The sequence below is a fragment of the Corapipo altera genome, unplaced genomic scaffold, assembly GCF_003945725.1.
Source record: "Corapipo altera isolate COAL_440 unplaced genomic scaffold, ASM394572v1 51, whole genome shotgun sequence".
Classification (NCBI taxonomy): Eukaryota; Metazoa; Chordata; class Aves; order Passeriformes; family Pipridae; genus Corapipo; species Corapipo altera.
Window position 1 is genome coordinate 9,666,124 of NW_020884892.1, and position 144,179 is coordinate 9,810,302.

Genomic DNA, 144,179 nt, shown 5'->3' on the forward strand with positions numbered 1-144,179 from the left:
TCAAGTAAAAACTACTAGGAAAATATTTTTGCAATCTCCTTCTAGTTAATCATACAACATAATATAATGGGAAATTTCTTCCTCAATCACAAGATGTTGCATCACCAAACTGAAAGCATTAAAATTTATTTTTCTCCGCTCTAGTGTATGGGTACAGCCGGCACACTAAATACATCACACAAGTTAAAAATTAACTGAGTCAGGCATTTTTGTTCAAGGTTCCTGTGCTGCACACAACTCCAGTCACAAAGCACTGTTAATTACTGCTGGCACTGACAGTAGGGATCCCCTTCCATCTGCTGGGACCAGCTGATCCAAAATAAAAACAAGCCCTCGGAGTAAGGCGCAGCTCTGCGAGGTCAGCGCCCGGCGCCGCTGCCAGCGCCGGTCCGCACCGGGGCTGTGCGGGAGCGGTGCCTTACGCTCGGCTGGGCTCCCTGTGGGGTGCTCAGACACTTTATCGCTTATGGTTTCTTCGGGGGTTTTAATCTTTAAAGACGCCACACTCCTTCTGCATCGCTTGATGCCTTTAGTGACGCAGCAGCCTCTCCCCAGCCGCCTCCCGTTCCACACAGGGAAGCAAAGGTGCTCAAGGCAGAAGCGCTCTGGGCGGTGCTTTACCTCCCTGGGCTCACAGCACTGGCTGCGGCCCCCTTGTCCTGCTCGCTGCTGGAAGCGGGGCCGGAGCCCCGGGACGCGATGGAAGCAGGGCAGGTGCTCCGGTGCAAGGAAAGCCCGCGGGGACAGACCCTCGTCCTCCGACCCGCAATCCCCCCTCCCCAGCCTCGCCGTCAGCGGGGCTGCTGCTAACCCCGGGTACTCGTCCCCGGCAAAGCGGGAGGAAGGCACCGCTTACCGGAGCTGCTCGCCGGTGAGCAGGACCTCGGCCATGTGCTCCAGCTCCGCCGCTTTCTGCTGCATGCTGCTCATGCCCTCCTCCATCGCCGCCGGCCTGCGGGCACAGCACCGCCGGGTGAGGGGACACCGGGCACCCGCCGCCCCCGGACGCGCCGCCCCCGCCGGCAGCTCCGGGGCTCCTCCTGCCCGGCCCCGGCGGCCGCAGAGCTCGTCCAGGGGTGGGAGGCAGCGACTGCCACCCCCCGCCGCTTCGGCTCACCTGAGCGGGTCAGGTCACTTTCCCCTCGGCAGGCTCGGATCCCTCCTGCCGCTTCCCGTGTTATTGTGTCACTGGCAGGCGGAGAAACACATGGCTGCAGCCGCCGCCGCCGCAGCCGGGCTCGCCGAGGCAGCAGCGTCCCCCCCCGGCTATCACACGGCAGGGTCGGCGCTGCCCCCGCGGGAAAGGGCCGGATCCCCGCTGGGGGCTGCGAGACAGGCGGCTGCTGCCGCGCCGCTCCCTCTCCTCCAGCCCGGCCGGGGACGCAGGAGGCGGCTGTGCTCCCCACCCGTGGTTCCCTTCCCGTGGGTGCAAAGTCCCCGGGCCTCCCTCTGGCACGGGGCTGCCGGGAGCACACACTGCACGGAGGGGCAGCGCTCGGGAGAAGCCGAGCCGGCTACGCGGGCGGGGATGCCGCTGCCGCCCGCCGAGGTACTCCGGGATGCGCCTTGGCAGTGACCCTTAGAGATGCAGCACGGGGCAGGTCGCAGAAAAGGAGCTGGTAGTCTGGGGCTTCACCCTAAAAAACTGCTACTGTCCTCCTGCTGTCTGGATTTCTGCTTATCTGCTACCCAGGGGTTATTTTCAGGCGCTGGTCCCCTGCTCACCTCGACTCTTTGTCTCCAGGTGACAGAGGATGCAGAATTCTTGAGGGTAGAAGAACACTTAGTCCGGGCAATGGGAAGTAAATTGCAAGATCATGAACACTGTTTGTCAACATTTTTGATGGGGTAAAAAAACCCCAGTCTTTTTCCAAAAAAAAAAAAAAAAAATCAAGAGGAACCATCATCTGCGGTGGTTCAACCATGGTTTTCATTTACAAACACATGCAATATCTTGATTGTCTACTCACAGCCTTTATTTCTGCCTGCACATACTCTGTGTGCATAGAAATTGCTTCTGCTAAAGTACTTGCAATACTGTCATCGAATCAAGACCAAAACGATAATTTCACAACCACAAGAGGAAGTAAAAGGGAATCAGGTGAACCTGGTAGTAATTAGACTGCAGACAACAAGAAGAAGGTGATTCTTTGCACGGCCCATAGTAGACTTGCGGTATTTTTTACCAAAAGGGGCTCTGGATGTCAAAGAACGGACTTGGAATCAAGGAAAAAAATACTTGGAAAACAAATCTACAGGGTGTTACTAAGCAGACAGCAGCCACCTCCAGCTCAGGAAATTCTCTGTTCTTAAAATATTTGCCTCACAAGGCTACACAGATGTCACTTGTATGACATTTCATATATGCTTTCCCTGCTGTTCCCTATGCATCTGTTTATAGACACTGAGATCAATTCAGGACTAGATGGACCTTTGGTTCAATACAGTGGAGTCCTTTTAATGAGCACCTTTGTGGGTCTCAAAGACAACTAGAGATCCATGGATGACAAAGGGGGAAAAATTCCATCTGCCTTTGTTTCGTTCGTGGAATGGGCCAGGGAGAGAGAACACCTTAGGACTGTAAGCACTACATCTTGAGATTACTTTCTGTGAATTTGGAGGACATGCATTTAATCTGAATACTTGCAAAGAGCCTCTAATACCACTCATACTACAAATATACAAAGTACAGATTCACAGAACTGGAAGCAAAAAGGGAATTGAAACAACCATCTCATCTGACCTTATCTTTAGCACAATGAATGTACAGAATAATTTTTATCAAGCACTTTATCACATGACTGAAAGAAAGACAATATCTTGTGAATGTACATGGCAAACCATTTCTGGGTAAGTCATTGTCTCTGTCACCTGGGTTTGGCTAATTTCAGCCATTCGCTGCCGCTAAAAGGAGATACACTGTTCCTCCAGGCTCTGGCAGCACAATCTGCAATGCGTCTTATGCTAGTTTTCCCAGTTTTAGGACCCCTGCTTGCTGCAATTCAATTCACTAAATAGGCAGAAGTATAGCAGAAAGTGGAGAATTTCTTCTGAGCCAGTGAGCAGAGCTGTGCAGATGGTCATAGGGTGCAACAAGCACCAGAGCTGACATCAAGGTGGAGTAGACCTTGGCAGCTTGAAACACGAATAAAAGAGGTGGAAGAGGGAGAAGAAGCTGTTTTTGTGCAGTGACAAGGTATCATGACAGGGTGTTTGTGGAACTGCCTGAAATCTGTATCTTTCCTTGCAGTCCTGCAACTTGGAAAATGTAGGTCAGTGCAATTTCCTATACTGGATTATTTAATGATTATAGACAACCATGTTGGCCTTTGCACACTGATATCCCATTTTTAATTTGTTCTATATGTTCACAATGAAATTTCTTACAGTTATCCTGAGAGGAGGGAATGGGGTATCAGTCATTCCAAGCCTGGTGTCACACAAAAAAATGGTTAATTAACATAACCTTGAAGGATCATGTTTCAGTCAAGAGCCAGTAAAAAGCTACACAAAATAACCTGGTTAGATGTTTATATCTTGTTTTTAATGTACAGACTGCTAGAGGACATCAGGTCTAGCAAAAGATTAGGCTGTCTTGACCCTCCCTCCCAAGGGAGATTGGTCATGAAGACTAAGTGGCTTCTCTAAGAGGTGGGACAGCATGTGCAGACTTTGAAATCCTGACAGTAAGGAGGAAAGACATCCCTCTAAGGTAACCCCCAGGAAGTAGATTGATTTCTTCTTTCAGATATAGGATCAATTTTAGAAGTTGGTGCCTATTTTAGATATGAATACGTGAGTTTTACCTTAGCATGGCTGAAGTTAAGTGAGATGAAGGTAGCTAGCCAACAGTTGGCATTCCTCAGCCAAAAACATGACAGATCTTTGAGCTGGAGTCCTGGGACACTTCAAAACTCATCCTCCACAACTTCAAGAGAGTAACAAAAGCTACACAGGTCTGAAGAGTTGGCACCACAGGTATGAGGGGAAGCTCAAGTGTCTTCCAATGACTTTTGACGATGCTAGAAGCTCTCTGGCATGTAGTAAGGTATAAAGCACACTCGAACCACCAAGGACAAAATGCCATGTGGAACATCATGCATGAATAGGCACATTGTACCAGAGTACTGGGTTTAGAAAACATGTTAGCAAATTGTACAAACTTTCTTATCTCATTTAGTAAATATCCAAGTGGTGAAACATTAGATGTTTACATTGTGAAATGAGAATATTGCTTTCACTACTTTAAAGACTATTGCATCTGTAGCCAACATTTTGACTTGATAAATTAACCTGAGATTTGCTAAATCAATTCTTTAGTCTCACAAATTTTCTGTGACCTTATTTTAACACGAGACATCCACACGAAAGAATTACCAATATTCATGTGCATACTTATCATTTTTCCTACAGCCTTGTTCCTAACTCCCATATAAGGTCGTTTGTCTTTTCCTTGCTGGGATGACTAGGGCTTTTTAAACAGGAAAAGGACACACATGCAAAAGATGGTGAAGCACTTCAGGGACAAAAGGCATTAGGAGATGAGCTGTCCAATGGGTTAACAGCTTTGTTTTCCCTAACATCCTTTGTATAAGAGACAGCATTATGTAAACATCAAATTTTAAAATACCTGGTCCTTCTCTTTACTGAGGAAGACCCAGGTGGTTTTTGGCTTTTAAGTTGACCTTTCATTTAAGTAGCTCTTGCAACACTCATGGAAAATTAGTGTGGAGGGTTTTTTCTATATTCCCATGCTTATTTGCAAAGAGAACTCACTTGTCTTTGTGTTTCAATTGGCTGACTTCCTTAGCACTAGAGGCCTGGCAAGGGGAACCATAGGAACTACCAGGTATTGTCCAATCTCCCCTCCTCTTTTCAGGCTATGGACAATAGTGTTTCCCATTCATGGCAATGCACAGATTACATTCATTTCTGCTCTTAAGTTTGAACAATTTAAGTTATCTGCTAGGAACCGCTCAGAAGAATGCTTGTGTGATTCAAAAGACTGAATGCATCTGGCCAAGCTAATTTTAGTCTTGTGATAAACCACAGGAAAAGTTAGTAAGTTTAAAAAAAAAAAAAAAAGGCATGTTTTAAACTTCCCTTTTTCTGTTATAGCATCCAAGTTCCTCCAAAAGCCACCATGGTGAGATAACAGGAGGAATTTTTCACAGTCTGTCCAACTTTTCAGCAGACTTATATCTGTTTAGATTCTTACATTTCATGTGTCACTGGCCTGGTAGTTGTTATAATAGTGAGCTGAACTGCAGAGAAAAAGGCATTTTGATCCTGAGATACGTAGAGACAATCTGAAAAGGGCTTTCTAAGCCTGTCCTTATGCAGCTTTTCCATTTTGCGTTAAATGTTCAGACACTCACTAGGCCAAACAGAGATAGCGAGATTCCTGTGCAGACTGACAGCTAAAGCACAGCTAGGAGATGGGTACATGTTTTATTGCTTGCTCCTGTGAACAGATAAATATTTTATAGAAACAAGCAGCTTCAATAAGATAAAAGATCAGAAATTCACATCAGATCAGTAACCCAAATAGTTCCAGTTGACATTATACTCTGTTAAACCAGCATCTTGCACTACCCAATGCATGATGCCAAGTCCCCCTACTTAATTACACCTGGAATGTTTTCTAATTCCTCTTACTTCATATATTCATTTGTTTTGCAATAAGTTCTAATTTTGAGCATCATAAAAATATTTAGATGTCAAAAAGCACCTGTAAACCTGTCTGAAGCCTCAGACTTATATTTGAGCATTTTATGTGTATTTCTAGTAATTCTTTTATTTGTTTGTTTCCTCTTTATTTCATTCTGCAATCAAACAATAGTAGTTTTGAACTCATTCAGCCAAAGTTACATCTACATCCTATGTTTCATATGTTTAATCCTAGATTGGTGTAGTACCAAGCTTCATGCATGGACTGGGAGCTGTGAGTCAGCTGGGAAGCGTGAATAAGACCTGAAAAGGAACTGCTTTCTAAACCACTTCTCAAGTGTGAAGACAACACATTCTAGCTGTGGCAAAAGCCAGTTTATTAAGCTGTTCCCCAGCCATCTCTGTGTTAATGCACTCTGATGTCTGGTTGCAAGATCTAAAGTGTTTGCTTAAACCACTGTGGCTTGAACTGATGGTTTGACACTGAGTTGTGATCAGCCCTGAACACTTAGGTTTTGGGGTATTTTTCTCCTTTGGGAGGCAACATCTAAGAGCTGAGATTCAGTCTAAGATACCTCATTGTCTTACTTGTCCTTTGCTATCTATTCCTGCTTCTCAGCCCAAGTTTCTCTTGACTACTGCTCTTTCCACAGTGCCCACAATGGAGCGCACACTGCCTTAGGTGATCTGGCTCTTCCGTTTCCTGGGGTGAGCCCCACAGCCAGGGCTTGGGGTAGGTGGTGGGTGCAAAAACGCAGTGTGCGTGAGTCTGGCGATATGTGGTTCTGGTGGCAGAACCATGCAGTTTGACAGATGCCAAACAGCTGCTTTTATGAGACACAGAATCATAGTACTGACATAGACTGATGAGGCTTTTAATAAAAGAAAAATAGTCTTTGTCAAACAGTACGCTCCAAAGCAGGGGTTTCAGTCTCTCTCCTTAACCACGTCCCATCCTGTCATTAGGGGAGGCTGTGCAGCACACAGAGACATCCTGTGGCTGAGAAACACCCGCTGCTCCTCCAGCTGACAGACCTGTCTGGAGCACATTGCCATTGTGCCACCATTGCTGTGAGACATTGGAAACACTACAAACCAATGGCATCACTCAGCTCCACTGGGATAATCACCACCAGCAGCTACTCTGGCTCGCCCAGCTCTTGTCTGCTCATGTCCGCATAAAGAACTGCTCCCAGTAGATATGTGTTTAATTGCTCTGCCACCCTGTGGTCCTTTCAAGAATTTAAGTATGAAAATGCCTATTAGAAAATTGTTGTGAACTGACACAAGAAAGCAAAAGACTGTTAAATAAGGCTAATGGTAATTTTATAAGGGAATAATCTTTACACAATACAGTCTTTGCACACAATTAATAACACAAACATACTTGGCTCCATCATTATTTTCCCTCCACAATGAACACCAAAAATAACTATCCAATCTAGCAAAATGAAAAATTAAAGTCAGTAAAACACTGGATAATTCAATATTCTCTTCTACATTGAACTGTTTGTCTGGAACCCCCTGGGTTCTGAAAATATTTCTAGATCTCTTAGAGTGCTGAAGTATGGAGATAAACTCGGTAGAACATGATTCAGAAGAACACATAAATCAGAATCTGCATCGTGCTGAGATATAGCAGAATGATTGGCTATGACCAGTCCATTTATTGAACCAAAGAGAAGGTATTTTTAGTGCTATTGAGAACTAGAATTCTTCATGAAGAAAGAGTTCTGCTGCAGCTCTGCATCAGGGAAACTGGATGCCGAAGGAACTGTTGGAAGGAGGCACTAACAGAGAGAACTGGGATGAAACAGAAACATATCAAGGTTTTCTCATAAGAACAAATTTGGGGTTCTTGAAATAGAGAACCTGGTAACTGTTGGCAAGGGCTGAACTGTAGTGGGAACACTGTTCTGCTCTCAACACCTCAGCAGAAAAAAAGCATCAGAAAATCAGTCTGTAGTTATTGTGCCCAAGAAGAAAATTTCACAAAGGTGTATTTGCCCAGGGAAGAGGGGTGAAATGAGGATAAAAAGGTACAGGAAAGACCAGTAAAGGATTGGAGAGAAAAGCATCCCACTAAGAACAGAAGTAGGACTTCAGCTGAAGGAAACAGAGGGAAAGAAGCTGGAACTGTAGCAACAAAGCCAGGCTGAGGTAGGAGGCAGAAGGAATAAATTATCTTTGTGATGTCTCTCAGAGCTTTCCCCCTCTGTATTATACTGGCTTCACAGTGAGACGCTGCCTGTCTCCACAGCAACTGTCAGAGAGACAAGACCTTCCCTCCCTCTCTGCACTGACTCCTCTCTCTGCAGAGGAGCCCTCCAAATTGTCACTCTCCTATGACATCAATGCAAAAAAATTCATCTGGAAGCATCTCAGAAGACCCACTTACTGCACGTGCCCACCATGGAGTAGGATCAGCTACATCTGTGTTTTTTCTATAACCCAACTGGGCAGATCCCAGCACCCACTCCTCCAGGAACGGAACTTGCATAGAATTTTTAATTAAAGCTTTCTAAGTTTTTTCATTGCCTTTGATGTTTCTCTCATTCAAATTGTTAAATTTGGGAGGAAAACTCATTTAGCTCACCAAAGAGGGGCCTGAAAGGCAGCATGTCCCCTTGTGCCTCACACAGCATCTCTTCTGAAGCAGTTCATGATGAGAGCAGCCTCATCACCCACTTACCGAACAATTTCCCAAGGAAAGGCAATTCTGTTAGGTAAGGTCCATGCCAAAACTGAAGACCCAGTCTCCAATACTTAGATGGGAGAAGATGAGAGGACAAGGATCTCACCTAATTGTACAGGCAGTGAATTTGTTTTTCTGAGTCAAGAGTGATTGCAGATCTGAGAGGCCAAAACATCCAGTGAATGGAAAGTTACTTCTGTTATCCCATTTATAACTCACCACATGATGTCTAATTGTTCAGCATCTGAAGACATTGATAGCCCTTGTGATATACTCACTACTACTCATTGCTCACAGAGGTGTAAGAAAAAAATTCCAGCTACTCATTGACACAGTGATTATAATGGAAAAAATGTTTGTCCTCATGACAAACTCTAGTATTTAGCAGCAGGAGAAAAAATACAGATGGTTAGGACCTTCACAGCAAAATATCAAAAATATAATAGATGTGGGATCATTAATGCTTTAGGCATAGGTCCTAGTAATACCTGATGAAGGGGGTAGATGGAAATCTTCAGAACAAAATGTTTCCTGGAGAGATGTCTGCAGAGTTTTTCCACTTTCGTGTCAGGTTGATAGTTTGTGGCTAAAAAGGGCATGGGACTAGAAGGGCTCCTAGTTATATTGGGAAGCACAATGGGAAGGGTACAGCCTGCTCATCGTTTCAGCACTGGGAGGAAAGTTGAGAATGACAAAATCGGGATGAAGGAGTAATCCTTGGCTAGTTACAACCTGGGATCTCATTCATCATGACTGAGAGTGAGACCAGAAGGCCCTACAAGCAGAAAGAAGAGAAACAACTGGAATTTAACAGAATCAGATATTTGTTCTGCAGTTTATAGATCATTCTAGCATTAGGTTTGTTGGACAGAATTTTTATTATGTGTTCATTTGTATTATTAGGTTTTTTTCCCTATGTAAGACTTCTGCTCTTTTTGTTACATAAGTTTTTCCTATATTGGCTCCTTCCATTTAAGTTTTCACCCTGCTTTTTTCACTGTGATTCTCCTACATCAATCTACTCCTTCATTGTATTCTCCTCACAGATAGAATACTGGATGCATCTTCCTGTTTGTTTTGGGGTTTTTTTTATATTTTGCATAATATGGCTATGGTTCTCATATTAATTTGACAAATCTATTTTTTTTTAGATTCATACAGAAAGTATAGGTATTTAGTTTGCTGGGATATATTTGTAATGCGTATCCCTAGCAACGCCTCAAAAAATAATAATAGAGTAACTAAAAAAAACCCATTTTCTGAAGTTACTACTGTGCAGATTAATAGCTAATCGATAAGTGAAATGATGTGATAACTTGTCAGATGACACATACTGATATTTAGGATGTCACTATTAATAAGATGTCCAGATTGAGCCTTGAAAATAGCCACAAAACACTCCACAGAATATTTAAAAAACTACGTTTAATTGCATTTATCTCATGTAACTCCTACATATTAATGGTAACACCGTTTTAAATAATTTTAGCAGTTGGTGTTTTATGTGATTAAAGTTTAGGGCCCACAGTAAAATACTGCTGTTAATTCTGCCAACTAACAAGATCAGTTGAGTCTGAATCACAGGTTTTGTTGTGGTAGAAGCACTCTGGAGATCTATCCAGAAAATGATGTACAGAGAGCAAAAGATTTTCATGATGTACTCATGCATGAAATAACATGACTGCCTGACATATACTACAAATCTAAAAGGGACCATGTCACTGTAATTAATACATTCTTGAAAAAAATGTCCTGCTCTTTCATGGCAATGAGAAAGACATCATAGCACCTTTCCACCCACTGCACCAGTGTTTACACTGTGAGGACATGCTGTTTAGCCATGAATGTCCAATCTGACTAGCTGAGAATGGGAGAAGCCATAACTGCAGACTGGGTACCTGCTTGTTCAGCTTTACCCCACCTTTCATGAAATCAGCGTGGTATGACTGATCCTCTGGCTTTGTTTGCAATTACACGTGCGGTCCTTGCAGAGAAATAACATAACAATGAAACAGGTATCTAACCACTAGTTATTTCATAAGCATTGGGCATCTGGGTTCTTGCTTGTCACAACTGCATACAGTGAAATTCTCAAAGTTATTTTTGAACTCTGTTGATTGTGTTTATGCTCTGGCTATTTTGGTGTATGCTTTCCAGCTTTGTGGTTGAGTGTTTCTTCTCCAGTATTTCCAGGCCAGCACCAATTTTAGGTCACTGAGGTAGTCCAAGCTGTTATATAGTTTACACAAATATTTAGGTTTTGTTACAGCTATTTATTTTCTACTAATTTGAATATAACTCTTTTGCATACTCCTGTTGGCCTATTAAGACTGACAAGACAGCCTTATTGGAGGTAGCAAGCTATCTGGTTATTCTACTAATTGGCTGAAATCCTCCATGTTTGAGTCTTGGACTCATTAGTTCCTGTTATGTGGTGCTTTTCTGGCTGATATCATCAAGTATGACAGTTTTACTGGTGTATGGAAATACAAATGAATCAAGGCCTGGAACATAGAACATGCAAACCACTGCATTGTTATTTTGCCTTTCACTAAAAAAACCCCAAAAGTTAAAAAAAATAATGTATGTCTGACTTAATAACCAACTACAAGGAAGGCAGAAGAGTCTGTGCTTTGGTGACTTAGGGGGTCTGAATTTATTCAGGGTCCTTAGCTATGACTAAAACCTGAGCATTGTGATTAACAGAGACAAGCTCATCTAACCTTCATGAATTTGGCTAATTCTTTTGTGGATCACACTCATTTTGACTTTCATCACATCTCACAAGTTCCACAGTGTGTTCCATAGAAAGGTCTTCTCTCCTGTTATCCATTACTTTCTGTTCATTTCAGCACTGTTCCTCAGTTCTTACATTTGAGACAGACTAGACAATCATTATTCAAGACAGCTGTGAACCATCGATTTATATAATGGCATAATTATATTCTCTGTTTTATTTTCTTTTCTGTTTCTTGTTTTACTAGGAAGGAAATGTAACACATTCATTGTAGACAGTTATTCTCCCACTGTCTCACAGGAATCTGTGATGTGCTGAAACAGCATTCGGAGCTTTAACCTCAGTCACACCTACAACTCCAGCAGTCACCTTTTGTATTGAAACACAAGCACATCCAGTGGCACATCCATTATCTAGGTATTCCTAGACAATGAGAAACAATCATTTAATGAGTGAAAATGTGACACACATGCTAATTTTAAATATTGCAGATGGCATTCCAGCTGAAAAAAGAAATGCTTGAACTAAGGTTTGTGAGGCTTTAATCAAAACAAGCCTCTCTTGTGGAATAATCTCCTAGAACTGTAACTGTGAATTGTGTAATTATCACCAGGCCGATAATGTATTCAACTTTGGCACTGTGCCAGTATTTCCAGTGCTGGCTTTATCATCGCTTTTATTTTCCCAGCTACTTCTATTGTGCTTTGAAGGACATCCTTAAGTTTCTAGGGTGTACATCTTTGTCATTTAAATGCCCCATTTCATGTAGCCCATTTGTCTTGCTACATTTTACTGTAGTGCTCCCAAGCACTTGAATTGGAGTGATACCTGGGAAGTCATCCTCCTAACACTCCTAGTGACCACAGCCTGACAGTGGTAACGTGCACTGTTACATGTTATGTTATCTCCTAGTTCATTGTTTTATGTTTTAGTTGTGGAGCTTTGGAGTTATTTTAACTTCCTTTCTTTGATTTGTCACAGCTGCCGTTCATTTATTTAGCTGTTCACATCCTTGATGTTTGAGTCCTGGGAAACATTATACAGGGCCAAGAACTTCAAAGGCAAGACTATAATAATCTTCAACAATCCTTTTTTTGTTTCTCTAACTTCACTCAACATTAGTCAACCACATTCCACTAACACTAATTTCCATTAACATTTATCAATTGAAAAACTACACCAAATCTTATCTTGGTCAAGACTTGATTTCATTCCTGCCTCCCACCCCCAGCCCAGCTGAGGATCCAGGCTATTTAGTGGTTCAGTCTATTCTCCCTTGTACTGAGAGGTGCACACCTCTCAGCTGTACACTCACAGCAGCTTCTTAAAGCCTCAAATGTGCACCTGGGCAGACTGACTGCAGCTGGTGATTAGTTAAATTGGGATGGCTGAATTAACTGCTTTTTGAACTCTTGCTTCCATTCTCCTACAGGTGAGTTTCCCCCCTACTTGTACCATGATGTTACAGGCTCCTGAACCCTGAAAATTTCAGCCCACCAGAGCAGCTCAAAGGGAAAACAGAATTCATTTATGCTACAGCAACTCCAAAATAAATAAAAATCCCAAAGCATCAGTATAAAACAATTTCAGGATTCTACCAAACTCCCTTGACATAGCATGCACTTCCTTATAAATTGGCAGCAACATTGATGGTTCAGCATCTCCTCATTTTCTCTTCAATTCAAATTCGTTAAATGATTCATCCATGTTTCAAGAAAGCAACTTCAAGTTCCTGGAGAAACCAGGTTTTGTCTGTTAGATCATTGCTCTAAAACATTTTCAGTGAAACCAGAAGCATATACAAGCAATAACAGTAGTTTCCTGAAAATGAGACGTATCTATAGATTTATGTTCATGTTTTTGCTGGTAAGCCAGTTGGCTTCTGCCTCTCAGAATGGATTAGAGCTGCATTCCTCTAAGTAGGGGCTTCAGTATATCATCCAGATGCTGATCTTCACCAAACTTCTAGGAAATTTACCTTTCAATTTGGCATGAACTTGAACAGCAGCTTCCAGAGTGGTAAGCAAGGGACAGGCAAAAATGGCAGGCACCACAAGCAGAACAAGCCTATACATTTCAGTTCCTAAGAACTACTAGAATAAACAAAAACTGACTGGGAAAATTAATAACTATGACAAATGTTCCTGAGCACAGATAATGCCAACTCCTGGATAACATCCCGTGATTTAATTCCTATTGGGTTTCTGTTAAATAGCAGAGCTCTTAAGATACCATCTCCATTAACTCATGCCTTGGATGACGTTCCTTGGCTATATCAGAATATCTTTTTTTATTTTGCAGAATGAAAAGAGGAAAGGAGAAGCAGGCATGCAAGGTCATTGGAAAATGGCACAAATTAAGGTATAATTTAAACCAGCATAATTAAGCTGCTATTTAAATAGTTAGTAATTGAGTGAGCATTTACTTGATAAAAAGTGATTTTCTTAGAGGTGTGCAGGAAGAGATTTACATTTAAGCAAAATATAAATCCTGAATAAGGCCATACACTTATCAGTTTGTGCCTACACATTAGTAAAAACTAGCCAGTGTTGGAGTGCCTTTGGTTTCCTGTGTACACAATGACTGTATTTCCACTTTCTAATGACTGAAATAAAACATGAAAACATGATAGATAGCTGAGTCTTTGAACAAGCCCCTGCACATGTGACAGAGGTAACCGCCTAATAACTTCAAAATTTTCTCCAAGGCCAATTGCCTTGCTGGCACCACTCAGGCAAAGGACGTTCTGAAGGCAGAGGATGCCCGACTCAGTCACGTATAGTAACAGTTGGTCTCTGCCGGTACAGAACCGAGCCAGCTCCATCCCACTGGCTCCTGCTTCTGGTTCCCAAAGAAAAGAGGTATGCCCTCCTTGTCTGGGTCATTTGGAACAGGCTTATACCAAGCACAGAGGGACTCTGCAAGCCGATACAACTCAGGAGTGCAGAGTAACTATTTGTTAGCTAATGCAGACAACAGACAGCTGAGACTAACACACTGCTAGGCTGAGTGTTAATATGCCCTACAGTTCCTGACAAAGCAGGGAAGAGGCATCCTGTGCTGCTCCTTGCAGAAGACTGACTCCCAGTGCTGCTGAGCCGTTGTCTTCTGAGTCTCTGCTTTTGTTTTCTTACAGTTTAAGGATGTCAATAGACTTCCCCTTGAATCTCTGAGCTGCAGACTATTCCCATTGCAATAACCGTGCACGCCTGTGGTTTCCACTCATCTCTGTCATGGTTTTAGCCAAGCACTTCTTCATAGCTTCCTCTGGCAGAAGGAGCCCAGATCAGGCCACAGTTGAGCCCTGAGTCACAGGGAGACAAACCTCTCTGTGGAAGCCCTTTCCTAAAGGATCATGTGTGGATGAGAGCCTGCAGATACTTGCCCCCAGTCAGACTGTCCCCACAGCTGTCAGGACAGAGCTGGAATGGGTGATGCTGATGGGTGGCAGCTGCCTCACCCAGTACCTTCCCACCTACAGCCAAGACCGATCAGTGTAGCTCAAACACTCAGTCTCCCTCTCTCCACACTTGCTGTCATGCTCTGGTGTGGAGTTAAAACTTAGAGGGTGCCACAGGAACACTCCAGGCATGGGGCAGAGTGGCTGGAAGCTTGCTGAGTGGAAAAGGGTCAACAGTCTCTGAACATGAGCCAGCCCAGGAGGCCAAGAAGGCCCGTGGCATCCTGGCTTGTACCAGAAATAGTGAGGTCAGCAGGACCAGGGCATGGACCATCCCCTTGTATTCGGCACTGGTGAGGCCACACCTCAAATTCTGTGCCCAGTTCTGGGGTTCTCACTACAAGAAAGACACTGAGGGGCTGAAGCATGTCCAGAGAAGGGGAATAGAGTTGGTGAAGGGTCTGGAGCACAAGTCTGATAAGGAACAGCTGAGGAAGCCGGGGCTGTTTATTCTGGAGAAAAGGAGACTCAGGGGAGACCTCATCACTCTTCAACTGCCTGAAAGGAGGGTGTAGCAAAGTGCGGGTCTGTCTCTTCTCCCAAGTAACAAGTGTCAGACAAGAGGAAATGGCCTTAAGTTGCACCAGGGTAGGTTTAGATTGGATATTGGGAAAAATGTCTTCACAAAAAGGGTGATCAAGCATTGGAACAGGCTACTCAGGGAAGTGGTCAGGCCACCACCACTGCAGGTATTTTAAAGATGTGTAATGTGGCATTTAGGAACATGGTTTAGTGGGAGACTTGGCAGCGCTGGGTTAAGGGTTGGACTTCATGATCTTAGAGGTCTTTGCTGTATTTTGTGTTTTTATTTTATTTAGTGTATTTTGTAAATTATTTTTTTTCTTTGCATCTTATTGGCGTATCGAGAGACTTTATTGCAGCACGGTCTGGCTCCTGTGCAGCCGGACCGGAATCGGGGAGTTTGTCCCGGGTCAGAGCCGGCGGAGGAGGAGCAGAGAAGAACGATTCCCCTCAGCGCCACCCCGAGCCGCTCCCCCCCGCCACGCCGGCCGCCAACCGCAGGATCAACGAGCGTGCGCGCGCCGCCGGCGCCCGCCTGCGCGGGGCGGGGATGGCGGGAATGACGGGGATGGCGCGGCCCGGCCCGGCCGCCATGTCCGAGCGGAGCCGCGCCGAGGTGGACGCCACCCTGCAGACGGCCAAGCTGAACCCGGCGGAGCTGCTGCCGGCCGTGCACTGCCTCAGCTTCGGCCCCCAGGCCAGCGCCGGCGAGTGCTGCCTGCTGCAGCTGGAGCCGGGGCTCTGCGCTGAGCTGGAGGCGGGGCGCAGGTACGGCGGGGCGGGGCTTGGTTCGGGCCGCGGGGACACTCCTCAAGCGTGGTTTGGTGCAGATTTCTGCTCTTTTCATGCCGTTCGCGTAACCGTCCCTTAAATCTGTCTCAGTTGCAGTGGAAACTAAAGCTATTAACATCTACAAGACGCTTTTTTTTTTTTTTTTAATAGTAAAATAGCTGCTGTGGAGCCTTCAAGCCAAAACTCAAGAGGCTGGAACAGGCTCCCACGGGAAGCGGTCACGGCACCAAGTTCAAGAAAAATATGGACAACGCTCTCAGGCACATGGTGTGATTCTTGGGGCTGTCCTGTGCAGGGCCAGGAGTTGGACTTGATCCTTGTGGGTGCCATCCAACTCGGGATATTCTGTGATCAGGCATTTGAATATAGGAGATGAAAAACTCGAGTTTTTTAAAAAGAGATTATGTCTGTAGAAGAATTCTGCTTGCTTTAAGATTTTCCTAGTGGAGGTCCCGAGGTCTGATGGATGGCACGGTGCCTGCAAGGTAGACAAACTGGCAGGGAAGGATGTACAGTATTAACACAGGCATGTGGTATGATGGTTATAGGACATCAAACTCTGGACCAAGAGTAGATAATAGACAAGTTTTTGATACTGTTTTAAATTTCTTCCTTTGCTGCAGTGCCAGTGACATAAGAAAAATGTTTATAATGATACAATATGAGAACTCCCTCTAAAGAAGGTAGTTCTCTGAGATTAATGTTAGCGAGCCTATTACTATTTAGTGTAATATTAATAAAATGTCATTGGTAAGATGCCTGAAATACACAGAGGATCCCTTGGGGCACAGCTGATCTTTGTTCAGGCATGCAAGCTTAGGGAAGCGAGAGGAGCAGTTTGATTAAATTGAATCTGAGCACTTAATTTAGTGTACCCTGTGAGGAACTGTATGTTCCTCTCTTGTGGTCCTGCTTTGGTATTTTTACGTCCTCACGAAGAATCTCTACTTAATTGAGTACGTGAGCTGAAGAGGGGGGTTTGCGTTGTCTCTTTGTCCTGAAATGTTCTAGAAGATGATTTTCTTTCCTGCTTGGAATTATTTGCAAGAAAATATATATGTTTTTTGAGAGGGAATTATCTGAAGGGCTCCGCACCATAGACACAATTTCTGTTTGCTTTCTTTTTTCACAATGGACCAGTTTCATAGAATCACAGAATCAGCTGGGTTGGAAGGGACCTCTGAGATAATCAAGTCCAACCCTTGATCCACTACTGCCGTGGTTACTAGACCAAGGCACTAAGTGCCACATCCAGTCTCATCTTAAAAATCTCCAGGGACAGAGAATCCACCACTTCCCTGGGCAGCCCATTCCGATGCCTAATTACCCTCTCTGTAAAGAATTTCTTCCTAATATCCAACCTAAACCTCCCCTGGCAGAGCTTAAGAGCATGCCCTCTTGTCTGGCTGATAGTTGCCTGGGAGAAGAGACCAACCCCCACCCGGCTACAGCCTCCTTTCAGGGAGTTGTAGAGAGTGATGAGGTCTCCTCTGAGCCTCCTCTTCTCCAGGCTGAACAGCCCCAGCTCCCTCAGCCTCTCCTCCTAGGACTTGTGCTCGAGTCCCTTCACCAGCCTTGTTGCTCTTCTCTGGACCTGCTCCAGTACCTCAATATCAGTCCTCATTAAAGAACAACTCCGGTTGTAATCTAATTTCTAAGATTAGTAAACTAGTTCAGGCATTAAGCATCACTTAATCAGTGTTTTATGGGGGTTGTGAATAGGCACGTGGGGAGGTTTGACTGTGATCTGCATAAAAATGTTGAATGCTTGTCTTTTTGAGTTTTCTCACACTGAAATGAGAGGAAAAAACACAGTCAATTAGATTTACTTGACAATTGCATCTTTATATTTTGGTGTACTGTGACTGCTGCCACCAACCAGAACTTCAGTTTATAATTTCTTTACAAATGTATAAATATGAAGAAATATCAGTCAAGTTTAATAGGTGTTCCTCCTGAAATAGAGTTAAAAATACATCTTTATTTTTGTACTGTGTTTTTTTTTTCCAGCCTAGTAATCCGTGGTGAAAAGGATGAACAAGCAGTGTTGTGCAGCAAAGATAAAACTTACGACATGAAAATAGCAGATACCTCAAATATGCTGCTGTTTGTTCCTGGTTGCAAAACTCCAGAGCAGTTGAATGCAGATCTAGCATCTTGTAATATTTTTCATTCACAGGTATGTCTTTCTGGGATTTTCTTTGTTTGCTTTAATTCTCTGCTTTCTTAATCTCTAATTTCTTGCCAAGATGCTTATGTGAAACTCAGCTGGGATTCACTTGCCTTAACACGGGCTTGTAATGCCATTTTAAATGCCTTGTGATATTGCTATAGCTGCAGGCTGACACTGCAGGAGGACATGAGTCTTCTGTAGGTTCTTTGTATATTGAACAGCTCCAGGAGGATGTCTTTATAAATATGCTTTATACACAGGGGCACGATTTCCTGTTGTTTGCATGCAGAAAGGAACTGTTACCTTTGTCTTATGCACTGTGAGCATACTTTTATCAATCACCAGTGGATTTTTATATTTCATTGCCTGTGGTAAATTTTTTTAATTGAAAACATTACAGTGATTGTTTTGTCTTCAAACTAATTACCCTATCAATAGATTCTTGTTTCCAGTAACTAGATTAACACTTTCTGCTGAAAATTTTTGGTAAGCAGCTTTGAATCCAGTTGGTATATTAAAAAGTTCTAAGAGTCTCTATTTTTTTCTTGTAGATTGCTGGTTTCTCCAATAACTATTGGGAATTAAGGAGATGTCGACCAAAACTGAAGAAACTAAGGAAGCTTTTAATGGAAGATCCATATGAAGGGCCTAACAGTCAGGAAGATCAGACTTTGACATTTTCAAAGGTAAATTTCAAAAGTAAATAGCTTTCTTGTAATTGGTAGTGAGCAAATTCAGGTGAAGATACATTCTTAACTAGAAAAAGCTTTTCCTGACATGATTCACAGTGCTCCTTTGAGTTAATTTTTTAAACCTAAACAAGCTGGTAATTGTTAGCACTTCCACTGAGCACAGGTAAGCAGCCTTTTTATTAGTAAAAAGAGGAGAAAAGAAAGGACACAGAAAGAGACTGGGGATTTCCCTCTTCATATAGGAAGCTTCTTGGAAGACAGTCTTCAGTACCTGTTCTAAATTTCTTGAGAGTTATCTGACTGCTAAAGTATAATGCAGCCTTTCCTTCTTTGGCACATATATGGTATGTTATGTGTGAGATCAGAGTACACCCATGTGCAAGTCACTTGCCAATCAGTAATTTATGATGACAAGGAGAAGCAGGGAGTTGAAGAGAATGACAGGGATGATATAAAGCAAGAATGGGACTGATGCTACAAGAAGGGAAAACACAAATAAAATCCTGTTTTCCTTCCCTCTTTTGTTTCCAGACAATTCAGTTTAGGGTCTAAGGAGTAAAGGAGAGATCTGCACTGTGTGGCATATGATCTCAGATAAAAGACTGATGAAAACTGTGAGGTTTTGTTAGTTTGGTTAGTTTTCCTTTTGACTTTAAAAACAGAAACAGTTACTCCAAAGTATTTTATGCTGAGGCTTGATTGAAGCTGACCGAACAAGCCATCTGTGTGTGATTGGATGTGCAAATATAGATGTTACTTTTCTCCATTGGAGAAAAAGGCTGCCTGTCTCTTCCTGGGTGATTAACAGACTGATTTCTGATCAGTGTCATGATCTTGCCCCAGGAATTGCCTTTGCCACCTACTCTGGTCTAGGCATAGAGGGACATACATAGGGATGGCAGAGGTAGAAAGGCTTAAGTTGTCTAGAAATTATAAGCATTGACATAGGCTAGCAACACAACAAAAATGTCATATGCAATAATATTTATTCATAATGTTGAATGAATGTTATAAAAACATGTCAATGTCTCCCAAACATTAGTGCCTACTTTGAGAACTGAACACCATTTATTTTGAAGGAGAATGTATTTCCTCTATGAGCTTGCTGGAGAACAACTAGTTGTATCAGATACATGTAGGCAAATCTCACCTTGCCACTGATGGAGCTCTAAATGAATCTGAAAGCTCTCCAGGGGAAAGGTCTTTCCTATGGGACTAATTCTCACTGGAATCCCAAACAATATGCGTGTAGTAAAGATTTCCACTGTGTTGTTTGCTTACACTTAATATTTTTCATGTACTGGCAACTAATAAGCCACTTTTAATCTGTTTGAAAACAAATTATTCTATTTTGGTGGCTTACTGTAAGCTTCTCATGATTTTCAGGACTGTATCATACACAGAGAACCTCAGCAAAAGAGCCATAAGGAATTATGAGACTGTGTGGAAGCCTGTTGCATAGTGATGTGATTAGCAAACTGCAGGAAAACTTATAAATAGTCTAGTACTGAATTTTACCATGAAATGACAAGGCATACTCAGGTGATCACAGTCTGATAAGAATAAGGATAAGAAACGTACTAAATACATTATCTGGAAATTGCTGGTGTGGACATGATGCAAGTCAGTCCATTCTATTTTATATTTGCGAGGATGATGGAGCTGATAAAAAGCATCAGAGCTGAGAGCAGTGATGTCTTCAAAAAAGCTGTTAGGAGTGCTAGCCAGACCCCAAAGCAGGGACAAATGCCAAGGACTTCTGTGCAAGGCATCTGAATGGCAGCATCTAACTTAAAAACACGCATATTGATTTGGGGATGTTTTTGATCTCAATTGCTAGCAGTGTTTCTTTAAGTATTATATAATAAGGTTGTCCCTTGTTGACATACTGATGGGAGCTTGGCCTGATGATATTTCGACAAACTGTCTAATAAGAATGTTATGGCAGGAAGAGGAGACCTTTTTATATTTATTAAATGCTTTTTTAGCATGTGGATGTGCCAAACTTGCTGTTGGTTTGTTCTGTTTGTGTTCCCATAGTCTAATAGATCTCAAGTACTTAATACAGTACTTTTCCTTCTGATAGGAAATAAGCTGTAATCAACAGAACTTTAATATTAGAGTGGATTAAATAGGCTGTAAGGTGAATAAAGGAATTGATCAAGCCCTATTTCCGATGGATTGAAGTCTGGTATTTCCTCCATTTACTTCACTCTTTGTGATACCTTCTGTTCCTACCATGTCTTTGCTGCAGTATCCACAGCACCTTCCCATCTCACCTCATAACTGTTCTGCAAGGAGCTGTGTGTATTGTGGCAGGGTCTGTGCTTTGTGTCTGCTAACTGGATAGCAGACACCAAAAGTGATAAGTTATTTTTGTTTTGCCTTTTCTTTGAATCTCACAGATTAATATATGTGATTTTAGGAAAGCCAGAATACATTGACTTTTCATTCTTGCTGGGATACTTTACTTACGATGTCTGCGTGTGCTAATTTGACATCCTGGGAATACAGGTGTATTACTTATGCCTGGCACAAAAACTTTCCTGTAGTTGGACTGACTTATATTGAATAACCCTTTGAGGAAATGTTGTAAGTTACAGTAAAAGTTTCAGAGAATGTGGTAAACCTTAGAAAATTCAGGATCTGAGGAAAAACATCTATCTTAAGTCTTTCCTTCATTATAGCTTACAATGCATTTAGCATGCTTGCTGAAGCAAAGAAGGACTAAGGACAACCTGTTTTATTTCCTTCTTTTTTCCCCTTCTTGCAGTATACAACAGAAGATTTGTTAAGTCTGATTCAAGCAAGTGAAGAAGAAATACTCCATCAATTGCAGGTTATAAATGCCTGCAAAATTGAAGGTAGTCATCTCTGAAGAATATTATTGCTTATGAGGAAATAACCCTGCTATTGTCCCCAAAATATGTGTCTCCTTTTTCTAAGGCTCATTCCACATCCTTGTCTTTCAAGGTGCAAGTTACTTCAAAGTTCTAAGATCTGCTTCCATAGTTCTATGTCCTCCACTGCTATGAAGCTGATCAAAAGAATAAAGCCGAGCAGGCACTGCCAGTCTGTCTCTTCCCAGGGTAATTCCTTCTTTGCTGCTACAAACACTGGCATCAGAGTATCCCACCCATTGCATGAATATTTTTTTGGCTGGTTGCCCTCTTCAGGAATGAGTGGGTACTGCTTTTTGCAGTTCTAGAGGCAAAAATAGCTGATCCTTACCTAACCTCAGCCTTTTCCTAGTCCTTTCTTCCTCCCAGACTGGGTTTATCTCAGTGTCTTCCTACCATGTGAGGCAAAACATGAGCAAGTGCCTCACCTTGGGACAGGTCCTACTTATCCTTTACTTGGCCATGCCCAAACCCACACCGGAACACTGGGGGACAGCAGTCCTTGAGTCATAGACTGAAACAGGGCAGAACTGAGCTCTGAAGGTTATCAGGTCCAAATTCCTGCTTTAGAACAGAGCCAGCTTGTAGCTGGATGCTCAGGGCCTTGATTGAGTTCTGAGCATTTCCAAGAATGGAGATTGCACGCCCTCTGTCAGGCTGTTCTGGTGTTTGACTATCTACAGGGGGAAAAAATCCTAGTAACCAGCTGGGTTTTCCTTTGTTACCTCACATCCCATCATTTTGCACCACTAGGAATAACTGCTCCATCGTCTCTGTACCCCACCCCATTATGTAAGGACAGATCTCAGAGATGGCTTCCCTTGTCAGTGACACCTGCACAGTACCATTGTACCACAGCTGTGCTTTGTCACATCTGGATTGTAGAGGACTTGTCTGGACCTGAACTGTTGCTTTGCAGTGCCAGTGCAGCCAGTCATGTTCATGCAGTTCTGTGCCTGAACTAATTACTAGTTTCTCCAGGTCTGATTCAGCTTGGGATGGGATTTGTAGTGTCTGTGGCAGTTAATCTACATGAAGAGTTATGAATAATTGAGATGATTAAATGTCATTCTCCTTTACATTTGTTCTTATTATTTATTTCTGTTTCTCACTTTTAATCCCTAAAAAGACAGAATGCTGCTGCCGTACTTTGTAAAGGTGTGACCTAAATGTCCAGACTCTGTAATTTATCTTAATGGGAATAGAATTAAGGTGTTAATGTTTTCCTTCTAACAGTGTTTTGTGATGTTCTGTTTGGCAGGATATTGGAGAATTCTGGAATTCAACTATGAGATGAAACTCTTGGATCATGTTACTCAGCTAATAGACTCAGAGTCCTGGTCTTTAAATAAGGTTCCTTTACGTACCTGCCTGGAAGAACTTGGATCTCTAGAACCCAGGTAAGCTATTATTTTTAGTACTTAAAATTGCCTACATTCATTATTAATTATTACTAATCACAATAATTATTAACTGTTTTTTATAATTATAGTCTTCCAAATCTAGATTCCAGTTACTGTGGTGTTAATGATACATTTTCTTTGCCTCTAAAAGTATACAAGAGCATTAGTAGTTTAGACAGATAGGTTAGTAAACTGATTCTAGTGTCTATTGGTAATATTTCCAATTCATTCAATAGTAGAAACATTACTACTGAATTGTAAATGATGAAAGTAACATGTACTTAAGCTGTAAATGGCTGAGCATCTTGAAACACCTATTCTGAACTATAGCTAGCCAAAAATGTTTAGTTTACCTGTTGCATACTGTCTGAGATGCAGGTATGTTTTCTGGTGTAATACTGATTTGAGAATATAAGAGTTGAAGTCACAAAGTAATTCAAGATTACCATTCAAACAAAGTCTTAACTTTACAATATGTAGCATTTTCCATTCATTTGGCTCAAAAAGAGATCTTGCTTTTGTGTCTGCAGTTAGGCTATAATTTTATGCCAGAGTTCTAGAAAAATGCCTGCTGTTCAGTGAGGGGTAATTAACTGCCAAATTTTTGACTTGCATCCTAGAATCATTTAGGTTGGTAAAAGACATTAGGATCATTGAGTCCAACTGTTAACCCAGCACTGCCAAATCTACCCCTTAACCATATCCCTTAGTGCCACATCCTACACAGCTTTTAAATAACTCCAAGGATAGTGACTCCAGCACTTCACTGGGCAGCCAGTTCCAGTGCTTGACAACCCTTTCCATGAAGAAATTTTTCTTACATCCAATCTAAACCTCCCTTGATACAACCTGAGGCCTTTTCCTCTTGTCCTGTCACTTGTTACTTGGGAGAAGACACTGACCCTCACCTGGCTACAGCCTCCTGTCAGGGAGTTGTAGAGGGTGATAAGGTCTCCCCTGAACCTCCTTTTTTCCAGGCTGAACAACCCCAGCTTCCTCATCTGCTCCTGCAAGACTTGTGTTCCAGACCCTTCCCCAGCCCAGTTGCCCTTCTCTGGATATGCTCCAGCCCCTCAATGTCCTTCTTGTAGTGAGGAGCCCAGAACTGCACACAGGATTCATGGTGTGGCCTCACCAATGCTGAACACGGGGATGATGACTGCCCTGGTCCTGCTGACCTGTTTCTGATACAATTCTTTCTCATTGGAAAGAAGTAATATTGCAAGAGTCTCTTTTCCATATTCTCCTTATGCATTTTAGTCTTTGTGAGTTATAACTAGAAAGTGAAAGAGACCTTTGGGGTTGACAGACTGAATTAACTCCCATCTGTTATTTCTGTCCCCTTTTGTTCGCTTTTACTTCTAAGTTTTTACCAGTTTCTTCATTTCACCCATGAAGAAGTCTCATCCTCTGTTCTCTCAGATTTATTTTTCCCCTATACCTGTTCCTTCATCATCTTCTTGGTAACTGTTTCTGTGACATCCTAATGAACAGCGTTAAACTTGATTTCTGATTTTATTTTTTTTCCAGAGAGATGATAGAACACATTCTTTTAAGCTATGGGAGGAAATACGTTGATGATGGTAAGTTTGTGAAAGCTTGCATGGTTTAACTTTGGATAAAGGAAATAGTTATTAAAGAGGAAATGCAGATTTTGTGAGGATGGCCCAAACAAATGAGTTTACTATGGTGCCAGTAAAAGGAGAGAGAAAACTGAGCTAAAAATCAGTAAAATTGTTAAAGGAAGTTTCATATGAAGAAGGACTATTAAACTGTACAAGATAATAGTGAAAATTTGGGAAATAACAGATATACTGGAATTGACTTATTAGATGTCTACAAGCCTTACTTTTGTGACTAAAGACAGATCACTAGTAAAACTTAGATGGCAGGTCTCTTTGAATACCCTAGGAGGTCTCAGATATTTAAGCAACTAATTGTGCTGTTGTGAATAGTCAATGGCATGAATTCAGCTTGCCTGAAGTAGGGATCTGCCTTTGGTCCCTTGAACTGCACCACAAGATTTGCTTATTGTATTGATTAAATTTCTATTGCCCACCTCACACACAGACATAATATTGCAGTGCCTTAATCTCAGTCTCAGTTCTTCCCCACAGTGGTTTTTGTCTCACCATTGGCTGAAGCAGGAGTTGCACTCAACCTTAAAGAACATAGGAAAGTAGTTGGAGTGGCAACAGACTGTCATCTTAATATATTTAAACAGGTTGCACAAGTTGCATGAGGAACAAGTCTGAATGACAGTAGGTCTGTGTGACTGAAAAAATGGAAGGGAGTGTTTATACATGATTTTGTTCAGAGAATTTTAGTTAAGTCAGTATGAGAGAAAATGAAGTCTCTTTATTCCCTTCATCATCTCAAAGAAGTGAAAATTTTGTTAATTGTTCAACCACAAACAGCAAATGCTTTAATAGAAGTAATTCAGAAATAGGAATGAAAGCTGTAGGAGAAACAGAGTACTGTGAAAGGGGAAAAGATGGAGGGCAAATACCTTTATTGATATGAATTAATACTGGAGCTGGGACAGTGCTGCTCTGTTCTGCATAATTTGTTCTCGAGAATGAGAAGATACCATCATTTATCCAAAGTAGTACCAAGTCAGGTTACTTACCAAGAAAAAGAAAGAAGAGGATACTTGGTTTACAGCAGACTGTAGAACAGAATGGAAGTACAAGACTGCTTTCTGTTCTTTTATGAAAAAGCGGCAACCCAAGATATAACCTGTTTTTTGTTTCTCAGCAGGGGAGGTTTACTTTGAAATGCATGAAGATAAAATATGTAGAGCTATAGCACAAATGCTTTTGCAAAATGCAGTTAAATTCAATCTGTCAGAGTTTCAAGAAGTCTGGCAACAAAGTGTCCCTGAAGGGATGACAACAAGGCTTGATCAGCTTAAGGTAAACACATGATGAAGTACGATTCTTTCCTGAGGAGGCTGTAACTGACTTGTGTCATACATAGATTTTATCCATTACTGGGTATTGATTGTGTTGTTTCTGTCAGCTTTTGAATTAAAGTACATTTTATGAGCACCAGTATCATGGTGGAATCATGATAATTCATGTTTCTGTAACTCCAGCATGTTTCACTGTTTGAAGAAAAGTTGCAGCTGTGCAGTTACTACATGTACATGTAACTAGAACAGAGGCTGAAGCTGTTGTTGAGCAGACTGTAGTGACAGCCAGTAGAATAGCAAGCACTATGGGAATCCTTTAGCTCAAAGGAGACAGAGAAAGGCTGGAACTCAGTGAATTCCTCCTTCCTTCTTGTCATAAAGGAAATTATAAATATTGCCTGTAAAACAGCCCCTTTATGATATTTCTTCACTTTGCCTCTGGTAGTGCAGTTTTAGGAGGCTTTGGATGAGCAAAGAGCAACTTGTATGCAACATTGTCAGAAAGAAGGAAGTTTCTTTTGGCTTTACATTTTCTCTCTGATGCTGATCTACAGGGCTTGGCTCTTGTGGATAAAAGCTCAAGGCCAGAGACCATCTTTCTGCTAAAAGTAGAAGACTTACCTGAAGACAATCAGGAAAGATTCAACAGCTTATTCAGCATACGGGAAAAGTGGACAGAAGTGGATATTACGCCTTATATACAGTAAGGATATGTTTCCTTTTATTAAAATATAACTAGCATTATATTCTTCCCTTTTTGCACTGCTGGCTTCTGGTGAGCTATCATTGACTCAAATACTGTACTTTGCATTTTAAACGAATATGAATTCTACATGAATAGAATACTCAACTCTGAGATCAGTAGCTCTATTTGCTGGGTTTAAATGTCTGTAAAAAGCTGATCCTACTGGATTTAAATGGGTGATAATGTGTACTTTTGCCTATTGTTTAAATGTCAAGCAAAGTTCTAAAATTTAGGTAATGTAAAGCATTATGTGACAGTTTCAGTAGTTCGTTTTTCTTTTCTCCTAATATCCTAATCCAGGATAACTTGCTATGGTTACAAGTATTTCTTGGGTTCATTTTGTTTGAGAATACCTCTAATGCCACTGTCATCTGCTTTATTTTCTCTATAGAGACTTGTGTGCAGAGAAGCAGACTGTTGGTGCTCTCCTGACAAAATATGCTCGCTCCTCAATGCTGAATGGTGTTAAAGTTTATAATTCCAGAAGACCCATCTCATAACAAGTATTGTTTTATGAACTGAGGGTACTGAACAGACTAACAGTGAACGTTGCTTGTTGCTGCCTCCTGGGGAAAGGAGTTGCCATTGTTATACAGTGTACTGGAGTTTAAGCAGCTGAGCTTCTTGAAGGAGCAGTGTTCTCTGCTCAGCTAAGTCGAATGTGAGGGCACTCGTCTTCTGAGGAACTACAGTCCAGCTCACCTTCCTTTGCCCACCAACTTCTTTTTCCTTTGTGTCTAGTTAAGCCAGGAGTCAAGCTACTTCTGGAATACACTTTCATCTGTCTATCCAGAAGCTAAAATTTGACATGAATATTTAAAACCTTAATAATAATTCAGTCAATTGAATTGATTTGAACAGGAAAAGGGAATGTTTAGCCTTTTGTCTGTTAGTGACCATTCTTAAAGATTTCATTGAATGTTAGTGAATAGTGCAGACCTGAGAAGCTCATGAAAAAATCATTCCTGCTTGAGACTACACTAGTCTTCATTTTGAAAGGTGGTTCTTTTTATGGTCACATCTGTGAATACCATTAGCACAAGCTCTTGACATTTTAACACTTGGCAGAATGGCTTTTTAAATAATACAAAAACCCCAAATTGTACTGAAGTGTGAATGTAAGAAAGAGCAGCTGGACATTATGTTATGAGTGTCCTATAAGCTATCATTAAAACGTAGCTCAGGTAAAACTAGTGCTTTACAGAAGACTACCTGTGCTTTTAAAAGAGAACTTATAAAACTTTGTGCAATTATTTTTTATTTTTTAAAAAATTTTGTTATGGAAAATAACTGCACAAAGAAATTGTGCCTTGAAAACTTACAGTGGAATATTATTCTGTATAGAGCAATGAAACGGGAGTTTTTTTGATATTATCATGAAGTCACGTGCCTGAGATTGAAATTTTGTAATCGTTAAAAAGGATTGTTTGTGTGTCAGTGAACTGGAGCTTAATGTTAGACAGTTTTCAGATTTATTATTTAAACTTAACAGTTGTAGGTTATTTGATACAAAAAGCATTTGCTGCATCAAACTCAGAAGTGAGGTATGAAAAACCTTGGAACTGCCAACATTCCAGCTGTAGGGTGAGTAGGGAGGGGAAAGAAACTGTAAATCAAATGTAACTTAGGATGGCTGTGTGCATACGTGGAATTTTGTTACAGATAAAATGCTGAATAAAAACTATTTCCTAAGCTCTGTTTATTGTTGCCCAGCGATACAAGGTCAGTTCCCTGTGCTCCTCAGTGCTGGTGCAGGGGTGTGGTGTTTGACTTACGATGGGTCCCTGCTGGGAAGAACTGCCTTTTTCCCTGTCTGGTTCCAAAAGCACCAGAAGGTTCCCTCTTGAAGATCAATAATATCAATGTAAAAGCCTCGAAAATTCTTTCTATTGCATCACAGAAGGTTCCGTAGTTGAAATACACGACACAACTGATAATTTTGTAGTCTGTGGTCCCAGTGTATATTTGTGTAGAAACCCCGGCATCGGGGTTGGTTTGTGAAACAAGTAAGAAATGAAGTATTTCATGAAAAGTACGGTATTACAGCACATCACAGTGCTCCTGATTTGTTTTGTTGGACATTCAGCATGAAATGACGCTTTCAAAACTCCATCAGCTGCTTTGATGCAAGCATTTACTTGAACATAAAACAGATGAATTGACAGAAAAAATCTTGAACTTATCTCGTGTCCTCCTGATACTTAAAAGTAGAGACCCAGGCGGGCTGTGAAGGAACGGGCCGTTTTGTGGCGGTGTGCCGTAATTCCAGGCGCGTTCCCCAATTAAATCGGTTTCCATTCCCAAGCGGAGGCCGCTCCCCCCTTCCCCGCGGCACCACCGCCCCTCCCCCCCCTTCTCGCCGCACTGAGGCCCCGCCCCAGGGGGTGCGCGCGCGCGCCGCGGGCTCTGCGCGCCTGCGCACGGGGACACGGCCCGGTTCCTTACGCGGCTTTCGGATCATTTTGGGGGGTTATTTCGTTGTTTTGTTTTTTTTTTTTTCCATTTTCCTCTGGCCGTCATTGCTCCACCCTTCTGTAAAAAGCAACACTCCAAAAGACTTTCCCAGCCTTAAAAGAGTAAACCTCCGTGAATCGGGCCGTGACCCCTGACCCGCCGGGGTCGGAGGTGACCGCCAAGATGGCGGCGGCTTTTGAGGGGCTGCGCGCGGCGGGGACGCGGCGGCCGCGCTGCTGAGGGAGAGACCCGCGGGGCCGACCCTGCCCCGAGCCCGGCCCGGCCCCACCCGGCCCGCCCGACCTCCGCAGCGCTCCTCCCGCTCGGCGGCGCTGCCCCAGCCGGCACTCCCGGGAGCGCGGGCCCCGGTGCCATCCCGATTCCGTAACTCCCGCCTCCACTGCCCGCCGAGCCGATCGGTTTCCGCAGTTCCTGCGGAGAGGAAGCGGCTCTGGACTGGTACCGGACGCCCTGCGGCAGAGGGACTGCGTGTGCACTGACAGAAGGTTATGTGCGGACACTGGTTGTTGTTGGTGTAACGATGGTGCTCAGCCGAGCTGAAGATTCCTGACTGCTGGGGGTCACGGGTCCGCTGAGGAGATGAGTGATCAAATACGACGTGACTCGGGGAAAAGTCGAAGGACCCACTGAACGAGGATGGTGTTGGTGCCAGACTGACGGTCAGCAGTGTGTGTTGAGTGCTGCGGTTCAGAATGAATAGGAAGAAAGGAGACAAAGGATTTGAGAGCCCAAGACCATATAAATTATAAGTATCCATTTTTTTTTTAAGTTACTGTACTTGAAACCAGTGCACACTGAAACAGGCCGATCAATAATGATTTACCTGAGAAGGTTGGAGCTATTGTTTGTGTTCTTGCGTTCAGAAAACGTGTGTTGCAGGTGTATGTTTTATTGTGTAAATGGATTTACCCATGGAATGAGTCTGTCAACCATGCAGTCTCATCTTTTGAAGATGTTTACATTGTGCTCTTCAGACCCTGGAGATTTTCCACACAGTGTCAGTACTGCAGATCATACTACCATGTTCCATTCTTACTGCTGTGTCAAATCGTTTTCACTTAAGGGCTTTTTTATGTGTAAAAAAATACTTACCTTTGCAGCAAGCAGCTTTGTTAAGCAAATTGTCATTTTTACACATTCACTATTTTGGTTGTAACCAAGCTGCAAAGCAATTGGTGGTGGATTCCAGTTGATCTTTATATATTTCTCTCTATACCCCCTTGAATCCTTTATAAATCTGTAACACAAATGTATTTCTAAGTAGAATCATTATATACAGTTATATCATCATCATGGCTGGGCTTCACGAATGAAGATTTGGGAAGGGCTCTACCCACACTTGTTACAAGCACATTGGTGGCTAAAAAGGCCAATACGAGATAGACATGTCCAGTTGCAGAAGGCACAGCAGAAAGACTCCTTAGGTGGTATATTCTGCAAGACACGATTCTTTCTGCATAGTCTTTTCTCCTCGAGAGTGATCCTGCTTGTGTTCTCAAGAGCATCAGCAGTGTTATAGATGGTGTGTCTCCAGGCCTCCCAACATGAGGCCAGAGTGGACCAGTTATGTTGATCAATATGGCCAAGGCTGAGATGTTGTTTCAGGGAGTCCTTGTATCTCCTCTTCGGGGCTCCTCTCTTGTGGCAGCCGGTGGCAAGTTCACCATAAAGCAAGATCTTAGGGAGGCGGTGGTCCTTCATCCTTGAGACATGTCCTGCCCAGCACAGCTGTGTTCTCAGTAACATGGCCTCAATACTTGTGACTGCTGCTTGCTCTAGTACAGATGTATTGGTCACATCATCTGCCCAGTGGATGTTTAGGATTGTTCGGAGACAGCGTTGATGGAAGCATTCTAGGAGACGCAGGTGGTGGTGGTAGATGACCCATGATTCGGAACCGTATAAGAGAGTAGACAGCACTATGGCTCTGTAAACACTGATCTTGGTACTTTAATACAATTAAATATAGGTAATGTCCAAGTCGGTTTTTAGGTGTTATTCTCTTGTAGGAATTTTTGTCATACTTGATCTCAGCTGAAGCAATATCACTTTTTAAGGTACAGAGTACGTGAGTATGTGCATATAATGTGTGATATGTCATAAAAGTTGAATTATTGCAAGGTTGTATCTTGAGTCATGACTTGCACTACTTTAATACCAGTCTTGATTAATATATAACCATTATTTTAATTAATAAGTTCATATGGCATATTCATTGTAAAAGCACATGCTATATCTTTTAATGTATAATACTTGCTTACATAAATTGTGTGTGAGAGTCAACTCATCAGATAAATTTTCCACAGGTTTCTGATTGCAATGGCTACATACCATTTTTGATACTGTATATCACTGCAATGTTAGACCTTGACACTATGCCATTGGTAGTGCTTTATTTTTACATACAGATAAGTGATGTTCACAAACGATGTTGCTATCTTCTCTAATTTTCCTAGTAGTACTCATAATGGTATGATACTATGTTTGATTTTATTAGAACTTTCTTGACCTTGTGTACAACTTCTATGCATTATTTGGTTTAGACCATATAAGCAATTTAGACAACCATTAATTCTTCTTATATAAGTATATTTTATATGCAATATTTATCTCTATATACTTATATCCTGTATAGCTCTCTGGTTTTTTTTAAACTGGGTTAAAGTATTATTTTAAATGCTGGCATTTATGCAAAACTTACTTATTTTAAATTTTTCTTTTCTTCCAGTACAACTCATCAGGTGGTTTGTATCAACAACATAAATTTTCAGAGAAAGTCTGTTGTAGTAAGTATTTCTTAATAAAATGTGAAAGTAGAAATTAAACGTCTGGGTTTTATTCATGCTTTTAGAGGAGACAACTGCACACACAAGCTAATTATGTTGTTCAGACTCTTCATATGTTATATTTTCTAATCTGATGCCTCTCATGAGTCTGTCATTCCTTGACACGCATCGAATAAAATACCTTCTAATTGTGAACGCTTTAATCTCTGTACAGAAAAGGTGTCTAAATGAAGGCCACTGCATTGCAAGTAGTATTACAGAGCAATTTACAGTTTAAAATTGATGTTCATGCAGTGTTAGCTGATGTTAGAGGTAGGTGTGTAGAGTTTTTTGGGCCTTTGAAGAGGCTGATGATTTCAGGCCTGAAGTCATGGAGGGTCTTTGTGAATTTAGACATCTGCTTAAATGGATTCTGCTTAGATTTTAGAAATTGTTTAAAGCTCAGATACCAAAACCTAAATCATAGTGATGATAAACATAGTGATGCTAACAACTTGAAATCTAGTCAATAGAGGCAGATTATTTCTGGTAAAAGAAACATGATTGTCAGTCATTTCAGTTTTTTTGTTTTATTTCACATGTGGGAAAATTCACCTGTTAAGTAGCATGCAAGACAATCTACATGTCTAAAAGGGCAAACCAGTTTCCTTTTAAAATAAATATCTTTATACCAATGATCTTCTTTGAATTGTGCTGATAAGAATTCTTTTATATCTATTTTTGAGTTGATAAAGATTTTACAGAAGGTTTGTTTTGTGTTTTCATAGGGTTATGTGGAACTGACAATATTCCCCACGGTTGCAAACCTGAACAGGATCAAGCTGAACAGCAAACAGTGCCGGATTTACAGAGTGAGAGTCAACGATTTAGAAGCAGCTTTCATCTATAATGATCCAACGCTGGAGGTTTGTCACCATGAGTCAAAGCAGTAAGTGATGTGTTTAAAACTCTGCAGATTTAGTGTTTTCTGTTGCTCTTAAGCATGACCTATTTTATTTTCCTCTCAAGTTTTACCTGGTAATTTCCTAATGGTGACTTTTGGTATGGTGACCTAATTTTGGGGAATTATTCCGGCAATAATTTTCTTCTTCAGAATTTCTTTTACTAACATACCTTTGTATTGTTTTGTAAAAGAATCAAACACTTCTTTAAAAAGTACTTTATGGGGAAAAAGTCATTGCATTTGAACTGTTTGTTTGTGACAGACACTCTGTATTCCTTTATTCATCACTTATACAAGAGCTTCAATAATTCAGTTTGCAAATACAGTGTTCATTTATATGGGACACTGAGTTGGTTATCAGAGCTGTGAAATTTTCTTTTGAGTCCTGATAGTGAACCACTCGAGTCTATTAATTCTGTAATTATACTTGCTTTGTGACTTGATATTTTTGTTGTTGTTGCTATTGCTCAGTATGTCAAAAATTCAGAATCCTCATTGCAGGGCTTCTAAATTGTTATGAAGTGCTAGAAGTAAAGCTTTTGGCCTTTCCTATGGAATCAAATTTCCATTGTTTCTTGTGGTAGATAAAAGTCCTAGCACGTTACCTGAACTCACTTTGAAATTTGAAAGAAAAGTTTCAAATTTATTTGCCATCTGATATTGAAGAGCAAATTTAAAAACATGAATTGTCCCATAAGTTTTGGGGAACAAATATGGGAAGGGACTTCAGTAAAAAATCTCATCTCTGTTTGATTTTTTTTTAAGAGAAGCACGATGGGCAAATGTTTTCCCAAAGTATTCTCTTTTGATTTACTGAAACTTATGTTCATGTTCTCACACCTTCTTTTCACTGAATTTACAATTTGCTGAATTGTTAAAGAACTTCTTATGAAAGTGTTGTACATATTTAGCAGCAGTTGATATGAAATCACAGAGATCTTTAGGTTGGAAGAGACTTACTGACACCCAGTCCAACTCACCTGCTCCCACAGGGTCAATTAGAGCAGGTTGCACGGGGCTGTGTCCAGTTGGGGTTTGAGTATCTTCAGGGGTGGAGTCCCTGCAATCTCTCCAGGCAGCCTGCTCCAGTGTTGATGACCCTCACAGTAAAACATTTTCCTGTTTTCTGATAGAATTTCATGTATTTTAACTTGTGTCCACTGACAGGACCAGAGGTAGTGGGCACAAACTGAAACACAGGAGTTCCCTCTGAACATCAGAAAACACTTCTTTACTGTGAGGGTGACTGAGCACTGCAACCCCAGAGAGACTGTGGGGGCTCCATCTTTGGAAATGCTCACAAGTCATCTGGACATGCTTCTGAGCAACGGGCTGTTGGTGGCCCTGCTTGAGCTGAGGGATTGGACCAGAGACCTCCAGAGGTTCCAACCTCAGCCATTCTGTGATTCAGTAATAACTGGAATCCTGCATAACTTCTGGCAGATGTGAGAAAGAAGCATAATTTAAAATTATCAGTGAGCAATCCATTATGTTAAGAAAGGGATCAAGAGAGATAATTCTATAATTTTGTGTAGAGTTTTTCTGTTCAAACTATTCAAACTTAATAGAAAATCTCTGTATTTCATACCTCCTGTGTTATTCATAGTTATGAAAGACAGAGGTCACCAAATATTCATAACAAAAAGTTTGTATGTGTCTTTCTGTATCTCAGAAGTCAAAGGCAACATAGGTTACAAAGTATTAGGTGAAACATGCATTTTTCAATTGAAATACCTGGTCAAAATTGGGTAATTAAATATAGCATCTCTGCTCTTAAGGCAGGATTGCAAACAGAAGTGCTAGAAATCTAAAAACTCTCAAGAATTAGGATCTCAAAAAAATCATCAGTGGATTTCCTCTACCATTCATTACAAAGAACTGCTTCTAGAAACAGCAGTGGTTTGTAGTAGTTTTTAATCATCTGGTCAGCTCTTCCAGGTTCTCGTTTGTTACAGCAAAAGTGATGATGGCCTTTGTGCCCTTGCAGCTGAACCAGGCTGCAGCAGTTATTTGGAACAGGACACAGATTAGACATGATGTTTTGCCTCTAATGTTACAGAGACAGTTACCTTTTGCATAGTTTTCCTCAGTAGTCTGTTGAATTAGTAAATGTGAAGTTAAGAGGGTTCTTGGCAACCTGTTTATTTAAAATAATTTGTTTTCAATCTTTACTCTTTCCTGTTGTGTGTAGCAAGTATGAAATAAGTTCAGGTTACAAGGTTTTGTATACAAGTATTTTCTCTTTTTTTTTGGATAATGGTTTTAGTTTTGTAGATGTTGTTTTCTAAAAGAATGCATAAAATCTTCAAAGCGTTAAAGTTGGATAAGACCTGTAAGATCATCAAGTCCAACTGTCAACCCAGCACACCATCATGTTCACCATTAAACTGTGTGCCATGTCCACATGTTTTTTGAACACTTCCAGGAATGATGACTCCACCACTTCCCTGGACAGTCTGTTCCAATGCTTTACAACCCTTTCTGTGAAGAAATTTTTTCCTAATGTCTAATCTGGGGCATATGTATGTAGAAAAGTTAATTTAATGTACCCTTTCCTACTTTTTTATCAAAGTTAAGATAATTTAAAAACTTCTTACTCCCTTATTTAGAATCAGAATTCCATTAAAAATGGAAAATTCTGTATGGAGTAAAGATTAGAAGACTTGCTACAGCATCTCTGACTTGAGAGATTATGTTTGCTGATAGGAGATGAAAGTTAAGAGAAATGGTTTGTTGTTTGCGTTGTGCAAATTTTGGCATGCAAAAAACAGTTTAAAAAGGGGTGAGAAATTGGAGATTAAAAGAGCTTTATCTATGCAATTGTTTCTGCCTCACCATGATATTCTTTGCTACTTCTTGGGTGAGATGTCATATCATCTGTGTGTTCTGAATTTAGATATTCAACTTGTTTTCAGTTCAAATAATACTTTCAGGTTTTATTATCTATTGCTGCAAAAATCATTGACATGCAGTCTCTGTTGCAGGAGGTGAAACAATTTTTTTCAATCTTGTATATTGTCACTTTTGAATATCCTTTCCCAGAAAGGTAATTAAAAATCGCTAAAATTTGTAGGAAATGTTAGAAACTGTTAATTAGTGTGTTAGATGTATTTTCAGCTTTAATGCCATTGCCAGTTTGTCTGTCAGTTTCAGGTGACAAGTGAGTTTCAGGTGACAAGTGTGAGTGAGCTTTTAGAGGCTTATCTAGAAATAAAGTCAGACTTTGATCTTGTAATTCCTTTTGGGGGCTTCAGGACAACATGGCTTTTTCATATCAGAATAGATGGATGAACTTAGATAATGCAGTCACTTTCTCCCTGACTGAGCAAACTCCTGAGCAGTACTGTGAGCTATGAAACTATCCACACTGCTTTCCCATGTATACACAAGGTGGCAGAGAATCCCATCTTTGCTTGTGCTTTTCAGGAAGAGTTTGAAGTCTTGCAAAGACTGAAAACAATGTTGAAGAACATCTCTTCAGGTCATGTTTTAGGGCTGCTGTTGTTTAGTGTTACAGCTGTCTCTGTCCTACTTATCTTCTTTCTTTTCCTTATAAATTGTTGCTTTCTTGATTCTGTTAATATAAAGGAAGTGGACTTGTTTTTTCTGGGCTGTAAGATGTAGAAATCCCACAGTGTGTATCTTTAATACTGAGACAACTGCTGGTATCTCAGCCCTATTTATTTAAGTCTGTTTTTTCTTAATCTTATGGGTGAGACTGTAAACTGTTAAATAGGTGCAGCAAAAGTTCAGAGTTTTGATGCAGTGGTTTGATCTGTGGTAAGCGAGGTTTGTGATGATCCTGCTGGTGCCTGGTTGTGTGCTTCACATGTTTGTGGCATAACTAGGATGCAGGGCTGAGAAGCTGTTGCATTTTGTTGTTACTTCTGTGTAAAGGAAGCTATGTTTTTGCATAGCTAGCTAATGTGCACAAAATGCTTTCCTGTTGCATTGCATGTTCATTTGCCTTTTTTGCAGCTGGAAGCGTGTAGTTTTTAAAGACTAAAAATATGAAGATGTTTTGATAGTCTTGGTCTTCACAGTTGCTCTAGTTACAAGCAGCAGTAAGCTGTGAGAGAGCGCAGTGTGGTAGCCTTCAGGACATGTCTATCTTGCAGTATTTGTTCTTCTGAGAAGTCAGTGATCAAGCCTTTAGCCTTTGCACAAAACAGAAAAATTTCCATTTTTCATAGACTGAGCATGTGTTGCTTTACTGCAGTAAGTAGCCTTCATTTCCACTGCTTGGATGCTTGTCTAATTGTAAATTTATGATAGACTTCGTTAGAAATAAATGAAGTGTCCTGGTTCCAGCCAGGACAGGGTTAATTTTTGCGGTAGCCAGGAGGGGTTGTGTCTAGGACCCGGAGGTTATTTTATACCACCTCACATCATTTTCCAGGGATGGGTGAAGGACTTCCTGTGGGGTCAGTGTGGTGTAGCAAGGGTATTGTCTGTTGTTGGGGGGGTTTCTGTGTAAATCGTTTGCCTCTTTCTTGTACCCTCTGTCCTTAGTATTGTTGCTTTTACTGTTTGTTTTCTTATCTTGCTATTTTCAGTATATTGCTCTTCCATCGAAGGGGGAGGGGGGAGTGATCCGTGTGGTTTGGAGTATTTCCATGGGAATGCTAAATAGGGGAATGCCATTCCTAAACCTCAACAGCCTTATTTGGTCCCTACTGTTGGGCAGGTACCTAACCCAGTATATGTTTCCATATGTGCACTACGTGCCCATCACGGTGCTCTTTTTCAGAGCGGGAGAGGGATCAGGATTGCTCTGTTGATGTGCTGTGTGATATCAGCTCATGACATGATAACATCAAGGGCAGTGAGGGTCATTTCGGATGTGTGTGCAGTGTTGCTCTGCTACCTCAGGTAGGAGAGCACCCTCAGGTGCTGCCTTTGGGAGTCCATTAATAACTGTAACCAGTCTGTGGGGAGAACAGGGGAGGAGGATTTCCCCCCAGCTTTTCACCCCCTTTTTCTCCTTCAGGCCTGTTACAACAGCTTTTGAGAATTTTGATTTCCTCTGGATATTAAGGACGTTAAGGAAAGCAGACCAACAGGCACTGTGGCCACTCAAACTGCAGCTGAGCCAGAGGAACAACCAATGCTGCTAGCAGTTGCTCCTATACAGAAGAAGGAATCCAAGACAAAATCAGTTTGCTTAGTGAGGGGTGAAGAGGAAGTAGGGCCCTCAGAACAGGAGGAAGAGGCAGGGCCAGAGATAATCACCTGATCCCTATTGCTGGGTGAGCTGTGAGCTCTGAGAAACGATTTTAGCTGCCAGTTGGCTGAGCCTCTGGTGACCTGACTGGTCCAATGCTGGAATATCACAGCCCACAATATGAAACTGGATGGTCGTGAAGCCAAGCAACTGAGATCCTTGTCCTGGGATGTGGGCATTGACAAGGAGATTGGGAAGAGGACAGAAACTCAGCCTCTGGAGGTGACTCCTCTCAAGCATGAGGGAAAGGCATTCTCTCAAGGAGGATCTAGTAGAGCACATCAGACCCACAAGAGTATAAAGCTTTAGTTGACACCAGCACACAATGCACTCTGGTGCCATGAAGATATGTAGGGGCAGAATCCATCTCTACTTTTGGGGTGATAGGGGGATCCCAACAGCTGACTGTATTGGTAGCTGAAGTGAACCTGACTGGGAATGAATGGCAAAAACACCACATTTGACTGGCCCAGAGGCCCTGTGCATCCTTGGCATAGATTACCTCAGGGTAGAGGAAATTGGAGAGCTGAATACCTTGCCTGGTCTCTAGAGGACCCTTCTACTGTGGGACTGCTGAGGGTCGAAGAACAACAGGTACTGATTGGTACCACAGTAGTGCACTGTCAACAACACTGCACCAACCAGGACTCTGTGACCCCCATACATGACATGATTTGTGAACTGGAGAGCCAGGGAGTGGTCAGCAAGACTCTCCCGGCCTTTAACAGTTGTATATGGCCAGTGTGTAAGCCCAGTGGAGAGGGGAGACTGACAGGAGACTATCGTGGTCTGAACAAAGTCAAACCACCATGGAATGCCGCTGTGCTGGACATGCTGGAACTCTGGTATGAACTGGAGTCCAGGGCAGCAAAGTTGTGCCACCATCAATATTGCCAATGCATTCTCCATTCCTTTAGCAGCAGAGCGCAGGCCACAGTTTACCTTTACTCAGAGGGGAGTGCAGTACACCTGGAACCGACTGCCCCAGGGATGGAAACACAGTCCCACTATTTGTCATGTACTGATTCAGGCTGCACTGGAAAAGCGTGAGGCTCCAGGACACTTGCAGTACATTGGTGACATCCTTGAATGGGGCAACACAGCAGAGGAAGTTTTTAAGAAAGGGGAGAAGAGAATCCAGATCCTCCTGAAAGCTGATTTTGCCACAAAACAAGGTAAGGAACCTGGACCTGCCCAGGAAATTCAGATTTTAGGAGTAAAATGCCAAGATGGATGTTAGATTCTGATGGACATGGTTAACAAAATGATATCTATGTCCCTACTGACTGGTAAGAATGAAACACAGGCTTTCCTGGGTGCTGTGGGTTTTTGGAGAATGCATATTCCAGATTATGGTGAGGTTGTAAACCCTCTCTATCAAGTGACCTGGAAAAAGAATGATTTAAGTGGGACCCTGAACAACAACAAGCTTTTGAACAAATTAAACAGGAGATTGTTCATGTAGTAGCCCTTGGGCCAGTCAGGACAGGACAGGATGTGAAGAACATGCTCTGCACTGCACCTGGGGAGACTTGAGGACAACCACTGGGGTTCTGGAGTTGGGGGTACGATGGATCTGAGACCTGTTACACCCCAACTGAAAAAGAAATCCTGGTAGCTTAGGAAGGGGTTCGAGCTGCTTCAGAAGCAACTGGCACTGAAGCACAGCTCCTCCTGGCACTTTGACTGCAAGTGCTGGGCTGGATATTCAAAGGGAAAGTCCTTTCCACACATCATGCCACTGGTGCTACATGGAGTAAGATCGCTCTGGTCACACAGTGAGCTGGAATAGGAAACCTCAATCCCCCCAGGACCTTGGAAGTCATCACAAACTGGCCTGGCCTGAAGGTGAAAACTTTGGACTACCATCAGAGGAGGAGGAAAAGGTGGCACATGCTGAGGAGGCCCCACCATATAATCAACTACCAGAAAATGAAAAGTGACATGCTCCTTCCTCATGTTTCTTGCTGTGTTGTAGCTCTACAACAAAAATGGAAAGCTGCCATATGGAGTCCTACATGGCAGGTCACAGAAGCTATTGGGAGACAAGGCAGATCAAGTCAGGTTGCAGAGCTGAAAGCTGTCCAGCTGGCTTTAGATATTGCTGAACAAGCGAAATGGCCAGTGCTCTACCTCTACAGTGACCCATGGATGGTAGCAAATGCTCTGTGAGGGTGGCTGGACTGATGGAAAAAGGCCAGTTGGCATTGCAGAGGAAAACCCATCTGGGCTGCTGAATTGTGGCAAGACATCGCTGCCCAGGTCGAGAAGTTGGCTGTAAAAGTACATCATGTAGATGCACACGTACCCAAAAGTTGGGCTGCAGTCTGTAATGCTGAATTGGTTGTTCAGTGGCAGTGCCACTGTGTGCCAGAACTACCATGGACACTGAGTATCTGCTCCACATACACCAGTCACGAGCTGCTGGTGCACCTTGCAACCAGCCGACGGCACACCAGCCCTCCTGCCCTGGGAGACATCTAGGACGGATAGAACCCACAGTCATGGACTGAATGAGCTCAACAGACATCTTGGAGGGATGGCCATTGACTATGGAAATGATACCTGTGCTTGTGTATGTGTATATATGTATGTGTGTGTATACATGTACACATGCATGTGTATAGTAGGAAGGTGTAGGATTTGGGGATGACACAGATGGTATAAAGTAAGGGGTGGATAATGTCCTAGTTCTGGCCGGGACAGGGTTAGGTTTTGCAGTAGCTGTGAGGGGACATGGCGAGGACATGGCCAGGACATGGGGGTTGTTCTGTACCACCTCAGTCATTTTCCAGGGATCAGGGAAGGGCTCACTTCTGCCTCGGGTAACAGGGCAGAGGGAGCAGTTGGGTATTTTTGGAGGTTTACTGTGGAGTGAGCATTAATATGTGAATTGTTTGTCTCTTTCCCTGTACTCTCTGTTGTTTGTATTGTTGCTGTTACTGTTCTTGTCTTACTTCATTGCTGTTTCCAATAAATTGTTTTTATCTCAACCTGAGTTCTTTGCTTTTTGTGCCTCCAGTTCTCTTCTCCAGCCCATCCCGGGGAAGGGGGAGGAGAAGGGGGAGTGATTGAGTGGTGTGTGGTTTGCAGTGTTTCAGTAGGAACACTAAATTGGGGAATACTGTTCCTAAACCATGACACAAAGGTGTAGAGAACTTTTGAAAAAAGAGTGGACAAAGTCCTAAAGCTTGGGCAGGAATGAAAATTAGGTTTTTCGGTGTGCTAAAGATTCAAATCATTACCTTATTAGTAAATTACATATATGTGTACAAATTATCTATTTAAAATATGCTGTATATAACATGTGCTATGTCATATATATACTCTAATATAAAGTGCTAATTCTATCTCGGAAGCAAAGTAAAATAGTAAATGAATTACAGGTAATGAAGAGTAATTAATTGCTTGTAGATCGAAGAACTTATTTTGCCAAGTTGATGTTAAGTACTGTAAGAAGACAGTGCTTTGTAGACTACGTGTTTAGCACATATATTTGTAGCACTGGTGCAGCTTATAGTGAGAAATGCTATGGAAAGTTGACATGGAGCTATTTGGAATCAGTTAGTAGCTTTAAAAAATAAGCCTCTGTAGGATCTCTTCTTTATGAGCTGCATGCACTAGGGGTGTAATTAAAAGTGTTTGGGGTGAATTCTGATAATAAGATATATCTCTACCAGAAAGAAAACATGAATGCATATTTGTTTTTCATTGTCGGTCTATGCTTAGCATCAGGACAATTTATCATTGTTCCTTGGGCTGTCACTTTTGGCTTGTGCTCTGTTTTTGTTAAAATGGCCATATCCAGTTTATGGAGAACAGTTCAGCCTATGAAAAAATTAATCTGTGGTACTAAGCTTTTAATGGATTCTTTTACAATGAATCACCCATTTAAATTAGAACACTTCACAAAAATAGAAATATCAGAATAGACTGTTTTCCATAAAATGTTAAACTCTGTGGAGTCTACCTTTTTTGCTGTAAAATTATAACCTTTTCCTGTCTCTGAACTCACTGGTGTTTGAAGTGTAGCCACAAGCACATCACAATCCTCAAATTTGGAGAAAATTCTCACTGATATATTGGAAAGGGATCCCCTATAAAAAATAATCAATTTTCAGGATCAAATTAGATTAAAATTAAAAACTTTCAGACTTTACAGTCTAACAGAATGTTACTGTTGTTTGCTGTTGCTAGTTTTTTTAATTACTAATATAGTTCTTAGTCATGCTCATGTTCATGGCTAGGCTTCATGCAGTCTTTTTTTAAATAGAGTTTTTCTGATGGTATTTGTTTGCCTTTCTAGGATGCCATTTGAAGAGAGTTTAAAACAACATTGGCTAGGGTATTTCTTTGACCCCTCAGTATGACAGATCAGGGAGGTAAACCAACTGAAAGCTGTCTGAAAAAAAGACTTTTTTCCATTTGGCACTCTGAGCTGGATCCCTACAAAGTCAGGTGAACAGTAGTCTCCTTAGTGAGTGAGGGAGTAGGAATGAGTGACTGAGACCAGGAGACAGCACATCAGCTGGAGTTTAAGTGATTTTGAGTTATTCTGGAGCCATAGCTGAAGTTATGGTATATTCCAGTATACAAATTCAAACTTTTGCATTTAAAACTTGTTGGTGTTAGATCCTATCTATATGTACTCTTCAGCTGTGAAAAAGGAAAAAAACTGTATTAAAACTTGAGTGTTTAAAATTTGGGTATTTCTATGCTCAAATGGTGCCATTTACTATTCATGTCTGATTTTCAGGAGCTTCCAAGCAAAGTAGACAAGTTTACTGCTCCTGACATTCTCAGTCCTGGTAGTGGTGCCAGGGAATTTGTGCACTATAATTGCCAAAGATTAAGAACTACATGAAAATATGTTCTCATATTTCCGTGTTTTAGCAAAGTTTTTTATACGTGGAAGACTAAGAATATTAAGCAGGGTGTTTTACATATCTAGACTTACAGAATGATGCTGGCATGGTTAATTACACTTCATTCTTCCAAATAAGGTACTGTAATTTGGGTTGTTTTCTCTGTGGGTGGTGAATAGAGAATGGTTAGATGAAAGCAAAATCCTGAAATGAGGTCATGTCTGCTTTGTGTGGACTTCAGATTCCATGGAAGGTGGAGTCCCCAGCCAAAAGTTAATTTACTCCATTGTGGTATAGCAGTCTTGCATCTGGGTCAGGGGAAGCCCCAGTATCGATACAGGCTGGGGGATGAAGGGACTGCAAACAGCCCTGTGGAGAAAGACTTTGGGGTGCTGGGAGATAAGAGGCTCAACATGAGCCATCAAGGTGTGCTCGCAGCCCAGAAAGGCAACCCTGTCCTGGGCTGCCTCACTTGCACATGGGCAGCAGGGTGAGGGGAGGTGATTCTGCCCCTCCTCTTGGCTCTGGTGAGTGCTGTATCCAACTCGGGGGGCCTCAGCACAGGAAGGACAGGGACCTGTTAGAGCAGACCCAGAGGGGGGCTGTGGAGATGATCAGAGGGATGGAGCACCTATCTGTGGTGAAAGGCTGAGAGAGCTGGGGCTGTTCAGCCTCAAGAAGACATGGCTCTGGGAAGATCTTACTGCAACCTTCCAGTACTGGGGGCTTATAAGAAGGACAGGGACAGACTTTTTGGTAGGGCCTGTTGCGATAGGACAGAGGGCAATGGTTTTAAACTAAAGAAGGGTAGATTTAGACTAGATATAAAGAACTCTTTTACTGTGAGCACTGTGAAACCCTGGAACTAGTTTCCCAGGGAGGTGGTAAATGCCCCATCCCCAGAAACACTGAAGGTGTGGTTGGATGGGACTCTGAGCAACCTCATGTAGTGCAAGATGTCTCTATCTATTGCAGGGGGATTGAAATAAATGACCTTTAAAGGTCCCTTCCAACCCAAACTGTTCTGTGGTTCTGTGATTCTGTAGTGGCTTTATGCTTGGTTGTGTTTCTGACTCCAGTGTTTGGATTCATCAGTGGTACCTAAATTCTGGGGAAAAGGCAATAAGTAATTCTTTTCATGTATAGAGTTGTGCAAGCTTTTGAAGAGCTTTGTGTACTGCAGGATTAGAATTAAGAAAGATTTTGCTCCCATGTGTAGTGGGTTGGGTTTTGGTAGCAGGGAGGGGCTACAGGGGTGGCTTCTGTTAAAATCTGCTAGAAGCTTCCCCTGTCCTGTGGAGCCAATGCCAGCCAGCTCCAGGATGGACTTCCTGCCACTTGCCAAGGCCAAACCAATCAGGAGCAATAGTAATGCCTCCGTGATAACATGTTTAAGAGCAGAAGGTTGTTGCGCAGAAAAAATTCCAACCAGGGAAGAGCAGAGTGAGAACATGGGAACAACAAGGTAGACACCAAGGTCAGTGCAGAAGGAGGGGCAGGAGGTGCTCCAGGCGCCAGAGCTGAGGCCCTGCAGCCTGTGGTGCAGCCCATGGTGGAGCAGCTGTGCCCCTGCAACCCATGGGGGACCATCGGGGTGCGGAGACCCACCTGCAGCCCGTGGAGGAGTCCATGCTGGAGCAGATGGATGTATGAAGGAGGCTGTGACCCTGTGGGAGGCCCAAGATGGAGCAGGATCCTGCTGGGGAACTGCAGCCCGAGGAGGGGGAAGACAACGGTGGAGCAGGGTTTCCCTGGGTAGGACTTGTGGCCTCTGTGGGGGACCCACGTTGGTACAGCTCATTCAGGAAGGACTGCACCCCCTGGAGGAGTGACCCACGGGACAGCAGTTTGGGAAGAACTGCTGCCCGAGGGATGGACTCACGCTGGAGAGGTCCATGAAGGACTGTCTCCCGTGGGAGAAGGGGAAGGACTCCTCTCTCTGAGCAGCGGCAGAAACTACAACTGACCGTAACCCCCACTCCCTGTCCCCTTGCACCACTGGGGGGGAGGAGGGAGAACATGGAAAAAGGGGTGGGGGGAAGGTGTTTTTGAGACTGTTTTATTTCTCATTCTTTGGTTCTTATCCTATTAGTAATAAATTTAAGTACTATCCCCACTTTGAGTCTGTTTTGCACATGAAGGTAATCAGTAAGTGATATCTCCCAGCTGTTATCTCAGCTCATGAGTCCTTAGCTGGTTTTTTTTCTCTCCTCTGTCCAGTTGCAGAAGGGAGTGAGAGAATGGCCTTAGTGAGTATCTGGCATCTGGCCAGGGTCAACCCGCTACACCATGCTTTACACAGTTTAAAAATCCATTTTGAAAAAGCATAAAAGCTATCACATAAAAGTGTAAAAGCCAGATTATTTTTGAATGTGACTGGTCATCCTCTAGTATCTCAATTTAAGCACATTAAATAATAAGATAACATCCTGCTCATAAGCATTTTAATAGCAGACATATGCGTGTTCCCGCTCATTTCAGTAGAAAACAGTTAATCTAAGTCATAACTGAAGTAGTGGTATGACTTTGGAATGAAATGAGCAGTTAATTAGCAGCTGATATATAGTAGCTAACCTGATTACAAAAATTTGGGTCTGCAATTTAAATTAATTATGGTAACACTTTAAAAAAGAAAAATGTTTCTAGGGACTGAAAAGTGTAACATGTATTTCTGTGTTTGTATATTAAGGCCAAAACTCTAACCTGTAGTATTTTATGTGATATTTAGAAGTGCATAAAAAAACCCTCTTCCTATCCATCAAACTAAGGGAGGAAAAATACCATTGCCGAGCTAAAATCTTACTACATTTAGAAAAGCAACATAAGAGCAAAACTGAATATGAGGAAGCAGATCTTCAAGACAGATCTTTAGAAAAAAGATGCAAACTTAACCCAAAATTAAAAAAACCAGAATTTTAAATTTCTAGCCCAAAAATGTAAATATTACTCTTATTGGCAAGAAAAGAACACTGAGCATTTCTCACATAATTTATTGGGCATTATTGCTGCTTAAGTCTTTTTGATCATATATCACTTCTGCAAGAGCCATGTTTTAAGTTCTGGTTGTTGAAATCTAAGCTTTACTCCTTTTCTCTTCCACTCCTTTAAAAGCAAAACAAAACATGTGGTTGAAGATGGGCCTTGAAATTCAGTATAGAAACTGTATGACTGCCAAAATTGTTTTTTTGTGGTTCAGCACAACTGCAGTTTAAGAATTAACTGGGTATTTCTGACAGGAGGAATCTCAACTATTTTTCCAATGCCTATGCTGCTGCAGTCAGTGCTGTGGACCCAGATGCTGGAAATGGAGAACTCTGCATTAAGGTTCCCTCGGAGCTGTGGAAACATGTTGATGGTAAAGAGACCATACTGAAAGCTTAATTTAAGATGCCGTAGAGTTGTTAGCTATAAGTTTGCGTAGGAAGATAGTAGATTTAAATAAGTAGAAGTAGTGTTACATTATTTTATGAAATTATGGTTACTGTTTCCTTTTTCATCACCTGTATCTTTCCACTGGAAGTCTGAAAAAATACCTTCACATTTCTTGGTAATATGGAGAAATGGTGGCAAGGTTTCTTAACACTCTTTACAAACATACTCTTGGGTGGTCATGACCCCAAAAGACAATTTGAGGAAGTGGGAATAATGGAGTATATTGGGTGCTAAATTTTAATTTTGAGGTTACTTACAACGTATATGATCCAACAGAAAAAATAATTTACAAGGATATAGCTATATCCATAATCATACAAAGCTATATCAATTTTATCCCATCTCACTTGGAAGAATGGTTATTTTAAAATTGATTTGGTAGTGGAAGTAGACTGCTTTATAAACTGGCATACTAGATCCTGGGGTAAGTAGCTGTTTGAATAAATTACCCTCCAGTGTTGATTATTTTCTTACATGGATCTTATTGGTTTCTTGTATGATTTTCTTACATGGTTTAATCAGTTTTTCCCATGGATTTATGAGACCTGTGAGAGAATAATGACAACTGGATCATGAAGCTGACTCACACAGTGTTGTCAGATGCAGCTTAATGGGAAAGACATTTTTGTTTCTTTTAATTTTTGTGTAAGTTCCTGTTGCCTTACTTGCAAGCCTAGAAAGGAAAATATTCAAGCATGTATAATTTCACTTTACAAAGTTTGAATGCCAAAATATGGTGAGACCTGTGGGATAAATTTCAGTGTGTACTTGAATTTCTTTTCTTGCAAGTCTATTCATAGGTAAAATTTCTGTGAAACTAAACCAAAGCAAAGACACTTAAGTTACAGGAAAAGCATAAACTATAATAGGAGGTTTTAAGCAACTGCACATGAAAATATTATGTCTTTTAAGAATGTGCCTGCTATATGCAGTTTTTGTAGAACGTTATTTCGGCCAGGTACGAAGAGATTATGCTTAGGGTACAATCAGTGTATAAATATGCTTTACTGTTGGGAAATTGGAAGATGAAATGTAGCTCCAATTGCAGCTTTTATTAATTAATAAAGATTCCTATAAATTCATATCCTGTAAGTTATGCTTAGGAGGTCTCAGGTTTTAAGGTTTTGAGTTGTACGTTTTAAATGGACCCAAAAGTCCATGAGAATGAAGTAAACACGTAATCTTGAAAGACCAAGAGTCCAAAACTGAATTATTATTCTGAAATAACTTTTATGTAAGCTGTATATATTTACTCCAATTTTGGTCTTTGTGCTGCAGAGTTAAAAGTCCTGAAGGTGCATATAAACTTTTCTCTGGACCAGCCGAAAGGAGGCCTTCATTTCGTGGTACCCAACATGGAGGGCAACATGGCAGAAAGAGGAGCTCATGTCTTTTCATGTGGTTATCAGAATTCTACAAGGTAAGAAAACTGTCTTTGAATGTTACACTGTATTTCCTACTTAGTGTTGGAAATACAAATAATTTCTTTGAATTCTTTTAAGTTTGAAAAATTCTAGGACTTAAATTGTGCTTGAAAGGAGCTTACTGATGTGAAGTAGCATCTAATGACTAGTAATTAGGATGTCTTGTCTTTATAGCTCAGCATGAGGTAATGGCAAAAAAACTTGTAAAGCTTTATAAAGTTAATATATTGTAGGAGTCAGTATGTCAACATTCATATATTCTTAAAGTATTTAGGAATGTCATTTGGAACTTGAGAGAAAAATCACCTGTGAAAAAGAGTTAAGTATAATTATTAACCATTTTCACCCCAATTTTAACTTTCCTAGATTTTGGTTTCCTTGTGTTGATTCATATTCTGAGTTGTGTACCTGGAAGCTTGAGTATACTGTAGATGCTGCAATGGTGGCTGTTTCAAACGGAGATTTGGTGGAAACTGTATACACCCATGATATGAGAAAGAAGACTTTTCATTACATGCTGACTATTCCCACTGCAGCTTCTAACATCTCCTTGGCAATAGGACCTTTTGAAATTCTTGTTGATCCATACATGCATGAGGTAATAATCTTCATCATAGAGGCCTGCTTTTTTATGTTTTTAAAAAAGAATTACTGACTTATGTTACAACCAGTATATATTGGACAAATGTGGATGTCTAGATCATCGTCCATTAGTACAGTTGTATGATAAAGCTTGTCTAGTAATGCCTGTATTTAAATTTATCTCCAAAATAAAGCCTTTGAATGAGCAATAATTCTGTTTCTGTCTGAATTTAGTTGGAGTTTGGTTTTCTCTCAGTTATGTAATGTGCTTGATATTTATGTATTTGAATATATTTGTAGGCCTTCTAACAAATTTTCCTGTGTTTTGTAGGTGACTCACTTTTGCTTACCACAACTTCTCCCGTTGCTCAAACATACCACGTCATACCTTCATGAGGTGTTTGAATTTTATGAGGAGATTCTTACCTGCCGCTATCCATACTCCTGTTTCAAGACTGTTTTCATAGATGAAGCTTATGTTGAAGTAGCTGCTTATGCATCCATGAGTATTTTCAGGTTAGTATTTGAGAAAATTACAACACAGACATAGAAGCTCTAGATCCAAGACTGTTGAGAAATATCTGAAAATCTAGTTATTTTTGTAGCCTGAGTTTTGGACTCTCTAGTTTGAAAAGGCTCATTTTTGTTGGCATTATAGGCTTTTAACACCATTGCCATTTTTATCTGTTATAAAGACATTGGATTTGTATTTACTTTAAGAAAAAATTGTCATTGATTTTCCTTCTGAATTAGAAATGCCATACATGAAGTGCAATTTAATCTCAAATTAAGTTGCAGAAGTTTGATTGTGTTTTACTTTTCTTCAGCTGGAATAGGGTATCAGAAATCCAAAAGAGTTTCACCAGTTACAATACTTAGCCTCTACACAGAGAGTTGTATATAGATATACTGATCTCCTGTATAGCAGGAGATCTACCTGATTTATAAGATTATTTAAAAAAAGGTGTTACTGTCTCACTGGAAAAACAGTGAATGAATTATTTTATTTATTTTGGCTTTTAAAGCAAGGTCTCTTGTGTTTCTTTGGAGCTGGTGCTCATGTTGCGTTATTTTCTTTTTATGGGGGTCCAGCACAAATCTCTTGCACAGTGCAATGATTATAGATGAAACTCCACTGACAAGGAGGTGCTTAGCACAGGCCCTGGCCCAGCAGTTCTTTGGATGTTTCATATCCAGAATGTCCTGGTAAGTATTTTACCATATTATTCTCTAGAAAATGGGAAGAATCTAGAAAGCTAAAATTTTAATTTGCTTATCGCGTTTTATCAGCAAAATAAGCGAAACACTAATTGTAGAAGAAAGGAAGAAAAAAGAAAAAAATAATAAAACCAGCTCAATAAATGAAAATCCATTAGTATTTTTTGTTGTTGTTTGAAAGGAGAATGTGAGAGAGAAAAGTTCCAAAGCCTGTAGAGATTGAATTTGTCTTCCTGAATGTTGTAGTGTGCTTTGGCACCTGGAAATTTTAGAAGGGAGACTCTTCTACATCATCAGTAAATTTCTGTGAGATATTCTGGATGAAGAAGTGTAGCCTGCATAGGAAGTACTTATAGAGCACAGAACTAATAAATTAAGAAGTTGTTCAGGGAGGGCAATGCAGAAATTAAGTGTCAGACAGGAAAATTCCTGCTAAGGTGACTATAACTTCATCGTTCAGAAAATCTCCCCAGCTGGCTCTTGCAGTTATGATGAATATTTATTTTAATCCTTTTGCGTACACTTTATATATTGGGGGCAATTAGCCCATTACTTTTTTTCATTGCAAAAGTGTATGTCCCAGAGTATCGTTATCTTAAAAAAAGGAAATCAACATGTTCTTAAATTGGTGTTCGTTCTATAATAATTTCTCTTACTCTTCCTTATTTGTAGCCTACTTCCATGGTGAATACAATTTTTTCTGTCCTTCATAATGATTCCCTTTTTATGTGTTCTTGTTTTATTCACTTCATTGTACCCTTTGTATCATTCTTCTGTTTATGATTCTAGTTTCTGTTCTTGTTATAGTTTTTGTCCCTGTTTTTCTCTCTTAGAACATAACTCACAGAAGATGTGTTTAAATGAGTGTCCACCAAACTGTGAGATAGATATTTTGTTGGCTTGCTGTCCAAATCTTCTGCATGGAGATGTTTATCAAGAACTTAAGATCATATAGATTGGCAGTTGCTTTAAGCTTTAGTGTCCATTTCCACCCATTTATTGTTATTATTTCAGCTAAAATAGTTTGGGTTTATATTTTAATCTGGATTTCTGTGGTAAAAGTTCAGTTTTCACTGACTTTTCAGTTTCATTGGTCCCATCCAGGTGCCAAGATCCATAAATTGGTTCACAGCTCATCAGACTCCTATTGACTTAGAGAAGTTATATAACCTGTTGAAATGTCTTCTGAAGTGATATAATTCATGGTTCTTTGTTATTATAGGTCAGATGAATGGGTGCTAAAGGGAATCTCTGGTTACATTTATGGCCTTTGGATGAAAAAGACCTTTGGTGTTAATGAGTATCGCCACTGGATTAAACAGGTAACATCATAATAGTAGCATTTTCTATACCTTTTAGATATTTTGTGTCAAAGAAGATACAGTATAAAACCAGAATTTAAAACAGCTTTTCACTGCAATCTAAAGACATGTTTAGTAGTGACAAAACTTAGAGCTAAAATATTTTTACCACTTTCTGCAAGGAAAAACACCAAACATAGGAACCAAAATGCATTTTTCTGACTGCCATATGAATAATGAATAATAATTTTCATTGTCTCTCTGTGCAATTAGTTTTCCTCTTTTTGTTTGGACTTTTGCACCAAAAAATAAAGGTCAAAAAAGGCATTACTTTTGGAATACATAGAACATAGGATTCATACGGATATGTATTTGGTGGGTTCATTATAATGTGATGACCATCCATATAGCTCTGAAAGGCTCCAGTATTAGCTTGGATCAGTAGAGGATCGGGTATCTTTTAATGTCATTGAAGTGCTAAATGAAATAATGAAACAGTAAAAAATCCCCATTGAAGGGGTTTCTTTTCCTGGAAAAGAAATTTCTGTCTATAGCTTACATTTTCAAATGTAGTGCTCTGAGACAGATACTTTCTAGTGATAGCAGCAGTTGACTCCTCATTCTTTGCCAGTAACATTTGTTCACAGGAAGATGTGTATCTTCTTCCTCTCCTCACATTCTCTCTCTCTCCCTGTTCCATAAAATTGAATTCCTAACCCCATGGGCTCCATTAAAACCCCTTACTACCACGGGGACCCAATACCATATCTGCCTAATGTTCATTCAGCTCACCAGTCGTGTGCTGTCTGTGCTAAAGGTGTGGGTGCTACAGAGAACAGCAGAACTGGGAGAAGATCTGTTGCAGAGTTCACTGCTCTGTTGTTCCCCATGAGTTGCTAAGGGCATCCATATAGAAGTGAGAGGTGCTACTGTCACAGCCTCCAGTTCTGCCCTTCCTTCTTTGAATGTGTTACTAGTGTATGAAAGTGTGTAAGTTTATATGAATCAATAAATATCAATACATGTCAACATTTGAAAATTCTTTAACTAACATTGGGTTGCTGACAGACATCAGTTTACACTGATTTGGTTCATGTTGATTGTTGAGTGACAGTGAGCACATGCAAACATCTGGCCTTAAAATGTACTTGTTAACACGGGCACAGAATCACACAAATTCAGATTCATGTTCCTGTGCAGAGCTTGGGCCAGATGTATATATATATATTCATATTTTAAATATTTATTTAATTTTATTTATGTATATTATATACATACGTACATGTATGTACGTGTGTGTGTGTGTAGTTACTCTCTACTGCAAAGAAATGCTGATTACCCTTATTTCTTTTGGTCAGGGACAACTTATTTGTTGAATAATAATACTCTTTAGCTGTAATGTAGTTCAATATTGTTGTGGGTTGACCCACTGTCCAGACCCAAAACAAGTATTAACTGCTAATTTCTACTGTTTTATTATTGTTTGTCATGCAAGGAACATCCCCAATTTTAAAATATTCTCTCTCTCTGTAAATATGGTTAATTAGGAGGTATGGCTTGAACAATGATATTAAAAGCTTTCTTGTCTTCTTTAAATAATTGCTCTTGAAATATGCTTGCTTACGTATGTTGTTCTGCTTAGGAGTTAGATCAAATAGTGGCATACGAACTGAAGACTGGTGGAGTTTTACTGCATCCAATATTCGGAGGAGGAAAAGAGAAAGACAAGTATGTTTATTTAAGCTGCGAGTCATTGAAGGGTATGTTTTTATGGGGCCATTAATACATGCCTTGGGTGTGTTGTGTAGCACAAGGCCAAAGGCTGAAGATCTTGAGCCGCCCAAGGCATGTATTACCAGTCTCATAAAGTACATCTTGAGAATATTGTAATAAGTGTGGTTTTATTTGTCTTTCACTTTAAATCTCAAAGGGAATTAAGTATAATGAATGTTTTTAATGCTGTTACGAAACTGCTTTTTAGTAAGAGGATAAGAGAAGAATATGATGCCAGAATTTTGACCTGAGCTATTTCTGGAGTGGTTAGTAGTTTTCAGGCTTTTTACAGTATCCTCAGCTTTTTCTTTCTTTGCTCTATTTTCTTAACCACTCTCAGATATCACCCTTTAATCTTACGCTGAGATTTCTTAATATATTTTGGGGGAAAAAGTATTAGATAAGTGTACTGTAAAGAACTATTGGTTTCCAGTGGATTTGTATTTTCCCAATAACTGTAGCTTCAGTATTTTTAGTTTAAAATTATTCCCCTTACCTGTATTGTAATACTCCAATACTACTACCCACTGAGTAATTTGAACCACTGGAGGTAAAAAAATATTACTAGATGTCAGATCAGTAAAGTTTATCTGTGTTTCAGTGACAAGCTTTTGCTGGGTTTTACTTTTGTTACATAAATTGATCTAGTTATGACGCAGCCTCACAAGAAGTTGCTCTTTGTAAACTCACAAGCAGCATATGCAGAACTGTGAGGTTGAGCCTGTGTAGGTAGAGCGGGAGAATACGTGACTTGCTTGTCTTTACTGCAGCAGAAGCCCCTGTTTTGCGAATATAGAACCAAAAAGTATCTAACAGTGGTTCTCTTGCATTTGATAGTGTGTGAATCCAGATTTTGTTAATTTAAAATTAAAACTCTGGATTTAGGACTGAATGAATTATGAAAATCACCCATTTAAAATTTGAATGGTGATTTTTTTTTTGAGATAATGAAGAAAGTGTTTTCTGAAGTCAGAAATAGGACATGTTGGCTTGTTTCACAGCCGGGTGAACGCTCAGCAATGACCATGTTCTCTGGCTGTTGACAATGACAGATGCAGCTTGTATGTGCATGCCAAGCTGTTACTCGGTTTTGTTTGTCTGCTCATGATGGATTTTGATTTAGTTTACTGTCCTGTTCTTTCTTTTATGCAGACCAAGGACCTGGGTGCTTTTGTTACATGTACATCTGAAAAGCAAATTACAGTTAGCAACAGTCATTTTATGGCATGCTGTTGCTTATGGTGTCTTTTTTTAAAGAAAATATGGGAAATGAGGTCTTGGCAGGCTTTTTAATTGACAGCATTACAATTCAGCAGCATACTCACCTATACAGAGAAACTAAATTCATGGTAATAGGATCAGATGAAACTAGAGATAAGGGGAACATGCTTAAAAAAGGAAAATTCACTAAAATCAAAGTCACTTTGTAACTGTTAATTTTATTAATTTCATCATATTTATTCTAGAATTGATCACAAATAATTGACAAAATCTTGTCCTGATGCTCATAAATGTGTTTCCTCTGTGTGATATATTATTGGACACTGTGTTTCTACAGTTATTTTACTACTTCACTGTATTTCAACTTGTTAGTAATAACCACAACATCACTTACATATAAATTACAACTTGCTGTTTCTTGTAGATTGCAAAGTTCTCTTGTATGTAAATTAAATATATGTTCCTGACTCCGGTAGATGATTTGTATTTAGGGGAAGTATTTTCATAACGATGTCTACAACATTTTTTCTCCAGCATATTCGATGCATTTCTTTGTTCCTGTTGTTATGGCGCAGATTTCTGCCAAATGTATTTGTGGTACAGCAGTTCTAACTAATAATAATATGAAGAAAATTTGCATTAATTAATAATATTTTTCAACTAAATTAGAAGTAGAACATGGTAATAAATCATTGAGAAGAAAAAAACCCACCTTCTTTCAGACATGTGAATTAATTTCTATGCAAAACACAGGTCTTACAGGTTCTTGCTGTTTATGTCTGGTGTAACACAGACACTGCTCTCCATAACCCTTGTTCTAAAAGACAAAATCCCAGATCTTGAGCAAGTGAAGGAAAGGAAACTGTAGGTTAACTGCTATATGGATGAAAGCTTCAGAAGAAAGCTTTGTGTGTTATGTTTTCATTTTGTTTTCTCTCAGACTTTGGTTCTATTCAATTTTGATTCTGCTGGTGCCACCCTACTATAAAAATTAAAAAGTTGAAGAAATTTATACAGATATATTTCATATGGAAGAAGCTTACTAACAGGTCTATATTGAATGCCAGCAGTGTGTTCAAGAGCATGATCATTATAAATTTCCATGGAAGTGTTGGTTCAGTTTCCACTTTGACAAGGGTTCTAGGTCCATATTGCTAATTTTCTCATTTGATGCCAGTTGAATAAAAGTTTTAGAAGTCTAATGGTTGAAGAAAAATATTATCTGAAGAAATGTGCTAATATTGAATGAACTACAGAATATAACTGTCAAATGCAAAGTTTGTTTTGCAGTTAAATAATGTAACCAGTACCAAAATCAATCAACACTTAGTAACTTTAAGAAGGCCAAGAATGTGGGTCCTGGCTTGGTTGTAATTTGCAGGAAAAGAATTTTACCAGAGTCAATCAACTGTATAATTTGAAGCTGGATAAATAGTTTTTATACTGAGACCAAATTATTATATAATGTCTGAGCCACAACCTCAGTTTCCTCCTTGAATTTCAATTTTTTGATTGTTGCTAAACCTTCCCTACCTTAGAAGAGGGAATTATCCAAAATAACAGGAGAATTGTGATAAGAACTTGCTTATCAACCAGAAACAGCAAGGAGTAAACCTATGTACTTCTTTTTCATATAATTACTGTACCTAAGAAGGGTTTAGATTAGGGCTTAGTACTTGCTTAGATTTAGAAATACTTTTCTTTTCGTATCTTCTTAGATGTTTCAACAGATATTCATAAGCAAAGTAAAGGGAGTCTCCCAGTAAATAGAAAGATGGAAAAATTATTAAGGCACTGCAGCTGCCTTGGTTTTTGTCATCTCCTGAAATCTTAAGGACTGCAGATAAGGAGCTAAGTGCTGGTCCTGTCCTGCTAGAATACTTGCTGCAATACATCTTTCAACTGCATGGAAAGATTGGTTGAAGTTAAAATGGTTTGTTTAATAGGTCTTTGTCAGTTTGGGAGAGCAGTCTCTTCCTGAGGTAGCTGGCGTGAAAGATCCGGCTTATAGCACTTACCTTTGATCATTACAATCTGTAAATCATTTCATTCTGTATTGCTGTGCCTTCTAAAGTCTTTGGACAATTCTGGTGTCTGGTTCATCTGGAAATGGTTTAGTTAGGTTATCTGTAAGTGAGAATCACAGGGGAAGAATCCAGTTTTGAGCCCAGAAATTTCAAGTTGCTGGCATTTCAATGTTGCAATGGCCAATTTCTAATTAACCACCAACCAGCATAAAATAAGTCTGGATTTCCACTTCTTAAGAAGTTAGTCTGACATGGTATGGGTACAGTTCCTTCAGATGTTTGTTATTCATTCATGGAAAACTCAAATGTTCTGTGAAAAAAAAAAAAAAGAAAAAAAAAGAAAAAACATAGCACAACAACATAGAGTTGCCTCAGACTTGGTTCATCAATAAAATTAACTCAGACTTTTAATTATTTGTACTTCTCAAGAGAAGTAACCTACTTGAAAGGAGACAAAAAAAGTTTTATTTTTCTCAAACATTCTGTATTACAGCTACTTTTTTACTTTGAAACTGGACCACAAGTCAGAATACTTGTGTTCTGAAATGTAAAACTTGGTGGAGAAAATTAATTTCCATCAAAATTAAAGTCTTTTGGTGCTTTATTGCTGTACGGCTACTAAGACTGTTGAGAAATTGGTTCTGTTTCTTAAAGTTTCGGGGTTTTCACCATTTATTTGTCTTCTGATGTGGAATGAACTTAAACCATTTAAAATGTTTTGCTTATAGTCATAAAGGGTATATGTGAAGGAACACCACAGATAGCTCAAATTATGGAAACAGTGTGGTAGCTGTAACGTGATGCTCTGCCTAATCTTTCTTGGCATATTATCTGATTTAGAAGATATCAAGTTTGCCAAAGTACTGAAAGATAAAGTTGCTAACTAAAATAAGGAGAAGGCAATTGCTTTGGCTCATCACATGAAAGTCTGCTGTGAATTGTAAAACTCCTACTTTTCTTTAGTTGCAGCAGTTATTTATTTAAATCAAAAATATTTACTATATACAGTCACTCTTAAAAGGGAAGTGGAGCAGGAAGAACATTGATTCATTAGTAATTTCCAAAAAAGTCACAGATTCCTTGCTCAGTTTGTTAGTGCTACCAGTGTCTTTACAGCAGGTATTGTGTGCCATTAGTCTCCATCCAGTACTTGCTGGATTCCAGATACATAACACCCTTGTCACCTCTCTGTACAAATGAGTAAGCATGCCATTATTTATAACTAAAGCTGCACAAGAGACCTTAAGTAATCGTTGGTACAACTCTAAGCTTTGTGCTAGGTACATTTTAAGTTTCATTCAATAAAATGGCAAATAGAGAGCTGTTTTGGTATTGTTTTTTTTCAGCCCTGCGTCACATTTACATTTTTCTATCAAACACCCTCATACACTGTCCTGGGAGTATTACACTATGTTCCAGTGTAAAGCACATCTTGTTATGAGACTGATTGAGAACAGAATTAGCATGGAGTTCATGTTACAGGTAGGTATTTAAATGATTATGCAGAATGTAGAAAACTTTCTGTCTTTAATTGCATTTCTAATCATTAAGTGGAGTTTAGAGAAGAACAAAACAGGTTGTCATAGGATTCCATTTGTAGTTTCAGTTTTAGGAGGACTGAACAAACAGGAATGTAGGTCATTTGTGCTAGGATAAGGTTAGCTGTTATTCTTATGCATATCTTATAATACTTTTTATATATTGCATATTCTCTTTAATCTTAGGGTATTTCATTGGTTTAGGTTGTTGTAATTGGTTGTTAAAACTGAGAGCCCTAACTGATGTTGCTGTGAGCTACTCTCATGAAATTATAAATAATGAAAGTAATGAGAATCCAGCTTCTGCTCTCTCCACTGTATAAAACTATCAGTGCTAGATGGAACACAGATGTTTAGATTAGAAGAAGCAGTTGAATAGAAGATCGTAATTTATTCTGAAATGCTAAACTTCTGCAGAACTGTAGTTTCTCTTCTTTGCTAAATATCTTTTGTGACATGCCTTACAAAAGACAGGGGGCTACAAACAAACACCCAGTCAGGAACTGAATGATATTTTCATATCAATTTCAGGTTTTGGGGTGGGGGGGGGGTTAGTTTTTTTTGTTGGTTTGGGGGTTTTTTTAAGGAAAACATGTATGTTGTTGTGCTAGAGCTGTTTTAAATAGTTATCAGGTTGAAAATGCAGCAGAGAACCTGATGAATATTTTATTTCTGCAAAAGGAGATAATGATCTGTTTTACTGTAGATGATTTTTGAAAGTTGGTGGATTTTAATGGATTTTATGTGTGCATATATATATGTAACTTTGAGAAAGTTATATTTGAGACTGCAAATCACAATTTCTGTTATGTTGGCCTTTAGTTGCAATTCAGCTGCAACTAAACATAAAAGCTTATTTTATGTATTGAAGTATTTAGGGAAACTAGTAACTTTTTATCATTTTAGGTTTTCAACAAATTGTTGAGTCTGGCCAGCACTGCTTCATCTCAGAAGTTCCAGTCACACATGTGGAGTCAGATGTTGGTTTCCACATCTGGGTTTTTGAAATCTATCTCAAATGTCTCAGGCAAAGACATCCAACCTTTAATAAAGCAGTGGGTGTATCCTTTTTATTCTTGGTCTGGATTGTTAATATGGGGAATGAATTTGGTTTTTTAATTGGCACTATTAAAGGAATGTGGAGAAAGGTATGAAACAGTTAGGTACATTATTGTGTGAATTAGATGTATATGTGACTTCACAGCCTTTTCATAGTCCTTTGGACTATGCTGGCTTTTTTCAATGTTCTCTACTAGAAGGGATTTCATTATTTTAAGTTTTACTTTGAAAGAAGCACAAGAACTCTGTGGGAATTTAAGGCCAAATTATACTAAAGGGATTCCAGAGGACACTGCCCATAGAAATATGCTGAAGTCTGACATGGAAAATGCTATAGTCTGGTGCATTTTAATATGTGAATTCCAGTAAATCCCCATGAAATAAGTAACCTAAAGCACAGACTGATAGTTTACAATACACTTTAATAACTTGGTAGCTGGTGTTAATATTACAATTTCAGGTAAAATAAACCTCTGTGTGTTGACTCTTCAAATTTCAGTGATACTAGGCAAGAAATAGGGTTTCTTATTGTGGATTGATATGAGGGTAAATTTGAATTTGCTCCATTTAACAGGTTTAATTGTTAGTTTTATTTAATGTGACTACAGGCTGGAATCATACATGACTGCAGCAAAAACATACCTTACTGTTCTAACAGACAACAACAGTAGGTATTTATATTTAGACATTATTTATCTGAGCTGACTTAACAATGTTCATGCATCTCAATATCTAACTAAAAAGCACTGTATAATTAATATTTATAGAGTAGTATGGGAAGTTAGCACTTTATTTGCATCAGAAGTATTCATGAAGTATAAATACACATTATTCTAATTTCCATATTTGAGGAAAATACAAGTTCTGTATGTACATATATTCCCACTGCAGCTATACCTAAATGTCAACATTACTATCTGAGCAGGATGAATCTTAACTACATCTGTTCTGTAAACAAGGAAGAATTGTAACTCTCAGATTTGGGGATTTTTCAGCTTCTATAGACTTTGGCCCCAAGTCTTATCCTGTTAACTGTAACTTGCATTTAATCCTATGATTACAACCTCCCTACTGTGCTTGAAACACTGTTACACCTGTGACAATAGATTGTCCACTCTGTAAGACCACAGCAGGTCTTTATGTTGTTTGGGAGGAGATCTTATTAACTAGAGCCGTCTTATGCTCTTAACGAGGGCTGTGTTGGTGCTGAGTTTAAACCTTATGCTGAAGAAACCACTAAAAATGCCTTAAACTCTACCTGATGTCAAAGTCTTGGAGCTTTATGAAGGCAGCCTCTGTGAACAGAACCAGTTGGATGTATCTGGCCAAATGGCCAGATTTTGGGAGAAAAGTTAATAAATAACCGTGTACAACAAGAAGCATCTTTGAATCTGGAAGCTCCTCCTCTAAGTGTCAGGATATGAAAAAACAGATTTTCCTTCCTTTCTTTTGTCTTATATTGTCAGAGACTTGTGAAAATGCTCATTAGACTAAAACGCTTCCATTTAGTTGTTGTAGTTTTACTATAAATGAAGTGCAGTAATGGCTGTCATCAGACAACGAATGATGAAATTATTCACAGGAAGAGTTGGCCTCAGAAATTATTGCCTGGGGAAAAAATGCAGAATAAGATTGTTACTTTTTATCATTCATGTTGTATACTCTCATGTATATGTGAATTCATATACACATACAGATGTGAATGCTCACATGACCCAGTTTGAAAAATTGGAATAAAATAATTGAGTTAAATGTAATGTGAGTGGAAAACAGAAACTGATGTCTACATTTTCCCTTTGGTTTCATTTAACTAAAATATATAGTAAAACAAACCATATTGAAATTATTGAAATCTTACTCGATTACTTTCTCTGAGAGCATGTCAAGGACATTGGATGTGGTAGAGTCCAGTACAGTTTTTCATAATTAATTTTTTCTTACTGGTAGTTTTCATTGTACTTCAGTTTTTCTGTATAAGAGACAGTACTGGACATTAAAGAACTGTTTAAAGAAAAAAAACAAACAAAGAAGCACCAAACCTTCAAAAATCTTGAAAAATTCGTGAATGAACATGTTTTCATTTCCTGATTTTATTGGGATAGGACATTCTAGGAATAAAAAAAGTATAAACCAAGTGTAAAGAATTGAGAATTATGTTTGTTTATAACTACTGCATTGTGCACTAGAATTCCTATACTGCGTATTAGGGATCAGAGTGGAGTGGTAAAATTTTATGGTAGCTTTGCATTTAATAGAAAACGGAATGTATTGGAATTGGAAATAAAACAAGACTATACATCTCCTGGGACTCAGAAATACGTGGTAAGGTCCATTTTCCGTATTTTACCTACACGTACAAGTTTGATATATACATTAACAAGCATAATTTTAATGTTAATAACAAAATCTTGTGAACTTGAAGGGTCCACTCAAAGTGACAGTGCAAGAACTTGATGGCTCATTCAACCATACATTGCAGATTGAAGAAAACAGTCTTAAACATGATATACCTTGCCACTCTAAAAGCAGAAGGTAAGAACTAAAATACAAACTGCAAGTATTTTTAGTATGGGTATACACAAACATGTAGTGCATTTGATCATAAATCTATGCTTTTTTTGAATTTTATGTTTATATTTTCTTAATCTTACTAAACAAGGTTTACCTGTAAGTGGAGAAAATAGAATGTCTTACTGTTTAAGGACAGCAAGAAATCTTACATTTTATATGCAGTTCTTAATTATAAGTAATTTTTTTAAAGTTTTATAAAGAGATTGTTTATATAGAATGAGTTGAATGAAAACTAAATAATGAAATTATTCAATTGGGAATCACAAATTAGGGGGAAGACAAATATAGGCCAGAGGAGTGCCTCAAGGGAAGATCCATGAAAGAAGCACTTGCATAGTTTTCTGTTAAGAATGCCAGTGCTGTTCAGTAAAACTAATGGGCAAGAAAAGCAACATACTTCCCAAACAGATTCTCTCAGTTTTCTAATGCACTTTCATAGTTAGTTTGAATTCTGCTTCTCAAAGTTCTACCTTTGTGTGTAATTGTAAAAATGATGGGAGTAAAAATTATAGAAATGGATGCACAGCTAAAATTTGTGAATACTTTTTGCTGGAGAGAGCACTGTTTTTTGGTGTGGTGAAATACACAGAGTACTTTTGCAGGCTTATGCTCCATTTATAAACTTATATTTGCCAGTCTGGTAAGTAATACTTTTTTTTTTCTGTTTTCTCTATTTAATAGAAATAAGAAGAAAAAGATTCCACTGATGAATGGAGAAGAGGTAGACATGGACCTTTCTGCTATGGAGTAAGTTGGCTTGTTGTAATTTCTCACTGTGAGTCTGAGCCATGTTCTCCTTGTCTAAAGCATGCTATTTTGAAGAACTGGATAATAATCTTGTACTTCATTATATGAGTGGCAGATTTCAAGACTATACCACATTTCTTTTTGTTCTTTGAGTCTTTTTCTTCTGTAGCTGAGGAAATGCTGGCAAAGTGTAAAAAGTGTTGGTTAACCACTATAATCTGTTTTTATAATAAATCTTGGGCATGGTAAGGTAATACAATAAATTACTTGATTCTTACACATTTCTAATGATACCTTTCAGCTGACTCTACAGCTAAAATGTAAACAAAAATTTGCTCAAAACAAAGTAAGGCCATTTTTTGTTGATGAGGACCATTTAACTCCCCTAAGACAGACAAGGTTCTGAAATCTATGGTTAGTTATGAAAAAATCCTTTTAGATTAAAAATGAAGTGCTTCATGCTGGAATTCACACTGGCATTAGTTTCAGTTTGAACTGTTAAGCTCTTTGGAAGCAAATTGTTACTCAATGTAAATACCCACCTTAGCCTCCTTGAGTTGGAGCCAGTAGTGCCTGCAAAAATCATGAAGGTTTTGGTACCTTGTTTTCTGTAACAAGGGAAGTAAATAATCTGCTCTTGAAAACTGGTGGTGTCTCTTTGAAGGGAAGATTGCTTGTCACTTTAAAAGTGTTGGAGATTCTCATAAGTTTAACCTCATCTCATATGATGAGAAAAAATTTTATATGGTATATATACATTGAGCAAGTTATTACTATCATTTCTATATGACAGTTGACATATGAATAGTCTTTTAATGGTATTGAAGAATAATAAACATGAATATTTGTGAGGATTTTTTATCAGTTATGTTCAGGTCACTGTTGTGTTACAGTGAGCTGAGACTTTAATGATCTTAGAATGATCTTTGAACTGGTATATGACTTACACTTTACCTGATAACCTTCTAATCTGTGATTCAGTCATTCTGTTGTCCAGTTTGGACTCCTCTGCTCCAAAAATATCCTATACATCCGTTCTTATTCTTCTAAATCCCAAGTATGCACTTTATCACTGTCCTTTCTTCTCTAGTTACTATCTTGATGGTAATTCTAGATATTCAAAGATGTATAGAGACATACACCTCATATTTATAATGATGCTCTTTTCATCATTCCAAACTCTCTCCTAATTCTGTGTCAGTATTTTGCTGTTGTAACTTTTATGTGGAAAAACAAATAAGAGAATTTATTGCATCGTTTGTGCTTGTTGCTCCCATAAATTCCTTCTGCATTTATGGTGCTGAGTGAATACTAAAGCATAAAATGCTTGTTCAGATGGAATACAGCTGCGTCATTTTATCTGTAGGATAACTTTAATCCCATCTATTGATACTTCCACTTTTATCATCATTTGCATGGTTACCCTTGTCAGCTTTCAACATCATAGCATGTGTGTGGTTGTAAAGCACTTTCACATCTACTGATAAAAAAAAATTGGTTATTTACCATCAGATTTTCTTTCTTGGTTTTTTTTTGGTAATCTTAATCTTTAGAAGATGATAAAGTGCTTCTCACTTATAGCATCTGAGAAAGTAGAATTAAATAAACTGAGATTATACAGTAGTTTACCATAAACACAGATCTGTAGGTTAAAAATACTAAAACACTGTGTTCACTTTGATGTATTATAGTTTTGGACAGATTGCCCTGGGAGGCTATAGAATTGCCATCCTAGAAGCAGGAGATTGGACTAGGAGACTTTCAAAAGTCCCCTCTAACCTAGATTTTTTTATGGTTCTTTGAATCTAAATACTTTACAAATAACTCATAGCAAGTTAGAACGTCTTTGGAATTTGTACAGTCTTGAAATTTTGTAAGCTATTAATGTTTTTCATGTCTGTCTTAGTGCTGATTCCCCTTTGCTCTGGATAAGAATAGACCCCGATATGTCAGTACTGAGGAAGGTAGAATTTGAACAGTCTGATTTCATGTGGCAGTATCAGCTTCGATATGAGAGAGATGTGGTTGCCCAAGAAGAAGCCATTCTGGCATTGGAAAAGTTCCCTACTCCAGCATCACGTCTTGCACTGACTGATATCCTAGAACAGGAACAGTGTTTCTACCGGGTGAGAATGATGGCCTGCTTCTGCCTGGCAAAGGTGAGGTTGTCTGGGTGGGAGTAAGGGAAGAAATCCACTAGATTTTGCAAATGTTTGAAAAAGGGTCAAAACCCATCACAGTTCTTAAAATGGCTTGATATTTAGCCTCTTAAATGTATTTGCCAAGTATTTTTAACATGACTGATTTGAAAGGAAAGCTGTATTATTTTAGTCTGTAAATGGAGACTACATAAGGCTTTCGTAATTGTCAAAATTGAGATGTCAGACATGAAAACCACAAGGGATTTTTCCAGATTTCATTAAGTGGCAGAAATAAAAGACTTTTGTTTGATTTTTTGTCAGAACCAAAGTATATTTTTATTATTTTACAGGGAAGTTCCTTGGCCAATTTGTTGAGAACTCTGAAGTACTGAAATTCATCTTTGCTAATATGAATCTCACATTGCTGCTCTATATCATTTCAGATTGAATAGGGTCACAAAACGAGCATCAAATTGGGCTACAATTAAATATTAAAAGACAAATAATTGCCTTGAAAAGGGAAGATCTTTTTTGTTAGGCACAAAATTAACATTAAGAATAAAAATTAGAAAACCCCATAAAACAACTGGATGGAAAAACAGAAGAACAATAGTTTCTGAAAAGGCATGTTGGTGACATACTTTTATGGATGTGAAGACATATTTATTGACAATTTGTAGAGTTCAGATTATTGGCATCTTTCTGCTGTATACCTGTTGGGAATAATTCAGTACCTGTATAGAAATAAATCCTTAGGCCATATTTTAAAAATCAAAATCCAAGAAGTGTTTTTGACAAAGTATTTTAATATTATGAAGCACTGATGTAAAACTGCCAGTCTTTGTGCTGGTGTTGGTGCTGCCAGTATCTGACTTAAAATATGTGCTTTTCATAATAAATTCACTTGGAATATCTAAGAGTGTATATCCCACAGATATATACTAAAAAACAGTTGTTAAAACATTTAAATGCAATAGTTTTTTCTGTCTTTACTTTGAATTCTTAGGCAGTTGGGCTGCAGATAATCATTACTGGTTTTGTTCAGTTGTAATTGTATGGAAAATCTTAGGTCTATGGATAAGGTAGTTGACTTACAGAAAAGAGGATTATAAGGCAAGCAGAAAGTGTGGCTGTGACACTGAATCAAGGTGAAGGAACATGGCAGAACAGAGTTGTACATATGTTTATGTAAGTTACCTAGGAGGAAAAGTGTAATAGATTCTGTTACTGGTTCCAACATCAGGGTGTTAGCAGGAATAGCTTCCTGTTGTCATTAACTGTGTTTATTTTCTCAGCTTTTAAATATTCAGGATTTGTATTCTTTATTGAAAAAAAACCAAGTCTCTGTGTTTATTTGGTGTGAGGGTTCTTTTTTGTTGATTTGCAGTTTCTAGCTGGATTGCAGTTACTGTTGTCAAATGTTCTTGGTGTATTCCTGTTGATACAGAGAAATGATTTGTGACAATGCAATTATCAAACTGAATTTACTACACTTTCTTAATATACATCATATTAAAACAGCACTTCAGTCTCTCAGCCATAGAGTATCCAGGAGACACATTAAATCCTCATCCATAAAGAAATTAAGAGATATGTGTGTACGTGCACACACACACACACACACACACACTGTGCAGAGTCCTTCACAACAAACATAACACATACAGAGAAGGGAGAAAATAATGTCACAATGTTAATTCCTAGGAGTATGCAGGCTGATTTTCCTGTTTGAATCCGTTTCAGTATTGGGGATATGCAATAAAGTTTTAAAAAGGAACACTACCATCACAAACTTTTCCCTCCCAGACTTTGAGGAGATTCATAGCTGTGCATGACAGTTACATCTTAGTGCACTTTTTTATGCTGTACTAAATTGAATGATGCAGAAATGGAGTGTACCTGCTGCCTTTTCAAGTAGAAATAATGCAAGACAGGAAGGTGGGCTACTTGCATTATTGTTCAGAGAATGTGCAGATATATTTAATTCAGTGTGTAATGGATCAGTAGAATAAGTAGAAAAATTGGATTCTGTCAATAAAGAGAAATTCAAATGAGTCAGAACACATGATAAAACCAAAAAATACTAAAAAGATGATGATTTATATATTATTGATTTAACTTGAAAATACAGTTGTTCATCTGCAGTTTTTGCAAAATGAAATGCTTAAAATAAGTTAATGTTTTAAAATATACACCCTGATATTAATGGAATTGTGAATATCTTGTAAACACAGTAAACTTAGATATTTTAGGGATTGGATTTTATCTGACACTGCTACATAAATTTCCTTTTTGCAGTTTTAAGTTCTTCGTCATGGTTTCTAAGCAGTCTGGGATTAAGCTTCCTCTGCAGAAAGAGTAGTTGAAGCTTACAGAAAAAGCTATACCTGCATCTTTAATTTGAACACTTCAGTTATTGCAAACGGAACATCGAGTGTGACTGCAGTATTTTCCCTCTCTGACTTTCCTTTGAAACCTGACTTAGTGGGAAAATGATTTTCAGTAATAAAGCACCCATTTTACACAAGAGCAATGGTGAAACAGATTGGTGCCCATATTGAGATAGCCTCTTGCTTTTCTTTCACTTACTGTGTCTATAATAGCAGTTGAAACAAGCTAAATAATTTAGAAGAAAATGATCAAATTCATTTATTTCTGTGTGAGAACAGATTTTTCCTTAGCTTTTGGTGGGTCTGTAGCGATGGAAATTCCTGCCACATTGTAGGGTGCATTGGTCCTATTTGTTTGTGTGCACACACATCAAGCACATTAACCATCAGCAGGCACAGGTGTTCTTGTCTGCAGGCTTTCAGTGCTCCATACAGCAAACGTATGAAACTCAGGATGCTGGGAAGGCACAAAAAGCAGTTTTATCTTTGTGGTACCAAAGCAGACTATAGCAATAAATTGTTCTCAATGCACAGTCTTTATTAGTAAATTAGAATTAAAATTAGAGGGAACTGCCTTGCCTTTCACTTTTGGGGTGGTCTTTTATTCTTAGGGTGGCTGAGGCGTATTTTATAGTCTAGGCTGAGGTTACTGGCAGGGTAAATTGGGGAAGGTGGTATTGCAAAATACTCTTCCATCACTGGCTTCCGTAGAGTCAGAAAACTTGGCTTAGTGAACACAGGATTTTCATCTAAAATATATGAAAGAGAAAATAATTAAGAACAGAAGTTTGTCATGGAAAGATAATTAGTTGCAGATGTCTTCCAAGTGGAACTATTTTCATAAAATTTACCTTTAATGTAGAGAGAATATATTGGGACTGACAGTGAAAACTTAGCTAATATAAGATAATGCAATGATGAAAATAAGTATCTATTTAAAGGAGAGAATGTTCTTGGCAATTATCCTTTTTGATTATGGGAAATGTGTATTTTTCTACAGCCAAACTAAACTTGCAGTGGTCATGTTAATATGATTTCCCTTCCCCCCTGCTTATTCAGATTGCAAATTCCATGGTAAGTACGTGGACAGGACCACCAGCCATGAAGTCACTCTTTACCCGAATGTTTTGTTGTAAGACTTGTCCAAACATTGTGAAGACCAACAACTTCATGAACTTTCAAAGCTACTTTCTGCAAAAGGTAAAATTTATTTTTCTCAATGAATGTTTTAAAAGAATTGTCAAAATAGGAAAATGTTCCTACAGTTGACAGCTACAGGAACCTGGATAGCACAATCCTGCTTTACCCCTTCATAAAAATCCAAAGTAACTAATTCTTTTTCATATGGCTTCTGTTTGTTCCATCTTAGCAAAAAAAACAATTAAAAAAATTTTAACAATTTTTTTCTGAGTAGCTCAAGTTAAATTAACAGTTTCTTCAGAAGAATGGAGCGCATAAAATAATTATTTGCAATTATTTGTGAGCTCATTCTTAAACAACATTGTAAGGAAAGTACTAATTTTATCTTTTACATGAATTCAGCAACTGCCTTTTTTCTTTAATAGCAATTATAATCTCATAAATCTTAAATTGGTGGGCTTTTTAGTCCAAGACACTGCATAATCCTTCTTGCCCTCTTCTTTCTGTTGTCAACATCGTGCATTGCTGCAGCTTATTTTGGTGTTAGACAGGTTTTTTTACTGGAACCTATAATTTTTGGTTGAACAGTGGATAACAAAATTAATTACAATTTTCTTTCTTAGGATTCACTTTATAATTATTGTGCGATTGAGTTCTTATTTCATAGATTTCATATCACTGATTATAGAGAAAACTCAAATTTTGGTTTTCGACTCTGTCCAAAATTGGTTTATCCTTCTTCCCACATTTCTTTCTTGGACCTTCTCTTACATTTTTCTGTCTTTTTTTGTCACTGCTCATTCTTTACCACTAAATCTTACACTCTTGTCCCTTTTTAATCTCATGTCCCAAGTTTGTAGATCTAGAGTAAGATTCCTAAATCTCTGTTGAGTGGAGGTTTTAGCTCATTCTAAAATAAATACCTGATCAGAGTAATACCTGTCTGGCTAATAATTCTTGAGGCTTCACTGACCCTCTTGTTTCTATATGTCTCAGTGGTAATGGAAGCTTAGACATTGTGTTCACATGAAAACACCCAAATTCAGTGTCTGTTTCAGAATTAATTCCATCATCATTTTCTGTCTTTCATTGGTTTCATTACCTTTTTAATAGTGTCTTGACTTGAGAGTCTGTTCTTGGATATACATTTTTCTTTTTGTGACTAATTATTGAGCAATAACTACATAGTTTATTTGATCTGAAAATTAGATAGCATGTGATAAGTCTTTCAGAAGTTATTTAAGTACAACTTTTCAGAGATTTGCTCTTGTAAATTTGTTAATTGCTGATTTTCAGGATGTACTTTTTTCAGGGTGTAACTGTCATTTCACTAATGTAAGAATGATGCTAGTATTAATTTCATTACACAGACTATGCCTGTTGCCATGGCCCTTCTGAGGGATGTTCACAATCTCTGCCCTAAGGAGGTTTTAATGTTTATTTTGGATTTGATCAAGTATAACGATAACAGGAAGAATAAGGTAAAGAATGTCTTTGTTTTAATCTATTACTTTATTTTGCTGTTGTTGAAAAAAGTCTTAGTCAATGCACTGCATGATGTTTTATGCCACAACTGTAAATATGTGGTTAGGAGAGTTGATGGAAAGGTGATATGCTAAACTAAACAGTAAATGTTACAGAATGTTCTCTAGCTGATATTTCTATGAAGGCATTTTTTGGATGTTTCAAAGCTCTTTGTGCTTGTTGACTTTCTAAGGATCTGCCTCTCTCCATTTGCACGGATACTTTTCTTGCTTTACTCTCTTTCGTTCAAAAGACCCATGTGTTTTGAGAAAATGTGCATGAGGCTAACACATAGCACTAATTTGTTGGTTTTTTTTTTCACCTTGAGAGGAGTATTTGAAAGAGCAAGGAAAGGAAATAATCTTTTTTTAACAATGTACAAGACTGTGGGATTCTGGGTTCTGAATGTCAGCTCTAGCTCACAGAACTGGATTGTCTTCATCTAGTTAAATAACAGGTGAAACCTGTTCCATCACTAAGCTGAAGCATCTGAATTTGAAATGTTATCATCCAAAGTTCCTTCTCACAGACCACTTCTAAAGGATGATTATATGACCTTTCATATCCTGAGGTGATAAAAAATTCCATCTCCCTAGCTAGTGGAATTGGACAACTACTAGAAGCCTAGCATAATCTTCCCAATGACATATCCAAATTTGAGTGTAACCAATCTGATGTGTCCTAAGCCTCACTTTTTCTTGTGTGTAGAAACACATACTGTAACAAAACATTTATTGCTTATTACTGAAATAAGAGGATGATGGAGGGTGGAAAGGTAGAGTTAGACACATGGACGCAAACATCAGTAGTCACAGAAAGTGGTGAGTTGTGCTAACGTCTCTCCAGCATTAAAGGAGTGATCGGGCTGTACTGATGTTGCATTTGTTCAGAATAAAGTAACTAATATTCAAATACAGTACTTCTTTCTGCTTTTTATAAATTTTATTTTTACAGTTTTTGCTGCTTACTAACACAACCAACAGATGCAAAAGCCAGGATAATGGAAAGGGTCAAACTATGAGCCCACGTAAGAGGGGCGAATGAAGAAGCAAGGTTTTCCCAGCTAAGCAACAGTGAGCTCATTAGTTCACTTCAGAATCTTACAGATTTGCTGGTTGGGTAAACTTTGATTTTCTGAGGTGCTAAGCACCCATTAACCTTTGTACTAAATACAGAAATAGACAGGTAGGTTTAGATGCTCACATTTGAAATAATGGCTTTTATTTTCCCTATATGGAAGATTTTCAATTCCTGATCTTTCCATTTTTATAAAACAATGTATTAACATTAATATGGTTTTATTTTGGTGTGAAGAATAATGATTGCTAGTATGTCTGCTTGCTCAATCACTCTCAAATCCATTTTCAGAACTAATTCATTCCTGTTTTGCTTTCTTGTGCAGTTTCTCACATGGGTTTTAAGATCTCGTTCTAGAACAGGGCTTAAGCATTTCTTAGGTTTGAAAGAATATATATTGTTGTATTTGCACGTGTTAAGTGTTGTTTTTATCTAGTTTTCAGACAACTACTACCGTGCTGAGCTCATTGATGCCCTAGCCAACTCTGTGACTCCTGCAGTTAGTGTGAACAATGAAGTTCGAACATTGGATAACTTAAATCCTGATGTACGACTTATTCTTGAGGAAATTACTCGTTTCCTAAATATGGAGAAGCTTCTTCCCAGTTACAGGCATACCATTACAGTCAGGTATGGTTTAATGATGCTACTTTTCTTGTGTTTTATATACCCGTCTCTAGTTAGCTTTTGAGATTTTAGGTTGTATGTCTTAATTTTAAATGTCAAATTCCTTCCAATTTTCAAAAGCTGATAGTGCAAGTCTGTCTTGATTGCTTTACTTTTCAACAAAATTCTTTTCTGTCAGTGTAGCCTTTTAATAGCAGTCATAAGTTGATCATGCCTAGGCCTCTTTAAGAAGAGTATTTATGAAAGTTTTGCAAAGTGTGGCCATGTAACAATAACTGTAGAGCACACAACATCATCTGAGCTGTGTTTTCTCTGACTTAGTGCAGCTCTACTGAAGCTAAACAATGGATTTGACATGGTGGAGAATTTTGTGTGAGATAATGAGAGCTGTGTGTTAATGCTGTGAAAGTAGTTGTAACATGTTAACAAGGTAACATAATTCTAGAAAAATTGCAGTACTTGATTTTGAGAAAGTAGATTTATTTTTCTGGGCTGGTATTCCATAAACCTGACGTAAATTTTCTCTTTCTACCATGTGTAGCTGTTTAAAAGCTATCCGAGTGCTTCAGAAGAATGGTCACGTCCCAAGTGACCCTGCTCTCTTCAAGTCGTATGCAGAATATGGGCACTTCGTCGATGTCCGAATAGCAGCATTGGAGGCTGTTGTTGATTACACAAAAGGTGCTTTCTTTTAAGTATTTTGACACTTTGTAACAATTCTCGAACAAATGTAATGGTTACCTCATTAATATCAGGTCTAAATGGTGTCCACCAGAAGACCTTGTGTGATGACAGGTATATCGATAAAAAGCTGAGATTTCTGTTAATGCTTTGTCCTAGCAAATACAAGTTTTATGAAGATGTGCTGAGCATTCTTTCTCAGTGTTTTGCAAATTGAATCAGATACCTAAGTTTTGAAATAATGAGTGGATGGCACAATGAGTCGTGGTAAGAGGATTTGGTAATTTCTTCTTAAAACTTCGTTTTCAGTGACTTTGATTCAATTGATTTCAGCCATAATGGCTAATCAAAGTTCTTGGTTTTGCTTTACCTTCTTGCTAATATCGTTATTTTGCTTTTTGCATGCATCTTACGGTTATAAATTTTAGAAACTTAGATTATTATAGTGATTTTCTGGCTGATTCTACTTTGCCATTCCTTATACATAGTTTATGTTTGTGAGATGTTTACATTATTTTAATATTGTCTTTATCTTGGTTGACTGCTGCAGGTCCATGAAACAAAACCCTGGGTAGTTTCTTAAATGCTCTTTGAAGTTGAAACCCAATCCTGACAGATTTTTTAGAGGCAGTTAAAAATTAAAGCTTCAACTATTTGCATTTCATAAAGTTAATTTAGTATTATATTGTCCTTTTCATTTATTTGGGTTAGTCTTTCTCTGTTCAGCAGATTTGTAACACTTCTTATGTTTGAAGGTTTATCCCTGTCAAAGTGGCCAAATCCTTCAGTTCTTCCTCTGAGAGCAGACTGGTGAATTTAGATTTCTAATTATTCCGTGTCAGATTTCATAGTTTTATTTTGTTTTCTGGGTAATGGAGAGTTGCCTTTGGTTGTTGCATGAATAATTGTTTTCTTCTTTCATTTAAGGACTCTATTACTTTGACATTATTCCTGTCATTCTATCCAAGGACTTCTCAAATTAGATAGGCAATGGGAGGTTTTAAGGCAATTGGAATCTTTGAGTGAACACATCTGGTGGAATTCAGGAGTACACTTAGAGACTGAAACCAGGCTGTTATACAGAAAATCTGATAACTTCAAGGGAGGTTGTGCACTGAGCATCTCTCTCAGGCTCTGTCTTGTAATCAAGACAGATTACAAGACAGATCCAATGCCTAGTGGATACCAGGCATTCTGTGTCCATTACCCACTGCACATACACCATTTGGTGACCCTGTGAGTGATACACAGCTAAAATTCAGAACTGTGCTGGTGCTATGCATCTCTCTCTCTGTTAGACTGCTTGCTTTATTCTTCGCTTCATATAGTGTTAGTGGAAAGATTACTGGAGAATGAAAAGCTTACTTATCAGCTCTCTTCCTTTAGAGTAGTCTCCTCACTAATTCATCCCACCCTTTGGAAAGACAAACTGATAGAAATAATCTTTTCTCATTAAATTCTTGACCTTTTTTGGATTGTGTTTATATTTAATAACTGGCTTGGGTAAGAAGTGTGCTACAAAGTAATACAGTACGTCTTTAAAACAGCTGATCAAATGGGGTGGTGTATAAGCAAGATAATAGGGTAAGATGTTTGAAATATTCTACAGAAAGCTAAAACTTGAATGGTAAAAAGTAGTAGAAAGATTTCTTTAAGTAATCAGTGATTGAGCTGAACTAGCTCACTGTGGGAGCTGAAAGTGATACACTAGAATACTTCTGTACCTAACTGCCTTGCCCCTTGCCAACAGCCTTTTCTCTGATGCAGAGATAGCAGATGCAGATATCTATGTGCTATGAAGTCAGTACAATTTACAACACAGCCTGCTATCTAGCTGGTCATCAGTGTCATTTCTCAAATACAGCCTTCCAGCACTGAACACAGTAGCCATAGAGAAGTTAGCACTGCTTGTCTTGCAGAGCCCTAAACCTGACTTTGGAGGGAGAAATGATTGGCCATCTATTGCCAAGAGATGTGATTCTCGTTGTTCCAGGCTACCTGGTTTCCAGTTCATGCTGAATGCAAAACAGCAGTTATCAAATGCCTGTTGCTTGTGCCAAAGCTTGCTTTTAGCAGTTCTTGTAAAAGAAGATGACAAATTTTGTAATTTCCATAAAAAGGAAAGTCTGTATTTTCTGGGTGGAACTCTCAGTGTAGGAATAGCACTGCCTTTTTTAAGTTACTTAAAAAGAAATCATTTCTCCATGGAACTGAATAAGTTGTTTTCTTTGCTGTTAATAGTGAGGGTTTTTTGAGACATGGTAACTTTGTAAAACGCTTGAGGCAGCATATAAGGGCTTGGACAGTTGATCTAAACTGGCTTGAAGTGAACAGGGTTTATTAACATTTTAAAATTAGCTTCTGAGAGTTATATGACTAATAGCAGTTATTTGTATAGAACAAAGCAATTGCATATTTAAAAGAGATAACAACAAACTATTCTAAATAAATATCCATTATCAAATCTCATGAATGTTAAAGTTTAGCATCTCAGCGATGTTCTGCTGTAATTGAGAATTGATACACCATCTCTTGTAATTGAAAAAAAAAATTTCAAGAGGATTTTTATTTCAGAAAGCAATCCCTTGTTTCTATGTCTACCAGAAGTATGAAAACCTACACATCTTTCTTTTCCCACAGTCTTCTTCTAGACAGACTGTCAAGCTACACACAGGATGGGTGGTCAGTGCAATGGGGAGGAAATCAGGTCATGGGCCACACTCAGAGGGTGGTGATCAGTGGTTTTTACTGAGGCTGACAGCCTGTCACAAGTGCCTCAGGGAACATCTTCAGAAATTATGTGGACAGCGACATTCAAAGCAGCTTCACTGAGTTTGTTGATGACACCAAAGTGGGTGGTGAAGAGGACATGTCAGAAGGGAGAGACATCTTACAGAGAGACATGGACAGGCTGGAAGAGAGAGCGAGCAGGAACTGTATGAAGTTAAGAAGTGCAAGGTCCTGCACCTGGGACAACATAACAAAAAGCCCAGAAGAGGCCAGGATCTTTGTGCCTGGGGAACAGCATCGCTGAAAGGCACGTGGGGGCCCTGATGGATGACAAGCTGACCATGAGTCAGCAGTGTGCTGCTGCAGCAAAGCAGATCCTGGGCTGCATCTGCAGGGGCAGTACTAGCAGAGACAGAGATGTGAACATCCCACTCTAATGCTCACTCTGTACTTGAGTAGTGTGTATAGTTGTGTCCTCCACAATTCAAGAAAGATGTGTACAGGCTGGGGACTGTCCATAGAAGGGCCATGAAGGTGGATCAGAGGGCTGGAGAACCTGCTCTGTGAAGGAAGACTGAAGGAGTTAGGTCTTTTCTTCCTGGAGAAGGCTCAGGGGGACTTCATTACAATACTCCAGTACTTAAAGGGCAGCTACAAAGTGGATGGAGTGTCTCTCTCTCTCCTCCATGTGGAAAGGAGAAGGATTAGCAAGTACAAGTTGCACCAAGAGAGGTTTCATCTTGATATAAGAAAAAACTTTTTACAGTGACAACAATCAGTCAGGGGCACAACCTTCCCTGGGATGTGGTGGAGTCCCAGTCACTGGAGGTTTTCAAGATGCAGACAGCCAGAGTACTAGATAATCTCATCTGGGCTCCCTTTCCCATGAAAGGTGTGAGCAGATGGTCTTTTTAGGTCTCTTCCAAACCAGGCTGGTGTATGGCTCTCCAGCCTAATAAGATTTTTTCTGCCCAAGGTCAGGTTTAATTTGTCATTGCTCTCCATATCGTTTCATAGTTCCTGTATAAATTTGAAGAGCAGGTTAAATGCATTAGTAGCAAAGCTTTGGAAGCCTAGCAGCCTTAGTTTATGCTGTAAGGCAAATAGCAGGGAAGACTGACTTTATTTCAAGTAGAAACAAGTTTAAAATACAGAAGAAGAAATTTTATTCTTTAATCACAGAAGTATGGTGTTTCCTGGTTTTGTTATCCAGTACTGTAAGCCTAAAGGATTCATCTCCCAGACTTCTCATTTTCTAATCAAAAAAACATTCTAAAATCCCTTATGTTATCAAAGTAATTGCAATTTGCTAATGATTCTGACCTAGTGTTTGCCATGTTGCAATTCTTTGCTGCGTAGTAATACAATATTGGTTTTGTTACATGCAAAACAACTTTTCCATGCAGTGTTCTAGCTGCCTTCTGTCCCAAGCCAGGAAAAGCAACTGTGCCTGGAGCTGCTTTTTTAAGGGATTGATCCCCTAAAATGCCTTCTAGACATAACTTTTCCGAGATTTCTCTGATGTTTAAAGGCAAATCTGAGGTTGTAGTTCTGGTCTGTATGGCTACAAATTTGCCCTGGTACCATCCAGAACTGTGTAGCCATGCTCTAAAGGGTGCATGATCTGAGCTAATACTTCCTGCCTCTAAACAGGGCTTATCGGTGCCCCACCAGTTTTGTTTTGGTTGGATTGCAGGAAGAGCAATGCTGACTTGCAAATGGCTTGCACAAGACTCTTCAGCCAGCTTCTAAGCAATATTACAATGGAGTTGCCTTCTCCCAGCCCAGGAAAAGATCTTATGTTCTAGTTGTCCAAAGTATTTTTAAAACTTGTAACAGAACAGTGCTGATTCTTATGTTATAAATAAATGCTTCTTGTGTTACTTACCCTAGTGAAATAACAAGAGAATAATAGGTATTAGAATTGATTGGACTAAAGAAGTTACATTTAAAAATCATTGACTGAAAACTGACTGAAATCAGAGTGGAAAGTTGAACTGAGGTATTTAGAACTAAAAATACAGTAGACTAGGGGAAGAAAGAAATACATTGTTAGGACCACAAAATGGAAAGCAACAGAAATGTTTTTGGACCTGTCTATACAGTAATGCACCCTCTTCATTGTTTTAAAGAAATGAGAAGAGAATACTGTTGTAAAAATCTTACAGTTATGCACCTGAGAAAAAGATATGAAAATTCTTTCATTTTTTGTGTGATCAGTGATGATGATATCCTACATTGTTTCCTATTTTGCAATGTTACTCTGATAATCAAAGGAATTTTGTAATGTAACTTACATTTTAAACTAACAGGCTGACTTTTTTTCCAGTGGTGTCAAGCAGCAATTTTCTAGAAGCATCTGCCGATAGGTTTCAAAGTCCATTTTAGTTGCAAGGTATACTGATTTAAAAAACTAATGAAGGCTAGTGAGGAGAGTATGACTGTAGTTCTGTATAAGCCCTCTTTCTACCTGTTTAAAGAAAATAATCTTTCACAGATTTCTGTGTATGAGAATTGTATATTCCCTATTCCCTACAGAAAAAAATTATACTTCTGATTGTTCAAAGGATATTTGAATGTGTTCATTTTAGGAAACACATAATGTCAAGATGATCCTTTACTCTGATCTTCCCAATCAGTGCTTACGCAAATAGTCAACTTGGTTGTTGAACAATTAAGGCATGTAGGAATTTCATAAATGTTTCTATTTCAGTGTAAACCCCTTTTTACTTTGAATTTGCAGTATAATAAATGAAATTCTTCTTTTGTTGCAATGATTCGAGCTGTTTGTGTGCTAACTCAGGAACTCATGATTGTCTTGATCAAAATCCTTCTAGTTTATATATATTTATAGGCATTTTATTTTATTTTGCTTTGCAGTTGATAGGAGCTATGAAGAATTACAGTGGCTGCTTACTATGGTTCAGAATGATCCTGTACCCTACATAAGGTTAGTGAGTTAATAAACAGCCAGTATTTTTACTAATGCTGAAACTACTAAATAAATTCTTGGCCTGGAATCAGTAGAATAGATCAGATGCTTAACTGCTTAAAACTTCTTCACAAAACTGTTTTTCCTTCTTGGTGTTCTACATTAATTGAAATGTGTTTTGATGTTTCAAGAGTTCGTATCTCAAAAATTAGTATACTCTGTTCTTACTCTGCATTATATTATTTTTGTCTTTTATGTACTACCCTGAAGGCAGAAGTCTGAACTGAGATGTTATTTCATCATCATAGATAAAGTGTATAAATCTGGTGTTGCATATGGCAAAAAAGACTTTGTGATATGTAGAAAGGACAGAGGTTGAGACATAGTGCGCAGAATATTTGGACAGCAAGGGGTGTAAAGCAATTGTTAGACTGTAGATGGGGTGAAAGGATCATGTGAAAATATGGTATAATTTCTGGTATTGCCCGTTTCAACTTTGTTTTCACACAAGTGATTGGATATTTTAGCATGTTTGTTATAAACCTGTGAATGCCAAGGTTCATAATAATTGGTTTTCCCCAACACTTTCTTCTTATGACCACCATTAAAATACTGAGTTTCAAAGATAAATAATATTACTTTCACTATGTCTCTGTAGGTGATTTCTTACAAAGATCATAGCTGCAAGATTGTTCTCTGTTTTATTTCTGTCATTCTTGTTAATGAAAGTAAATACAGTTAGACTCACTAGAGGAGGTTTAGCTTCAGTCTAGGAAGGAGATTGAATTTAATTTGTATCCTTTTAAAGAAGAGTTTAAATTTTCAATTGAGTGCAATATGTTAGCCTCTTCTAAAAGAAAAAAGAAAAAAAAAGTATCTGCAAGGGTCTTCTTGTTCCAAATGTGTAAGACAGCAGGGGGAAAGCTGGCTATGCAGAGAAAAATCATTAAAATAATAAGTAATGGAACAAAGAATTATTTGTTCAATGTTTTCAAGGCCAAATTTTGAAGAAAGAAAGTGGAGAAAAATGTATCTACTTTCAGCACAGTGTGTAAATATTGTAAGCAAACATGGTAAGTGAAGAATCTTTATACACCAGTGTAACTTGAGAGGTGGCAGTGTTTCTTTCCAGGAAAATGTGCTACTCACTGGTTTTGGTCCTGCCATTTTGCATCAGTCATAAATATTCACAGTTATTTAAAAATTCTTTGGTGTCAGTATGTAAGGAGTTTATTTGCCAGTGTTGCTTATTCTTTGTAATTACCAAGTCAGTGTGCAAAAAAAGATCATTACTAAACAGAAGAGCATAATGTATTCTACAACTGTTAACAGTTGTGTCTAAAAACATCCTGCTGCTTTGCACCTTACTTTTTAAAGTTATATTGCTGATAGTAAGTCTATGTCAGTGCATATTGTGGACAGAAGGAAGAGCTGAATGCATAAAACATTGATTAAAAATTTGGAAGAAATCCTGTAGTTGAATAAGTTTGCAAGAATATTTCAAACTGAACAGACTTGGTGTTCGTAGTGTATTTCTTTTGGCTTTAATAAAAATTGTTTTTTTCTATTTCTTTCAGGCATAAGATTTTGGATATGCTGACTAAGAATCCACCTTTTACCAAGAACATGGAGTCCCCTTTATGTAATGAAGCTTTGGTAGATCAGCTTTGGAAGCTGATGAATTCAGGTTGGGGTTTTTTGGTTGTTTTGTTGTGTTGGGTTTTTATTGTAAGGTCTTATGAAATAAGTGTTAAAGACATGCTTCAGAATATGCCAAGAGCTCTCTTAGTTTCAATAGTTAGAAAGTGAAAATTTAGTCTCAGAGGTTGAATATCATGTATGTACTTCCAGAACATTCTCGTTGACACAGGGTACTAAACCTTGTTTTTCGTTCTTTTGTCTACTGATGTAGTGTGCTTGGATGTACTTTTGCACAGAATGATTCTTTTAACCAGATGTTCAAAGCAAATGTTTCCTGAAATAATGATGTCTGTGTTACCTTTTTCTCTATAGTTTGCTTTAGATTAGATGGTCTCTCTTTGTCCTCGTTTACTAAACTCTGAGAGAACATGAGAGGATATCATCGGTATAGATAATTTAAATGAAATTTTTAGACGTGCATTATAAACTAAGACTCGATTTGCCTTGTATGATTAGGAAATATCCTAATGAGAGAAGGGCTTGCATCTTTACCGTTGACCTGTTTTTTGTTACTGAAGCAGTTCTATCCAGTCCTGACAAACTGCCCTTTAACAAATGGCACATTACTACGTAGGTTGCATATAAACATTTATGTAGCTCTTTTAGGTCCTGTTTTCTGTGTGTCAGGGTTTGAAGTGGGGAGATTACTAGCAGTTCAGTTTCATAGGATTTGCCAAGTGTCAGGCACAGAAAATAAACAATTTTGATGTTCCCATCAGAAAGTTTGTTTTTGCTTTTTTGTGAGAGAAGAGTGTGTGCAGTGTTACAACCATTACCTCTTTTTGCAAGTAACAAATAGGGTATACTTTCTTATTATGATTCCTGGGGCTTTAAGCACTTCAATTTCTATACCTCAAGATGACGTAACGTTTCAATTTATTTTCTGTTAGGGATAACTGAAGCATTCCAGGGTGCCTTGAAAAACAAAAGCTTGTTAATGTGTGACAAGTTAGTAGCCAGGTTTAAAACTAGAATCCTGAGTTGCTTTTATTTAACATAAGCACATGTAATAGAAAGCAGACTCTGGTTGATATATGTAAACTTTTCTTTTTTTCTATGTTAATCTGGATTAAATTGATAATGCTCACAAGTTCCAAAGATTGCAAAGAAATTCAGTGACCAATTGCATTTAAGTTTAACTGTTCCACTGGAGAAGGAAAGAGATGCTGAATGGGAATTCTTCAAGTCATTTTAAATGTAGTGAAGAAACTGAGCAAATTATTTGTTGTTAAAATATTACAGTAGTTTTTAAATTAATATTTGTGAATGTGTCATTCTCTGGGAGTATTTTAATGTTATAAATGTCCAGATTAATATTCATACTGATCTCATTTGTAACTGAGTGTAACTGGTAATTTGTAACCGGTAAGGGTAAGCTAAGATTACTCAAAACACTATTTAGCCTCATAAAACTACTATTTACAGGGATAGATCTTATAATTTTATTTTGTACTAAGTCTTACACAGCCACATTAACATGGCAGTTGACACATCTGTGTCTTGTTTACCAGATATAGCTCAATTCCTCCTGGGGAACAATATGTTCAATAAACTTGCAGTCACTCAAGAGCTGGGCTGAGTTAACACCAGAATCGCTGTATTTGCAGCGTTGCAGCAGATGTTACATGTCTTTCTGTTGTGATTGGTGCCAAACGTACTTTGATTGTTTGTGTATGATGATATAAAAGCAGGACACAGTTTGCAGTGAAAAATAATAAAAAAACCCAAAGCATTGCTTTGTGCAGTAAGAATACATGTCTCCAGTATAAATACAAATTAAAATACTGGGTATCCAGTGAAGTATTTGACATAATAGTGATATCAAAAAACGTGCATCTGCATTTCTCTATCAGTGCAGTTTCCAGAGGGTATAGATCTTAACCATGCTTACTATATTTCTTACTAGGTTTCTACTATATTTCATGGAATACATGGGCAAATGCAACCAAATCCATTGATATGGGAAGCCAGTTTGGTTATGAAATGTTCTATTTAATTCTCCAATAGAAAAACTTGAGGCGCAACTTGAAAAATAAAAGTATATGAGTGTGGTTATTTTCCTTTTATTTTTCATTATGTTATTAAAGCACTTTCCCAGTCTTGTTCAACTAAACATGTCTAACTTACAACCCAAGCAACTTTAAGCTTTCCTTTTGAACAGGATGTGGCAGGTGAGTTAAAGCCAAGAAGAAGCAGGAATAATGAAGGAAGCGTAACTTAAGCACAGAAAATGTCATACTTTGGTAGCCCCAGATCACTTAAACTGTTTTATCTGTGGGAAAGCAGAAGATTGTATCTCTGTGTTAACAACAATCTCTTTTGGATTTTAGGAACTTCACATGACTGGAGATTACGATGTGGTGCTGTGGACCTCTATTTCACACTTTTTGGCCTCAGCAGACCTTCTTGTTTACCGTTACCAGAGCTTGGACTTGTTCTTAATCTGAAAGAAAAGAAGGCTGTACTTAATCCAACGATTATCCCTGAATCAGTTGCAAATAATCAGGAACCTGTGAATAGTACTAATAATCACGGACAGTCAGTAGGATTTCAGAACACCGTAAGCACAAACCACCTGCATATACTTCCCATTCAGCTGCCCACAAGTCCTTGCTTTGGTTGCTGATTTGATTTTGTACTGTGTTCAAGCCTCTCATGCTTTACTTAAGATGCCTTTTTATCTTATTGCTCTTTATTCTGTCCACTTGAAAAGCTGGCATATACCAGCTTTTTGACATTTTTTAAATTTTTTGCATAGCATATGCAAGCTTTTTACTTGTTTTTTTTTTCTAGTTTTATCATTTCTATTCTTTACAAAACTTTACTTTTTGTATATTGCTTATGAGACATGAAGTGCTTCACAGAAATGTTTGATGCTGTAATGAAAACCTTTTTTATTAGACCAGGAATATTTATTATAGGCAAGTTATGCAATTTTCCAAAACAAAACTTTTTATCAGTAAATTTGTTATATCTTAAAATACATAGATACACCTGTTTTTAAACAACTTCAAGAGATGTGAAAGTTGGAACTTTAATACATTGAACGCATTTGAATCTGACTGTTTAGTACCGTGCTCTGAAGGATTTGTAACAACTTCTGAAAAATGGCATACATTCAGCTTGATATCTTTCTGGATCTAGAGTCTTCAGTCCTAACACATAATACATTGTGCAGTTGCAGAATAGATTTTTATAAGCTGTTAAGTTCATTCTTTCCTTAAGAATAACTGCCACTGCTGCAGGATTGAGTATTTTTGTTGGACATATTTAATTATGAGGGGAAAAAATCAAGAGACATGGAAATAATGAGTGATTTTTCTTAACAGTTTCAAGAAGTGCATTTGATTGAAACTGTTCAGGGATAGATCCTGAAAGAGAATGTGAACATGTGATTAGCAGGTTTGGAAGTCTTTCCACCCTTTTGAATGGGATGGTTTACTGATGGTTTATCAGTCCCATAGTTAATGCCTAAATAGTTTTTATTGAAAAGTATACTGAGAGTACTAATTAACAGCACCCCGCAGGCCCTTTCCAGCAGGGGGAGAAAATACTGGTAGAGTCAGATATCATTAGAGCTCTCCTGCATATTTACCGAGCATGGAGTAAGTCCTAATTTGCTGTACATAATCATTACAATTAAATAGCAGGAGGCATTTTGTTGGCAGATTTTTAGGTTGCAGTTCAGTGACCACCCAGACTTTTTTTGGAGCCAGACTATCAAAGGATTTCCTCTTAACTCTTCTTTTTCTATACTGTTCTCTCCTTTGTGCTAGCACAGTAGTTGTTGCTGCATAGTGAGCTGGATCAGGGGAGGATCTTGTTGAGCAGTACCTTTTTATGAACAGATATTTCAGGTTCCTGGTCTGGTTCATCACGTAGTTTAAAAATGCTCGTGGCACCCCAGGACAGAACTGTATGAGGAAGAGGCTGCTTCTTTTAGCAGCGGTACTGGCTTGGACTAGTGTAAACATATAGCTCCAGTATAAGCCTCAATTTACACTTCACCCATCGTATCTTCTCCTGTGCTTCATCTCCGTTCTCCTACCCCTTACTTTAAGGTTACTGTTTTCACTGTTACTCCCCCAAAATTCAGGGAACTGATTTTCCTTGTAAAAACAAAAATCACAAACAAAAACTGCCTCTCAGACAAAGTTCATCCAAAAGTGTTTCACCATAGCAGTGTAATGGCCTAAATAATAGGGAATTAAAAAAGGAAATATGTATTTGAGGGGAAAAAAGAATAAACAGGTGATAGAATTCATCAGATTAACTGGATTCTTTAAAGTAGACATAATCTGAGAGCATAAACATGTTAAAATAAGTACTGATAGACTTGTGACACTGAATTTGCTGACGATGGTAAAAGTTACCCACTTCATGAAATAGAATTTCATGTTCAGGGCAAGAGTTTGTGGGACTAGAGTGCCCTTTGTAGGATAGAGAAAGAGCAGTTCGGTGGAGGAGCATATGCTCTTGAGAGTCTGTGATATATATGCCTTTTATCTAGGTTGTAATGAGCTTTTAATTATGTTTACTTCTGTGAATACTTTATTTTCCCTTCAATATTTTGTGTATTGGACTTGTTGGAATACCTGTCTCCTGTTTTCATGACTATATGTATAACTTAGTAGACTCTCCTATTTTTATATTTTTTTGACCTTGATATTTTTTATAATCTAAGCAGTAATTACAAAATACTTTAATTCTTTTTAATAATTATTGTAAATTACAAAAAACCAACCAAGCTATAAGTACACATTATGATTTGTACTCAATAAAGTAAGAGTTAGCTTTTATAACTAAGTAGAAGATTTAGCTAAATCCCATGTGTAGATCAGAGGCTGTCATAGTTTTTCAACTGAGATTTGGCATAAGTAGAGTCCACGAGGCACAGATTTATAGAAAGGCTATTCACAGGCAGCAAATGTTGTTGCAACCAACAGTACCATGATTGTGAGAAGCGACAGAAAAGATGCCAATGCTAGATATGCAGAGGGAGCAGGGATAGAAGTAAAGAGAAACTAGTTTGTAGAAGTGGTTGGCACAAATCCATACAGGGTTTTAGAAAATACTTTTTGCCAGTACTACAGGGAAAACTTTGTTCAAATCACCCACTTTACTCAGAAGATTTTTCTGCTATCAGGTCTCTTTCTCTGAAACATGGATCTTGCTACCTTCTAATTTTGGTCTTTTAATGCTGCTTCAGGAGGATGATCATCTTATTAAGGAAACAGCATCCAGCATTTCTGGTCATCAGCAGGGGGTGAAGAGGAAGGCTGATATGCCACTCGGGTCTCCATTGGAGCCAGGGCAAATACTAGAGAAGAATGAAGACAGTAAAGTCAAACTCAAAATCAGAGTAAGAAATGGAAATTCAACTTGCACAGTATTGTAGGGTGTTCAGAATAATAGCAGTGGCATCTGCTGACTTCCCTTGAAGCTGTGTTCAAACAAAAGACATGCTGTGTATATGTGTACAGCAGCTGTTATGCTTACTTTGGCAGAATCATTTCCTATCAGATTCTTTATTGGCTGGCAAGAACTAAAGTTGACAGATAATGCTCTTGTTCACACAGCTTCACAGTAAATTAGAAAGAAGAAAAGTAACTGACCCTTTTTAATTTTATTGAATTATTATTCCTTTGCAGTGGTAGATATCACTTCCTTTCCCTCTCACCCCCAGTTTACCTCAAAAATTAAATATTTTAAGTTCTATTTAGTGATGTTTTTATGGGTTATTAGCATCTGCTTGTTTTTTTTCCTGGTATCTTAGTTCTCAAACTCTCAAGAGGAGGAAGAAATTGATATGGACACAGTTCATGACAGTCAAGCCTTTATTTATCATCATTTGAATATGCTGGAGAGACCATCCACACCAGGTATGAGTAACTTTATTGGCAAAATGATTTTATGATATTTTAACTATTTCACTTGTGGAGTGTTTTTTGCTGCTGCTTATTTCCATACATATAGTGTTGGTAAGTGTTAAATGTTATCAAAATTCCAGGAAATATATAAAGGGTGCATAAGAACATTTCTTTACCTTCCAGCATATATATAGATACATGTGTATAGATACATGTGTATTTTCACACATATCTAAGTAAGACAAGTATATACCATGCTTATAAAAGTGAAAAGCTAAGGAACGAATAAAAGAACACAAAGTTGAAGTAGAACCCCATACGCAATTAGGTAAAAGTTCTTTTGCCATAGGTGTCATTTAAAATGTAATAATTTTGGAGATTAAAGAAAATAGCAGGACTCTTCAGGTAAAAAAAAATATCAAATATTAATGATTTATGACTTAACATTAGCAGTTAAAAAACACAAGCCTCAAAGATACTTAAAAGGGCTTTTCAAAGTTGAAAAGATGGCGTCTGTGAGCAAAATGGTTTCATTTCAAGCACTTCCTTTCTTTTGGTACATCTTAGTATCTTTTTTCATAGAATACTTGACAAAATTATTGTCAAAGCATTGTGTTTCTTAGAAACCTTAAGGCAGGCTGAACTTCACTGATGAACTTTCATCTTCTTTGCTGATCTGTCAATAGCAAAGAAATTCAGTGGGCAGTCTCATTTTCTCAAAATATTTTAACCACATTTCTAAAGTTTAGTTCTAGAATGTGCCAGTGGAGCCAAGCTGAGGTAATGTCACAGTGTACTAAGCATTCTGAGAGGTCTTTGTACAGATCCAGAACCAGGTTTTATGGTTGCAATTCTGCATTGTGTAAAAGTGAAGTTTTTGGCTTTAGAATTCAGCGTAATTACCCTCTTCCTTGTTTTTCTGTTTTTATCCAGTGACTGCCTAATGTAAAACAGAAGTAGACCTTAGCAGCAGGATCTGGGGTGTTGGTTCCATCCTGAAGGCCCCAGGTCCTGAGCTATGCTGACAGGTGACCTCATCTGCTTTCTCTGTGACCTGGTAATTTAGTGGCCCCATTTAAGAGAAGGGCTGGTGGATGCTTCTGCTCCGAAAATCCTGCTGAGGCTGGTGCCTTAGTGCTTGCCAGCGGTTTGGAAGCTGGAGGCTCATATTCTGTTACAGCCTAGGACTTCATGTTTTTACTTCCTTGGCAGATGCTGCAGCCACTAACAGGCTTTGTTTGTTTCTTTGTAATTTTTATTTTTTTTAATACAGGTAACTGCTGTCACTGCTCAACTAAGCAATTAAGTTCATGTGGGGACATTAAAACACAGGTCTGGTTTCTGGATTCCAGATGGCCTCCAGTTAATGACATGTGCCTGTACAGCCAACTCCACCAGGATGGCTTTGCTGTTAGAGATGTAGAGTAGCAAAACTCACAACTTTTTGCCTTGTTTCAACAGAGTAAAGGGGCAGGCTGCATATAGGTTGCTCTCATGAACTTAGAAGCCTATGTCTGCACAACCTTTACTTTAAACCTCAGAGCTCCTTTGAATTTTGTTCTCAGAGCTATCTGTTACGGCAAAGAATGATGCATCCAGGGCAAGCACAACTGCAAAGCTGATCCACTGAGGATTAGTATTTATAACTCTTACATGATATTTTGCAACAATTTTTTTACTAGATTTACACACTCTACGGAATATCAAGTCATAAACAAAACTCTGCCAAATGCTTCACAAATAGGACTTACGGGACCCTGTGTATGCCAGCTCTGTGCTCCAGGACTGTTGCAAATTAAGTTCGCACTAGGGGTCAGAAAGGGTAAAGTCTGACCAAGAGTCAGAGTAATGGCCAGTTGACTGCTGCTTTTGCAGACCTACAGCAGACACAAGCTACTTGAGTTTCACTTGTGTGCTGAATGACCTTCTCACCTCTGCTGTTTAGACATTCAGCACACTGGAATACATTTTCTTTCCTAGATAAAAAATGAGACAAATGCCAGGTTTTGCAACAGAATTCATTTTAAATAATAAGCCTTTGAAAAGCATTATTTTGAAACACTTCAGATTATTTTTTCTTTTTTTTTTTTTGTTTGTACGGTTAGGAGCAGTTCCACTTCACATAATCTTTGCTTCTAAAATTTCACCTGTTTCTTATTCATGCCATTTTTCTTAGAAGCAGAGATATATGAATTTCAGACTGAGTAAATAAAGATAGTTCCATCTTTAGAAAATTATGTACTTCTGAGGAGAAACAGATGGGGAAAAATAAAAGGATAAATGAATAAATTTTTTCATGCATAGGAGTTTTTTGTTTTACAAAGGAGTTGCAGATAATATTTCCTGAGGGCCTTTGAGGTCTTGCAACAATGATGGAGGGTGGGTGCAATTCAGTGAGTGATTATTGTGAAATAGATTGACAACAGGTTCAGAAATGGTCTCAGTATCTTAGTAAATCTGTAAGATGTTGTATCTGCCTTAGTTCTGTGACTCGTACTTGGAAGGAGTGAGCTGTTAGTCCTTATGCAGTTTTCCTCCCACAGCTGTGGGTTATGTCCCCACATGTCACATGAAGTGTTAGGTCATCAGCCAAACACGGCCTGCGAACAGCAGCTGCCAGGAGGAAGTTCACGTTGGGTCTGAGTCCTGCTGTATCTGTGGTTTTTTGTTGGGTTGTTGTTTTGGTTTTTTTTACTCCGCACACCACCCCAAATGATAATTTTGATTTGTTCAAGTTGATGTAACCCCTGTAAAGCCAGGAAAATGTTGTTTTCCTTTAAAAGTTTGTTGGAGTTTTTTATTGTATGCTTCTGCCTATGGATATGAAAGGTTAGGATTGAGACAATAAAAGAAGTCTTGTAATACAACTATTGCTGGATTACAGGTTTCAGTGGTGTAATTACAGCACCTTTCCTGGTTCATATAGAAAATAAATGTTTCAAATCCTACTAAAGCATCCTGACCATGATAATAGAACTGTGGACTCTGGTAGTTATAAGGGAATCTAAGCATTTTTTCAAGAAATTATTAAAACAAACAAAACATCAGTTGTGAACTGCCTGAAGAAGCTATTGTGCTGATTACTCATCTGCCCTAAGGACTAGAAACTTGGTAGCCTCCTTTGAGCCTCCAAAGCTGTGCAAGGTCATGTTTCTAATGTGAGAACAGATTTTATTTGCTACTAAATCATCAAGAATAGTAGGAATGCTATTAAGATCAAAAGAATTTCAAGATCAAATTTTGTGTAAGCAGCAGATTTGAATTCTCAGACTGTAAGGTGACTTGTCATGTGTTGTTGACTTCAGTGAAATCTGTATCTTTATCTGTAAAGATACGCTTCTTTACTTCAGTATTCCACTAATCTGATAGTACAGTACATCAGAAGTAACCTTTAAAAGGTTTTTGCTGTATCTGTCAGTGGTTGTTGATTGGCCTGGTCTTTTCTGCTTTCAAAATAAATGCCTGGCTACAGTCTGCGTGATCTGCCAGTGAAGTTACATATCATTATGGCTCATCACTGATAAACACTTAATTAGAATTTCCCAACTAGTTTTGATGGATTGAAAGTTGATAAAAAGCAGTATCCAATTCTCTCTTGTCTTTATTCCTACAAAGGAAACAAAAGAAAATACAGCAATGTTCTCTTTGTGCATTGGCAGTCCTTTTTCTGATCACATTCAGAGGCAGTGGGCTTCAAGGACACATCCTGAGTATTCAAACTCAGATCAAACAAATTCTTTGGCCATTCTGTTAATACTTTTGTAGTTTTCCAGGATAATCAAATTGGAAATTTCCACTGCTGACCTTGTAGGTTGCTTTGTTTACTATGTAGATGTACATGAAACTTTGGAGGTCTAGGCCACACACATACACGTTGATTGGATTGTGGTTTTGTTTATCAGAGTTACTGTCTACACTTTCAGGAAATTATGATTTATCTGGATTGACTTTTTTCTGGAACAATTTGAAACTGGACATACTGCACATGCTGCAGTAAAATGTAGAGGTAAACTACTGTAGTTATTACATTTAAAGAGTACATGTCCAACAGCAGATCTGAGCCTGAGGTGCAAGTCACCACATTTTGAATGTAGATGCAGCAGTAAATAGAAATGCAGTAGTAAATAGAAATGCAGTCTGAACTGTGTAAGAAACCCTATCCTGCAGCTCTGCAGTTCCCCCGAGTTAGCTGTAAGCACAGCAGTACATCAGAGTTCAGCAATTAGTGGTTCTCTGCCAAAAAGGGCTGTGGAAACATCAGCACACAGACAAATATATAAATGAACAGTTCTTGGATATGAGGGCACCATTGAAATGATGAATTTTTGCTTTACTATCTAAGGAGGTAAATGTTGTTACAACTGTTCTGTTAGAATACCTTTTAATAACATATAATATTAATATAGTATCTGTTTGATAGTAGCCATTACACATGTTGACTTTATTACCCAAGATATAACTGTTTCAAAAATGGTAACTCATAGGCTTTGAGGTTCTGTAGATAATTTTGCTTCACTGAAACAGTGTGTGTTAATTGTACACTTCACAACGAAGGGTGTTTTCCAGTGCTTTATCCTAAAGTAAAGAAAGCGGCTTTAATAGAAACAAAAGCACTACAGATAGTGACAGTGTGAGAATTGCATCAGTGTGTAGCTGAAGTGTGTCAACTACATGACTTAATAAAAACATAATAGTGTAGCTGTGACTATCTCTGAGAAAACAACTGATCACTCTGAAACCCAGAAGGTGGATAAGGATAGCAAATTTTCAAGTGAACTACCTGAAACTGTTGGAGGCATAAAGTATTCTGAATTGGCTTGCTGATTTAAATGTTCTTTTTTTTCTAAAGTAGGGATTTCACTAGAATTTCTACAATATTAAAGTAAATGTAGTAAAATAACACCACAGTTAACCTGTTATTTTAATGTAAGCACAAGGCAATATAGTTGTTAAATGAAAGTCAAATGAAGAAATTAATAAAATTATTACCAATTAAAAGTATATTTTAGTTAAATCACCAGCTTGCCTATTCAGTACTTTAGGTATACCTTTGGTATAGGTATAAGGAATTGTCCATCTGGTTATAGATCCCACTAAAAAATGAAATCAAATGAAACTGTAAATTGGAACTAGTTAAAATGTTTATGTTGGAGCCAAACTATGTGATTTGCTTAGCACATCCTCAGAAAACTTCTGGGTGGTTTTATTTTTTTTAACTAGACCCTTACTTCTTACCCTCAAAATTTAAATTTTCTCCAGTGGACCTTAAAAGAGCACTCTCCTAGAAAGAAAATGGATATTTTTTTCAGAGATATATAATTTGAAAATTCGGCTTCTTTAGACAAATTACAAGACACTTGCATTCTGGAAACTTGAAATCATTTATGCTTGGTAACTTTTTATTTCTGCTTTGTTGATGGCTCAACAGATGCATAAACACAGCATGAAATTAAAAAAGAGTGTGTCTCAGATGTTTCCAGGGTAACACTAAAAAGAAAAAAAAAATAAGGAAAACCAGGATAATTTTGAAACAGTTTTTATGATTTTTTCCATTCTTTAAGTGTTCTCTCGTTAGAGAAAATTCTAACCAGAGCTGGAGTTCAACTGCTAAGCAAAGGGAGTGCATTATCCTTCTCACTGGTAAGCTTTCTTTGAGTCCTGGGAGAGACACATAAGTGCTTGTGTGCTTGTGCTGATGTCCCTTTCTTCCCAGAGCTGGTTGGTGTCAAATTCTGGAGCACCAGCCTGTTCTCAGCCAAAACACTGGACCTGTGGGCTCAGCCTTTGCTGTGATTTGTGAACTTGGTTTCTCCCTCTCTGACGTTCGAATAAATCAGGGCGCAAATGGGGTTGTTTCAAACAAGGTCATTTTAATTTGTAAAAATCCTGTATAAGCCAGCTGTTTGACATTGATTGTCCATGGAAAGAAACAGAGGCTGTAAGTATGTGGTGTCCCACCCTCTTTACACAAAATCAGAAACATAGGAGAGACCGTATGAAAGATCTTATAAAAGCTTGCTGGCATGTTAAAATCTCAAGTTACATATTCTCAAATTGTAAAGGTTCAATAACAAAATAAGATTAAATAGGTAAAACACTCTACCCAACAACATAGTTCAATGTTAATGCACTCATAAGTCTTAAAAAGAGAAGAAACTTACTTAAATAATTGAACAGGATGTTATAATTATCTAACAGCAATTTGTGTTATGACAGAAAATGTGACTTTAAAACTTATCAGGATCTAAATCCCTTTTATTCTAAAACTAAGATAAGAGATCTATGTTTTCATGTTTTATTCTCTCTCACAACATCCACAGCATTTGTACTGTCCCTATGACAAATTGTACACAAGTTTCTGATCTTTCTCCCATCGGATTGTAATTCTGTCTAATTTTAAACACCTACCCAGCTAGCTGGAACATCACAAAGCCAGTAATTACACTGGAATCTCCACATCCTAAACAGAAGGAGATCCAAGTGGATAGACACATGTATGTACATTTTCTTCCAAGGAATGCTACTAACCACTTCAAAAGTGAGCTCCTGGGCTCACCCTCCACTTATTTTGTGTTTCTGTGATTTGAGAAACTCAGGTTCCACTCCCTCTGTCAGGAAGTGAGTTCCCTGAAGGAAGAGGGAGTGCTCTCTGCCTCCTTGCAGCAGTCCTGCTACTCCTGTTGATATAAGGATAATGATATTGCCCTGTAAAGCAACTTCTGTTTAGCCTTGCTTTCCTTAACTATGCTTGGCATGTTCCTGGCATGGGCTTTAAGTAGATACTAATTAAAAGGAAGAAAACAAAGTATTCTGCAGTTTTAACAGTGAATTTTATGGATACAAATCTGTAACATTTTCTATAGAGCTTTTATAAGTCTATTGATTTTAACACACAACCAAGTTTGATAGTTTGTGCTCAATCTTTTGGAGTCATCATCCAGGATCAATATATTTGATTCCTGGTTTCAAAGCACTCTTTAACAGTAGGACGAAATTTTCCAGATAGCTATTATTCTTGCATTTAGAAAAACCCAACAGATTAGAGTCATCATTGACCTCTGTGAAGAAATTGTATGTGTACTCAGTGCTACCTGAGTATTAGATTTATGTGTACTCAGTGCTGGCTGGTAGAATTAGATTTTTGTAATGACATTCTTTAATTTCTTACTGACTTCTGTGCCATATTACCAATATTGACTGTCTCCTTAAGTGTCAGTAACCCTTGAGTTGCAGTTGGATCCCATTTCTCCCCTTCTTGAAGATCTTCCTCCCTCTCTAGGTGGTCACCACCGCCTCTTCAGTCCTGTTGGCTTGAACTGCAGTTGAATTTGCTCCATAGCTTACTCCAGTCAATGGTGTTTAACTGCTTTAACTAATATATTTTTTAAATATATAAAAATAAGTCACCTGAAATAAGTAACAAGTTGATAATACAGACTGTTGCCTTAGCAGAGCTGGTAGTTCAGTAAACTGCAGGAAACTTGCACAAGTTGCATGTCATGCAACAGAGTCAGGAGGGTCTGTTTGGTTGCATCTTCCATCTTCCTCCACATTCACTAGTGCTTGACACTTCTGCTACATCATCCCTGCAGACTTAAGCCACTGTCTTTATACCAGTTCTATTGGGTTAAACTTTTTAAAGGCTAGAGGCTTAGCTTTGGTTTGAGGTTTTTACAGATGTAGTGTCTAGACTCACAGGTTTAGTTTCCATATAAGAATAACTCCACAATTTGGAACTAATGTAGCTGGGAAGTTTGAAGAGTTTGTGTAATGTGTGTGGGTTTTTTCTTTTCTTTTAAGTTGACTTGGTTTTGCCTTGTATATTTTAATGTATCTTGTCCCTGTGGCTTGACAACATGTGAGAATGTTTTCTGTATTTTGGATAATCATTTGTACATTTTCTGTGGATGAACACTGACCAATGTTTTTCAGGCTCTTTGCCATGACCTTTATTTCTGCCTTACTGGGAGCTCTGCTTGTGTCACTGTCACAGTTCACCTTTAACTACTGTAACCTATTTTAACGGTGTCAAATACTGCCTGCTTTGGTTTTCTGAGCTACAGCCTCCACCCTTTCCTTTTCTAGTGGCTTGAGTCAGATATGCTCCTTTTTCCACCATTTTGAGTTCTGTTTAATGGCTGGCTTTGCATCCTTGCAGCTGAGAAATAAAGTTCGCTTGACTATAAGTCGTATGCTTTACATCAATGAGCTCAGGTTACAGGGATAGGTTTAGATACAGGCAAGAATACCTTAAAAGAAAAAATATACTTGGAAATAGTTACTGTGAAGCAGTTTGGTATCTTTTCCCATCAAATACCGTATACTTGCACGCTGTCTGCATTGTCAAAAAAGGCTGCAGATAACAATGTAAAAAAATGGTCGAAACTGTGAAGTCAGCAAGTAGAAGTTGGAATCAGTGTGTATCTCTTCTATCTGCCATAACATACATAAACATAAATCTTTGCATTGATGACATAAGCTTACTGCAGCATAGTTCTTTTTAAATAAGAAATAAAGCTTTTTTTAAATACTTGTATATTAGAGATATTAAGTTTATAGGAAACTGTTGTACTCTAGACTAGCCTCCTTCATAACCTCAGCAGAATTTTATTTTGCGCCATATTCACGTCTTGTGGTTAAGATCAAACATATTTCTAGAAAGACATAATTGTGCTGTTTAAGACTTCAAGCAGTAGAGATGTCACCGTGTCCCATAGTAAGTTGTTGATCATCCTCACTGTAAAAATGTTTTGTGTTTCTATTCTGACTTCTAAACACTTCATACAAATGTAGAGTTTGTTTTTCCCAGACATATTTAAAAACAAACAAACAAAAACTAGAACAGCTGTACCATCTAGAAACTTTCCTAAAGATGTGCTTGATTAAATCAGTTCTTAAGCTTTTGGGTAAGGCTAAAAAGAAATTGTTCTCAATACTTGTTTGTCACACAAGGGAGCTGGCTCTTCAGACTTGCAGGAATCATTACCATAGACTAATCATTCTTGCCTTTAGAAGTACAAAACTAATCAGCCAAACAAAAAGATGTACTGGAAAATAAACATGTTTTCAAATATACAGGAAAAGATAATTGCAAACATAATTCCTTTTTATTTAATGGAGATATTTTCATCAAAAACTGGAGGGGGTGGGGAAATCCCCAAATATTTAAAGTAACTGTGAAGAAAATAGATTTTAAGTAAAACTTAAGGAAGTAGTTGCCTTCAAAAATCTGATACCGCTTTTCTACATTTATATAGTTGTTAAAGCACATTCTTGCACTGTGAGTGATTTGATTCAATTTCTGCCTAAAGGAATCTGAGCCTTCCTACCTTCCAGGCACTTCTGCTCTTTAACAGTTATCCTTAGATTAATGCCCTTTAATCCCTACTGTTGAAGCTATTGCAGTCTATGTGAAATACTGAAATGTTAAATGAGTCAAAGAGAGAATGAGAAAGTCATTCCTGGATTGAGATGTCATAGATCATATTTTCCTTCCCCAGGTTCAGATACAAGGCTTGCTCAATATATAAGTAGTTCTAGTGTGTTTGTTAAAGATGTATTGACAAAGGTGATGTAATTGTCTTTATTGGGATTTGGTTTTGTTTAAGAAAAAAACTTTGTAAAACCTTTCAAATAGACTAAATTGGTTGTAAGGTGCAGTTTTTAGAAAAAGCAGTTTAATTCTTCTGTTCACAGTCAAAAGTTTGTATGTCCTTGCGGGGAGCATTAGCTCCTGACTGGAAAGGGTTCACATCCCAAAACCACACTTTAATGTATGCCAGTCTTGCACTTTATACTAGAATTTTTACAAACAGTTATATTTGCATTATTCAGGGTATAGTGGCCTTCCTACTCTGTTCAAAAATTAATTTCAGGAAGTTTGTATAACTTGGAGTTTCTTAGCTCTTTACAGTTCCTAATAGTCTGGGATACTTTTATGCTGTTGAGGAAGGAAGGACTATCTCTGTAAAAATTGTCAGTAGTATGGGAACTTTAATGGCATGTTGAGAGCCTTCCCTGAGAAAACCAAAAAGTTAATGGTACAAGTATCATAACAGGTTCTGTGTTAGCATGTTTAAATGATAATGTAGGCTTTATCTAATATTTCAGAATTTCTTATCTTTGGAAGCAATGCAAGTTAAACATTTACTAATCCCACTCTATCTATTCCTTTAGGGAAAGAACAATCTTCGGGAGAGATAAACATGCACCCTGTCTCAGCAGCTCCACTCTCCGTGTTTAGTAAAGAATCAAACTCCTCAAAACACAGCGATCACCACCACCATCACCACCATGAGCACAAGAAAAAGAAGAAGAAACACAAGCATAAGCATAAGCATAAACATAAACATGATACTAAAGAAAAGGAGAAGGATCCTTTTGCTTTCTCTAACAGTCCAGCCAGTGCACGATCAATCCGTTCCCCATCACTTTCAGACTGATATCAATGGCTTCTCTGGAGTTCAACTTGCAATATTCTCGGAGCGCTTAGAAGGATGTATATAACTATAGCTTCTATCTTTTTTTATGGAACTAAGAATAAGTGAATTGCCTTAGCAATTCAGAACCTCTGCCACCTTTGAAGCCTTCTATTTGCATATGTGGTTGTTGAAATCTAATTCAAAAAATATGGTTTATGATTCTGATTAATTTTGTATTTCACTGTTCTCCACACCTCCCACTCTTTTTTCCATTTTAAACAAAGAAAATGGCTCTTTATGTAAGGGCCCCATGTCCACTGGCAACCCCCTGCACATCACGCTGACCATGTGTATTGCCAGAATCAATTATGGTTTAATCCTTTGAAGAATGTTAGAGGCCGAGTATGTTTTAAGCCAGAGCCAATTGCCAGGCCTTTGGTGACAGGCTGTTTCCAGAGCAGTATTGTATGACCTCCTCAGAAGACAGGGATTTTCTGTAGTCTTCAGCTGAGCTGTTTCTTGCTTTAACCATTGCAAAGTAATGTCAGACTTTTAAAAGTACAGTATATATAACATTTGCATTTTTCAGATACTAAAACTCTTGAAAAATTCCAAGCTGCTTTTAAGCTGGTGGTATTTATTATGGACATGAGCCTTTGAATATGATGAAGTTCTGCAATTGTTTTTGGAATTTTAGCAAAATGCGTAATGCATGTTTTGTCCTGTAATCAGGCTTTTAAAAATCCAATAAAGTTTGCGAATTATTTTGACAGAGGCAGAATTTTTTCTTCAAGCTTGACATTGGAATATGCTTTTGAAAGATGGTTTTGCTAAAATTTAAAAATAATTTTAAAAAGCTTAAACATTAAAGTACTGAAAAATACATATTTCTTCCTGCTGGGGGTGGTTTGCTTGAAAGCATTCTATATGGTCAGCTCATGAATCCACTGGAGAAGTACATCAGTAGATTAAACTAGGTCTGGGATTTGAAATGATGGATACATTTAAATTTCTTTAGCTGTGTTTTATGCAGTGTACTATTTACACCTAGGAAATGTTTTATTTAAAAACTTAATTTTTTAGATGTTTTAATAATAGAGAAAAATAATCTCTGCCACTTTTAATCTGTTTCCTTTATATGTATGTAGAGGCAGTGTTTTATTTCCCTGCACTAGTTGACTTCTGTTGCCCAGAGCTCACATAGCTTTCTATAAGATGATTGTATTTGGGTTAATTTTTTTTTTTTTTTTAAATTTTCCCAAATTTCCATGAGAGACTGATTCTTCTTCTTAGAGCAGGGAGTGAAAATTTAAGAGAGACTCGAGAGGATTTTTTTAAGCCATATTCTGTTTCATGAAAGTTAATAAATACTTTTCTATTCTATACCTGCTGTTGAATCCTGTAGTTTTTGTAATAACAAGTTATCTGTAGAATAGGAACATGATAGGCTCAGCTGTTTTGTAATATGCATATACTTATTTTATTATTCAGACACCACATCCCTTTAATAGTGCACAGATAGTTGTGCTAATCATTGCACTTGGACACATGTTAAGGGACGTGCCTGGATTCAGACGCGATGCTCGCAGCCTCTCCCCATCTGCTGCTGTGCCACGTCCAGGGAAGCCTACCTTGGTTTTGTTTCCTCTTAGCAACCACTGCAAGCTTAGATGAGCTAAAGCTGCAAGCAGAAACCTAAGCATGGGTAGAATGAGGTACTGAGCCTGTTGTGGGTAGACTAACCCTGTGTGCAGCTCAGCTTAGCACCCCTGGTGAGGCAGCCAGCGGTCATGTGAGCATCGTGAATCGCAGGCAGAGTCTGGGAGGGTGCAGTAATAGCTGATGGAAATACTTTGAGGTGTTTTTCCCTTGGCTAAGGAGTGATGTAACAGTGCCAAGGGTGTTTGTGGGAGACCTGGGCTAATAAGCAATGAAAGCTGGCATTGTTTGGGAGAGTGAAGGCAGATGCATTTATGTTTTAAAAATGAGGTCATGGATAATTTAGGCTGGTGTAGTTTCTACTTTTGGACATGTGGATTTACGCTCTTAGACTGAGGGAGAACGCATTGTTCAGTGATACAGGCACGGAACTGAGGCAGAGCGGTAACACGTGAGAATCAAGAGATTGTCAAGGAATTCTGCCATCGTATATTTTGCTACATGACTTTAACTGAACTACTGAATATATGCTAAGGAAATATGGCAAAGATACTGCCAATAGAAAATTGGAAGTAGGGGGGGAAATCTAAAAAGGCTTTTTCCAGTGCAGTTTCTGAGGTTATGTCATGTTCCTGGTTCAAAATATCCATTAATGTGTTTGATGGAATACAAAATTTGAGGTCTGCAGGTGGTGCAATGTGGACAGGCAATGTTCACAAACTGATATATGTGCTCAGAAGTTAGAATAATTCAGCAAATTGCACAAGTGATTCAAAAGCAGCAAACTGAAATTCAGTAGGAATAAACGTGAAATACTGAACTCCAGGGAAAATGAAGTGCCTGAAAGCAAACCATTCCCCCCATATTGTAAGAGCTGCAGTGAGAAAAAAAAGGCATCTGGTTGCAGAGAGGTGAGCAGTTTGATACGATTGCGAAAGTAAAACTCACGTAAGGATTAAGAGGAATTTTTTATGTAAGATGTGAAAGTAATTATTATATCAAGTGCCAGTGATTGGGGGCAACATATTTTAAGAAATAGGTGGGCAAATGGAAACAAGATATAACATTGCATATAAGAAAATAAATAAAGGGAACTGGGTATTCCTGGTCTAGAATAAAAGAAGTCTGAGGAAGGAACTCGCCCTTCTCATACCTAAAATATTGCTACAATGAGAAATGTTTACCAGTTGTTCTTGATATTTCCTGTGGGAAGGGAGGGATTAGCTTTATTCACAAGAAAAAATATTTTTGTTGAATGTTGAGATGAAAAACATTCTAACAGCTACCTAATGATGATGTGAAAACTCATTTCTTGTAGGCTTTTAAGCAGCAGATTGTCTGGAGGGGGTGCTTATGGGATGCTTCACCCTGCCACAGTGCAGGGTGGTTTCTTTGATCTTCTGTTTTTGTCAGTGAAGTTTCTGCGGTGACTCCCTGGACGTGCTCGGCACTTGTGGAAGGTTTTGGAAGTGGAGGTCTTTGCCTGCCAAAGATCTCGCCGATTGCGGTTTAGCCTGGGCTTCTCTTTGCTGAAAAATTGGTGAATATTTCAAAGTTTTAATCTGACACTGATTCAAGTTAAAACTTGGTATTCGGACAGTGAATTAAGCTCTTTATCCTCTTCACCTTCATTGCCTGTAACCTGTGCAGTTGCTTTTGGTCTGGGTTCTGATTTTTGGTTAAAACTTCTGCTTTATAGTGCACTCAAAACACAAGGAAAAGTATTGTATTTAAGTGGGGTATTATCCAAATACTGGAAGAATGTGCATTAAAGTAAAGTAGAAATTAATGTTGTTGAAAATGTGCAAAGCAGTCGAAGTCTGGAAAATTTATTTTAGTATCTCAGCTTTTAACCTGAATTCCTCCATTTTGTTCAATATAAACATTATAATACACGTAAGTGTAGGGCAAATATGTAATGTTAAAATATCTATAGGCATTTTTAATGCAGACTTTTTATTTATCTTGGAGTTTTTTCTTTATTTCTCAGTGTAATTACAGAATAAAATGTCCACAAATTAACTACTGGATGTCTTAGATTTGTAGGCATGCTCAAGTATCTAATGAGGATATAGCTTCTCTCCTTAGGTGTCCTAATAAGCACATGTTTCAGCTTTGGTCAGTCACTACCAGGCCCTCTCCCAGTGCTGTGGAGGGAGGGACAGCAGGATGCAACTTCGCTGAGTTCTTGGGTGAGCTCGTAACATCTTTCTGTCATAAACTGTGCTGTCCCCTAAAGCACTCCAGCTGGCATTAGGACTTGTATCAATGATAACAAGGTGTCTTACACTGTTTAGCTTTTGGGGATATAAAAGCTGTTTAGTTTTAGTTGATTTCATATTCATAGAAATATGATAATTATTGTAAATTGTAATATATTTTTACTAATTATTTTCAGTTCCTTACGACAGTTTATTCACAGAAACTTAAGAACCCAGTTTTTAATGGAGCATCAGTATTACACAGAGGCCTTTAAAATACACGAGGTAAGTAGAAGTGTTTTAGGTGAGATTTAATTACTTTTGTGTGTTTACATTTTTATATAGGCATTAAAATATATATTCTTAAAATACATGTGTACTTCCTGATTTTATAATCTTAAATGGCAATAATATGTGAGTATTTGCATATGATTTAAGTCATGGCAGCAAATATTTAAAGTCTGCATTATTCCATAGTCACCTGATACCATAAATATAGTTTTTCTAAACACATTTCCAAGGTTTTCGTTTATTATTGTTATTCTTTTTGTCCTGATAAATCTACAATGTTAGTAATCTTTGTTGATGTAGATGAGTCAGGATTTAATTTGAAAGACTCTTCTATTTTACTGAAAAATACTTTAGCTGTTATGGTGCTTAGGATGTGGTCACCATCATAAAGTAACAGAAAACTGAAAGCATATTTAGCTGGATTTTCTTGATTTCTGAGTGAAAGTGAATTGGTATGAATATGCTTTGGGCTGATCTAGCAGCTTGTCCCTGCTGCAGCAAGCAGATGTTTTTCCCCCAGCAGCTCCTGACCCCATAGGATTATTTTGCTACCTGGGGTCTTCTGTGGCCCAGTACAACTCTCTAATCTGTGAATCAAATTAGGGTAATTCTTGCAGCATTAGGGATCTGAAACTTTTGGGTAGAGGCTGAGTAGGCAGCAAGGCTGATGCCCAGCTTGTGGAGCCAAGGGTGGAGTGGGAAGAGGGAGGGAGGGAGGCATGAGTGGGAACAAAACCCTCCTTGGCAACAGCAGCCAGTTCATTTGGCTCCGCTGCTCCTTTTGACTTTGCTCTGAGAAAACAATACAATAAGGAGAATTCAAGTTTTCATATCTGCGCCTCTTTGGGAATTGGTTGAGTGATTGTTTTGAATTAGATTCATTTTGGAAATTTTGGAAGGCTGGAGTGAGATGAACTTACATGACTGGCAGTCATTTTTCCTTTTCTGTTTTAAAAGAAAAATGGTCTCAACCATAAAGGACAAAAGAAACTCCCTTTAAAAATTACTCCAAACGTCATTTCAGGTCAAATAGAGTTTTATGAATTATTTTTAGTCTTTTTTAATTTATTACTGTTATTCTATTTTGTTATATTTTACTTTTATCCACAGAATTCAATTTCACAGGGGTGTTAATATGAAGTATTTAATTCTGAAAATGCATTTTTCCTTTTCTAAATGTTCCTGTATTTTATAAATCATATTGTAAAGTGTAAGTAACTGATAAAACTTCTAAATTAAAATATTCCCTAAAAAGAAGGAAAGAGTTTGAAAGCACATAACGAATAAAAACACATTTCCAGACCTGATTGATCCTTCCCCTCTTCAAAACCATCCTTCTGGGGCAAAAAAAAGCCTCTTCTGGAAGTTACCTGTTCCTCACCTTTGCAGGAAAAGGAGGGATGACTGAGACTGGCTCAGAATTCAAAAGCTATTTGAATTTGTGTCAGTAACCCTCTGTTTGTCGTGGGAGCTGGAACCCTTGTGCCAGGCCCTGGGGTGTCTGCGTGGGTGTGGCTTCCCCATGGGACCCAAGAGGACACTGAGAGCACAGAAAGGGGCCATGGTTTTCCTTCAGCACCCAGCTACAGCATGTGTGGAGGCAGTCATGGACCTGTTTTATCTTACACTTCTGGCTCTGCTGAGCTTCTAGTAATTTATTTTGCTAAATCTTTCAAGTTTTTAATGCCTTAAACTTTGGCATTAGAGAAGAAGACTTCTCACTATAGAGAAGTCTTTGGTCTTTTCATGGCTCATCTCCCATACAGGAGTTGAACTGAAGCGTAAGGGGAAGAAGGTTTCTTAGACATTTTGTAACTATTTGAGTACTTTTCATGTTGATATGGCAGTCAATGGAAGTTACTGACAATGCATTATTGTTTTGCTAGTTTTAGTCACTTAATTCCTAATTTTTCTATACGGTGAAAACCTACAGATAGGGAGGAAGGAAGAGAAAGGACTGGGATGGTCTCTCACCTCAGGTAAGGAAGACTTGGAGAGATTAAAGGTCTCACATCAGCTCTTCCACTCACCTTCCTAAGGCAGTCTCTGCTGCTTTTAGTTATTATGGAGCTGCCTCTGTCTTCACTTGTTTTCCTCTACTATTTCTTTACCTTCAAGTCTTCTTCCAGTTTATAGATGTAATAGACATCAGAGAGATATCCAAGCTTCAGGAAAGACAAATCACTCAAAGACATCCACTAAAGCACAGGGTTTAAGCTGCCTACAAGCAGGTTGATACCCCACTTGGGGTTTGAGGCTCTTGTCATGGTCTTTCGTGGTCTGTTCCCATCTCTGTGGCCAGTAGGCTGCTACAGCTTATTTCTCCTCTCTGAGAACCAGATACACATGTTGTCCCTTATGGACATTTTACAGTTCCAGAGTCTGTGCAAGCATCTTTCTTGTGTTTGGAGCAGTATGTATAAAAAATGTTTCTGCATCTCAAATGTCATTTTACAATGTTGGAATTCATATGTTTGTTATTGAGTACTTGACTACTTTCAAAATACTGAACACTTTCTGTTACTTTTCTTTCGAGAGTCAGATTTTTACAAAGAGACATTTGTTTTTATAGCACTGAAAATCTTCCAGGTGCTCAATAAAACACTCAGCACTTACAAACTAGGGCAAGACACAGAGGAGGAGAGAGAACAAAGCCTTTTTGTACATCTCTTCTTGGAAGAGAAATGCAATTACGCTATAGAAGAACTGATAAAGGACTTCAAGGAATTGCTTATTGACTACTGCTATGATGAAAAGATCTGAAAACCTCAGAGTAAAACAGTGTGGAAAGGGCAGCTGAAAACAGTGCTCTCTTTTCAATAAAAGTTCTACAATTTAATTGGAGACAAATGGATTTATATAATGAAAACAAGACAGTTGTAATGTATATAACTTACAACAGCTGCTTAATTTGTGGCCATTGTCCTTGAGTGCTGTATTCCTCAATTGAGAACGTAGCAAGAGCTCCATTTCTTTTCCAGAGTCAAGCACTGTATTGTGACTGAATACCTGTCATCTAACTGAAACTAACAGTTTGGGGGTTTGCTTGTGATTTTCCTTTAATGATTTATATGATTAGGAATAGAGAAAGCTTCTAAATGTATGGTTTACAGTTGTTTTCCTGAAATCAAATATTCCTGAAATCAAATATTTATCTGTTCTATAAAAATGTGTATGATGTGTACTTGGGCTGCACAGAAACACAGTCAGGGATTGGCCTTTGAGCTCTATTTTGATCAATGTTGTTGTGGTTTTGAGTTGAACCAACGACTTGTACCTTTCCCTAGAATCTGAGCCAATTTGGGGCAATCAGTGTCACCATTTCAAGCAGATATTACAAGGCCATTGAGCTTCCTTCCAGCTTCCTCAGTCTGAGTGCCAGCTTTTCTCATTCATCTGCCTTTCTTGTACTTAAATATGATGGAGGCTTCACCTGAGGATGATGGGAGGATTCAGTCTGAGCAGATTTTCAGGCTGGGATGATCCTGCTCCACATAGTGAGCTCCTGAAGCAACTCCTGACAGTTACCTGTCTGCTACAGAAAAAGAGGGAAGCTGTAAATCTTAGAGTGTTTTTTGGTAACTCATATTTAAAGTAAAGCTGAATTAGTATAAGGCATCCATAATGCTATCCCTGTTAAAGGAAGCTCTGGGTGCTGAGTTTTTGTATGTCTAATACTTAATATTCTTGAGGCTTTGACAGTCATTGGAGGGTCATGACTATCCCAGTTTTTTGGATCCTGCTATAATTAAGAATTTCTTTTTGCATCTGCAGCATTCCTCTCTGTAAAGACAGTATCTCTCTCTCTTCTTTCAAATTACTGCTCAGGTCCTCTATTTGCATGCAAATTACTTCTCTGCCCTTTAAAGGGGGCAGGATAAAGTAGGCAAGAAGCACTTGAGCTCACCCGAGCTGCAGTCATAACTACCAGGGCTTTTTCTCCAGCCTACATTCTGCATTGTGACTCATCTGTTCATCGACCATGTCTGCTGTTTAAATGAGCTGTTCTGGACATTTCATGTGGCTGCATGTGCTGCACCAGCACCTTGCCAAGCAGAGGAAGGGGGACAGACTGGAAGGTGAACCGTGTGTATCTCTCATGAGCTGAATACACTTCACAGACAAGGGCCACCTCCCCACCCATCAGCTCTTGGGCCCCTCTTCTCCCTGGCTCCATCCCACTGCTTTTGTGTCTCCCCTTTTCCTTCGCTCCATTTTCTTTTTGTTTACTATATTCTTACATTTCCACAGCCTCAGACAGGAGCTGTTCAGGGTGTCAAGGTTTCAAACCTCATTGGGATGAAGAGCAGATGGAAGTACTTTTACGCACAGGACATCCGTACCTGCCACCAAATAGTCTTTCATGCCCTTGAGACAATTACAGAGATGGTTAAAACAGCATATGCATGCGTGCAGGTGAGGGCACTCTGGTAATTAGCCACTGTCTAAACCCAAAACTTGTTGTTTTACTTTTTCAGAGGCTTTGACTGCTCTAGTGATTTATACGACCTAGGTGGATAGCATTCTGTCCTTGGCACAGCTCTGGGGTGGTGGAGCGCACTGGGGAGAGGGAGCAGCACCACTGCCTGGCACATCTCTGCTTTCTGGGCTGAGGGTTATGCTGGTGCTCCAGCAGCAATCACAGACTTATTTGATCAAAATGAAGGCAACAATTTACCTCCAAGTGCTGCTCACGTCCAGCACCGTGTTTACAGGCCGGCCTGTGAACAGACAGCCGAGCACCATTTTCAGCCCAGAGGAAAATAGGTAGTTTTGTTTAGGAGTGGGTATTTTTTCTTTTTAGAAGGCTAGTCTTCTGTTAAACATCTTAAGCATGTGAAATTGAGCTAATCATTTACTACGTCCCTTCCATTCAGAGACTAGATTTTTTATAAAAAAATTTGTTCTGAATGATTGTAGGATTTCTATATAAATTGACTTTATATGGCACTGACTGTGTCCCTCTGAGTTAATAATGCTAATACTAAGGTTTGATTCTGAAATACAGCAAAATCTTAGTAAAGCATAGGGAAATGAGAGGCCCCATTGTGAGCTAATGACCTCTGTGAAGGAATGAACATGTCAGCACTGTAAAAGGAGATACACTTAATAGCTTTTTACAATGGATGCTTGTATACGATACACATCAGTATACTGTGAAGTGGCTTGTTATGATAAGACTATAATATAGAACTTTTCTGTTGAATGGTTCTCTCTTCCAACTTCTTGGGAAATATTTGTTCAAATAAATATGTGGGTTAGTGAGGCAACAGATAGTTATTTGTCTCTCAAGTGTGAGTAATGTAACATGAACAAGCATTAATGACCTAACTCCTTAGTTCAACAGGAGATCCTTATTTTTCTTACACGCTAGCTTATTTCTTAATATTTTGGAATCCATTGCTCAGTGTGTGTTGTGTGTTCCCAGGGGAGCTGAGTGCAAGTTACAAGCTTTGGATTAACTCTCAGTTTTGCTCAACTTTATCATCTCTTGCACTCTCTCTGGGGCTTCTTCAGCTCAGTGGCTGGCAACTATGTGTATCTGCCCCCTGAATCATCCACTAACATCTGCCTGAAATAATGAAAGACTCACAGTTTTCAGTGGACATGACAGGTAGAACTGGCCAAACCATTCATGTGATTTAGAAGTCCTTGCCCTATCTCCAGAAGAGACTCCAGCATGGCAAAATCAAAGCCCTGTGAATTTCTGTGAGATTTCTCACTTTGATACACAGCTGAAGCAGTTCACATAATCACACAGCATTAGCAGAAGGGAATGGGCACTCTGGTTTCAGCCATTCCAGAGTGAAGTCTGGTGGTTTAGACTGACCCTGAAGGGGAATCAAATGTGACATAAAACTTAAGCTAACCCAGGGGGTGAGGGAGCTAAGTGAATGGATGAAGAACTGGAAAAAGAAACCAGTGACAGAGCATAAAGTCAAAGGAAGATCTGAGGGGCAACAGCAACAAGGAAGAAAAGCTGAGCATCAAGGGACAATGGGCAAAGATGACTAGACAAAGTAATCTAGAACCACAATCCACTGGGTTGTAACCAGAGGTTCAGGAGTCTCAGTGCTCTTGGGAAACAGGTTTCATATCCATTTGCTTAAAATACATGTTTTATTTCTCTCTAGGTATCAGTTACCAAAAAGATGGCAGTCTACAACAGCTGCATTTGCCAGTCTGTTACCTCATGCAAACCTGATGTGTTCCAGTGCTGCTGTTGAACCATGAAAGAGGCAGCATATCATCAGCACACTAGGAATTGCTCTTCTTCAAATTCAGTCTTTTAAAATAAAATTAAAAAAAAAAATTCTCTTTGGAGAATATTAATAAGGTGCATTTGAGTGGACATAAGACCATCTGGGCAATCTTATGCAGTGCCTTGGCATTTAAGCATGATAAGACGATCTCAGAGCAGTGTCTTGATTGGGGAGTGGGACTGCAGGAGAAATGAGGTCATGCTCAGGTCAGCTCAATCTTGTTCCGGACAGTGAATTATTATGAGATGCTGCCAGGTCATTTCAGCTATAATTTTCAGAAAAGGTCATTTTATAGAGTCTCTGTTCACCACTCAGCTTGAAATGCTCAGCTCCAATTAGGAGAACTACTGAGACTTGATGGCTTCATCTGGACATAACAGGGGTCTGTGCTGCACACATCCAGTACAGCCAGTCTCTGGCGGTGCCTATTACAGACTGTGGTAGTAGTGCTATATAATGCTATGAATTCTTGAAGCTGGAATTCTTGAAGTGTTCAGGCAGGCTCTTAAAATTAGTGGAAATAGTTTGTTAATGTCCCTGTGTCTCATCTGCAAATGGTAATAGTGCTGCCTTTGCCTCAAAGGAGTGTTGCCAAAATATTTTAGAAGCAGCTTGGACACCACTACAAGGACATTTCTTAATCATCTTGTCCAGAGGTAAGCTTTGAATGGTGCCTCATAATAAAAAAGTCAGGAATTTGTATGCAGTGACTGTGCTGAGCCGCTGTGTTGCTATTCATATCAGTGGCAGCACCTGGGAGATTCAGCTGGTCCTGCAGCCCTGATGTGCAGCTCTGCAAACAGCAATGGTGTGGTCTGTGCCCCTTTCTTCTTAGCAGCATTTAGCATTGCAAAATGAATGTGTCTGAGAACAAGCTGCCTCGACATTTCTGATCTGGAATGGCTCCCTGCCTTGGTTTACAGTGTGGTGTTGGTGTGGGAAAGCAGATGGAGCAACGGTGCTGTCAGAACATCTGGCTTGTTGAGATGGTTGATGTTGTTTGAAACATGGGTCTACAGCATCAGGACCTGTGCAGAAAGCACCTGAATAAACAGGACACACACAATCCAGAGCAACAGAGATTAAACAGTGTCTTGCCAGAGGACAGACTAAGCGGCAGTGGGAATCTATCCTAGTTTGAGTGATTTGGAGTACGTTTTGGGTGATATATTTTGCACTTAGGTGATGATGCTGATACCCTAAGAGCATGCTAAAGCTGATTGTTGCAGAGATATGAATATACTAAAAGATGAAGGAGAATTGTTGGCCTATATTTGGTGTCCTCTGTGACACAGAATTGGTTGCTGTCTTGATTAGGTTCTCAGTAGCATAGAAGCACAAAACCAGCTGGGAGCTCTTCTGCATTAGGCAAGAGGTTGTCACTCAGCCATACTTCAGGTTCCCTTCGGCCTTGTGCTGCGTGTTGAACACCATGTGGGCTTCACAGTACCGATCCCTATTTGTATTTGACAAGCAACCTTGGAGCTGGGATGAAATACAATTCAAGTCAGTGGCTACTTGCCATCCCTTGTTATATCTGCCTGCTTTAAGGTCATTAAAAAACATTATATGGACTTCTGGTGAATATAATTGGTTTTCTCTTTGGAGAGCATTCCAAATTTAGCACATCCTCTCCGAAGCCTAGCAAAGCACTTTCCTGGAGCTGCATCAAACCCCAGCGCTCAGTGTTTAAAGCTCAGTGTTAATGCCTGTTAGAGATGATGTTGTAACAGTTAGAAGCTCCTGTCACACTTTGAGTGATGGTTTTGTTTTCTTGAAATCTCTCTGAGCATCTTGGAGATGTCAAATTTTGGAATCAAACACTGACTTTAATGCAGGAATGTTCTCCACGGGCCCTGATGTTTTATCCAAAAATCCCAACCTTTGTATACAATTGTTGCTGTTGATTTCCAGTCTAGGGGGTTGTTTCAAATTCCTCCCTAAGTTTGGTGTCATCAAAAAAGCTCACATCTTTTTGCAGATAATCAGAAAGAAGGGTATTAGGAGATCATCTGACTTTGCAGACACTGAAGGAACCCTCCATTAGCAGCTCTTGATCTGAAGATTTTTAAAGTGATTTTGTGTATTATATTCCTTTTCCTGGAGGGACACTGAATCCCTCTCTTGACAAAATGAGACATCCCTTTTCTGCTTCTCTTCATTCTGCACAGTTCATGCTCTCCAGGGATGGGAGGGGTTCCTTCAATGAAATACAAACAAAGAAATCAAGATTCAGTTGCTACATAGAGAATAGCAATTAGCATTTTCATTGTTTAAAACTCTCTACATGCCTTAACCCTCTTATTCTTGTTTTCCAGGTGAGGAAATTGATTTAGTTCAAAATTCCCCAGAAAGCCCTGGGTAATCCTGTCACTGAAACACAGAATTTCTTTGTGTAATGGAAAGAGCATGAGTTGGGGAGCCAGCAAGTGCCAGTTCCTGGATTGTTTCCTCAAACGATCATAGTGGTTATTGATTCATTTAAGGAACTTCTTGATTTTGTCATGAAGTGTGAACTTAGCCATCACATTGTTGTACCTCCAGCTCAGAAGTATTTTGATGGAAGTGAATTTTTGATATAAAGTTCATATCCAAGTTGCTTTGTGGCACCATGTGGAGGGTGAGATTTAGTATCAGGTAAAGGAAGGAATCCCTGCTCTGAATGAACGGCCCAGCTGTGTGTTACTGTTGGGCCTGTTGCTAATATTATTTCTGATGAGGCATGTTTGCTTACTTTCACCATGACTGTCCGGAAATCCCATGGCAAGGAACGTCAGAACATTTGCCAAATCACTACTTCACCCATCAAGCTGATTGTTTTGTGTTATTCAGTCTGGTTCACATTAAGGGTTTGCTCCGTCACTGCCTTTGCTCTTTTGGGCTATATTGATTACTTGTGGGTTTTATGACAAATGGCCCTTTTTGAGGGATTACTCTCCCCTTCTTTCCCTGAGCCTGTGGCATGTTAGTAAATAAAGAACTAATCTTTTGTACTTCAGACACAGTCTAAGGCAGTTTATCCAAAGGAATCAAAAGCAAATACTGTCCACTGGTTGATTATTATTGTCTTTTGCAAAGCAAACAAGAAAGAAACAGCTTACCTATAAAATGGAAGTAATAAAACTGAAAGGGGCTTAATTTCTTCTCCTGACAGGTATCTTGTTTTTCCATAAGTCAAAACCTCTGCAAGAATGAGAAGTCCTGCAGCTGAGGGAGGCTGGTGTTGCCTGAGAGCCAACTGGCTGCGTGCAGGGTAAGTTTGGCAGCCTGGGGGTCTGTCTGTCTGGGGGTGCACATGGCCGAGCCCCCTCATGCCAGCAAAACTGGGAGGCTGAAGCATCTCCAGGGGGTTCCTCTAGAGCACAAGAGGAGATTTAACTGATAAAGATAGGCCTGAAAGGCTGTCTCAGATCTGCTGTCTACAGTCCCCATGAAACTCTGCAATGGACAGAGGGGGCCTTTCACAGCCTGGGTTTGGAAGCCTGGCATAATCCCCAGCCTCTGATTCAACAATTTCATCTGACGTCCAACCTTAGATGAATGGCAAAAACATAAGCAATCAGAGAGAGTAGATTTGCTTTGCAAGAGAGAGGCAACACTCTTGGAACCCTCTGGAAGTTATATTATTGCTCTTATTTATTTGCTGAGTTCCACATTGATCCTGCTGGTTTTACCTATTGGTAAATAATGAGCTGAATTAATAGAGGGGTGAAACTGCTAGAAAATACATGCTCCAATAATTAGTTCTAAAAATGTGTTACTTATTTTATTTCTGCTATGCATTTGTTGCATTTATACCTAAATTTGCTTTTTGTTGTGCTTCAAGAGTTCCCAAGTGTCTTGCAGGTAGCTTGAAAAGAAAACAAGGTGGGGTTGTGCTCTGTAAAAACTTTAAAAAGGAGGAAGGCACTTTGAAAAGTTGTCTTTTAAAGTATATCTTTGCTTAATTTTACTTTTGAAATTTGTATTGGTCCCCTGGAAGGTGGGGGAGGACTGACAGTTCAAACAGCAAAATTCTACTTCAGTAGTAATTATATATTTTCTGAAGGTGCTACCCTGTAAAAGGTAAAATGTGTTTTTTTCAGCAAGACATTTATATGCTAAAATTTCTGTGGAAATTATTGTCAGTGAGGCAAGAAGAAAAAGTGGAAGAAGAACAGGTGCTGTCACCTGTTAATCTGGGCCACCTGTTAATCTAGGTGTGTTCTATGAAATGCCTCTCTCTGAGGTAATGGATTTACAGTGGGGTGATAACAAGAGGCACAGCAAGCTAAGCCTGGAGGTGTTTTCATCTTTTGAGCCAAAAGAGATGATAAACTCACAGCGGTACTGAGAAAAATGGACCTGGAGGGATGGACTTAGAGATGAACCAGAGAAATCTAACCTGAACGTAGGCTGTGATGAAGAGCTTTTTAGAGTTTACTAAGTCAGCTCAACAGCTTTTCATTAGTGTAGTCTGACATATATGGTTATTTCAATACTGTGATCCATAACAGCAGACTTCAAACAGAAACGAAAAACTCAGCAGAACACAACTTGGCAAGGTGCTGTGGTGTCTGAGTTGTATATGCTCTTTTGGCTACACAGAAGAGGTTACAACAACTTACACTGGAAATGCTTAAAGCCCTAATGAAAGGTTTCATGTTTGAAACGTGGAGAAAGATTATGCTCTGAGCACATGCCAGAAAACAAGAGGGAGGAGCTAACACCATGTTAGCTGAATTTGAGCTTTTCTTAGCTGGGAAAAAGGCCTGAGAAAAAAGTGCATCTCTGTAACAGGAAATTGTATTGCTTAGACCATCTACAAGGACTTCTGGCTGTGTTGGCATGCATGGCATTCCCTGGCATGCATGTCATGGAAGTGGCTGAGAGCTGTCAAGAAATACAATGCTAAGAGATGGTATATAAAAAAATAGAGATGTTCAGCTCTCACCTGCGCCAGGCCTCTTCCTTGGCATCCCCTTGCAAGCACATTGCCTCTTTCTGTTCCAGTCTCGCAGGCCCCTGCTCTGTGCATATGGACCAAACCAAACCAAAATAAAACCCACAAAAAAACCCCAAAACACTTAAACCAAAACAAAAAAAACCCCAACAAACAACTCTGAAAAAATGGCTTTTAAACTCTTTGTTTAGTAAAAGGTGCCTAAGCAAGTGATCATCAGTTTAAATTCAATGTCTCTGCTGGGACATTTTGGAATCCTGTTGAAAACAAATTGACAGAAGTAGCATTGATGGTAAGAGATCCTGCAAGAACTAAAGCAAAACCTCAGGACATGCAAATAAATATCCATTTCTTGGTATTCCTATACACTTACTTGCTGCTGCTTGTGAGCAGCATGGTGCAGATAAGAAATCTGATCTCATTCCTTACTCTTCTCAGGAGTGGGAAGAGATACAGTGCCATTGACTTGCCTCCTTCATTTAGGCTGCCATTCTGTACTATTTCATCTCATCATCCAGCTAATTAAATATGCAAACACTTATTATAAATTATAGCCTATCACTGGGAAAATTCAATTGAAGATAAGTCTCCAAATTTGCTGCTTTAAATCTTGATGCACTGGCTCATTGACACGTGGTTAAAACACAGCCGTAAATCTCTTTGTGAGACGTGGTGGGGAAGGAAATCCAGGAGTTTTTCATCACAGCAGTTACAAGGAAAAGGCTCAGAGCTCTTTGCTGCTGCTAACCCAATCCCACTGGTGTCCAAAGTAATTAACGGATTCCTGTTTTTGTACCAAGGCTGGAAAGTGATAAAAAGAAACAATCAAGTTGCTTTAACCTTGATTCCTGTTACTGAGAAGTTCAAACACCCACAAAAGCCTTCAGATGTTTTTCATTGAGTTCAAGTCAAACACTGCAAAGTTTGCAGTTCTCACCCCCCACTTTTTGATCTGGAGTATGATGTAATCAAACTGTTTGCATCTTTACCTTAAAAGTAGGCGTATATCTAACGTACCAGCTTTAAAATATCTTTAAGTGCTGCTAAAAATCTGTCCAGGTGCAAAAATTGCCAGTGTTTTCAAAAAATCTGCACTAAAATATTTTCTTATATTTTTTGTATTGTAAAATGCAGACAAAAAGGAGAATGTGCATGGAGATATACAGTGGGAAGAATATATGGAGCTGTCTCTGTCTCTCCCCTTATTTGGATATGATTCTACAATTAGTTAATACAGGACTGCTGAATGTAGTGGTCCTGTCCTCCATCCACTCCATTTCTGGGAATTCCTGAGCATCAGCCCAGAGGCTCACCTTGATCTGATGAGTCTGCTTGCTAAATATCCAGAAATCCAACCAAAAGCAGGGGGGAAAGAGCAGTCTGTGCCTTTTGGGGACCTGAATTAAATCCCCTGGGAGCCAAGTGAGAGCCATAGGTGGTACACTGAGGGGCAGCAGTACCAGCTGGGGGCTGCCAGCCTCCAGACCTGCTGGGCTGTGGGCTGTGGGTTAGACCCTGCTCTTGGGAACCAGAGGGGACACCAAACCCCATGAGAGCTTAAGCACTTGGTGCCCAGCACTCAGTGGTATATAGCAAAGGGCAATTCTGTCTTGTAAAGGACAACGGCACAAACCTGTGAGCTGGAGGCAGCTGTGACACAGTGGATTTTGTGAGCAGGTTTGGAATAGAAAGCCAGCAGGTTTAGGCACTACAAGTGGGAGGCTGTTCCCTGCATGCAGTGAGGGGACACAGCCATATGAAAGGAGGCATTAATCAGGAACACGGCTGCAGCACCGGTTCAAAAAAGCAGTTTGGTGCTCGCTTACGTCCTTTTCATTCCATCAAAGCCTGAGCACTTCATTGAATAAAGGCATATGGGACCAATAAAGCAGATTTAAGGAGATGGAGTCCAGGTGGCAAAAAGGTATAATGGGAAGTGACTTATGGGAAAATGTTGCATTCAAAACTCTTCTGTTGGTTTAGGTGACCCTGTAAATCCAGACCCTGCTTTTAGTCAATGGGACTACTCATGAGAGCTAAATTGCTTATGTTGCAGGATTGAGCCTACTGAAAGGAAGACTTTTCAAGGAGGTTCAAATAAATGTTCTAACTCATGCTTGTAGTGTTCTTGTTTTTTAGCATGAGCCCAGTTGTGAACACAGGCAGCCAATTTGCTGTAATTTGTATATTTAGTTGGCATGTGTTTACAGAGGGGAGATCTGGATTTATTTTAAAGAAGTACTTTGCCCCTGGTTTCTGTATCCTTACCTTAATCCTTCTCCACAAAAGATGCTCAAACAAAAACCCCATACCCTCCCTCCCCCACTTAACAGAAAACTTGAAAGCAAAGCCTTCACAGTGTACCTTTCATATGCACATAGGTACCTGCAGTGAAATAAGAAACAGCAGAAGAGCTGTGCAATAACCATGACAGAGTGTGCAAGGAAAAAACAAGCCTTCAGTAAAATACTGCTTCGTTGGATCTTAATAGCAGAAAAAAGTCCCTTAGAAATAAATCCTCAACATGATTCTCCTATGAAAGAGAATCCTTCCACGTTGAAGCCAAATGTTCAAAAGCTCTGTGCTTTGTTGTATTAATGCCCATAATTTATTCTTCTTAGAAAATATCCCTTGCAGGCTGTTAGAACACGCAGTGTGGTACATCATAATAAAAACAACTTAGAAAGCAAAAACATTAGAATGAAAACAAAGCTCTGAAAGCTTTAGTGAATAAAGCCATGCAGGGGGGTCTGGAAAAAGGACACAGATGTTGTGAGGAATCAAAAACAGAAGATAACTTGCAAGCAGGAATATAAACCAAGCTTTGCAAACAAACTGGAGTCATTTTAGAAATTGCAAATAGTTGCCTGTAAAATTCATTTGTGCAGACCAAAAACCTTCACTGCACAGCCTTTCCTCTCTGCAGCATCCAATGCTGAACAAGCCAGTTTGCTATTAGGTTTTTCCCAGGATCAAGTACATTTCAGTGCAGGAGCAGCTGTCACTGTGATCAATACCTTCTCGGTCTAGCACTCGTAAGGGTGCTAATATATGTTGCAGTTGGGCTTGTAGCTTCCTCTGACAATGGATTTTCCTTGGGCTTCACACAAAATGAAAGGATGAGTTGTTCAATCACTTGAAGTATTTTTTATACCCCAACTGGAGAGGATAAGAAATAAGAATTATTATTATTATTTTCTTCTAAAAAATGTGACCAATTTCCTCAAACCCAAAAAGATCGATATGTTCATATACTTTGGAGATTCAACTTTGTTTTCAGGAAGATGAAAATCCAAGCACTATAGTAATGGTGGCCAATGCTCTGATCTTGAATTACAAACAGTGCATGAACAACTCAAGTCATGCCATGGCTGTTGGACCAAGAGATACTTGCTGGCACAGCAGCTGGTGGGTAGTCGAAATTCCTCATCATGCTTCAAAAGCTGGTTTTGGTGTATCACCTGCAAATCCATGGGTGTGTCCAACCAGTGTCCTGTAGTAGGACCCCTTGGAAGTCATCAGTCCTTCCTCTGTAAGCCTTTTCTGGAGTTTCTTGACTTCTTCCTTCTCTGGGGTATGTTGGCTGTATTTGTAGCTGTGTTCGTTGGCTGCTCGCCTATGGATCAGTGTTAGCATCTGGTGCATTGCTCTTTGGTGAAAAAGGCACCATTGCTCTTGGTGAGAAGTTTTGTGGGGAGTGTGTAATTATCATATTTATTTAACATTCATAACCCTTATTCCTAGTGGAATATCTCATGTCAGGCCTTTATAGTCAGGTTTCAACAGTGGATTTTCTGTAGCAGATAAGAGCAGCCTTGAAACTTGTTGTGTTCCCTTCTTTAGGGATTTTATCAACTTGTTCCCTAGTTACAATTTGTGAGTTACTGTTTCATTTAAGAAATCTGTACATCTTGTTCAGGATGTAGAATTTGACATAACTTGTACAAGACTAGGAACTTCAAAATTAGGTGGATCTGTATCTGTGTTAAAGAGATATTTGGAATACGGCATAGGGATTGGCTTTGGGCAAGAAAACCAGTAGGAGAGAAGGACAGGAGATGTAGAAAGCAATGCTTTGGTGATAAGGAAAGTAGATAAAGGAGCCATGGTGTCAGCCCTCAAGCCAAGAGCAGGATCTTGTTTGATGCTGGTAATGCTCTGTTCTCCCCATGGCTTTTCTGGCGTTATCCAGGACTTGGAGTGCCCTGCATGAAGGCCAAAGCGATAAAGCTTTAATCTATCTCAGCTAGTTTGTGCTCTCACCAGGGAAACCTTCAGCCCATGCAGAGCCTTTTCGTGTTGGTCAGGGACAACTAAGCTTTAGTTTGTGATCTTTATGATTCTTCACATATCCACACTTTGTCTCCCTACACACATTTACCCCCAACTACTGTTTATGGCCATTTCTCTTCCATCCCAAGCTCCCCACGGCAGATACCCTCAGAGAGGTGGATCCTGCTGGTGCAGGTTTGTAAAGCTGTGCTATTTTATAACTGGTCATAGCCTGGTATAGTGTGGTCAACAGAGCTCAGGAGAGGAAGATTAATCTTTTGATAGATGATCTTTAGAAGCTCTGGGTCTGATGACTTTTCAAAGTGAAGATACATTTTTGCACAAACTGAGAATAAAAGGTATCATAACATCTCCCCTGGTGGGAAAAGTCTAGTGGAAATAAAACAACATTTCATGATACAAAAAATGCTGTTGAACAGAAGTGGTAAACCTCTGGACTTCGAGCAAAGCTGTTATGCAGCTGCAACGCTGTAAATGAAGGGTTAAGAACAAGAAAATATGCCATGGCAAAGTCAGAGATACAAGACCATATAATCCATTCAGATTGCAGAAGGAGTAACTCCAGCCATGCCTAGAAGGTTGCTGGACAAAGTATGCTTTTTCCATTAGCTCAGCTCATGCAATTATGCTTGTACAGAATTACATATTTCAGTGCAGTTCTGGCCACAGAAGTTATTTCTTCATGCTCAGACCTGTTTGCAGGAGGTGAAACTAAGCCGGGTCATTGGAGCAGCAGAGAAACTGCTAATGAAATAAAACCACATGAGGCTGTACTTTGCAGGGGGTGGATGGCTGGATTAGGCAGCATATTAAGTAATCCTCCAGGATATTTTTCAACTGTAATTCACACTCAATGATCAAATATGGAACAGATTAACAGGAGGAGGAGTTGTGTATTTCTCGTAAGTCACAATCTTCTTTTATTCATGACTATCTGAAGTGCAGTTTTTTTGAAGCACTGTTTTTCATGATTGGTTTTAGTGCTGTACTACTCATGGCATATTTAACTTCCAGTATAATTTTCTGATTAATTTATTTGCATCAATATTGTTTAAAAATGAGTGCAGAAAGTGCAGGGATTAGAAGTAGTTATGTTCAGAAAGTCTTTATTTCTAGCAGGCTGGGACATCTATAAACACAGCTTTTAAAAATAGGATTTTAATTCCAGCCCTGCCCTGATCTGAGCAACTTGTGTCTTGTTGTTGCCTAAAGCCAAGTCCAGAAAGCAGATCCATCACCTCTGATCACAACTCACTGAGGATGTGCTGCAGGGAGAGGCTGTTTCATATTTTCACAAGGGCATTTAGTGAGGAATAGCTTCAAACTGAAAGAGGGCAGGCGTAGATTAGATATTAGGAAGAAATTATTTACTGTGAGGGTGGTGAGGCACTGGAACAGGTTGCCCAGAGAAGCTGTAGATGCCCTATCCTTGGAAGTGTTCAAGGTCAGTTTGGATTGGGCCCTGAGCAACCTGGTCTAGTGGAAGGTTCCCTGCCAGCTGGTAGTGGGGTTGGAACTAGATGAGTTTTAAAGTCACTTCCAACCCAAACTGTTCTATGATTGCGTGAAAATGCACTGGTGCCCACAGTCTGTAAAAAAGAGTGGTGGTGGCACCGCACAGATCACCTTTTAGGGGTCTTAACTAAATCTTTATACATACACATTTAAAACCTCTCTGTTTATGGGTAGAAATTCATTCCTAAAGCCCTTCAGGTCAGGTGCTGGCATCATTGTGTGCTCCTCTGAATGTGTCCTGCCCCAGGCCACTGCCCCTGCTTGAACCGTGCTAGTTGTTGTGCATTAATTCTGACGAAGCATTATCTAAAGCAATACCCACTGATCCCCAAGACATCCTGGGACAGCGGCGCCTGTTTTGCTAAACAGCCTGAGTTTGTTTATACAGAATGAGAGTTGCCCAAGATTTATTTTAACTGAGTATGACTCAAAAGAAGTCAGGAGCTGTATGACCAAGAATAATGTGGTGTTAAACTGATGTAAAGATCAACCAAAATATTTTTAGATTGCAATTAATATATTGGGAAATACTAAATCCTGCTAGTTCCTGCAAACCATGCTGAAATGAGACTGAGTAGGGAAGCTCATGCTTTTCTCCAAATACAGGTATATTTTAACTCTGTAAACGTGGAGAAATCATTTAGTTTGTAAATGTAAACATGTCTTTATTTGGCAGAGCACTTATAACAAAGAGTTTAAACCCCTCTGCTGTAGAACAGATGTATTTTCATGGGGCAGCAAATACTTAGAAGTGATAAGCTAAAATTAAAAAAAAAAAGAAAATTATATTAAAGTGAGATGGGGACAAAAAGCTACACATGAGCTTCTAAGGAAAGTGAGACGCATCTCTTTTTACTTGGAATTCAAACAAGTATTAGGGAACACAGTGTTGGGAACAGCCTGCTATGAGGTGGAGATCTGTGAGTTTGCTAGCTTGTTTCTTTGTCTTCGGTACAGTTCTGCTCCCTTTACTCAGATATTTTGCTTCTAGATATTACAGAATATATGTATATTTTAATTTGCTTGCATTTAGTACTTGTAGAACTCTGACTGGATTTGTATCTAGAATTTTTTGACCTCACATGCAGAAATATTTGTCAATCAAACACTTGTAATCTGTCTGCTTCTGTGATCTCTGTACGTTATCACGTACTCTGTGCTATCTTTCCAACAGCAGCCCCATTTCATTTATGATACAGGACTTGCTACCTTTGCAGTAACTCCTCAAATCTTTGATTTTATCCTTCTTTTTAATGTTTGCTCTCTTAAAGGACTGATGTTGAGGGAAGGGGCTGCAGAGAACATGGAGACTGGGTAGGGAGATTTCACAGTGGGGTTTGATTTTGTCTGGGCGATGGGGCAGGATTTATTTCAGGACAAGAAATTCCCTTTCCCAGTATGCACACCACCACATCTTTTTATGAGAGATGTGGGCTGTGCTGAGGGGGTGGTGTGTGACAGACAGACAGCCATGACCCCACTCCTGTATCTCATTGTGACTGTGAGCACCTCTTAAAACTCCTTTCCTTTGAAATAAACCTACAGTGTGATCCATGGTCTTTAAGGGGCTCAAACACACCCAGAGAAGATGATCTTCAGAGAGGTCAACCATTAAGTGTGAGCAAGTTTCACACAGTGCTGAGCATACACAAAGATCTCTTGAAGATTTATAACTTGGCAAAATTTGTGTGGAATGTGATAGGGTTGGACGAATGTATTCACTTGACAAAGGCCATTCTTTCCTGGTCCCCAAAATCCAATCTGTTGCTCTAGGGTATGTAAACCTGAGGTCTATTTATGGAAAGGACAGATATTTTTGTTTAACATTAGTATAACAAAGAATGCATCCTTTATTTTAATCTCAAAAAGATTCAGTGTATTTTGCTCTAAGTTAAAAATAGAATAAAACCCTAACTCCTTTCACCACAAAAATATCAGTGCAAATTTAAGTTTGTCAGAGCAATAAACAGCAAAAATCAAGGTCTTACAAAGGAAAATTTGCCTAACCTGAGAGTCACACTGCTATTAACCTTCCCTGTAAACTAATAAAAAATCACTCTGAGGGACCGTCCTTTCACCTGCAGCGTTCACTGACATATCCCAAGGAAAAGGTGATAAACTCTGTGTTCACCCTCCATCTCCGGCCCAGCTAGAGATATATTTTTGTTTCATGTGTGCTATGTATTGACAACCACTATTTTATATCCCATCAAGTAAGAAGCATTCAAAATACTTAAAAATCGCAGTTAGAATAAATTGTTTTATAATAAATAAGTCACTCCAATCCATTAAAACCCCAAAGGTCTTATCTGGGTACATAAATTTAAAATCATATGCACTCTAGCGAAGGTGACCTGAGCTTGGAAGTGGCTCCTAGGCTGGCTCAGGGTGTGGGATTGGAAGTTGGGGTACTCTGGTTTTGTAGTTAAATTTCTAAAAGCGGAAAAAGCACTCCAGATAGCAGATTCTGCTGAAGGACTTTTGAAAGTGAAGAAAATAATCCTATCCATTACTGAATAGCTCTATTAAATGATCAGAAGAAGCTTGGCACCACCTTGTTATCTGCACATGACTTCTCCTGAGGCATCTGTGGCAAAAAATCAAAAAGAAAAATGACAGATTAAACAAGCGCCTCAGACTGCTGCATTTGAAAGCAGAGCTTCGGGACAGGGACACTCTCCACAGAGTCGTTTCAGGCAAAGGTCACATGTGTGCGTATAAAATCATTCCTGAAAGCAGTGCCTTTGTCCCCCAGCTATCTCCGAATGGAGCCATTGTCCTGCCGGGGGCAGCTGGCACCCTGACTTCAGCCACGCTGCACTGGGAACTGAGGCCCAGGTTGCCGGGCAGCCCCCCGGGATCCAGCCTGGGGCCAGGGCAGCCACGACCTCCCCAGGGAAGCACATCTGCCAGGAGCTGCTGTCAGGGACAGGGCAAAGCAAAGCTCCCACGTCGAGCTTCGGTCATGGAGAAAAAAGACCCACTGGTACGGTAGGCACATCTGCCCTCCCCTTCTGCCCCTTGTTTTTTCCTGGCTTGCTAAAGTAGTCTTAAATAAATATAATTACAAGCAAACTCAGGCTATGAAGTAGCAAAATGTGTTTTTGCAAAGTGCAACTTGGATTGGGATTTGGCAAGTAGGAAGTCCTTCCAAAGTGCATTCAGGGGTGATGTTGGAATGCTCTGACTCATGAGTAAAGGAGAAAGTATTATTTATGCACAGAGCAGAAAATGTATTTTACAAACCATAGTAGATCTCTTATAGCTTCTTTTGCCTCCTGAAGATGTTTTATCTCTTAACCTTTTTAATATAAACTGACTTTCATATTTATTCTTACCTTACAGCAGTATCAAAATTGGCATCCAGCACAGACAGGATCTTGTGTTTTGTTTATATTTATGTCCTATTATATTAATATTATGCTAGTACATAATTATGACTTTAAAACTCCCACATCACTTGGCTTTTGATTTATATTAAAATTTCCAGCGTCTGGAGCTTCACTGGTAAAGTCTTGGGCTTAAAGGCAATCTGTCTCAAAAAGGTTCCTGTTAAAGGCACCTCTCCCTAAGCCTTTTTCTCCAAAGGAAATACATGAAGTTCTTTAATCAGGGCAGTAACACCCCAAGGATCTGTAATTTTTTTCCATAACTCCCTGTGCAACAAATGTAAAGTGCTGATTAGAGAGGCAAGTTGATAAGGAGTAATAAAACACTGCATGACTGGTAGTTCCCCTCCATATAGTTGGACTCATAATGGTTTTGATTACTCTGATTTTGAAGTATTTGTCATCGGGTCCCTCTTTTGAGTCTCTTGTGCTTCTGATTTGCTTAGACTTTGATTGTGATTTGCTTCTAATTACTACTGATCTATGCAAGCTTCCTGTCAGCATGTGTTGGTGCTGTGCAGGCTGCTCCTTATTGCCACCACATCTGTGATGGGAACGCTGAACTCTGCAAGTGGAACTGGGATGCTGACTTGTCATTTTGAGGGTGTCAGGGTTCTGTCTAAATCCTACATGAAAGCTCCAGCCCTCCCTACTGGATATGTGGTGGGTGCTGGGGAGGTGGGCTGGGGGTTGGTAGAGAGCAACTGGTGGGTAGGGAGAGATAGTGGGGGGTTGCCTGCACCTAAAAGAAAGAAGAGGCTGACTCTGCCCCTAACACTGGCTGCCCACAGGTGACCAGCTGAACTGTTCAGGGACAGCAACAGACATTTTTAGATTAAGAGCTTCTCATCAAGTCCAAGTTTGTAGAGATGTTTCCTCCTAGGAAGCTGGACTGTTTAGGATGTTAAGAAAACAAAATAGTTCTTCATTTGTGTAGCAATATTTATTCTACAAAATCTTAACCTTATTTCAGAGGTTATAGTATGAAGGTTAAACTATGAGTTTAATGTCACTGCAGCAGGGAGGTTTCCAATTATTCATCAAGGATGCCAGCTCAGTTTGAATGCCAGACAGCTAAAGATATGTTAGCATCATTCTTGTAAGCTGGAGCTGTTAAAAACAGTGCCCACACAGCAGCCTTTACCAAAAGATGCCAAAGGTAATCCTTTGACATTAGCTGAACTGGAAGTGGGGGTAATGAATATTTGTGAGAGATGAATGAAGAGTGGTGGCACAAGAGTGCTGCTGGCAGTGCTGGGGTATCACCAGTTGTACAAATTCTGTGCTATTCTGAGTGCTCATTTATGGCAATTTCCCAGATTAATGGACCATCTATGGAAACAGAGCAGAATCTGTTATTGCTGGCTCACCAGTAACACAAATTGGTTTTCATGTGCTTGCAAATCTGGCAGCACCCCTGACCTCTGCAGCACCTTACTGGATGGGGACTTTTGAGCCTCCCCATCATCACTCTCCCCATGCCACCCACACCAGCCCAGCTGGGATGCACCCTCCCTTGGGCTCATCACCAGCTGAGATGACGATTATGTTTGCAGGGTGTCAGACCAAATGATCTCACAGGCTTTCTTTGTTTCAAAACCCATGAAACTGGGTGTGCTCCACACAGAATAAAAGATGACAGGGTCACTGTCACTTTGGTACACAAAAAAGATGTAAAATAGAAATAAATACATATGGGCTCTCTCATCATTGGAGAATTCTTTTTGCTGTTGTGTACTGTTTAAATTCTGTGAGAAAGATTCACAGGAGATGGTCTTTTGTCCTAGCAGTCTTCATATTTCAAAGTATTGAAGAATTGTTTAGAAGTTCCAGTTGATAGTGCTGTACATGAAAAATTGTATGAAAAGAGATTAAAAATAAAAAATAATAGCAGGTATGCTCAGCTCCTGCCCTCTTGTCCTAAGCCAGACAGAACTTTTCTCCTATTGCAGATGGACCTTCCTTACATCTGGGACTGGAAGATTGTCAGATGCCTCCTCTTCTAATACAATTCCTATCCAGCTGCTCTTTTAATTTCTATGGGGGATTTCATGTCCTTCTTACATGCTTTTTATTGTAAAGCACCTCAAAAGTTTCATCTATAACCTTTCTCCTTTGTTTATATAATTTCATCATTGAATTTCATCATCTCTTGTAGAGATTTTTAATAGGAAGCTGTGGTGGGTTGACCTTGGCTGGCTGCCAGATGCCCACCCTGCCATTCTCTCACTCCCCTTCTTTGACAGGGCAGGGGGAGAGAATAAGATAGGAAAGCTCATGGACTGAAATAAAGACAGAGAGATCACTTACCCAATCAGTGTCATGGGCAAAACATACTCCATGTGGGGAAAATGAATTCAATTTCTTGCCAATTTAAATAGATTTAGATAGTGGGAAGCAAATAAAAATATTAAAACAGCACCTTTCTTTCCCCTTTTCCCAGTTCTTTATTCCTGGTTCCTCCACCTCTCCCCACCATCCCCAGCAGCACTGGGGAGATGATCAGTATATAACAGCCCCTCTCTGCTGCTTCTTCTTCCTCCACACACACCTCCCTGCCCCACCGTGGAGCCATGGGCCACAGTCCTTCAGGGCAAACCTGCTTCTCTAAAGTATTTTCCACGGGTTGCAGGGGAATCTGTGCTCCGGTGCCTGGACCACCCCCTCCTCTCCTTGCTTGATGACCTTGGTGTCTGCAGAGCTGTTTCTCTTACTTTTCCTCTCACCCCTCACTACCTGCACCATGTTTTTTACACTTTTTCTGTATGTTCTACGAGAGGTGCTGCTGGGCCCATGAGAGACTCAGCTGTGTCCTGCGGTGGGACCAGCTGTCTCTGGCCCAGGGCAGCCCCGGTCTCTCCAAATAATGCACAATTGTACATATTTCTGGATTCTCACCTCTGATCTTCTGTTTCAATGTATTTTTTGGCTATTTAAAGATTTTAACCTGAAAGCCTTCTAGTTTTGAAGCCATCTCTGACTTTGCTGTCACTCTTCTCTTCACTAGCTTTATAATTTTTTTCTTTTAAGAAGTCCTTGGAAACTCATCCTTGACCATAACCTCATTTTTAAATCCCATGTCATCTGGTGCAGAAATAACATTTGTAGGACATGGCCAGAGTTGTTCCTGCTGTTCTTCTCCTGAAGCCCTCTCTCCCACAGCAACTGTCTCCTGTCCCCATCACTGAAATGTCACATTTTATTCCCTTCACAGATTTCTGTTTCCTGCTGCTGCTTGTTAATGGCATGTTCAGCTGAGGTCCTGCCTCTCATCTCTGTGGTGGTCAAAAAACTTGGGATATATGGATTATCCTGGGTAATAATGCTTTGTTCATGCAGGACTTTTGATCTAATGCCAAATTTGAAGATTCTGGCTTTATACTGTCATATGTGGCTGTGCAGGCAGCTGTAGGGACATGGCAGGATGAGCTTCTGAGGCTGCAAGGCTACACATGCACTTAGGCAGGACCAGCCCGCTAATTCCCAGATTGGTCCTTGTGTATACACACAAACCAGCCCACTGGGTCATTCATTTGCCAGAAACTGATAATTCACAAGGGGAAAAATGTGGTAACTTGAAGAAAGGATGATTGTACAGCTCTGTCAGTGCAACAGCAGAAGTTGTCAGAGCCAGTGCAGGCAGGACTTCTCGAATGGGCTCCACACTCGCTCCGGGTTTTAGGGAGAGCCCTGCGCAAACCTGGGACAGGATTGGAGCACTTCCCTCAGCTCTTTGCCAACAGCATAACAAAGCAGAGGGAGGGAATTCATCCCAGGGACGGTCCAGGGACACCACATCCCAGACCGTGAGTTTTCAATTACTTGACTCCAGCAGCTGGGCTCTGCAGAATTGCTCCAAACTGCCTTATATGAGTGCAAGTCCTTGAGGCAGGAGGAGATTTTGGTGCAGCAGGATGCACCAGCACTCACGACAAACAGCAGTAAAAAGGGGAAAGACAATTAACTGCATTCCAAGATAGAAGTCACTATCCATAGAACATTTGCTCACCTATTGCTGCATATTTCGCCTGGCAGAAAAACCTTTTAAGTCACATTAGCTGTATGTCCCTGGTGCTGTTGATGAACGCGATAACTTAAAAACCTTTTCTGGGCAATGGCAAGATAATGGGGGAATGGGACAAGGGCTGACAGGGCTTATTAGAGCTGGGAGAGGATGGTGGTGAGGGGCTCATGTTCCAGTAGCAGCAAAGGGGGATCAGCCCTGCACCAAATTCAGTGTTGTGGCTACCAAAGTGGACAGGAAGACTCTGCAACTGCAAGGACTGAAGCAAACTGCTGCCCCTCCAGCTGCGCCAGCTCATGGTTTGGTGCATCAGCATCAGCCTCAGGTGTGAGTGGGATGATGGGAAAGGCCAAAGGTGGCCTGTCACTCATCCTGTATCACGATCAGTGAAGGATGTTCAGTAAAATACCTAAAGACTTCACAGGCTGTATAAAGAGAAAATACGGCTTGGTTCAGCCATCTTTGAAGAAAGAAGAGTAGGAGTTTGTAGCTGCAGTCTGGTATCTGCAGCAGATGACACTGGAAGCATGGGGCTCAGCCCAGGAGAGGTACAGCTTCCTCAGTCATTTTAGGTATTCCCCAAAGGCTGTCTTTGCACGCCCAAAACAAATTTTGGCTGAGACAAAACATCCAGTGGATGTTTTACACACATGGTCACTACGAAGGTGGGAGGAGAAAATGTCCTGATGAAACAATATTCATGGCTGGGCTTCGCTAACGAAGATTTGGGAAGGCTCTATCCATGTTTGTTACAGGCACACTGGTGACTTACGAGGCCAATACGAGATAGACATGTCCGATTGCAAAAGGCACAGCAGAAAGACTCCCTAGGTGGTGTATTCAGCAGGATACGATTCTTTCTGCGTTGTTTTTTCTCCTCGAGAGTGATCCTGCGTGTGTTCTCAAAGGAGACAGCAGCGTTATAGATGGTGTGTCTCCAGGCCTCCCAACATGAGGCCAGAGTGGACCAGTGATGTTGATCAATATGGCCAAGGCTGAGATGTTGTTTCAGGGAATCCTTGTATCTTCTCTTTGGGGCTCCTCTCTTGAGGCAGCAGGAGGCAAGTTCACCGTAAAGTAAGATCTTAGGGAGGCAGTGGTCCTTCATCCTTGAGACATGTCCTGCCCAGCACAGCTGTGTTCTCAGCAACATGGCCTCAATGCTAGTGACTGCTTGATGAAACAATACGTTGTACGTAATTGAGTTGCCATCACGTATAAATGCTTGTTTTCCTTTCTTTCCATTCTGAGGCTGCACAGCTCAAGTGGCAGTGAAGGCAACAGACAAACCACAGACAAGGTCACCCCTCCAGGTGGGACAGAGGGAATGTTATAAGATTGAGTGAAATTCCCTTGGAGCTGATTCCTCTTCATTCAGGACAAACGTAAGAAGCCCTTAAGTACCTCTTGGATATCCAGAACAATAGGATTCCTTTTTCTGCTCAGGGAAACAGCATTTTTTTGTACATTCCTTATAAATGATAGGATTTTACCAAAGAATTCTTGATGCCACAGTTTAAGTCCTCTTCTAAAGAAACAACCTGGAGGGTCCCCATCTCAGCTGGCTGCCAAGTCCAAAAGGATTCATTACTCAGGTCATTTGTCCTTGGCCACATAAATTCAATGCACCTAAAGAGGCTCCATTTTTCTGACATCTGTTAACATGTAAAGGACTTGTGCAGTAGAATACAACTGAAACAGCATTAGCAATAGCACAGAGACCACAAGGATGTTTTTCTCCTTTCAGACCACACAGCAGTGGGAACAAGAAGGAAAGATTCCCTTTTGGGGTCTCTAAAGCTCTGTTCTTCTAATATATTTTGTCTCTTTTCACCGTCAGTACTAATCTATCTTTTTCTACCCTACCATTGCTCAGTCAAGCCAGCCCAGTATTCCCCACAGATGGCAGGAGATGACTGTGGCAGCCATGGCATATGACAGTCATGGGATACATACTATGCTCTCCTGGCAGTTGCTGTTGTGCTGTTGGCAGCATCAGGTCTGGTTTGTGTGCTGAATCTGCCACCCCTGCAAAGTTTCCCATGCCTCTGCCCTGAGCCCTCTGTCCTGCAGTATGACTGTACTTCCACCTGCCCTTATACAATGGGGCTTTGAGGTTGGCTTATTTGTTTTATTCATAATGCATCAGAGTAGGAAGCAACAAAAATACAAGTTTTCCTAGTGTTGTGTTGTCTTTTTTTTAATCCAGTGCTTTCCAAAACTATGCTGAATTATTTGCAGAATCAAGCAGATGCTTCAGCAGGCTTAGACTGCCAACAAACAGGGGTATGAACTTAAGGTTATAGTCCCATACTCATTTTCAAAACAGCTGTCATGGCTTAAACTACCACAGAGGAAGCTTGTGCTCCTGCTCTGTCTCAGTGCAAAGAGAACCCAGTTTACCCAGGAGTACTGGGTGATCCTCCTCTGCTGACTTCAGCTGTCACCTGAAGATGTTGCTGCTCCTTGCCTGTTTCCATCATCCATCCTGGCTTCTTTGTCCAAAGTGTGTTTGTATTGAAGGTCATTTAATCATAGTGTTCCTCAGCACCAAGCTGGAGGAAGATCACTCAGGCAGTGAAACTGCCATGCTCAGTGTGGTGCAGAGGAGGGGTTGCAGGCTGGGCAACTCCTCTGCCAAAATGAGGAAATGTTGAATTTGCATACCTGAACAGGGACAGCAGGCACCAGAGGCTTTCCCTGTAGCTGGCAAAGCTATTGCTGGAAAGGGGGGTGTCCCCATTCTCTTCACCAGAGCAGTAGTTTACTCAAGTCCTTTTTACATGGGTTGAATCAGACACATACAAAGGTGTTTGGTTTAGTGTCTCGGAGAAGCTTTAGCAATGGATAGTGAAAGGATAATAAATTAAATCGTCCCAGCTGTTTTGCAGGTTTTGTGGATGCCCAGGAACATCTGTTTCTGCCCTGAGAATCTTCAACAAATATAATATCTAGCTGACTTCAGTCTTGTCTGCTGTGAAAAGGAGATTTACCAGGCTGGGGAGCCTTCTGTGAAGGCTGAGCAAAGCAGAGCTCTTTTAGTCTACAGCAGTCAGCAAGCATCAAACCAAGGAACTGTTTCTTTCTGAAAGTCTTGTTTTGCTAGATAAAAAAGATGAGTTAAACAAAACAACTCAGTAAGATTATTTGCTTAAAAATAATGACAATGTCTATTCATGTTTAAGTGACCTGAGTTTCCCTACAGCTTGTTTAATTCATTATAAAAAAAAAAAAAAGATTCTTTATTCCTCTCCAAAGTTTTATGTTGAAAAGGTGAAAAAGTATTTGCATAAGCCCCCAGATAATCCTTATGCAAACCCATGCTAGCAGAGTTGCATATTTTTGACTGCTAGCATTTTTCTTCTTTTTTTTTTATAGTGCATTCCTGCAGACTTTGAAATTTATTCAGTAATGCATTATGATATGTATTTTTAAAAAAATCCAGCAATGGATCACATTGTTTTGTTGTTGAAATGTTACTTATACTTTTCTCACTCATAAAAAACAGGGAGTACTGTTCCAACAGGATGTTTTTCCCTTTGTACTTACATTTGTCATCTTTGCACTCAGCTGAAATCAGGAAAAAAAAAAAAAGCTGGCCTTCAACTGAACTGGGGGTGACACGTTTCAGCTTAGCAAAATTTGTGATGCTTGGAAAGTGGCCCATCTGTCCGAAATGACCTAAAAAAGCAAGATGCAATTGTTTTACGCTTTTGTGCTTTGCCATTAAAACAGGCAGCAGCAGATGTACGTTCAGAAATGCGGGTTGGTGAGCGTGTGCTGCGGTGACTCCACTCCCCTGGGAGCAGAACAAGTCAGGGGAAGAGAAAAGCTTGTCCGTGCCCCTCCCACCTCTCCCCTGCCCACGGGATGCTCCTTAGTTACAGTGCCCGTCTTGGGGGTCGGAAATAGCAGTTTGCAGCTCACTGTATCTCACAGACACACTGCTTCCAAGGCTGAGGACCAGAGCAGGAAACTCATACAGCTGCAAAACCTGTCAAAGGAAGGGAATTTTTTAACCTGTTCTGACTTGCAGTGTGACCCTAGGAATGGCTGGGGTGAGAGGATGGAAGTGATAGCAGGGACTAGCCAGTCTGCCAGCGCTGGTGGTAGACACTTGATATCTGGATTCTACTTGGTAGGTTTATTTCATTTCTGAAGGAAAAGGGCAAAAAAGCCACTTATTTCCAAGGTAATGGAATACCTCACCCCTCTCAACAGCTGGGGATAACTTAAGCTTGTGTAAATCATAAAGATGAGATAAATCAGTTCACCCAAAAAGAGGTTGTAGATGGGATTATGTTTGTGACAGTGTTAGCTGTGTTCTCATTTATACATTTTTCTATGAACAAAAGCCTGGACAGTTCCTATTGTATCCTCCTCCACATAAATGTTCAGGGAGCCACTCAGTGAATCAGATCACACAGTTTAGGCAGCATTAACAGTTGTTATTTTAATTGTTCAGAGAACATCTCTTTTTTGTCAACTGTTCTAATCTCTTTGGGATTTCCTTGTCTTTATGCTGGACTGATTGCATTTAGTGGTGCAGTCTTGCAGTCTTCATGCAATTAAAATAGCTCTGCTTGAATTCAACTCATGCTCATGTGAAGTGGGTTCAAGCTTTTTTTTTTGTTTGTTTTAACTGCAACACTGCCAAGGCCTGTTCTGTGTTGATGCATTCATCTATCATGCCCCCACCAAAAAAGCTTTCATATGTGCAGACACTTACAGGTCACTGTAACAGCTGTCAGTTCTTCAGCCTTAGATGCCTCTTATATAAAGAACCAGGAGCAAAATGTGTCCACCTGAAGACATGTCCCTATTTGTTACAGGGGAATTTTCTGTTTCCAGCCTGATCCCTCTGCTTTTACTGCAGAACTATTGATGCCTCAGAGCATGGACATGCGAAACCTCAACTGCAGGCAAGTTGAGAACAATATTCATAGTGATGAATCTCTTTAATCTGAAATTAAATAGGATTTTGCTGTTTTGAAAATATCGATGGAGTTTTTCCAGATTAACTAGAAGAAAAATATTAATTAAAATACTTCTTTCTTGATCCAAGTGCCAAAAACATGAACAAAATAATCTGTTTCAAACAAACAGAAACTCTTGTCTGGCAGATAAAGCAAAGTAAACAAAACAGTATTAATTATATCCATATTTTACTTGTAGGGAAGAGATTAGCACTTGGAATTTTTTTTATCATATCCAAGTCTTGAGCTTGAAAATTGTGCCAAAGTAGAGTTTGAGCTGAGGGTAAATGTGATTAAGTAGGAGAGATACGTTACAGGATTATTGTAGAAGTCCCCAAAAGACATTTTATATATCCAGAGATTCAAAGCTATTATTCTACTGAGAAAGGTTCAAACAAGGTAAAGGATGTACATACAAGTTACACAAAGAAACTAAACATATGATTTGAAATCTAGAAAACCTACTTTTTATATCTTTAAGTAGTTCTACCACCTTTGTGGGTTTTGTTTGTTTGTTTGTGTTTTTTGTTTGGTTTTGTTTGTTTTGGTTGGGAGGTTGTTTGGTTGTTTTTTTCTCCTTTAGCTTTAACTCTTTGTATCTGAAGGTCTATGGTTTTAATGGGATGTAATGGGTTGTATAACTTATAAAATTCAAATAAATTACTGTGTGTGGCACATGCAAGGTACCATGCAAGGCCCTTGAACCTTCAGATTACTGTATGGGGGTAGGTGGGCAGATTTCACACCACTGAAGTCTACAGCTCCTTTAGAAAGAAGGATGTAAAGCTGTTGGTATGCACCTGTGACACCCATCACCAATTCAGGCAGAGGAAAACAAGGATGAGGACCTGAATACATACTAAACCTCACATAAGCTGCACTAAGAACACATATGGGCTCTTTGGCTCCATGTTTAACTCCTTCACATCCTCCCTGAAGATGTGATTTTTCATCACAGAACAGTTTTTATTCTGCAGTTGCTAAAATTTTTATATATGACTATTTTAAGAAATATAATTCTGAACTCGGTGCATTTTAGTGAAGTACTTGTGCAGCTTCATAATAATAATATTGTTCAGAAACCAAGCTGGGTAAATGTTAGTTTCTTTGAAGATGAGAAATTTGTTGGAGGTGTATTTGTTGGAGTAGTGTTGATGCTGCTGCTGCCGTGTGCAGCTCACAGTGAGAGGTATAATGCCCTGTGTTGGAGTGGGTGGTGATTAGGCTGTAGTGCTGCTGGGAGAGACAAGCATTCAGGCACCCAAAGCTTTCTTTGGGTCACTGAAAACTTATCTCCTTTTTCCAGCTGACCTAGCTACCCTACATGACCTGTCTTATAAACCTTGTTCTGCTTATGTGACAGCACAAATGGCGATTGTGTGTGGAGGGTGCACTTGAGTTAAGACCCCTCCACAGGCATCAGCAGCAGCTTCGGAAGCTGCAGTGCTGTCACCAAATCCACATCCCACATTTAACCACTGAAGCTGTTGTATGTGATGTTGGGTGTGGGAGAATTTATTTCATTATGCCCTCCTTTTTCTCACCAGGCTACTCACCTGGCTTTCAGTCCCTGGTGACTATACTAGTGTTTTACATAAATAAATGTAAAGACTGGGACTCAGGTCCTCCCTTGGCCAGTGGTTCCTCTTCTCTCCCTGGGAAGGCAGAACTCAGTTTCAGACAGGCATGAACCCAGTACACCTGTATTTTGTGCCGAACACGTAGATGAGGGTGAGATGAGGAGGGGTGCAATGTGCTCTGCAGGTCGACGTGCTTTGTTGGTTGTCCTCAGCAAGTTTTGGGCTAGATGTGGGTGCTCACTCCCCAGCCCTGTGAACCCTGAAGGCGTTATGTAGGTTGCTCAGAAATGTTGATGGGCCTTTATGTGCCTTAGGCACTTGGTGCCTCACGGATTGGGCTGAAGCAAACTGCAATTTGGAAGACTTTCATTTGTCCACGATTGTCCCTCAGGGTCTGGTGATGATGAGCAGACAGATAATTGGAGACTGCTGTTGTTGGGTGGTGTTTTGAGGAACTGTGGTGAGGGTGTACTTTAATGAGCACAGCCTGGTTTGTAGGTCTTCCCAGTCTCATGGGGAAGCAGAGGGTGTGGTGGTGCAGCTCCTGGGAAGTCAGTCCAGTGCCTTCTGCCTCCTTGACAAAATGCAACTTCTGTGTGTAAGTACAAAAGATACTTGCAGAAGCTTCTTCAACTCGCAAACATGTCCCACAGCCCAAGGCAAAGATAGTATGACCTTGCCTATGCTAATAGTTCCTTTCTCTATGTTGCCTACCCCCTTAATGCATCCATGTGAACATCTGTGTCCTCTCCTACCTTTTATGATCACGTTGTAACTTTTCTTTTCCAAGCCAGCTGCCATCCACTTGAAATCTATTACTTGCTGAAGTGTTTTGCCTCCAGCAGATAAAGAGCTCAGTGACCCTATTCTGGGGTCTTCAGTGGTGCTCTTTACAAGTTGAGCAGATACAGGTCATTCATCCTTCAGCAACTCTTGTATCTTTTTTCCTACATACCCAGTGTGTCCAATCATCATTCTGCACTTCTGTATCTGGCTGTAGCCTGGCTCCTGGGCTGATCTCTGCTGAAAGACTGCTCACCACAGGTCATCGCCCTCCTGCACTGACTCTTACTCTTCCTGCCCCTCTTTTTGTAATCAGACCTGGCTGACGTGACCTGATGACTGGTTTTGCTGTCCTTTTGCTGTCCATGCCTTCAAATACACCTTCCTTTCCTTCTCTGTCTTGTTTATCAGTCACTACACTTGTCTGAGTGCCAAAGATACTTGGTTTTGATCTATAAAACCCTCAATTCCACCACCACCTTGGTGGTACCAAGCAGTAGAACAAGAGGCAAGGGACAGAATCTGGAACATGGGAAATTCCACCTGAATATGAGGAAGAATTTATTTATTACGAGAGTGACTGAGCACTGGAACAAGCTGCCCAGAAAGGCTGTGGAGTCTCCTTGGAGATATTCACAATCCAGAGTAATGTGCCCTACGGGACCCTGTTTGAACAGGGAGGTTGTGCTAGATGATCTCCAGTGGTCCCTTCCAATCTTAACCATTCTGTGATTCTGTGATAAAAATATGTTTTAGAGTCCTTTATACATGGGAATCAGCTCTGCTTGTTATGTCGTACCTCTTTGATTTTGTTAAAAAGACTCAGGGTGTCTTCAACAAAGTACTTGACTCTTCCCATGATCACTTTGGCTGCTGGAAGTTCATTTGGTTTCTCAGTGCTTGTATTTGATCTGGACACTTTGAATTTCTACAGTTTACCAACCAACAAGGTTTTGTTCTTTGAAATTGTTATTTCATGCACCCAACTAACCATTTTTCTTGGCCACAACTATTTGTGGAAGTTGCGTTTGGGAGGGTGAGAGCTCTGTGATGCTTCGGAGAAGTTCTTCACCTTTCTGCCTTTCATGCTGCCGTCAAGCATACTGGAGCTTTCACCCTGGCCCCCCCATCACCTGATGTGGCTGCATCCAGCATCCAGGGCAAAGTGGAGAGGAGTAGCAAAGAAGGCTCATTTCTTTAGAGCCCACTCCATCCCCAACCTCTGACTAAGCCAATATACTTCATTTCTCTGCATTTCTTTTCTCATTAAAATACTGCTCAAGAAAAATCAGTTTCATATAAGACTAAATACTGCCTTGCTCATATTAACTATATGGAATAGCCTTTGACACCATTTCCTGTATCATTCTTCTGGAGAAATTGGCTGCTCATGAACTGGATGGGTGTCCTCTTCACTGGATAATAAACTGGCTGGATGGCTGGGCCCAGAGAGTGGTGGTGAATGGTGTTAAATCCAGTTAACAGCTGGTCACAAGTGGTGTTCCCCAGGGCTCAGTATCGGGACCAGTTCTGTTTAATATCTTTAATGATGATCTGGACAAGGGGATTGAGGGCACCTTCATTCAGTTTGCTGAACTGTGTAAAAGGACCTGAGGGTGCTGGTCAACAGCAGCTGAACATGATCCAGCAGTGTGCCCAGGTGGCCAAGAAGGCCAATGGCATCCTGGCCCATATCAGAAATAGCGTGGCCAGCAGGACCAGGAAAGTGATCTGGCACTGGTGAGGCCTCACCTCGAATCCTGGATTCAGTTTTGGGTCCCACACTACAAAAAGGACATTGAGAGGCTACAGTGTGTCCAGAGAAGGGGAATGGAGCTGGTGAAAGGTCTGGATCACAAGTCTTAGAAGGAGTTGCTGAGGGAGCTGGGGGTGTTTATCCTGCAGAGAAGGAGGCTCAGGGCGGACCTTAGTGCTCTCTGAGAGCTACCTGGCTGTAGCCAGGTGGAGTTTGTTCTCTTCTCCCAAGTACCAAGCGATAGGATGAGAGGAAATGGCCTCAGGTTGTGCTAGGGGAGGTTTAGACTGGATATTGGGAAAAACTACTTCTTGGAAAGGGTTGTCAAGTTGCCCAGGGAAGCTGATGGAGGTATTTAGAAGACATGAAATTTGTGGCACTTGGGGACATGATTTAGTGGTGAATGTGGAAATGCCGAATTAAGAGTTGGACTCAATGATCTTAATGTTTTTTTGCAACCTAAACGATACTGCAATTCTGTGAATGTTTGTAACTGCGGAAATGTTACAGTATGAACTTCACATGTAAAACGCCATCTGGTGCCTGGTTGGAAGTTTTGCATCCAGAGTTAAATAATAAGTATAATAGAAGCCAGAAAATCCAAAGGTCAATTCTTATTCACGATAACTGATGAAGAGGCATTTCATATTCTGCTGATCTTGTTAAAATTCCTTTTAAATGTGTTTCATTTAAGCCTTAAAACTTGCACTGAATTACTGAATTCTTGGGCCAGGAATATATTATTTCAGCTTTAGTCCTTTCTATTCTAATGAGTAAAATGGCAATTAGTTGCTGAAAAAATTAATTGCCACTGATCTCAGCAGTGAAATTTTGCCTGAACAAAATGATTAGACCTTGTTTATGCTAATAAGTTCCTTCTGCATCTGTGGGATGGCTTCAGGCACAATCTTTGTGACAAAAAGAACATTGTGCATCCGAGTATATGTTCAGTTGAGAGCTACTGGAAAACGTGTCTTACATTACACAGATGAAAAAGATTAGCAGTTTCAGAGTCATCATCATCTATAGTTCTAAAGGACATTACAAAGGATTTAATTAATTTAATATACTTGTAACATGGACTAGAAAACAAAATGAGCTCCTCTATTATGTAAAGTTTTGAAGTTTACAAGCTCCAGAGAGGTTATACAAATGGAAACATGCAATATGTATTTTTAAATCAGTAGAAGTCATGCATGATTCTGTATTTCTTGGTTTTGTTTGTTGCTTTATTTTTCTGGGTGGCCATTTTTAACATATGTAGGAATTTTCTTTCAAGAGAACTGAAGGCCTGTGTGTTAGGAAGACATGCAGGAACAGCAAAGACTCCGGATCCCTGAAAATGAGACTGGATATATTGTCTTGGGCACTCAAAACTGGCCACCTGATTTGAAAATTCATTTGTGTTTTGCCTAGGTTCCTCAGTAACCTGAGGGTCCCAAGCTGGAGGAGAGCTTAGGGCTGCTGATTTCCATATTTTGCCCATGAAATCATGAGCTTCATTAGCTGAGATACATAGGCAACACCACTGAGCAATTTTACTTGTGGCACCTTAGGTTTCCTGTCTGCTGTGATCACACACTGCTGTACTTACCTAGTGCTTGGGGATGAAATTGTTTAACCACAGGATATACCAGAGGCTAAGGGCAAAGAATTTCATAAGAACAGATAGTAACATTGTTGATAATTGCTTTTCTCTAGACTTCTATGCTCAGCTTTTTGCTAGACAAATATTGCCTATTTTTTTTTCAGCCCAGCTAGTGGTGAAGTGGACATTAGAAAATAGGTCTTGAATTCATAGTCTCAGTCCTTGCAAGTAAAAGGAATACAATGTCCTGGTGTGGCTAAGATGGAGGTCTTTTGGGGCTAATTACATTGCCCTGAGCCTTGCAATGCAAAGATTCAGCTACACAATGGAGCCACTTTCGGTTAAGAAATTGCATAAAAAAGGATCATCTCCTGGCAAAGGCTGGCAAGCTTATGAGATGTGGGCAGTGAAGAGGACTTTTTAGACTCTGTCCTGTAAATCTACACAGTGGGGAAGGGGAGTTATTGCAGCAGGTAAAAAGTATCTCTAAACAAAGCTCAAAATTGTATGTGTTTATTACTGCAAATTAATTTAAAGAAAACTGTACTGTGTCTCTTAATGCCAGTATAGAATATGAGACAGGTCCCAAGAGAAGCTCAGTCCATCTGAGGGCTTACAAACTTCGACTCTGTCCCTTTAAATGTAATTGTTAGTAAACATTTTCATGAAAGAAGCTTTCATCAGAGAAAAAAAAGTGGCAAACTACACTGGTAAATAATTTGCCTTGGCAAATAATATTTAAGCCACTGATTTCAACCTTAATTCTGTTCAGCATTATCATTTGCTTTGTAAATAAAAGTGCTTACCCAAACAGCCAAGCTTTCTGTTGTTGATGAAAATGGGGGAATGTGGGGCAGAGGGAACGTGTCGCTTCCCTTCCTCTCTGGAAGTCTGGGGTTTCCAGCTATTTAGATGGAACTGCTTGTTTCCATCGATACGAGCCTTGCCCTGCCACAGCAGCACGGGAGAACAACGTTGAAAAATACCCCCGCGCTCTGAAAGCGTCTCCAGTTTTGAGAGGCCTCTGCTCTGCAGCACAGTTAGAAATTTGAGGAGCACCCGTGGAGAAGGAAAGGGGTCCCCCAGCTCCCAAACCCGCCCGACCGTGAGGAGTCAGCGGGGACTGAGCCCACGGCGCTGTCACACCTGACACCGGGGCACTTTTGAGGGTGGCATCAGGATATTTTCACTTCGCAGCCCCCCGTGAGTTTCCCCCTCTTCTTCTTCGAGCCAGATGGAAACGCATTTGGTTTTTCTTTTAACCATGTTACTTTTGTGAGGAGAATAAAACGAGCAGGAGGAGCTATTGGCCGGCGGCACAAGCAAGCCCAGCTCTGCCAGAGGAAACCACATAAAAGCGCGCGGGTGTGTGTTTGGGGGGAGGGCGCAGCCAGGGGATGATGCCTGGAGCTTCTTGCACTCGGAGCTGCGATTTGTGAGTGAAACATGATGAAATCACCCCCTGGACAAATCACACGAGCCTGTCAACCTCACCAGGTGGGATTACTCGTAGCTAATAGCCCGAACTCCCCGAGCAAACAGAGCTCTGCGCTCACTATAAAAAAAGGCGACGGTGCGGCGTAGGCTTTTCAAGAATTCCCTGGTATGGCTAAGCAGGGCTGCGTCCACTCGCACCAGGTAGGGGAGGAGAGGAGCGTGTTTGCTTTTAGAGGAGGAGTAGCAGCCCGTCTGTCCTGAATAAGTTCCTACAAAAAGGAGCGTTTCAGCTTCAGAAAGAGATGTTTTATTCATAAACCCCTTCTGGTTTGTGTTACTCTCTAACGGTGACGCTGTCAGCTGCTGCTCCAGTGATGGGAACTGTAGTGCTGGGGAGCTCGAATGTACAGAGGACCGTCTCTACCTTTTATGCCTAATGCTCTTAGTACGAAAGTCCTGCTTCTTGCACAGTTCTCTTACTTTGCTGTTTTACTTTTGCAGGTTATATCCTTGTTTGCTTTTGCCTTTGGAGTAAATGTCTGCATGGGATTTACAACAAATCGATTTAGGAGATCCGAAGAATGGGATGAGGGACCGGTCTCAGGTACAGCAACGGACTTAAATTGTACATCGGCATACCCTTATGTTATAGGCTGTGGTTAGAAACCATTCCTACTCAGTAACAGTAGTTTGCTTGTTCCTTTTCCCTCTAGGATATAGAGAAGAATAAATAACTCGTAGAGCCCGACTCAGTTGACCTTTGGGACTCACCTATAGGTCTCCTATTTACTTAAACTTTTGCTCTGTGTGCATGTGACTATGGAAAATTTAGCTTATTGTAGGACTGAGCACTCTCAGTCTCACAGAGATCGGTCTCATCAGCTCCTCTGAAGTGTTTGGCATGTTTTGTGCTCTGCAGTTTCCTTCTAGTGCTAAGAGAAACTCCCTGATGGGTTTAAGGGTACTGGGTTTATTTTGGTAGCTATTGAAGCGGTTTCTAGAAACTTGATGAATGCTTTCAAGAGGCGCTGGTGAGAAAAGCTTTTGGGATTTCTGTGGCTCCTGAGGTCATGCTGGTTTGTGAACAGTAGACGGCAGACATCTGACGGCAGAGAGGGCCGGGAGAGGAGAGCAGGTGTTCGTGCAGATGTGCTGTCACTGAGTCCTCCGTTTTTCTTGTGCATTTTACTTTTTTCTTTGGAAGACAGTAAGAACATGTCACAAAAGGAACTGTTGTTTGTGTTCTGGGGCAATACAGGGGTTTGTGAGCTCAGACATACTCCAAATGGAAAAATGCATAAACCAGAAAACTACTCCTTTTTTTTTTCATTAAAAAAAAAGAAAAAAAAAGGGGGGGGGGGGCAAAAAAGCCCCAGGCTTGACTTGTGCCTCTGTTCCTTTGTCAGGAGAAACAAAACCTGCGGTCATTGACTTAGAGATGGTTAACGTAATTGAAGTGGAAGGGTTTCATTTGCAGTACCAGTCTGTAATGATAGCTTGTGAATTTTAATTATAAAATGGTTTACCATGGCCAGAGTTTCTTGCATTCCTGGTAATGTATCTGTGTCCTTCTGTCCCCCGTCTTTGACAGGAATTGGTGTCTAATCACAGGAACAATCAGGGCTGCTGATCACTGAGCAGAGGTGTTTTAGGTAATCAAAAAGATAGTGTCTGTTGCCTTTGATCTTTATATCCGTTTAAAAAATGTTTGAAAAACAGGTTTTGTTTTGATTTGCTTTTAATCTTCTAGTATGTTAACTGGAGAGTAGTTGTGTAGTGTGTGTAATAGTAATGGGAAGGACTTGAGTTTCAAGTGTTCAACATCTGACTACCAGCTGCTTTGATTCGCTAGTGACTGTCTCGGGCAGAGCTGCTCAGCTGGTTTTTACCGAAGTTCCAAAGGTCTGATACTGGGGACCCATTGCAGCCGATCGGGTGCCAGCTCGGCTGAGCCAACCAGCATCGTTCAACACCGTCAGAGCTGGGATCAGTAACTGTGTTTTGTTTCCAGTAGCAGGAGGATTAGATCAGCATTACAGAAAAGTAGGAAGGAATACAGGATCTCTTGCAAAAGTGCAGGAGATGGGGTATTTTTGGAAGTGTATTGAGAATTTGCTTAACAGGTGGGATTGAACCTGCACCTGGCATTGCAGTAGTCAAGTCCAGGTTGCAACAATGAGAGACAAAAGTAATGGAAGGTTTTGTCCATTCTGTGTTTATGAAGCTTGGTTACTTTCATTGCAGGAAAAAAAAAGTGATAGTAAATAATAAAGTGTTGTAGTTATATCTGTCTACAGGAGACAGTAAAAAATTACTTTCAGTTATATTTCATTAGAAGTCCAGTGCAATGACAGATCCAGAACAAAAGATTGGTGTAATTATTTTTCAATTTCACTCTTCCTTGGCTTATTTATTTTCAAGTTTCTTGGTGTTAAGAGTTAATTATTTTAGATTGATAAAACAGTCTTTACCAAACATTACTGTGGAAGGCAATTTATTTCTCCAGAGGTATGCCATGATTATAAGCAAATTTTAGTTTTCGTCTAGCGTAGAACTCTGCTATGAGCCAAAAACAACTTGGGTTTTTTTCCTAGTTGCTTATAAATGCATGTCAAAGTATCGAATAATACCTACCCCACCTTATTTTCTTTTTACAGTGTACATTTGAGATGTTTAATATTTGTACCCAACAAATTATTTAATTGAAATAATTTTTTTACCTAAAATTTCTAGAAGACATTAGAGAACCAAGACTCACAACTTTGCTTTTGTAAGTTATTTGCTTTTTGTGCTTTTGGGGAAAATGACCTTAGTAATCTCTTGTAGCATGTTTCTTGTCATGATGGGATAACTTACACCTTGGAAGGAGATACACTGAAGTTTTTCTATCCCTTCTCACTGGATTTTTAACATGTCATTAAAAATGGAGTCTTACCTTTCTCATACTGGAGTTAGGATATATTTTTTCCTTCTCTGACTTTTCATTGAAATTTTACTCATTGCAAAAATGAAATGCAAGTTCATAATATGAACATTATGTGGCAATATTGAAGCTCCTAATGTTTTGCATAAGCATTTGGTTGTTCCATATAGGTTCCATATGGAATCCATAGGATGCAAAATGGCAAATTGTTACCAGGTAGTCTCCTTCCTGTAATGACTGTGTAGGCATGTCTGTATTGTTTTATGTCTTAAATACTACTGAAAATAAATGGATATGATTTTTTTAAAAGATATTGTAATCAGAATCAAAGGAAGTAGTTTGATATGGTACCTTCTTAGATAACACCTTTACAATGAAAATGTAGTAACCCCCATGAACTGAATCACAAAGACACTACTGCCCTATGTAACTTTAGTCTCTAACCTATGATGTAAAAGACAATTTGATGATTGTTTTGAGCTTAGTTGGCCAAAAAAGAACATATGGAAAAGGATGTGAAAGGCTTTATGTTTTAAATAAGGAGGGGAGAATCTTCATGCTGAGATTCTTCTGCCTGTTGCACAGTCTGACTGCAGGAGCTGTGGAGGGATGCAGGAATTTTGAAAAGGACTTTTAAACTGTGTATGTTTGTTCTGTACAAGGGTTTCTACTAGTTTGAAAGTGCTCACCATGGATGGAGCTCCTGATGATATATTTTCAGACTATTTTGCATGCACCAGTACCCCTGCCATGGCATTGTGCACGACCTGAAAAGCATGGTCTGGCTGCAAAGGCAAGGTCAAGCATGATAAACAAAGGAGTGATCTTATATTGAAAGAAATTTAGCAAGTCCTCTTTTGTGTTGTGATATAGAAAGTGTCCTGCATTGATTTAGGAGGTGCAACTTGAATTTGCTAAGTGATTTAGGATAATTTGTCACATTAGTAATGAGGTGGTTGTCAAGAGATATGAGAAAAAACCAGATAAGGTAGTGGCCTAAACCTTTCTTGCATGAAATGGAAACCCTACTTGCAGTTATAGAAGATGGAACTAGAAGGAACCTTGAACAGCTATGTAGACCTTCTTCATATCCCAAGACATGGTCAGTTATTACTGAAGTGATCCTGACAGATCTTGGCCTAACCTGTTCTTCAAAATCTCCAAGCTCAGAGATTGCACAGCCTCTGTGGGCAATTTGTTCCAGTGGTTTCCTGATAGATAGCTGCTCTTTACAATAGGTATACATTCCTTGAGCTGCAGTTAACTGTCTCTTATGTAATCTGCAGTCAGATTTACACCTTCTCTTTCCTAAACACATGTTGACATGTGGATTTTTTTACCTTCTGATAAGATCTCCTTCTCTGTCCTTTGAAAGGAAGAGGGTAATGCCAGTGTAAGGGTTATATGCTAGTATGTAATACCTTCAAGTTCACAATACCTTTGATTTGAAGCTTTTGTGGATTTGTGATTATATATTATCTGGCTTCCAAAAGAAAAAGTAGTGGAAGAGGTTAAATAACATGAAAATATTTTTTGGTAACAGATTTTCAGAAGCATTTGACAGGAAACATCTGTCATTAAAAATAAGGAAGAAGGGTTCATAGCTCTGAAAGTCTGAGTTATTAGCATGCTTTGAAGCAATTCTCATGTGATTAATTTCTAACATAGCTTTGTGACCTACTTACTTGAGCAAAGAAAACACTGGTCTTTGTATTGCCAGCACAGATACACTACATTTAGGTTCTTGGAATTTTCAGATGGCTGAAATATTGATGTCTCATTAAGAACATGCTTGCAGGGTAGAGGAAAACTTTGATATGTGTATAATGTTACTCTCACTGAGCATTGCTGACCTGGTTGAGAAAAACAAACCACAAAAGCAGAGAGACACAGCTGTCTGCTACTGTCTTTTCCAGCAGTCATATGAGTATGCCTTGCCATAATCCATGAGTGCAACCATGGTAGGTTTGGGTTTCTCACCTACGATCTTGCTGTAGGGTTGATTTGCTGACAGGTTTATTCCCTGAGGTGGTTCATGCTGGTGTCCAACCAGTGCCAGTGCCACTCCAAGGGAAATGGTGGAGCAGTAGTGCTGGGGATGGGTGCTGGTGAGACATCAGGTACTACAATGGCACCTCTGAACTCTTTTATCATTTTTCCATCCATTCTCATAGTATTTGGTTAATGCCATCTTATTTGGGAAGAGATTTCGCTTCAGTTTGTGGTGACTGAACTTTCAGCTATTTAAAAGTGTAAGGGGAAAAATATATAAGAAAATATCAAAGCAGCTGTTTCCCAAAAATGCTATTGTGTCAGTCCTCTTAAAATCATACTGCTAATCATGGTGAGGTTTACCAAACCCAAAACCAAACCATGACCTAAAAGAAAACAAAACCAAGATGATTTAAAATACTTAATTTTAATAGGTCTCTCAAGGAACAAAAGGTATTGTGAAATTTTCCTTGGAACACCTTTGTATTTAAAGGATAACGTAACTTAGTTATTTTATTTCATAAAATGCGATTAACCCTAGAGAACAACACACAATTTTCCTGTTTCGTATAAGGTGCTATGTAGGATTCTCTTATAGGAAAAACTTTGAAAATATTTAAAGAGTACAAAACAGTAAGTTTTGAGAAAACAGCAGACACACGCATATCAGCTTTGACTTTAAGGACCCTTACTAATAGAATATTGAAGTCTAATACATTATTCATGGCTTTCAGATTGGCAGTCCTCCATTTACTTACACACATAATAATATATTAATTTCTTAAATACTTCTGCATTTCTGGAGTTTTTATAATTTGGTGCTCTGCAGAATCTCATCAAAAAGCCTTGCTTTATTTCTCCATTAATTTATAGAGCATGTTAAAGTTTTCTTTCATGCTTCACATTGATTTGAGGCCTTCCAGTATAGCAAACCAAGTCCTGCTGTTGCATGTAGATTAATTGGAGTCCTTTCCTATGCAAACTGACCAGCCAGCCATGAAAATGTCACTTGGTTTCTGAAAACAAAGGCCTGCTTCTGTGGAATAACTACAGCTCCTGGAATGGGGCCTTGGAGACTTCAATACGTTTCTGCTAATGATCTCTTGATTGTTACAGAGGTAAAGCCAGGGCTTTTTCTTTGCAGGATGTTATCACAGCATGCTGCTTCCTTTATTTTTTTTTTCTCCCCCAAAAGAACAGCTCTTTTGGAATTTGTTCTTTTTTTCCTTCATTTCTTCAAGCAGTCTTTTTCCTCTCCCTGCTTCCTTCCCTTTCCCAGAGCAAGAATCTGAGGTTTTGCTCTTTTGAGTGGCTTGGGGCTGAGCTGCCTGTCCTGTTGCTGCTGGCCTGACAGATGTTGCCCTGTTTCTTGTTCACACAGTCCTGTCAGATTCCCCCTGGATCAGTACCTCTGGCTCCTGCAAAAACAGGTGCTTTGAACTTCAAGAGGCAGAGCCTCCTGGCTGCCGCTGTGACAACCTGTGCAAGAGCTACAACAGCTGCTGCTTCGACTTTGATGAGCTGTGCTTGAAGACAGGTATGATGGGTCTCCTGTCCCGCACTGCCAGGTGCTGCTGACACCTGGTTCCTGCCAGTGCTCAGGACCTACCTGATAAACTCTCGCTCCCTGCCATAACCTGCATCTCCTCCTCACCTCACCTTGCTGGGCAGGCTTAGCTCAGCCCAGAATGCAGCCCATGTTTCCTTGCAAGGAGCAGCAGGAATGAGCATCTACTGTTCTCTCTCTGGGGGCAGAAAAAGCAGGGTACTGTTCATATTACATGAAAAGTAGATCTTCTGGTACTAAATTAAAAGCAATAATCAGTGTTCAGGGACCAGTTTGACCTCCAGGCTACAATTAAAATCTGTGGTAAAAACTGGAGGTTGGTCATTTTGTGTCAGCCATCCTTTTTTCCCCCAAGTGATAACTTAATATTGGAGCAATTCAGGCTCATTTGTGGTATGAAGGTGCCTTGGAAGCTGGGAGCATTGAAGGAGTGTGGGTCCTCTTGGAGCAAGCCTCAGATGACAGCCTGGGCTTGCTACCCAGACTGATTTCCCATTTTCAGGATGCTTATAACGCACTAGTAGAAACATTTGACTTCAATTTATTGGACCTTGGGGGATGAAAATACAGCAATGGGTTCACTTTCTTCTTTTTTTTGCCTTTTTTTTTTTTCTTCCATGAGTCATAGTCAAGGAAAACGTCAAAGACGGCCACAAATTATATTTTACTTCTTAGCATAGTGCATCTAAATTATTAGTTATACCCTTCTTTTTGAGTTTTTGCACAGTGGTCAGAGCTGGCACAGGTGCCTTCTACTTTTACCATTAAACTTTTTCTTGCTTTATTAAAGTATTACACTAAGCAGCCAGAAGAGAAGTCTGATGATTAAATATATCATTGCCCATGGTTGTGCCATGTTTAAAAGTCCTGATTTCCTCAACTCTATTTATGAATATATAATTTGCATAGCTCAGTACCAAAAAATGGTGAGCTAATCTGGTATGAAAAACAACTTTGGTTCCAGGCCAAAAAACTTCTGATTTTAGGCTGATGCTGTTTCACCCCTGGTGTAAATGACTGCAGAATGAGAGGCTCTTTTTGAAGACTTTCAGCTTTCAGCAAGATGTCTGCTACCAAAGGGTGGATTTTCACTTTTTCAGGTCTCCTGTCTGCAGCAGACACATGTTCACATATGTGTATGGGTACCTGCATAGCACTTGGAACTGTTGTGCTAATTCTCATATACCCCCATAGGCATTTATTCAGGCAATTATCACATGTATAATCTGTAAATATTATCTACTTGCAGAAAAAAAAAGCCCCAAATGAAGGAGAAAATAAGATAAAAGACACTTCTCTGATGTGATGTGTTTTTTTTACTGGGTGAATGTTGTCAAAACTGATTTTTAAAGTTTCTTTGGGCCTGGATGTGCAAGATCATCCTTAAAACCATAGACCCTGTTCCAAAATGTACCAATGTACTACCCTTGAGAGAGCACTCGATTTAGACAGGCCCTTGGATCCTAACTTCATTTGCAAGATGAGAAGAGCTGGAGTGTTTTACTCGAAGAACAGCTCTTGTTTTCTCGAAACTTTTCAATTGGTGCTGAATCTTGCACTGTGGGTGAGGAGCTGATGGGAGTAAGGCATCAATTTGCATCGACATAATCTCTTTCCTACTCTCTTATTTTCTGTGGATTGAGCTGGGGACTGTAGTAGTTGTGAGGAAAAGAAACGATCATCCTAGAAATACCATGATTCTTGGTTTGTGCTTCAGGCCCCACCATTTATCTGTCAAGATTCCTTTTTGTCTTTTCTTTACACACTACTTCTGGCATCCAGATTGTACAAAGCCTGAAATACAGCACTGGAGGGTAGCAGAAATACATGTGTATTGGGTGGAGGAGCTCTCTTGCACTTGCAAATCACAAGAGTCC

General features: G+C 39.5%; 4 protein-coding genes across 14 annotated transcripts in view; 3 read left to right on the top strand and 1 right to left on the bottom strand.

Annotated features, from left to right (window-relative positions):
* The window catches only part of DEPTOR (DEP domain containing MTOR interacting protein), a 74,102-nt gene extending 72,859 nt beyond the window's left edge, over positions 1 to 1,243 (bottom strand). Inside the window, exons 1-2 of the mRNA XM_027645617.1 lie at positions 1,118 to 1,243; positions 857 to 952 (exon numbers count right to left, since the gene is read on the bottom strand). Of these exons, the coding sequence (XP_027501418.1) occupies positions 857 to 942 (86 nt within the window). The 5' untranslated portion in view covers positions 943 to 952; positions 1,118 to 1,243. The remainder of the gene's footprint in view (positions 1 to 856; positions 953 to 1,117) is intronic.
* A 14,398-nt stretch (positions 1,244 to 15,641) lies between these two features.
* Positions 15,642 to 28,395, top strand: DSCC1 (DNA replication and sister chromatid cohesion 1). 2 transcript variants are annotated; one of them, XM_027645741.1, is made up of 9 exons: positions 15,642 to 15,852; positions 17,887 to 18,055; positions 18,601 to 18,735; positions 21,515 to 21,605; positions 22,903 to 23,041; positions 24,575 to 24,627; positions 25,802 to 25,959; positions 26,513 to 26,661; positions 27,095 to 28,395. In XM_027645741.1, the coding sequence occupies exons 1-9, from the start codon at positions 15,644 to 15,646 to the stop codon at positions 27,201 to 27,203; spliced, it is 1,212 nt and encodes a 403-aa protein (XP_027501542.1). In that variant the 5' UTR covers positions 15,642 to 15,643; the 3' UTR covers positions 27,204 to 28,395. The 2 variants fall into 2 exon arrangements, with proteins under 2 accessions (XP_027501542.1, XP_027501543.1); XM_027645742.1 differs by having other exon boundaries at positions 25,805 to 25,959.
* Positions 28,396 to 29,173: 778 nt separating this feature from the next.
* TAF2 (TATA-box binding protein associated factor 2) lies at positions 29,174 to 96,508 on the top strand. Of its 3 annotated transcripts, XM_027645566.1 has the most exons (26): positions 29,174 to 29,923; positions 31,910 to 31,964; positions 32,732 to 32,892; positions 46,233 to 46,351; positions 47,707 to 47,848; positions 48,219 to 48,450; positions 48,766 to 48,950; positions 49,527 to 49,640; positions 50,875 to 50,974; positions 52,596 to 52,681; positions 57,321 to 57,456; positions 58,419 to 58,573; positions 60,779 to 60,893; positions 60,994 to 61,103; positions 61,824 to 61,889; positions 63,796 to 64,048; positions 67,480 to 67,620; positions 68,931 to 69,041; positions 70,598 to 70,791; positions 71,330 to 71,469; positions 77,080 to 77,149; positions 78,709 to 78,818; positions 81,163 to 81,392; positions 84,042 to 84,194; positions 84,609 to 84,714; positions 94,879 to 96,508. In XM_027645566.1, the coding sequence occupies exons 1-26, from the start codon at positions 29,871 to 29,873 to the stop codon at positions 95,142 to 95,144; spliced, it is 3,603 nt and encodes a 1,200-aa protein (XP_027501367.1). In that variant the 5' UTR covers positions 29,174 to 29,870; the 3' UTR covers positions 95,145 to 96,508. The 3 variants fall into 3 exon arrangements, with proteins under 3 accessions (XP_027501367.1, XP_027501368.1, XP_027501369.1); XM_027645567.1 differs by lacking the exon at positions 84,042 to 84,194 and having other exon boundaries at positions 29,175 to 29,923; XM_027645568.1 differs by lacking the exons at positions 29,174 to 29,923; positions 31,910 to 31,964 and adding an exon at positions 43,025 to 43,134 and having other exon boundaries at positions 32,786 to 32,892.
* Positions 96,509 to 119,119: 22,611 nt separating this feature from the next.
* ENPP2 (ectonucleotide pyrophosphatase/phosphodiesterase 2) overlaps positions 119,120 to 144,179 on the top strand; it is a 73,069-nt gene continuing 48,009 nt past the window's right edge. For 4 of the 8 annotated variants that reach the window (XR_003528033.1, XM_027645575.1, XM_027645569.1 and 1 more), the window contains exons 1-3: positions 135,571 to 135,880; positions 136,322 to 136,424; positions 142,117 to 142,272. Coding sequence is in view for 7 of the 8 variants with exons in the window: in XM_027645575.1 (XP_027501376.1) it covers positions 135,830 to 135,880; positions 136,322 to 136,424; positions 142,117 to 142,272 (310 nt within the window). In the remaining variant the exon portion in view is untranslated. Of the gene's footprint in view, positions 119,274 to 135,570; positions 136,022 to 136,103; positions 136,225 to 136,321; positions 136,425 to 142,116; positions 142,273 to 144,179 lie in introns of those variants that run through there. The other 4 variants (XM_027645571.1, XM_027645572.1, XM_027645574.1 and 1 more) reach the window with 3 other exon arrangements.

Excerpts from the sequence above, each read along its gene's own strand:
- TAF2 (XM_027645566.1), top strand. The coding sequence starts at position 29,871 with ATGAATAGGAAGAAAGGAGACAAAGGATTTGAGAGCCCAAGACCATAT. Across the intron at positions 48,451-48,765 it reads TTGATCCATACATGCATGAG|GTGACTCACTTTTGCTTACC; the intron begins GTAATAATCTTC and ends TGTGTTTTGTAG. Across the intron at positions 67,621-68,930 it reads AAAGCTACTTTCTGCAAAAG|ACTATGCCTGTTGCCATGGC; the intron begins GTAAAATTTATT and ends TTCATTACACAG.
- DSCC1 (XM_027645741.1), top strand. The coding sequence starts at position 15,644 with ATGACGGGGATGGCGCGGCCCGGCCCGGCCGCCATGTCCGAGCGGAGC. Across the intron at positions 23,042-24,574 it reads CTTGGATCTCTAGAACCCAG|AGAGATGATAGAACACATTC; the intron begins GTAAGCTATTAT and ends TTTTTTTTCCAG. Across the intron at positions 25,960-26,512 it reads CAAGGCTTGATCAGCTTAAG|GGCTTGGCTCTTGTGGATAA; the intron begins GTAAACACATGA and ends GCTGATCTACAG.